Here is a 134,200-nt window from a genome sequence, read left to right as displayed (position 1 = left end):
ACGACCTTCACTGCCCTGGGTGACCTGGGTGACCCCATAAGCGGCACAAGTCATCTTTTTTTTAAGATTTATTTATTTATTTGAAAGGCAGAGTTACACAAAGAGAGGAGAGGCAGAGAGAGAGAGGTCTTCCTTCTGCTGGTTCACTCCCCAGATGGCCACCAATGGCCGGAGCTGTGCCGATCCGAAGCCAGGAACCAGGAGTTTCTTCTGGGTCTCCCACGCAAGTGCAGGGGCCCAAGGACTTGGGCCATCTTCTACTGCTTTCCCAGGCCATAGCACAGAGCTGGATCAGAAGAGGAGCAGCCAGGTCTCGAACCAGCGTCCATATGCCAGCACTGCAGACGGCAGCTTTACCCGGTATGCCCAGGTTGTCTTAATAAAGTGTTCCTGGACAACTCTTAAGTCCCCTTATTTAGTGAGAGGGAAGCAACTGCCCATAAATACAAAACCATGCTAACCCACTCCGGACTAGGGGTTGGGGGGACAAGCCCCACCTCCTGTGGTTTCACTAGCCTATCAAAGCTTCTGCACAATTACGTAACAAGAGCATGGCAGGGGAACACGCACGTGCAGACACACACACACACACACACACACACACGATCCAACCCTTTCCTCTGGAAATTCTGAGACAAGGCCAGGGAGTGTTTCCAGAAGTGGCAGGCGGGCCTTCTACCTGGGTTGTTGGCAAGGCCTAGAACCACTGTGCAGGGGCAAGAATTCGATCAATCCAAGGTGTTTTTCCTTCTGATAAACAGTAATGTGTAACTTCCCATTTTTAGAGACAACAATTACTTCAGACAAAGAGCAGTCACCACAAACAGAATTTAGAGGGAGTGGTTTTCCACCATAAGAGTACTGCGGCCCAGTTAAAAAAAAAAAAAAAAAAAAAGATTATGAAAAAAAAAATCCTTGGCTGAAAGCTTGAATTTATCTCTTAGTTAGAATTCAAGAGACAAGTCATTTATGGAAAAACACGGTGTCAAGTAGAGTGAAAAGAACAAAAAGCCAGCCCCTTCCTGGCAGGCCTCCAACTTTTCCCACCTGGCACTCTTCCCTCCCGCAGACAGTTAAATTCCTAGAATTTATTTTCTAGGAATTTAGACAATCCGCGCCGACTGCACCTGACTTCCCTATCTGCCTGAAGGGCCCACTTGAAATTCAAGTTCTGAGCCAGACTTGCAGTCTTACAAATAGAAAATGCCCTGTCATTGCTCTCCCCCTGCCTGCTCGCGTGCCAGCCCGCCCCACACCGGCCCTCGGGAGGCCCAGCTGGCAGCTATGGGCCCTGTTAGTGACCACACGCCCAGGTGAAACTCCAGGCTGTCAAAAACCCTCCCCTTCCGCTGAGCTGCAGGAGGGGTGGGAAGGCGAGGCCACCCCTAGCGAGGCGGGGACCGGGTGGTGGGTGCTTTGCTGTGGTTCCGCACCCAGGACTGCGTCAAGCTCCCGGGTGAACAAAGCAGGCTGTGCCTCTCTACTCACGCGGTGAGGCTTTGCCAAAAGGAACTCCTGTCCAGAACACCCTGAGCTGGCCCGAAATAACCACCAGGAGGGACCCCCGCCTCCCGGCCCAAAGCCCCCTTCCAAGCTCGAGCGTTCAGAAGTGTTAAACACGTGCAACCCCGATCTCTCCATGAGAGGAGTTTGTCAGGGTACAAGTCTTGTCGTTTGAGCAAAGTCTGAGTAGAGGGAAAAGCTTGGCGTCTGGGGCTTGGGGACTCACCAGGATAAGGGGTGACCTCCGATGGCCAGGCTTTGGGAAGTGTGACCTCGGCCCCCTCCAACCCCGTCCCTGTCCCCCACCCCCACCCCTGTGCCTCTCCCTCCTCCTCCCCAGTCCAGACCCGCTGGGTGCGCAGCAAGGCACGGGGCTCCCAGCCACCCTCAGCGGATAAAACTCTGCCTGGCAATGGGCCGAGGCCGGGGATGCGGCCTGGGCTTTGACCGGTGGGTAGGCAGGGCGCGGCGGCGAGCAGCAAGCCCACAGGGCTCAAGGGCGTCGCTCGCTTCTGGTCGCCGCAGATGTTGCAAGCACGCTGCTTTAGTTAGCTTGTGAAACTGACTGAGGGCGCCAGGGAGACACGCAGAAGGGGAGCGGGGCTAACGTCCCCCCATGGTCCCCCTGGGCGCCACCCTGCTCCCTCCGGTTTCTTCCCTTCCCGCTCCACGCCCTATTCCTGCCGCGCCTCCCCACCCGGGCCTTCTCGAATGCACCCTGGGCTGTGCGGCCCGGGCTCCTCCCCGAGGCGGGGCGCGCGGGTAGGAGGTGCGGGGCGGCTCCGTCCCGCCCAGGAAGCCGAGATCCAGCATCCGCGTTTTTCTGCGGCCAGGCTCAAATCCGCCTCCGCCCAGAGCCAGCGGGGCCGGCAGGTGGGGAGAGTCGAGGGGAACAGTCGCGGCTGCGGACAGCCCTGCTCTACCCGCAAGTCCTCTCGGAGTTTCCAGACCCTCGCCCAGCCGGGGGCTTCGCCCCACAGCGCCCCCGCCGGCCGCACAGCGATCCCGGCCTGCGCTCCTGCAGCGCGGGTGCGGCCTTTCCCCAGCCGGCCCCTGGCCTTGCGGGCGGGACCTAGTGGGCGGGCTGAGTAGAAAACACGCTTGGTTGTAATCTACCCCTTGTTTATCTCCCTGGAAGGACCGGGGCGGTACTGGGCGAGAGGAGCTGGCAGCCCCCCAACCTTCCCTCTGTGGGAGACCTGGAGCCCACCTGCTCCGCGCACAGTGGGCCAACAGGTGTGAGGGACAAGGTGTTTCCTTGCAGGTCTGGACCTGGAAGCTGCCGCCGCCTGCATCCGGAGCCTCTCTCCGGATACAGAGACACGCACCACACCCTCCCTTCGTCTCTTGCTCCGGCCAGCCTGCCCTGGCCCTTGACTTCCACACTCTCACTCCTGCTGTCCCTCTGCTGGGAATGCCCTACCCCACCCTCCGCCCCAGACCTTGCAAACTTGTGCACTGCTACGAGCCTTCCTGGCGCGGGAGCAAGCAGAATGCACGCTTCTCAGTCGGATCAGACCCCAGCGTGAGTGCTGTGTGACCCTACCCATACTGCTTAGCTTCTCTGAGCCTCCCCTTCTTTGCCTACTAAAAGAAAAATAATACCCACCTCATGGGGTTGCTGTGGAAATCAAGAGTTGAGGCACACATCGCATAACCCAAAGTTAATATATAGGAGTACAGGAATCCTTAGCACTTAGAATCTCTACCACGTGCTAAGCACATCATATATGTTCGTTTACATCATCCTCACAACCATTCTGTGAGAGAGGTACCAACTCATCCCTCTGATAGATCAAGAAACAGGCACAGAAGGTTTGGCTCACTTGCCCTGCAGTTGCGGAACTGGCATCTATTACTGCTGTTATTTCCCTAATAGACAGCAGCTTGGCGAAGCAATGGGCTTTGCACACAGAACTGCTTCATAGGGGCGTACGCCGTGTAGCTGGTGAAGCCACTGCCTGCAATGCAAGCATCCCATGTGGGTGCTGGTTTGAATCCCAGCTGCTCCGCTTGCCATCCAGCTCTTTGCTAATGTGCCTGGGAAAAGCAGCAGATGGTCCAAGTGCTTGAGCCCCTGCACCCACAAGGGAGACCCAGAAGAAGCTCCTGGCTTTGGCCTGACTCAACCCTGGCCTTTGCAACCATTTGGGCAGTGAACCAGCAACTAGAAGATCTCTGTCTCCTTCTCTCTCTGTAACTCTGCCTTTCAAATACAGTAAATAAATATTTTTAAACAAACTGCTTAATAACTAGTTTCAGTGATGATAAAACATCCCAAGACCCTAAAAAATTCACAAAACTTCCCATTTCCTAAAAACTTCCCCAAGGAAAAAAATTCCCACCTTCCTCAGGAAAACATCAATAGCAACACAGAAAGGGAAAAAAAAATATTTGTGTGTGTCTGTGTCTGTGTCTGTGTTTCTCTGTGTGTGTGTGTTATTTCTTGATCTGAGGGGTCGGTGCTGTGGTATGGCAGGCAAAGTTGCCGCCTGAAGTGCCGGCATCCCAAATGGGTGCTGGTTCTAGTCCCGGCTGCTCCACTTCTGATCCAGCTCTCTGGCCTGAGTCCTTGGGCTCCTGCACCCGCATGGGAGACCCAGAAGAAGCTCCTAGCTCCTGGCTTTATATCGGCGCAGCCCCAGACATTGCAGCCAACTGGGGAGTGAACCAGCGGATGGAAGACCTCTCTCTCTGCCTCTCCTTCTCTCTCTCTAACTCTGACTTTCAAATAAATAAATATTTATTTATTTCTTGATCTGAAACCTTGCAGGGCCATCTCTTCCGAGCTCTCTGAGTTGAGAAAAATCACTTCTCTTCTCCCAGCCTCACCTTTCTGGTCTGTAGCGTGGAGCCTCACTGCCCCCTTGCCTGGGTGGAGCTGAGAACCCAGGGTGCAATCTCAGGACATAAAGTACTTTGTGGGCTAGAACACCCCGTCCAAAGACAAAGCGGGTTCATCACCCATAACCTTTCCCTTCCCTGGCCCTGCTACTGGGAAGCTTTTCTGGCAGAGCCAGGCCTCAAGTTGTATTGGAAAATAACAGAGGTATTAAGGGGAAGTGAAAGCGCCCTCCCCAGCAGATTGCTCCCTACACATCTGCTGTGGCCCGCACGGCTTTCCTGCTAGGAGCGCTCAGTCTTAGAAAGCACTTGAGGCTGCCCGACGCCAAGGGCAGTTCAGAGGCTGGTAAACAGCACATGGCATTCTCGGCCCGTGGCAGGCATTCCTGCACGGAATTCTTTGTCCTCGTGAGCAAAGACAGAGGGCTGCTCTGTGCTGCAAAGCCCAGAGCCAGAACCCATTTTTCAAACCCCTACCCTGGAGCATGCCAAGGCCAAGTGTGCCACTGGCCCTTTCAAGTGTGCCTGCAAAATAAACTTGCCCAAACTTGGACTTCTTGCTTGAAAACTCAGGCAAATTTGCTCATTCCAATGGGAAGCCATGGCAGCGTTGCGCAGAAGCTTGGCTGTCCCCTGCTCAGCCAAGGAGCCGGAATGAACACACCTCTCCTTTGCTTTCCACTTCCAAGGGGATGCCTTGGAAAGCACCCCCATGGCTGTGTGGTTTTCTTGCCCCTACGTGCATAACCCGAGCCTAACCGTGGGGTCACGTAGTCATCAGACCAACCCTGACCCAAGCATATTTCTCCAGAACAACTGGTCCCGTACACTTCTAAAAGTATCAACATCACGAATGACAACAAAAAGCTGTGAAACTATTCCAGATAGAAGAAATACAGAAACCAAGACAATAGAATGCCAAGTGGGGTCCTAGATGATGGAAGCCCACATGGGAAAAAAATGACATTGCTGTAAAGGAAATGATTGGAGCAATTTGTGAGATGTTAATGTGGACTACATGTGAGATCATGTACCAACGTTACGTTTCCTGAAGTTAAATTTTGTTTTTGGGTTACATGAGAAATGTCCACATGTACTGAAGTATTTAGGGATAGAGTCATGAGGTCTGAAATTTACTCTCAAAGGATTCATCAGAAATAAGGGTAATGATAACATATATATAATGCATGATTTAAGAGAGATATTTAAGCAAACAAGGTAAATGTTAACAATTGGAGAGTCCAAGGGAGAGACGCAGTGGATGAGGCTTTGGGACACCAGCATCCCATTTTGGAGTGCCTGGGTCCAAGTTAGGCTCTTCTTCTGATTCCAACTTCCTGCTAATGCATGGCTGGGGGGTGGTGACAAGTGCGTGGGCTCCTGCCATCCATATGGGAGACCCAGATGGAGTTCCAGGTCCCTGGCTTCACCCTGTCCTGGCCCTAGCTGTTGCAGGCACTTGATGAGTAAACCAGTGGATGGAAGATCTCTGTGTCTCTCAGCCCTTCCAGTAAAAGTAAAAAAAAATAAAAAAAAAAGTTTAAAAAATAAAACGATTGGAGATTCCAATTGAAAGACATAAGAAATGCATTGTGTTGGGGCTGGCGGTGTGGCACAGTGGGTTAAGCCACTGCCTGTGATGCTGGCATCCCATGTAAGCACCAGTTTGAGTCCCCACTATTCCACTTCCAATCCAGCTCCCTGCTAATGCACCTGGGAGAGCAGCAGAAGATGCCCAAAGCCCTTGGGCCCTGCACCACATGGGGGACCCAGAAGAAGCCTCCAGCCATTGCAGCCATCTGGGGAGTGAGCCAGCGGATGAAAGACCTCTCTCTCTCTCTCTCTCTCTCTCTCCTCTCTCTGTGTCTGCCTCTCTGTAACTCTGCCTTTCAAGTGAATAAATAAATCTTTTTAATAAATAAATACATTTATAAGAAACCTTTAGTTGGGGCCGGCACTGTGGCACAGTAGGCGCCGGCATCCCATATGGGTGCCGGTTCTAGTCCCGGCTGCTCCTCTTTCAGTCCAGGAAAACAGTAGAAGATGGCCCAAGTCCTTGGGCCCCTGCACCCATGTGGGAGACCATGAAGAAGCACCGGGCTCCTGGCTTTGGATTGGCACAGCTCCAGCCATTGCGGCCATTTGGGGAGTGAACCAACAGAAGGAAGACCTTTCTCTCGGTCTCTCCCTCTCACTGTCTGTAACTTTACCTCTCAAATAAAATTTTTTTAAAATTAAAAATTAAAAAAAAGAAACCTCTAGTTACAGACTTAGCTGTGTCTCCCAGATACTATTTCTTAGTGTCTTAGCTAACGCAAGCTACCAAAGAATTCACATGGCACCCTGAAGTGGGACATGTACAAAGCTATTGCACGAAGTTCATGGAAAAAATGGAATCTTAAGTATCTTACTGCAGAAAGCTTTTTGGAATCCATGCATAGTTTTTGCATAACATGCATTTTCCAGTGCAATGAAAAAGTCTTGCTTTAGGAGACGTAGCAGTGTTTCAACAGCGCTACCTCTTGCTCACAACATTCAAGACAACTTCCCAGCCACATGAAAAATGATTTGCACTGCATTCATTACTCCTGACCTGAAACGGTTGCTTCTTAGGGGATCACAGCCTGTTAGAATTGGCAAGGACTCCAGACAATGCTTTATCCATGTGACAAGTAAAAAAAATAAATAAATAAAAATAAATACGGCCCAGCCAGTTCAAGTCCTGGCTCTGCCACTTCTGATCCAGCTCCCTGCTAATGCCTCTGGGGAAGCAGTGGAAGATGGTCTCCCATGTGGGAGACCCAGATGGAGTTCCAGACTCCTACCTTTGGCCTAGCCTAGGCCTGGCTGTTGCAGCCACTTGGGGAATGAATCAGAGGAGGAAAGATCTCTCCCTCTCTCTGTCATTCTGCTTGCCAAGTAAATAAATAAATAAATGTCTTTTTTTAAATAAACAAATCTTAAGAACAAGGTTCAGACAGGGGCCTTCGTTTGCACAAGACCACAGCTGATCCCAGACTTCCAGACCATGGGTCTGTCCTGGGAACCCCAGAGTTTTTTCCAGGCCCTTTGGCTGTTTGCAAAGATCAAGAGCAGAAGATTTGTGTTCCCGGCCGGCGCTGCAGCTCACTAAGCTAATCCTCCACCTAGCGGAGCCGGCACACCGGGTTCTAGTCCCGGTCGGGGCGCCGGATTCTGTCCCGGTTGCCCCTCTTCCAGGCCAGCCCTCTGCTGTGGCCAGGGAGTGCAGTGGAGGATGGCCCAAGTGCTTGGGCCCTGCACCCCATGGGAGACCAGGAAAAGCACCTGGCTCCTGGCTCCTGCCATCGGATCAGCGCGGTGCGCCGGCCGCAGCGCGCCAGCCGCGGCGGCCATTGGAGGGTGAACCAACGGCAAAGGAAGACCTTTCTCTCTCTCTCACTGTCCACTCTGCCTGTCAAAAAAAAAAAAATTAAAAAAAAAAGATTTGTGTTCCCCTAAGGAAATCATTTTTTTTATTTTTTGTTTGTTTGTTTTTTGACAGGCAGAGTGGACAGTGAGAGAGAGAGACAGAGAGAAAGGTCTTCCTTTGCCGTTGGTTCACCCTCCAATGGCCGCTGCGGCCGGCGCACCGTGCTGATCTGATGGCAGGAGCCAGGTGCTTCTCCTGGTTTCCCATGGGGTGCAGGGCCCAAGCACTTGGGCCATCCTCCACTGCACTCCCTGGCCACAGCAGAGGGCTGGCCTGGAAGAGGGGCAACCGGGACAGAATCCGGCGCCCCGACTGGGACTAGAACCCAGTGTGCTGGTGCCGCAAGGCGGAGAATTAGCCTAGTGAGCCGCGGCGCCGGCTGGAAATCATTTTTTTTTTTACGTACAAGTGATTCTGAGGGCAGTTCCAAAAGACGGGGAACAATATTACTCTTAGCAGTAGCATTTTCACACCAGCAAGTGTGTAGCTGAAAACAGAACAGCCATTGGGAGGTGTGTGTGTATGTGTGTGCACGCGCACTTTAAGTATCACTTTACTTTATGACCCCACCTTAAACATAAACCATATTATTGTGGCTATTTTATGAAACCTCGATATATAAAAATTCAAGCTTTGCAAACAGCAAAGAGAATTGAAACACCGTCCTGGGTGCGGTCGGCCCCCTCCACCTCTGTGCGCTTCCCCCTCCTGCTCTGCCCTGCTCTGGGCCCAAGGCTGATCGCCTGCAACACCTGGGCTCCCTGGCCCCTCAGCAGGAGGAGGCGAGGTCCGGGCCCTGTCCCTGCTGCCACACCTCTAGCAGATGCTCTGGTCCTGCCCACCCCACACTCCCCAGCCTACCACCCTGCTGATACTGCCTGGTCCTTCCTCTACCTCCTGTTCGCACTGCCCTCTGGGACACTGTTTCTTCCCCAAGCCCCTTCAGGCCCAGGGTTGGGACCACCAGCCTTCCAGTGTCCCCAGGAGTCCACAAACAGTCCCCATTATGAAAGCCTTCTTGGCTAAAGTGTCTACAAGTGGAGCTACCTTTGCTGGAGGGATGCTTGCCTGGCAGATGCAGAAATGAGTTCAAGTTTATGAAAACTCTTCACATTTGCAAGCCCATGGTGCATTTCTGAGTAGCTCGGTTTTCCAGACGCACCCTCAGCCACATCACTGTTCACATACAGTCCCTCTGCCTACAAGGCCAGCCTTGGGCCTGGAGTTCCTGAGGAAGGACACAGAAGAGCCCAGCCCAATCCCTTCCGGTCTCCCGACGCTGCTGTCACCCGGAACGCGGGACCTGGGGCCTCAGAGGCCTCAGCCGTGTGAGCTGGGCCCCTGGAGGACTTACTTGGAACATCCCACCTCCCCGAGAGGGGGCACAGGCAGGTGGCGAACGCAAGAGGGGGATCAGGGTGGGTGGGGGCAGTAAGGACTGGCAGGTAGGAGGACTGGCAGGTGGGATAGGCCCTCCACATGTCACTCCAGCCCATGCTGCCCTTTCTATGACGATGGTCGCCTCAAGAGGGAAGTTTCCTGTTCTGTCACCACTGCCTCCAGCCTGGGCCTGAAGTGAGGAGAGGGTGATGAGGAGTTTTCTGGAGCTTGAATGTCCGATCGCCATGTTCCTTCTCCAGCCATTGAGGTCTCGCCCTGGGAACTCAGGAATTGACACCGAACCTGTCGTCCCTGGGAGGTGGATTATTTCCATGGTACCTCCAGTGTTTCAAGCATTCTGGTTTTCACATCTATTATGTCATTCAGTTCACAGAGGTCAGCAGAAAATGATTTTGAGATCAGTGGCAACAGGAGAGCACCTGGCCGTGTGGTGCTGCTGGGCCAGGCCAGTCGGGGGCCAAGGAGAGCCACCCGGGTCACCCATGTGGATGACAGGGGTCCAAGCGCATGAGCTTGGATAATCTACTGCCTCCCAGGATGCATCAGCAGGAAGCTGAATCAGAAGCGGAGAAGCCAGGATTCAAATTCCCAGTATGGGATACAGGTGTTCCAAGTGTCAGCTTAACCCACTGTGCCACTACATCTGCCTCCATGCACAAAATTATTATAAATATTTTATAGGGGCAGACGTTTGGCCGAGCTGTTAAGATGCTCACTTCTGGGGCAGGCGCTGTGGCACAGCAGGTAAAGCCACCACCTGCATTGCCAGCATCCCATATGGGTGCTGGTTCGAGTCCCGGCTGCTTCACTTCTGATCCAGCTCCCTGATAATGAGCCTGGGACAGCAGTAGAAGATGGCCCAAGTCCGTGGGCCCCTGTGCCCACGTGGGAGACCCGGAAGAAGCTCCTGGATCCTGGCTTCAGATTGGCGCAGCTCCAGCCACCTGGGGAGTAAACCAGCAGATGGAAGACTCTCTCTCTCTCTCTCTCTCTGCCTCCGCCTTTCTATAACTCTGACTTTCGAACAAATAAATAAATATTAACGCTCGCTTCCAGTGCTGGAGTACCTGGGTTGGAGTCCCAGCTCCACTCTTGATTTCTGCTTCCTGCGAATGCACCCTGGGAGGCAGCTGATGATGGCTCAAGTAGGTGAGTCCCTGCCGCCCCCGTGGGAGACCGGAGCTGAGCTCCCAGCTTCCAGCTTCAGCCTGGTCTAACCCTGGCCATCGCAGGCATTCGGGGAATAACCAGTGGATGGAAATTTCCTTTCAAATTAATAATTTTTTTCAAAAATTAAGATATGGTATAAAAGTACCTTCAAGTTATGTGTATATGAAACACAAATGAATTCTACACTTCAACTTGAGTCCTATCCCCAAGATACCTCATTATGTAACTGAGAATATTCAAAAATCAGTAAAAAAAAAAAATCAAAATCTGAAACAGTTCTTTCAGATAAGGGGATATTCCAGCCTGTACATGACCCAAACACCTGAATGGACCCTTTGGTCCTATGAATACTTTCCCAATTTACTGGTGTGAAAACTGAGGTTCAGAGGAGTTACGTTGTCCAACTCACAAAAGCAGCCACAGGTCAGTCATCTAAAGAAATGCATTAACAAGAGATCAAGGACCGCCCTCTTCACCTGCTGCTTCCAAAGCCAAGAGCTACGGTTGGCCTGTAAACCCCCAGTTCTGCTGGCTGAGGTAGGAATGAATGAAGCCGGGGAATACACAGCTGAAACCCAAGCAAGAACAGGCGATGCCACAGTTCTTGGCAGAACTGCACCGCCAGGATGGACTGGAGAGGGCAGCTCGGCTGGAATATTCAAATAATTCTTCCAGGTCTCCCACGTGGGTACAAGGGCTCAAACACTTGGAGCTGGATTGGAAGTGGGCCACCTGGGACTTGAACCGGCACCCATATGGTTTGTTGGAGTTGCAGGCAGTGGCCTAACCTACTGCGCCACCACACTGCCCCTGGTCTGATTGTGGGACACAAAGGCACCACCCTTTCCCCAGACATGACCAATAATGAGAGCCAGTCACTAGAAGGCTCTGCCACCACATATTGTCTGCAGAACTAGAAATCCAAAGGGGGTTTTGACCAGAAGAGATTTTCCACACCATTTAGCCATAAAATGGACTAGATGGAACCATCAAGACACCTAATATGAGATCAGGGCCCTTATTTCAAAGAGCAAGTTGAGGTAGGCCGGCGCCGTGGCTCAATAGGCTAATCCTCCACCTTGCGGCGCCGGCACACCGGGTTCTAGTCCCGGTCGGGGCGCCGGATTCTGTCCCGGTTGCCCCTCTTCCAGGCCAGCTCTCTGCTATGGCCAGGGAGTGCAGTGGAGGATGGCCCAGGTGCTTGGGCCCTGCACCCCATGGGAGACCAGGAAAAGCACCTGGATCCTGGCTCCTGCCATCGGATCAGCGCGGTGCGCCGGCTGCAGCGGCGGCCATTGGAGGGTGAACCAACGGCAAAGGAAGACCTTTCTCTCTCTGTCTCTCTCTCTCACTGTCCACTCTGCCTATCAAAAATAAAAAAATAAATAAATAAAATAAAAATAAAATAAAAAAATAAAATAAAAATAAAAAAGAGCAAGTTGAGGCCCCAAGGGAGCTGGTGACTGGAAGCCACCACCAGTAGGTGACAAGCCGGTGACTCACAGCTAGGCCTCCCTTCACCCTTCAGAACTACTCCTGAACCTCGTACTCTCATCCGAGGGTGCAGAGTTGGCGGATGGGTCTGGGGGTCGGGGGAGAGTTGGGCTGCCAACATGCCAAGCCTCCCTTGACTTCGCAGAATTGGGATTCGGAAGGCCAAGAATTCCTCCCATCACCTCCATGGAGGTGAGCACTGCAAAGTCACTCAATGCCACTGGGTAGATCGAGTCTGCACGAGGAGGGTGGGGTGTGCAGTCTCCCCGGGCTGCATCCCCCCACCACAGCAGGCAAATGCACCAGACATGGAGGTTAATAAACAGCTTTATTTGCCTTGGACAGCATCAATTTTTTTACATTCTCAATTCATTTGCCATTAAAGTGCCAGAAAATCTTGTAATCATGAGCGTATTCGTTAAAAGAAATCAACTAAGCTGGAACATGGCAGTCATGAGTAAAACATTTCTCTTACAAAATACAGTCTGGAAGCCCTCGTGTTGACCTAGTGGGTTGACAATCTGCAAACAGTTTCTAATTCCCTCTCACCATGAGCACCACGCTGGCTGGAACCGCTAGCCCAGAGGGGAGAAAGCCACGCTGCCAGTCTAACGCCCACTCACCCTGGGCTGCCCACTCCCTGAGGCCACCTCCAGGTGCTTGCTGCAATCCTGGGACAAACAGAGACCCAGCCGCCTCTGCCGCCTTCTAGCCCACCCTCCCTCACTAACAAAAGTCCCAAAAAAGTCATGACAATGAAGAAGCCGGTTGCCACTACCCCAACTAACAATGTTCAGTAAAAATGAGGATAATAAACACAAAAGCTGGCTTGGGAAACAGGCGCTCTCAGCGTTCAATGCATAAACAACTGAAGTCTGAAGGCGAATACTGTTGACTTTGCACATGGGCTGGAAGAACGCAGGACTGCACCCATCTGCAGAGCGACAGGAGCCTACAGGGGTGGTTCTGCAGCACTTGCTGCATGCTCTCTGCATTATTGCTGAGGCTGTCGGTGTGTTTCTCCTTGGAGTTTATATACAAACACACCAAGGCGGATGTGGTTTATATATATATATATGTACACACATACAGAGGCCTGCTACTCTTTCTTTGTGGAGACTTGCACCTCCACTTCGGGAAGCTGGATGCCGACCTTAGTCCCACTGTCACTGGAGGCCAAGGACACGCCACTCCCCTGTAGCTTGCCTGCCTCGTCATCGCTTCCAGTCACCTCATAATGACCTTTGCTCTTTGACCCCAATCCCCCAAAGGTACCAAACTTCAGCTTCCCGTGTTTCCCCTTAGCTTTCCCGCCTTCCAGAGACATTTCCCCACCCTCAAATTCCAAAGTCCCCGTCGGAGTGGAAGGGGCAGAGAACTCCCTTTCATCGCTGAAGGAATTCGATCGGTGCCGTGGCTTCTTGCTTTTAAACAGGGAGAACTTGCCCTTGGGTGAAGACGACTCAGCCTCCACCTCTCCCTCCAGAGAGCCCAGGCTGACCTTGGAGCTCTTCAGGTCACCCTTGGACCCAGATATGGATGCTTCTGGAGAGCCGGTAACACCGCCTTTCCCTTTGGGTTTGGAAAAATTGAACTTGGGCATTTTGATCTTGGATTTTTTAAGCTTTACTTCGGATTCTTCCCACTCTCCTTCTCCCGCACTGGCCTGAACACTGGCCTCTTCTCTAGGGAAGTTGATATCCACTCCCACCTCTCTGCCAACCAGCTCGCGGCCAGAGAAGGCAAATTTGGGGATCTTCATCTTGGGGAATGTGACTTTTCCAGATCCACTGTCCAGGTGACCTTGAGGCCCAGACACACTCATCCCAGGACCCTGGAGTCCAATCTGACCTTTCACACCTTCAACCTTTGGTCCTGAGAAGTGAAGGCCCCCAGCAAGCTTGGATGCATCCAAGTTGAGAGAAGAGGAGACCTGGGGTCCCTTCAACTCACCCCCAGGGCCCTTGACACTCACATGGCCTTCGCCCAGGCTGACATCTGGGGCACTGACACCCCCTGAAACATCCACACCCCCTTTGATTTTCGGGCCCTTCAAGCTGACACCAAAATCTGCCTCAGGAGAGGCCATGTTAAGGGAAGGCCCCTTCACGCTGATGTCGGGGGCAGCCCCGTGGAAACCCACTCCTGCACCTTTCAGATCGCCTTTGATTTCAGGACCAGAAATCTGTCCAGTTGGAAGTTTCACATTCACGCCCGGCAGGTCCACATCACAGCTGGGGGATTTAATTCCAGGCATCTGGAAGTCAACGGTGGGGCCTTTCACCTCGCCAGTGGCCCCAAGGCTCCCTTTCACTTTTGGTCCTTCCAAGTTGAAGTCCACATCCGGTGCTGAGATCTGAGGCCCTCTCAGGTTCACATCCATGCCTGGCCCCTGAAGTTCTCCAGCAGCTTGTGGCCCCTTGATGTGAACATCCAAGTCAGACCCCGGAGTGGAGATGCCAAACTGGGGCAGCTTCATTTGGGGAAGTTTAAGGCCACCTTCAGACGCCTCCAAGCTTAGATCGGGAGCACCCAAGGATACTTTAGGGCACTTGATATCACCAGAGACAGCCAGATCTCCCTGCAGGCTTGGTCCCTTCAGTGTCACATCTGGTGCCCCAACATTAAGTGCTGTGGTGACGTCGATCCCCGGCATTTTTAAGCCGTCTCCTCCCATCTCCACCTTTCCACCAACACCTTTGAGGTCAAGCCCTGGGGCATGCACCTTCATGCCGGGAATAGAGGCATCCAGGTCTCCCTTCAAACTTGGTCCTTTCAAGTTCAGGTCAAGGTCAGGCCCAGAGACTTTGGGCATAGAGAGGTTCACTGAAGGCAAGTCTACTCCTGGCCCCTTTAGAGATACATCAGGTCCTTCAAGCTTAACATCCGGTGCACTCAAGCCTCCTTCGAGAGAGGGTAGCTGGGCATGGACCCCAGCTCCACCACCCTCCATTTTTACACCAGGGACGCCGATCTTAGGCATCGAAAACTTGGGGAATTTGATTTTTGCTTCTGGACCTTGCAGATCGACATCTGGTCCTTCCAGTCCCACAGCAGGGACATCACCCTTTATCTTTGGTCCTTTGAGGTTAATGTCCACATCGGGCATGGAGACATGAGGAGCAGAAATGCCAAAAGATGGCGCTTTCACTTTAGCATCTGGGCCCTTGATGTTGATGTCAGGTGCATCCAAGTTTGCCTGCACACTGGGGCCTTTCAAGTCACCCTCTATCTTTGGCCCTGAAACATCCACACCTGGCACCTTGAACTTGGGAGCCTTCACCTTGATGTCAGGTCCTTCCACATCAATCCCTGGCGAAGAAATATCCAGATCTGGCGCCTGGATTTCACCCTCCATTTTGGGGACCTCAGCTTTAAATTTAGATGACTTAATGTCAAACTCTACATCCGGGAAGTACATTTTTCCAAACATAGGTTTCTTGGTCTTAGGAGATTTCACATCGACTTTGAGTGCGGCATCCGGCCCCGTGACACCAACATCTACATCAGGAGCCTTGAGACTGGCATCAATTTCACCCCCAGGAACATTCAAATCAAAACCCTGCTTTTTGGCTTTCATTTTAGGACCACTCATGTGAATTTTAGGCATTTTAAACTTACTCTTCTTGCCCTTGCCACCAACGCTAACCTCAGGAGTCTCAACATTCAGCTCTGCTTCCGGAACAGTCACCTCCAGGGAAGGTGCCTTGACGTCAGCTTTGGGGCTTTTTGCTCCAAATCCAAACTTGGGCTTCTTGAATTTGGGGATTTTAACATCTGGCCCCTCAATGTTAATATCTGGGCTCTCCATATGTACATCCAAGCTTGGAGCTTCTAGATCAACTTTAGGGCCCTTGAGGTCCACTTCACCACCTCCCAACTTGGGGCCAGAAACGCCGATTTTGGGTGCCTTTAGATGCAGATCTACATCAGGAGCAGTCAGTTTAGGAGCAGATATCTCCAGTGATGGCATCTTCAAATCTGGGCCACTGACTTTGCCATCAGGGCCCTCAAGATCCAGACGAACACCTTTCAAGTCTACATCTGGGCTCTTGAAGACACCATCAGTCTTAGGAACAGACAAATCAAAATCGCCTCTGGCTTTGGGTCCTTTCAAATCCAGATCAACATCAGGCATGGAGATCTTAGGAGCTTTGATGTTTATCTCAGGCATCTTGAACTTAGGTCCCTTTAGCTTTCCTTCTGGCCCCTCAATGCTCACATCAGGGCCCTCAATGTCCACCTTGGGTCCAGAGACGTCAATGTCAGCCTTGGGCAGGTTCACATCCACTTCTGGGCCCTCTGCCTTGAACCCAGGCATGCTGAACTTGGGCATTTTCACCTTGGGCATCTTCAGGTGCCAGTCTGGACCATGAACGTCCACATCTGGGGCATCAATGTCCACTTTGGGGCCTTTGAGATCAACTTCAGGAGCTTTAATCTCACCTTCCACTTTGGGCAGAGACACATCCACATCCCCCTTCACCTTGGGGCCTTTCAGATTCAGATCAACATCAGGCATGGAGATCTTGGGGGCTTTGATGTTCATCTCAGGCATCTTGAACTTGGGACCTTTCAGCTTTCCTTCTGGCCCCTCAATGCTCACATCAGGGCCCTCAATGTCCACCTTAGGTGCTGACACATCAATGTCAGCCTTGGGCAGGTTCACATCCACTTCTGGGCCTTCTGCCTTGAACCCAGGCATGCTGAACTTGGGCATTTTCACCTTGGGCATCTTCAGGTGCCAGTCCGGGCCATGAACGTCCACATCTGGAGCACTGATGTCCATTTTGGGACCCTTGATGTCAACTTCGGGAGCTTTAATCTCACCTTCCACTTTGGGCAGAGACACATCTACATCCCCCTTCACTTTGGGACCTTTCAGATTCATATCAACATCAGGCATGGAGATCTTGGGAGCCTTGAGGTGTAGATCAGGCATTTTAAACTTAGGTCCTTTCAGCTTTCCTTCTGGCCCATGAATGTCAACATCAGGAGTGTTGATGTCCAGCTTAGGACCTTTGACATCCACTTTGGGGCCTTTAATATCTCCTTCCAGCTTGGGAGTAGAAACATCAAAATCTCCTTTCACCTTAGGTCCTTTCAAGTTCAAATCAATGTCACCCATGGAGATTTGTGGGGTTTTAAAATGAACATCAGGCATCTTAAATTTGGGACCTTTCAGTTTCCCTTCAGGCCCTTCAATGTCCAACTCCGGCCCTTTCAAATCACCTTCTACCTTAGGCAGTGAAAGGTCCACATCTCCCTTTACCTTTGGCCCTTTCAGATTTAAGTCAAAGTCAGGCATGGAGATCTTGGGGGCTTTGATGTTCATCTCAGGCATCTTGAACTTGGGACCTTTCAGCTTTCCCTCTGGCCCCTCAATGCTCACATCAGGGCCTTCAATGTCCACCTTGGGTGCTGAGACATCAATGTCAGCCTTGGGCAGGTTCACATCCACTTCTGGGCCCTCTGCCTTGAACCCAGGCATGCTGAACTTGGGCATTTTCACCTTGGGCATCTTCAGGTGCCAGTCTGGACCATGAACGTCCACATCTGGGGCATCAATGTCCACTTTGGGGCCTTTGAGATCAACTTCGGGAGCTTTAATCTCACCTTCCACTTTGGGCAGAGACACATCCACATCCCCCTTCACCTTGGGACCTTTCAGATTCAGATCAACATCAGGCATGGAGATCTTGGGAGCCTTGAGATGTAGATCAGGCATTTTAAACTTAGGTCCTTTCAGCTTTCCTTCTGGACCATGAATGTCAATGTCAGGAGTTTCAATGTCCACCTTTGGTCCTGAGACATCAATGTCAGCCTTGGGCAAGTTCACATCCACTTCTGGGCCCTCTGCCTTGAACCCAGGCATGCTGAACTTGGGCATTTTCACCTTGGGCATCTTCAGGTGCCAGTCTGGACCATGAACGTCCACATCTGGGGCATCAATGTCCACTTTGGGGCCTTTGAGATCAACTGCAGGACCTTTAATCTCACCTTCCACTTTGGGCAGAGACACATCCACGTCCCCCTTCACCTTGGGGCCTTTCAGATTCAGATCAACATCAGGCATGGAGATCTTGGGAGCCTTGAGGTGTAGATCAGGCATTTTAAACTTAGGTCCTTTCAGTTTTCCTTCTGGACCGTGAATGTCAATGTCAGGAGTTTCAATGTCCACCTTGGGTCCAGAGACGTCAATGTCAGCCTTGGGCAGGTTCACATCCACTTCTGGGCCCTCTGCCTTGAACCCAGGCATGCTGAACTTGGGCATTTTCACCTTGGGCATCTTCAGGTGCCAGTCTGGACCATGAACGTCCACATCTGGGGCATCAATGTCCACTTTGGGGCCTTTGAGATCAACTTCGGGAGCTTTAATCTCACCTTCCACTTTGGGCAGAGACACATCCACATCCCCCTTCACCTTGGGACCTTTCAGATTCAGATCAACATCAGGCATGGAGATCTTGGGGGCTTTGATGTTCATCTCAGGCATCTTGAACTTGGGACCTTTCAGCTTTCCCTCTGGCCCCTCAATGCTCACATCAGGGCCCTCAATGTCCACCTTAGGTACAGAGACGTCAATGTCAGCCTTGGGCAGGTTCACATCCACTTCTGGGCCTTCTGCCTTGAACCCAGGCATGCTGAACTTGGGCATTTTCACCTTGGGCATCTTCAGGTGCCAGTCTGGACCATGAACGTCCACATCTGGGGCATCAATGTCCACTTTGGGGCCTTTGAGATCAACTTCGGGAGCTTTAATCTCACCTTCCACTTTGGGCAGAGACACATCCACATCCCCCTTCACCTTGGGACCTTTCAGATTCAGATCAACATCAGGCATGGAGATCTTGGGAGCCTTGAGGTGTAGATCAGGCATTTTAAAATTAGGTCCTTTCAGTTTTCCTTCTGGACCGTGAATGTCAATGTCAGGAGTTTCAATGTCCACCTTTGGTCCAGAGACGTCAATGTCAGCCTTGGGCAGGTTCACATCCACTTCTGGGCCCTCTGCCTTGAACCCAGGCATGCTGAACTTGGGCATTTTCACCTTGGGCATCTTCAGGTGCCAGTCTGGACCATGAACATCCACATCTGGGGCATCAATGTCCACTTTGGGGCCTTTGAGATCAACTTCGGGAGCTTTAATCTCACCTTCCACTTTGGGCAGAGACACATCCACATCCCCCTTCACCTTGGGACCTTTCAGATTCAGATCAACATCAGGCATGGAGATCTTGGGGGCTTTGATGTTCATCTCAGGCATCTTGAACTTGGGACCTTTCAGCTTTCCCTCTGGCCCCTCAATGCTCACATCAGGGCCCTCAATGTCCACCTTAGGTACAGAGACGTCAATGTCAGCCTTGGGCAGGTTCACATCCACTTCTGGGCCTTCTGCCTTGAACCCAGGCATGCTGAACTTGGGCATTTTCACCTTGGGCATCTTCAGGTGCCAGTCTGGACCATGAACGTCCACATCTGGGGCATCAATGTCCACTTTGGGGCCTTTGAGATCAACTTCGGGAGCTTTAATCTCACCTTCCACTTTGGGCAGAGACACATCCACATCCCCCTTCACTTTGGGACCTTTCAGATTTAAGTCAAAGTCAGGCATGGAGATCTTGGGGGCTTTGATGTTCATCTCAGGCATCTTGAACTTGGGACCTTTCAGCTTTCCCTCTGGCCCTTCAATGCTCACATCAGGGCCTTCAATGTCCACCTTAGGTGCTGAGACATCAATGTCAGCCTTGGGCAGGTTCACATCCACTTCTGGGCCCTCTGCCTTGAACCCAGGCATGCTGAACTTGGGCATTTTTATCTTGGGCATCTTCAAGTGCCAGTCTGTACCATGAACGTCCACATCTGGAGCATCAATGTCCACTTTGGGGCCCTTGATGTCAACTTCTGGGCCTGTGAAGTCACCCTCCACTTTGGGCAGAGATACATCCACATCCCCCTTCACTTTGGGGCCTTTTAGGTTAAGATCAACATCAGGCATAGAGATCTTGGGAGCCTTTAGGTGCATCTCTGGCATCTTAAATTTGGGCCCTTTCAATTTTCCCTCTGGACCTTCAATGTTAATGTCAGGAGTCTCAATGTCTACTTTGGGGCCCTTAATGTCTACCTCAGGACCCTTTAGATCACCTTCCACTTTTGGCAAGGACACATCCACATCACCCTTCATTTTGGGACCCTTCAAGTTCAGGTCAAAGTCAGGCATGGAAATCTTAGGAGCTTTGATGTTCATCTCAGGCATCTTGAGCTTGGGGCCCTTTAGTTTTGCATCAGGACCTTCAATATTCACATCAGGGCCCTCAATGTCCACCTTGGGTCCAGAGACATCAATGTCAGCCTTGGGCAGGTTCACGTCCACTTCTGGGCCCTCTGCCTTGAACCCAGGCATGCTGAACTTGGGCATTTTCACCTTGGGCATCTTCAGGTGCCAGTCTGGGCCATGAATGTCTACATCTGGGGCATCAATGTCCACTTTTGGGCCTTTGAGATCAAGCCCTGGTCCTTTGAGATCCCCTTCAAGTTTAGGAAGGGAAACATCTACATCACCTTTCACCTTGGGACTCTTTAGGTTTAAATTAATGTCAGGCATTGAGATTTTAGGAGCTTTGATATTCATGTCAGGTACCTTGAATTTAGGACCTTTTAGGCCTCCCTCTGGACCTTCCACATTGATTTCTGGGCCCTCCATGTTCATACTGGGACCTTCTATGTTGATGTCTCCTTTGGGTAGATCCACAGCTACTTCTGGCCCTTCAGCTTTTACACCAGGCACACTGAACTTTGGCATCTTCATCTTGGGCATTTTCACATTCCAGTCTGGACCATGAACATCTACATCAGGTGCATTAAGATGGACTTCTGGTGCTTTAATGTCCACTTTGGGACCTTTAAAATCGCCTTCTAAATTAGGACCTGCAACATCGAAATCTCCTTTGACTTTAGGACCTTTCAAATTTAGCTCCACATCAGGCATAGAAACTTTGGGAGATGAAATACTCAGGAAAGGCATTTTAAACTTGGATCCTTTCACTTTTCCTTGGACCTCAACATCAGGAGCATTAATATCAACTTTTGGACCTGTTACATCAATGTCTGGCTTTTTAACTTTGACATCCATCTCGGGTGTCTGAACTTTGGAGCCTGAAAAATTAAACTTCGGAAGCTTAAACCGTGATTTCTTTGACTTGCCTTCAATATTCATCTTGGGGCCAGAAATGTCCACCTCTGGGGCCTTTACATCCAATTTTGGAGCTTTGATGTCACCTTCCAATTTTGGACCAGCAATATCAACATCTCCCTTCAGTTTTGAGCCTTTCAAATTCAAATCAATTTCTGGCATGGAGATCTTGGGCATGTTTACATGCATTTCAGGCATCTTGAGTTTTGGACCTTTTAACTTGCCCTCTGGGCCGTGAACATCAATATCTGGAGCATCTACATCTATCTTTGGGCCCTTAATGTCAACTGTAGCTCCTTTTAAGTCAGCTTCTATACTTGGAGGCGAAACATCTACATCCCCTTTCATTTTAGGAGTTTTGAGATTAATATCCAAATCAGGCATTGAAATCTTTGGAGTCTTGATGTTCATCTCAGGCATCTTGAACTTAGGTCCCTTTAGCTTTCCTTCTGGGCCCTCAATGCTCACATCAGGGCCCTCAATGTCCACCTTGGGTCCAGAGACGTCAATGTCAGCCTTGGGCAGGTTCACATCCACTTCTGGGCCCTCTGCCTTGAACCCAGGCATGCTGAACTTGGGCATTTTCACCTTGGGCATCTTCAGGTGCCAGTCTGGACCATGAACATCCACATCTGGGGCATCAATGTCCACTTTGGGGCCTTTGAGATCAACTTCAGGAGCTTTAATCTCACCTTCCACTTTGGGCAGAGACACATCCACATCCCCCTTCACTTTGGGACCTTTCAGATTTAAGTCAAAGTCAGGCATGGAGATCTTGGGGGCTTTGATGTTCATCTCAGGCATCTTGAACTTGGGACCTTTCAGCTTTCCCTCTGGCCCTTCAATGCTCACATCAGGGCCTTCAATGTCTACCTTGGGTGCTGAGACATCAATGTCAGCCTTGGGCAGGTTCACATCCACTTCTGGGCCCTCTGCTTTGAACCCAGGCATGCTGAACTTGGGCATTTTCACCTTGGGCATCTTCAGGTGCCAGTCTGGACCATGAACATCCACATCTGGGGCATCAATGTCCACTTTGGGGCCTTTGAGATCAACTTCGGGAGCTTTAATCTCACCTTCCACTTTGGGCAGAGACACATCCACATCCCCCTTCACCTTGGGACCTTTCAGATTCAGATCAACATCAGGCATGGAGATCTTGGGGGCTTTGATGTTCATCTCAGGCATCTTGAACTTGGGACCTTTCAACTTTCCTTCTGGCCCCTCAATGCTCACATCAGGGCCCTCAATGTCCACCTTAGGTACAGAGACGTCAATGTCAGCCTTGGGCAGGTTCACATCCACTTCTGGGCCCTCTGCTTTGAACCCAGGCATGCTGAACTTGGGCATTTTTATCTTGGGCATCTTCAAGTGCCAGTCTGGACCATGAACGTCCACATCTGGGGCACCAATGTCCACTTTGGGGCCTTTGAGATCAACTTCGGGAGCTTTAATCTCACCTTCCACTTTGGGCAGAGACACATCCACATCCCCCTTCACTTTGGGACCTTTCAGATTTAAGTCAATGTCAGGCATGGAGATCTTGGGGGCTTTGATGTTCATCTCAGGCATCTTGAACTTGGGACCTTTCAGCTTTCCCTCTGGCCCCTCAATGCTCACATCAGGGCCTTCAATGTCCACCTTGGGTCCAGAGACGTCAATGTCAGCCTTGGGCAGGTTCACATCCACTTCTGGGCCCTCTGCTTTGAACCCAGGCATGCTGAACTTGGGCATTTTCACCTTGGGCATCTTCAGGTGCCAGTCTGGGCCATGAACATCAGGGGCTTTTACATCAACTTTGGGGCCCTTGATGTCCACATCTGGTACTTTAATTTTACTTTCTACCTCAGGCACAGACACATCCACATCCCCTTTGATTTTTGGTCCTTTCAGACTTAGATCAACATCAGGCATAGAAATATTGGGAGCTTTGAAATGCATATCTGGCATCTTGAACTTGGGACCTTTCAATTTTCCCTCGGGCCCTTCAATATCAATGTCTGGTCCACTGATGTCCACATGTGAACTTTTGAGGTCTGCTTCTAACTTGGGAACATCTACATCTACATCTCCCTTTATCTTGGGACTCTTTAGGTGTAGATCAATGTCCGGCATTGAGATTTTGGGAGCTTTAAAGTGCATGTCTGGCATCTTGAACTTAGGACTTTTCCACTTGCCTTCTGGGCCTTCCACAGAAATTTCTGGCTTGTCAACATCCAATTTTGGGCCCTTGACATCCATCTCTGGACCTTTTAACTCACCCTGCAACTCTGGGGCAGAAACATCAACATCCCCTTTGATTTTAGGCCCCTTTAAGTTGAAATCAACGTCAGGCATGGAGACCTTGGGAGTCTTGAAATGCATTTCAGGCATCTTGAATTTGGGGCCTTTCAGCTTCCCTTCTGGACCCTCCAAACTCACATCTGGGGCTTCAATGTCCACCTTGGGTGCAGACACATCAATGTCAGCCTTGGGCAGGTTCACGTCCACTTCTGGGCCCTCTGCTTTGAACCCAGGCATGCTGAACTTGGGCATTTTCATCTTGGGCATCTTCAGATGCCAGTCTGGCCCCTGAACATCCACATCTGGAACATCAATGCCCACTTTGGGTGCTTTGATGTCAACATCTGGCACTTTCATCTCACCTTCGACCTTGGGCACAGACACGTCCATATCCCCTTTGACTTTGGGGCCTTTCAGGTTTAAGTCCACATCGGGCATGGAGATCTTGGGAGTCTTGAAATGCATCTCAGGCATCTTGAATTTGGGGCCTTTCAGCTTTGCATCAGGACATTCAAGATCAACATCAGGCATTGTCACATCCACACTGGGGCCTTTCAAATCTCCTTCCAGTTTTGGCACAGACACATCCATACTCCCTTTGACTTTGGGGCCTTTCAGGTTTAAGTCCACATCAGGCATGGAGATCTTGGGCGTCTTAAAATGCATGTCTGGCATCTTGAATTTGGGGCCTTTCAACTTTGCATCAGGACATTCAAGATCAACATCAGGCATTGTCACATCCACACTAGGGCCTTTCAAATCTCCTTCCAGTTTTGGCACAGACACATCCATTTCCCCTTTGACTTTGGGGCCTTTCAGGTTTAAGTCCACATCGGGCATGGAGATCTTGGGGGTCTTAAAATGCATTTCAGGCATCTTGAATTTGGGGCCTTTCAACTTTGCATCAGGACATTCAAGATCAACATCAGGCATCGTCACATCCACACTGGGGCCTTTCAAATCTCCTTCCAGTTTTGGCACAGACACATCCATTTCCCCTTTGACTTTGGGGCCTTTCAGGTTTAAGTCCACATCGGGCATGGAGACCTTGGGAGTCTTGAAATGCATTTCAGGCATCTTGAATTTGGGGCCTTTCAGCTTCCCTTCTGGACCCTCCAAACTCACATCTGGGGCTTCAATGTCCACCTTGGGTGCAGACACATCAATGTCAGCCTTGGGCAGGTTCACGTCCACTTCTGGGCCCTCTGCTTTGAACCCAGGCATGCTGAACTTGGGCATTTTCATCTTGGGCATCTTCAGATGCCAGTCTGGCCCCTGAACATCCACATCTGGAACATCAATGCCCACTTTGGGTGCTTTGATGTCAACATCTGGCACTTTCATCTCACCTTCGACCTTGGGCACAGACACGTCCATATCCCCTTTGACTTTGGGGCCTTTCAGGTTTAAGTCCACATCGGGCATGGAGATCTTGGGGGTCTTAAAATGCATGTCTGGCATCTTGAATTTGGGGCCTTTCAACTTTGCATCAGGACATTCAAGATCAACATCAGGCATTGTCACATCCACACTGGGGCCTTTCAAATCTCCTTCCAGTTTTGGCACAGACACATCCATACTCCCTTTGACTTTGGGGCCTTTCAGGTTTAAGTCCACATCAGGCATGGAGATCTTGGGAGTCTTAAAATGCATGTCTGGCATCTTGAATTTGGGGCCTTTCAACTTTGCATCAGGACATTCAAGATCAACATCAGGCATTGTCACATCCACACTGGGGCCTTTCAAATCTCCTTCCAGTTTTGGCACAGACACATCCATACTCCCTTTGACTTTGGGGCCTTTCAGGTTTAAGTCCACATCAGGCATGGAGACCTTGGGGGTCTTGAAATGCATCTCAGGCATCTTAAATTTGGGGCCCTTCAGCTTCCCTTCTGGACCCTCCAAACTCACATCTGGGGCTTCAATGTCCACCTTGGGTGCAGACACATCAATGTCAGCCTTGGGCAGGTTCACGTCCACTTCTGGGCCCTCTGCTTTGAACCCAGGCATGCTGAACTTGGGCATTTTCATCTTGGGCATCTTCAGATGCCAGTCTGGCCCCTGAACATCCACATCTGGAACATCAATGCCCACTTTGGGTGCTTTGATGTCAACATCTGGCACTTTCATTTCACCTTCGACCTTGGGCACAGACACGTCCATTTCCCCTTTGACTTTGGGGCCTTTCAGGTTTAAGTCCACATCGGGCATGGAGACCTTGGGAGTCTTGAAATGCATTTCAGGCATCTTGAATTTGGGGCCTTTCAGCTTCCCTTCTGGACCCTCCAAACTCACATCTGGGGCTTCAATGTCCACCTTGGGTGCAGACACATCAATGTCAGCCTTGGGCAGGTTCACGTCCACTTCTGGGCCCTCTGCTTTGAACCCAGGCATGCTGAACTTGGGCATTTTCATCTTGGGCATCTTCAGATGCCAGTCTGGCCCCTGAACATCCACATCTGGAACATCAATGCCCACTTTGGGTGCTTTGATGTCAACATCTGGCACTTTCATCTCACCTTCGACCTTGGGCACAGACACGTCCATTTCCCCTTTGACTTTGGGGCCTTTCAAGTTTAAGTCCACATCGGGCATGGAGATCTTGGGGGTCTTGAAATGCATCTCAGGCATCTTGAATTTGGGGCCCTTCAGTTTTGCATCAGGACCTTCAAGTTCAATATCCCCAACATCCACATCCATTTTGGGTGCTTTCACATCAATTTGAGGGCCTTTCAATTCCCCTTCCACTTTGGGAAGGGAAACATCTACACCAGTTTTCAGTTTAGGGGCTTTGAGATTAAGCCCCACATCAGGCATAGAGATTTTGTGTGTCTGTATATTCATGCTTGGCATCTTGAACTTGGGGCCTTTTATTTTCCCCTCTGGAGCTTCAATGTCCACATCCACCTTGGGTCCTGAGACATCAATGTTGGCCTTGGGCAGGTTCACATCCACTTCTGGGCCCTCTGCTTTGAACCCAGGCATGCTGAACTTGGGCATTTTCACCTTGGGCATCTTCAGGTGCCAGTCTGGGCCATGAACCTCTGGTGCATTCACGTCTACTTTGGGACCTTTGATGTCAACATCAGGAGCTTTTATCTCTCCTTCTACTTTTGGAACTGCAACATCATAATCTCCTTTCACTTTAGGACCTTTCAAATGCAAACCAACATCTGGCATGGAGATCTTCTGAGGCTTTATATTCATTTCTGGCATCTTAAATTTGGGACCTTTAACTTTCACATCTGGACCTTCAATATTCACATCTGGAACTTCCACATCCACCTTGGGGCCTGAGACACCAATGTCAGCCTTGGGCAGGTTCACGTCCACTTCTGGGCCCTCTGCTTTGAACCCAGGCATGCTGAACTTGGGCATTTTCATCTTGGGCATCTTCAGGTGCCAGTCTGGCCCCTGAACATCCACATCTGGGGCACCAACTTCAACCTTGGGCCCTTTAATACCTACATCTGGCACCTTTATTTCACCTTCTACCTTAGGCAAAGATACATCCACATCTCCCTTTAGTTTGGGGCCCTTAAGATTCAGGTCAGCATCAGGCATGGAGACCTTGGGGGTCTTGAAATGCATCTCAGGCATCTTAAATTTGGGGCCCTTCAGCTTCCCTTCTGGACCCTCCAAACTCACATCTGGGGCTTCAATGTCCACCTTGGGTGCAGACACATCAATGTCAACCTTGGGTGCAGCAATGTCAATGTCAGCCTTGGGCAGGTTCACGTCCACTTCTGGGCCCTCTGCTTTGAACCCAGGCATGCTGAACTTGGGCATTTTCATCTTGGGCATCTTCAGGTGCCAGTCTGGCCCCTGAACGTCCACATCTGGAACATCAATGCCCACTTTGGGTGCTTTGATGTCAACATCTGGCACTTTCATCTCACCTTCGACCTTGGGCACAGACACGTCCATATCCCCTGTGACTTTGGGGCCTTTCAGGTTTAAGTCCACATCAGGCATGGAGACCTTGGGGGCCTTGAAATGCATCTCAGGCATCTTGAATTTGGGGCCCTTCAGCTTCCCTTCTGGACCCTCCAAACTCACATCTGGGGCTTCAATGTCCACCTTGGGTGCAACAATGTCAATGTCAGCCTTGGGCAGGTTCACGTCCACTTCTGGGCCCTCTGCTTTGAGGCTGGGCATGGTGAACTTGGGCATTTTCATCTTAGGCATCTTTAGGCTCCAGTCTGGACCCTGACCTTCCATATGTGGGTCTTTAATGTCCACCTTAGGACCTCTGATGTCCACATCTGGAACTTTCATCTCAGCCTCTACTTTTGGTGCAGACACATCAAGACTTCCTTTCATTTTGGGTCCTTTAAGATCCATGTCAACATCTGGCAGAGACATCTTGGGAGCTTTGAAGTGCATCTCAGGCATCTTAAACTTGGGTCCCTTCAGCTTCCCTTCTGGTCCTTCAAGACTCAGATCAGGAGCACTAAGATCTACCTTTGGTGCAGAAATGTCCACGTCAGCTTTGGGCAGGTTCACATCCAATTCTGGGCCCTCTCCTTTGAGGCTAGGCATGCTAAATTTGGGCATTTTAATTTTTGGCATCTTCAGATTCCAATCAGGACCATGAACTTCAACATCTGGGGCACTGACGTCTACTTTTGGGCCTTTCAGGTCCCCTTCCACCTTTGGCACCGTCACATCGTATTCGCCCTTTACCTTGGGACCTTTCATATGCAAATCCACATCAGGTATGGAGATTTTAGGGGCCTTGATATTCATCTCAGGCATCTTAAACTTGGGGCCCTTAAGCTTTCCTTCAGGTCCTTCAACATTCACATCTGGAACTTCGACATCTACCCTGGGTCCTGAGACATCCATGTCAGCCTTGGGCAGGTTCACGTCCACTTCTGGGCCCTCTGCTTTGAACCCAGGCATGCTGAACTTGGGCGTTTTCATCTTGGGCATCTTCAGGTGCCAGTCTGGGCCTTGGACATCTACATCGGGGGCTTCAATGTCCACTCTGGCACTTTTAAGTTCAACATCAGGAACTTTAATCTCACTTTGAACCTTTGGCGTCGTGACATCATATTCTCCCTTGACGTGAGGGCCTTTCAGATGTAAGTCCACATCTGGCACAGAGATCTTTGGGGCTTTGATATTCATTTCAGGCATCTTAAACTTGGGCCCTTTCAATTTCCCTTCTGGTCCCTCAATGCTCACGTCTGGAGCATGCACATCTACCTTGGGCGCAGAAATGTTGACATCAGCCTTGGGCAGGTTCACGTCCACTTCTGGGCCCTCTGCTTTGAACCCTGGCACACTGAATTTGGGTATCTTCATCTTGGGCATCTTCAGATGCCAGTCCGGGCCATGAACATCCACATCTGGGGCAGCAATGTCCACTTTGGGGCCTTTGAGTTCCCCTTCAAGCTTTGGTACTGTTACATCCCACTCTCCCTTAACCTCTGGGCCTTTAGCATGCAAATCTACATCAGGCATGGAGATCTTTGGTGACTTGACGCTCACTGCAGGCAGCTGAATATCAGGGCCTTTAAGTTGGCCCCCCAGACCCTCCACATTGACATCTGGGGCTTCCACACTGACCCTGGGCCCAGAAACACTGACATCTCCCTTGGGTAGAGCCACATGTACAGCTGGGCCTTCCCCTTTGACCCCTGGAGTGCTGAACTTGGGCATTTTCAGGTTCCATTCTGGCCCATGACCTTCTGCATCTGGGCCACTGACATCTACTCTGGGGCCTCTGATGTCAACACCAGGGCCCTTGACTTTCCCTTCTACTTTGGGGAGTGTGACATCTACACCCCCTTTCATTTTAGGTGCTGCCACATTCAGGTCTACATCTGCCATAGAGATCCCATAGCTTCCTGTTTTCCCAGAGGGACTGCCAAGCTTGGGGCCTGTCCAGGTCCCCTCTAGGTTCGGCATCTCTATGTCCACTTTGGAGCCTTTAACGGCCACCTGAGGGCCTTTCACATCGCCTTGCACTCCAGGAGCATACACCTTCATGTCTCCTTTCACTTTAGGGGACCCAAGGTTCAGATCCACATCCTGCATAGAGATTTTCGGCTTCTGAACAATCAGTTCGGGAGTCTTGACTTTGGCACCTTTCACTTTCCCTTCTAGACCACCAGTAGAAATCTCGGGCAGGCTGACCTCACCGGAGACCCCAGGGAGAGTCATCTCACCTGTGGGCAGTGTCACATCCACACCAGCTCCCTCTCCGATTGAGCCCGATGCAGAGAACTTGGGGACTTTCATCTTAGGCACATTCAGTTTGCCCCCAGGCCCATGAACATCAAGGTCAGGGGCTGGAACTCCCACACTGGGGCCGGAAAGACAGCCTTCAATCTGGGGAGCAGAAGCATCCACCCTTATGCTCCCCTGTGGCTTGGCACCCTTCAGGCTTGCGTCACCCTCAAAGGACGGCCCAGTGATCTGGGGGGCCTCCAGTTTCCCCTCTAGCCCCTCAATATTGGCACTGACTTCTAGCTGTGGGGTCTGGATGTTCCCGCCAATGGTCGAGCCTAGCCTGCCACCCTTGTGCCCCACAGAGAATTCAGGGGCAGAGACACTCAGCCCTGCCTCTGGTGCCTGGCCCTCAGGCCCTGTCAAGACAGCAAATTTTGGCACCTTCATGGTGGGGATTTTAATTTTCCCACCGTCACCGCTCTCGAGGGAAGGGCCCTGCACCTCTACCGCCCCACCCCCAAGAGAAGACGAAACTGGAGCTTGGACCTCTCCTTTGCCACCCAAGTCTAAGCCCTTCGCGCTGACACTGACGCCCGGACTCCCCACCTTTATCCCAGGCACGGTGACCTGGAGCTTCGACTGCTCTGGTCCTGAAGTGCACACAGCCCCTGCTCGGATGTCCACAGCAGAGCCTGCGGTTGGAGAGACCGCCCCTGAGCCCGAGGGCAGTCTGATCACTGTCTTCCCTGGCTGGCTCTCCACGTCCACATTGGAGATTTCAGTCAGTTCATGCCTCGGAATCTTGACCATGAATTCTGGGCTGCTGATGTCGAGGTCCTTGGCTCCTTCGCGGCTGGTCACATCCACAGTGTAGGCTGTGACCCTTCTGGTCACTGTGATGGTACGGCTCTGGGTCTCTCCCAGGTCCCCTTCCACGCCATCCTCCGACTTGAGCCGAGGCTTGATCTTGGTGGTGTAGATGCGCTGGTACTCTTCGTCATCCCCGCTCTGCAGAAAGACAGGCCCGGCACAGGTTGCAGCAGAGTCTGCCTGAGTCACCAGACGCCCGGCCACAGCCCAGCCGACAACACGGCTGCCTGGTTCCCAAAGAAGCTGGGACCATCACAGAGAGAGGTCCAGGGAGCCTCCTGGGGAAAGGCACACGGGACAGAAGACAGGGGCTGACAGCCACATCACAGGAGGAAAACATATTGTTTGGGGGACATTCTGGTTGGAAAGAGCATGGCAGTGTAGACTCCTAGACTGAGCAGCCTGGGAGAAGGATTTACAATCCATCACAGAGAAATCAAACCATCCTGCTGCACAGGCACTCCAGCCAGACCCTCCAGCGCAGCAACTCTCAACTCAATGGTTTGCATGTTTACCCAAGAGGGGCCTCCCAGGGGCCCTTGCACACTGGAAAGCCCAAGTGCTGTGCTAACACTTGCACTTGGAGGACCCATCTGTGTTCCATCAACAGGCCATCTGCACGGGCACAGCAGCATCCCTGCCGGCACCTGCTGCCCAGCCTGTGCCTCACGGAAGGAGCTCAGGCTTCTCAAAGAGGAACACGGCGTCTGCAAGGCAAAGGCGGGCACCTGTGAGATCATGTCAGATTCCTGCAAAGCAGCCGACTCCCCGAGCTTCTTGGCCCAGACTGCAAGAGTCAGCTCTCGTGGTGGTGCAGGGCGGGCACTTTCAAGAGGCCGAGCAGCCTCAACCACATGCCACATGTGAGTCACACGTCAGCAAGAAGCAGCAGGCTGGCCGAGGGCGCCAGAGCATGCAGGGAGGGGAAAGGAGGGGCAAGAATCCAAAGAGAGGCCCAGGAGGCAGACAGGAAGCTGCTGTGGACAAGGACACCCGGAGCACAGACCCGCCGCCAGGTACTCACCAGAACCACCTCGGAGCTGCGGGAGCTGAAAACTTCATGCGTCCAGGTCTGGCCAGGCTCAGGGGAGCGATCCCCCTTGCGGTGCAGCTTCAAGCCAACGGTGTGGTGCCCCATGGTGTTCAGCAGCTGGGTCACCTCACCCGACTGCAGGTTGTCAAAGTAGATGGTGGCCCCCACAATCTGGTCCCCTGAGCAGGAAGGAGCCAGAAGCAGGTAAGACCCTTGGGTTTCAGAGCAAAGCCACACAGCCACCACCTGCTGGGCGCTTAAACAGATGTGCATTTAACCCTCACGACCACCCTACAAGACCAGCATGCTATACCCATTGCACTGATGAGGCAAGTGGGGCTTAGAAAGGTCAACTAGGGGCTGGTGCTGTGGTGTAGTGGGCTAAGCCTCTGCCTGAAGTGCTGGCATCCCATATGGGTGCCGGTTCAAGTCCCAGCTGCTCCTTTTCCAATCTAGCTCTCTGCTATGACCTGGGAAGGCAGTGGAAGATGTGACTATCTTCTTACATGCTTGGGCCTCTGCACCCACGTGGAAGACCTGAAAGAGGCTCCTGGCTCCTGGCTTTGGGTGGGCTCAGCTCTGGCCATTGTGGCCATTTGGGGAGTGAACCAGCAGATGGAAGACCTCTCTGTGTCTCTCCCTCTCTCCTGTCTGTAACTCTGCCTCTCAAATAAATAAAATCTTTAAAATAGAAAAGCCAACTAACTGGCCCAATACTGCAGAGCTAGTGGGTGGAGAAGCCAGAGCTAAGGACTAGATTTCCACTACCCCACAGGCCTGTCTCCCCCAAGGGGCAGAAGCAAGGGACATGGGGTGAGCAAGGGAGGGCAGGACCAGGTTCGGGCTGCTGGGACCAGGCCTGTCACAGCCACTCACACACTTCTGCCTGCTTCCCCGCCCCCTTCCCTTCCTGGCAACACCCCCACCCCACCCCCACTAGCCCCGGTGCCCGCTCTGCACCCAGGGGTGACTCACCCTCCTTGACCACCCCAGTGCGGGCCGCAGGGGAGTTCTGCAGCACTTCCTGCACAAAGACGCCGTCGTCCCTCTGGGCGATGGTCAGCCCGTGGGAGCCGCTGCCCTGCCAATTGGGCAGCAGCAGCTCCCGGGTTGTCTCCTCCTCCTTCTCCATCTGGGACGGGGTGAGGAAACAGAGTTCAGGTGGGAGATAAGACAGCCAGGCTCCACTTCCGCTTCCTGCTAAGGCACACCCTGGGAGGCAGCAGTAATGGCTCCTCAAGTACCTGGGTCCCTGCCACTGAATACAGGAGACCACAATGGAGCTCCTAGCTCCTGGGTTCAGCCAGGCCCAGTCTAGAGGCTGTTCCAGGCATCTGGGGAGTGAACCAGCAGATGGAAGCTCTGGCTCTGGCTCTTTTTGGTTCTGCCTTTCAAATAAATGAAAATATATAAATAAAAATTTAAAAGAAAAAAAAAAAAAGCAAGCCAGGGATCACTGGCGCTTGGAACGTCCAGGGGGCGGGGCACTCTCTCCGGTGCCACAGCCCCTGCAGCACCAGCTCACCTCCCCACTGCGGAAGCCCCTCCAAGGCATGCCGAGCAGATGAGGTGACAACCACACATCCCTTCTGGCCTGGGGCCTGGTGTCTCCCCAACCCACCCCAGCCCCAACCCCCACCCCCCGCCACTGACCTTTGCAGGACTCTGCTCAGGAGCGAATGCCTTGCCAGGAGCCCGCCCCTCCTTCTCTTCCCCTCAGTCACTCCTGTCGGGAGTCTCGGTCACACAGCCTAGGGGAAAGTTCACAGCGCTGCTCACATTTGACAGTGGGCAAGCTCCACACCCCCATCAACCGGCTGCAACCTGAAACCCTGGCCGGCTCTGCACCCTCCTTGCAGTGGGACCCTGGCCAGAAAGCACTTAGCTGGCACACAGGCACCCCACAGCATACACGCCCTGCTTAGCTTCTCCACGGCAGCTCTGGGAGAAGGACATGACCGTCCCCATTTCACAGACAGACTGAGCCTCTGATAGGCCAACCTGCCCAGGGCCCACAGTAAGAGAGCAACCATACCGGGCTCAGACCTGCGTCAGTGACTCTGTGCCCTGGCCCACGTCAGGTCTGTAGCTGATCACAAGCCCTCCTCCCTGTGACAATAGGGGTCCTCAGGACCAGGAGGAGCCCTGCCTCCAGCTGTAACCGGAACAAAAGAAGCCCCCTCCCCACCACCCCCCACCCCCCCAACCACACCACCCACCAGCCCAAGTCTGAGAGGCCAGAGTACAGCTGAGCCCGCCCGCCTCGGGCATGCAGTGAGTCAAGGCGCATCTGGCTGCCCACACCGGGCCCTGAGCCAGGTCCCCATAGGTGAGGATGCCCTCTGGTCACAGGATGAGCCATCAGCTGCAGAGGCACCCTGGGAAGATGGCAGGCAGGGCTCCGGATATGGCTCGGCCCGCAGCCACCCACACAAAATGGCAGCGGCAGCCACCCAAAGCAAGTCTGTGGAATTGTGTGGGGGATGCTATAAATCACGGGGGGTGGGGGAGCCGCACCCAAACCCCACCCTGCAGCTGTTTACGTCCAGGACTCAGGCAACTGGTCAATAAAACGGGTGTCCCGCTGGCCTCCTGCACGTCCAGCACTGAGGCTGGCATTGATTCCAGCCATGCCGGGGCCTCTCAAACTGACCCAACTGTTTGCACATGCATGAGAGGGAGAGTTAAAACCTAGATCCCACCCCGGATATGAACTATGAGTAAGGTGCTCCAGGGGTGACCAACGTAGCCTCTGAATGTTCCAGAAGGCTTGGGAGACTTCTGGGGGGAATGAAATATGAACGGGGCCTGGCAGGTGTTAGCTTTTGCCCCCCCTCCTCAGGACAGGTCTATGACTCCTGGAAATTCAAGGCACTTAGCTGCTCCCGTCTGAGGCAGATGACAACACAGGCGAGAGATAAACACACAGACCCCAGCCCTCAACACCTGTTCTCCATTTGACCAACTCATCATTTCGCTATGTACCGAGCACCGCAGGTGTTCAAAGGGGTGACCGGGCTGTTAGCACAGGTGTGAGAAAGCACCAGCCTCCCTTCCGAGCAGGCAGAGGAGGCCGATGCGGGAAGTCACAGAGACCCCTCCCAAGGTGACACAGCAAAGCGAGGACTTGAGCGGCACCTTCTCCCAGAGTCCAGTTCTAAGAAGTCAGCCCCTGCAGCTAAGGAGCGAGGCGGAGGCACGGACGGAAAACCGTCTCCAGCCCAGGTTCTCACAAGGAACTGAAGCCAGCCCTGCAGATGGCCTTGGCACCCTTCTTCCTCCTTGAGCAGGGCCTCTATTCTGAGCCCAGCATCCTGGTGCTGAGCCAGCAGCAGCAGTCAGCGGAGGGCAGCGAGCAGCCAGCTCACCCTCGCCCACACGTCGGCCCCACCCTCCCTCCTTCCCCGGTGAGTCACAGCCGCTGCCGCAGCAGCTCTAGACATGCAGAGGATCACGCCTAGAACCAGAGGCCCACACAGTGCCTCCAGGGTCAGACCCCCAGGGGCAAGAGGGGCTAGGGCTCCCTTCGGCCTCCCTATCAAGAGCTGTAGACCCAAGCCAGGCTGCAGACCAGTCCTGGGCGGCCTCTCGATGGCATCCCGGCCAGGTGAGGCTGCCAAGCCCTTTGCCTGCTCTGGCTCTGATCCCGTCATCCTGGCACAGCCAAACACCACTCCCTTCTCATCTGATCTGGGCCCTTCCACTCCGAGCACAGGTGTGGGGATACAGAAGGCAGTGGCAAAGGAAGCCATAGGGGCAGGGCTTCTGGGTCCCAGCCCTCAGCTCTCCTTTGCCCCTGGAGCCTGGTCCAAGCCCGGTGGTCTTTCCTTCCTTAGGTTCAGCCAAGCTTCCCAGAGGCAGAAGACTCTGTCCTGCTACCACCCAACGGAGGGTCTCTGGCGCCGGCAATAATTCTGCTCAGCCCAGCCAAGTATCACAAGCCTTCAGGGCTAGATGCTGGCCGATGGACGCACTACATGTGGCTCTTTCATCTATATTACATCGAAATGTCGGTTCACTGATTGCACTAGCCACATTTCAGCCGCGTGTGCCTGCTGGCTACCATACTAGACAGCACAGAGAGAGAGAGAGATTCCCCCACCGCAGACCGTGCTCTGGGACAGCACTGCACGCCCAGGAAAGTGAGAATGGGAGTGTTGGGGCTCTCCTAGCTGCTACTACCACAGCCCACTGGATACGGGCTCACATCACCACAGGAAGGAGCAGAGCCGCAGTGGAGAAGCCAAAGGCTACAGGACAAGAGGGAGACGGTAAGGCTACTCCAGCTCCAAAGCTGCTTCGGCACGGAGTGTGGTTCAAGCCAGAAGAACTGGCCATCCTGCAGTTGGAAACCACAGAGGATGTGCAGGGCAACAGGGCTCTGCCCAGGCCTACCCCTGTGGACTGAGGGCAATGCCAAGCAGATCCCGGAGACGCCTTGTCCCAGGAAGATGGGTCTCTGCCAGGCCTCTGCCAGGGGTGACCTCCTCCAAAGGGACATCCTTCCTCCACTGCTCTCAGGAAACAGGGCCCTCCTCTGACCCCAGAGCCAACACGATGGCAACCAGGGAGGGGGCCCAGGCTGGCTGCTGCAACAGCTAAAGACTGCCCTGCAGCCAGCGTCAGTGTCAAGATGACAGAAACTGATACAAGGCCGGTGCTGCGGCTCACTAGGCTAATCCTCCGCCTTGCGGCGCCAGCACACCAGGTTCTAGTCCCGGTCAGGGCACTGGATTCTTTCCCGGTTGCCCCTCTTCCAGGCCAGCTCTCTGCTATGGCCCAGGAGTGCAGTGGAGGATGGCCCAAGTGCTTGGGCCCTGCACCCTATAGGAGACCAGGAGAAGCACCTGGCTCCTGGCTTCGGATCAGCGCGGTGCACCGGCAGCAATGCGCCGGCCGCAGCGGCCATTGGAGGGTGAACCAACAGCAAAGGAAGACCTTTCTCTCTGTCTCTCTCTCTCACTGTCCACTCTGCCTGTCAAAAAAAATTAAAAAAAAAAAAAAAGAAAAGAAACTGATACACACTCGCCATGGGCCTCAATGCTTGAACACACCAAGCCTGAACACCAGCTACACAGCAGAGGGGCACACAAGCGTGCATCACCCAGCACAGGCTGGACACAGGAGGCAGCACTCCAAGGGAGGGAGAATCACCCGTCCACAGCGGCACACACACGTGCCAACTGGCCCACCACACACACAGCGCCACAGAGAGGCAGTCCCCACCCCAAGAACGAAATGACTCATCCCAAAGTTAAAACCTCCAGCAGGGGGGAAAGCCCAAAACTCGAATAAGCAGGAGGAGTCAGATATACAAAGAACAGAGACACACCCAGCAGAGCAAGCTTGGCCTCTCATAAACACTGAGCAGGCGGCAACGAGCAAGGGGAGCTCCATATTCAATGGAAGCTCCCACCACGTAGAAAGAGACAGAATTCGCTGCTTTGTGTGCACCAGAGACCATGCTGCCAGCAGCCCATGCCTGGGGTCTCATGCAACACCCCAGCAACCCTGCGTGACAAGAATTCATATCCTGTGGCTGGCACTGTGGCGCAGCAGGTTAAAATCCCAGCCTGCAGTGCCAGCATCCCATATGGGCGCAGGTTCGAGTCTAGGCTGTTCCAATTCTGATGAAGCTCTCTGCTATGGCCTGGGAATGAGTTCTTGGGTCCCTGAGTTCTTGGGTCCCTGCACCCGAGTGGGAGACCTGGAAGAAGCTCCTGGCTCCTGGCTTTGGATCAGCTCAGCTCTGGCTGTTGCGGTCATCTGGGGAGTGAACCAGTGGATAGAAGATCTCTCTCTCTCTCTGTCTCTGTCTCTGTCTCTCTCTCTCTCTCTCTGGCTCTACCTCTCTCTGTAACTCTGTCTTTTAAATAAATAAAATAAATCTTTAAAAAAATTCAATCCTGGCCCGCGCCGTGGCTCAATAGGCTAATCCTCCACCTAGCGGCGCCGGCACACCAGGTTCTAGTCCCGGTCGAGGCACCAGATTCTGTCCCGGTTGCCCCTCTTCCAGGCCAGCTCTCTGCTGTGGCCAGGGAGTGCAGTGGGCCCTGCACCCGCATGGGAGACCAGGAGAAGCACCTGGCTCCTGCCTTTGGATCAGCGCGGTGCACCGGCCGCAGCGCGCCAGCCGTGGTGGCCATCGGAGGGTGAACCAACGGCAAAAGGAAGACCTTTCTCTCTGTCTCTCTCTCTCACTATCCACTCTGCCTGTCCAAAAAAAAAATAATAATAATAATAATAATTCAATCCTGACTTTAAAGTCATGAAGAAAAGACCCTTGCCTGAGTATGAAACCGAGTTACTATGCAAGTCCAGAGTTCTATCTCCAGGACCAACAGTCTTCACCCAGGTAGAGGAACGGAGCCACCAGTGAAGACGGACACAGGCTGAGACCCACGAGAAACCACAGAGAAAGATGCACAGAAGTGAGATTTGCACTGGGGACGGAAACCCCCCCTCCCCGGGGCGGGGCGGGGGGGGATGGGGCAGACTCTGAGCCTCCCTTCCCCCAGGCAAGCGGAGAGCAGACCCAGCAAGCACAGTCCCAGGCATCCCGGCCCCTGCATCTGAGAGGCCTTTTGGTTCTGGGGTTCACTGAGGCCATGTCCTCGGGGACTTCGAGCTGCACAGAACCCAGCTCTCCCCTAGATTTTGCTTGCACCCCGACAGGTGGGACACAGTCGTCCCCTTCTGGGGCTCCATGCGCACCAGACTCACTCTAGAGGCAGGCACTCATCCGGCAGGGCAGGGCGAGCACTGTCACTCCCTGGGGGCTGGCAGGTGACCCTCACCCCAGAGAAACAAGGAGAAATACAGGGGTGCCACCTCTTTCCGGACCTAAGCCGCCAACAGACCCCAAGGATGCAGTTGCCAGACTTCCGTTTGGAAAAGGGCAGCTGACGGAATCTAAGAGGCATGGAGATCTTTTACAAACCCATCCCGTGCATTCCAAGGAGGCACTTCCTACCTCTGTGGTGAGAGCAAGGGGGACAGAGAGTAGAATTACCAGGGAGAACACGCTGCAGGACAGAAAGACACACAGGACAGGGACACACACTCACACACACGCTGCGGGCACACAGAGACCCTCGGGGGTCAGCCCAGAGCAGGCCCACGGTCCCAGCCTTTACCAGTGCACAGCACATGCCTGTCGTAAGGCCCCTCGACCTGGGACCTGATTCCCAGAGGCTGTGCCTCCATCCCTGTGTGTGCACCTGCCCAAGCCGTGGGCTCCCTGCTCCCTGCCCTTGAGGGAGGCAGGTGCTGGTCCAGCCCACAGCTCCTACTAGGAGGAACTTCTTCCTCTGCAGCCTGGCTCTTCCCACAGCCCCTCACCCCAGAGCTGGGGTTTGCGACCTCCAGGGCAGCCCCCTCCAAGGGCAGCCCCTGCGGGTTGGTCACTTTCTCTTTCTCCACAACTCCACTCTGGCTACACACAGCTTCCTCCTTCTCACCCAGAGGGCTCCAAGCCCCAAAACACCCAAGTTCTCACTTCCAGGAGGGAGGGGGATTCCCTCCTCTACTCCTGGGCAAGAGGGACTGTCCCCGCTCCTCCCGACAGGAACCTGGGGACAGCACGACATTCTCCCGGTGGGAAGTCCCCACCCGTGGCCACACAGCACTCGGGACCACTGACATCAGGATGCCACCTCTGAGGGTGGCAGCCTCCTCAGCTGAAAGGGGGCAGTAACCACGGGGTCCTACCCTGAGGCGTTGATAACAGCTTGGGAGCTGCCTGGAGGCCCCACCCATGGCCGCCTCCGAGAGGGCGCCGGGCGCGCTCCCCCCAGCGGGCAGGCCACGCCAGTGCAGGGGCGCAGGGCCAGGCCGCCGGGGCTCAGCCGCCAAAGTGCCGCCCCCCAGCACAGCCGGGACACGTAGCCGGGATCAGCTCCAGGCACTTCCCCTTCCCCCAGAACCTCCGCTCCGGCCCCCGGGGACCGGGCAGGATGCCCCTCCCAGACAGGCCGTGTGCAGTGCCTCGCTCAGCCAGGCCTGTGTTCCCAGGGCTGTCCTTGCTCTGTCTCCGGCCTCTGCACACAAACTCCAGGGCCCAGACCTGTCCAGGATCGAGAAACCTACTTTGGAGCTTCCTTACTGGCTCCTGACACTTGCATGACATTTCCACCCCCAGAACTCTTGCAACAACAGGCAGAGGTGACAGAGCCAGGCCCACCGCGATGCAGGGACCCCCATGCACAGCCAGCATGGGAACACTCTCACCTGTGATGACACACACCTCACTCAGAGACACAGTGGCTGTGACACCGTCAGTCACGGGGGCCCAAGGCCAACATAGACCAGCGATCCCAGCACTGACAGGTCAGCACAGCCACAGCCCCAGTGGGAACCGAGGCCAGTAATCTCATCAAAATGTATACACACATTCCTGCAAAGCCTTGCTGCAGCCACCCACTGCTCCCCACCCCCCTACACACACACACACACACACACACACACACTTGGGCACAGCGCAGCCATGCAGGGGAAGCTGTCCATGCTCTGGGAAGTCTTGGGAGTCCAGCTGGAAGGTATGAGCCCAGAGAAAACACCAACTCCCAGGGAGCCTGGATGAAGCTGGGGGCAAGGGGAGTGGGGGACAGAGAAACCCAGAAAGAGCCACTGCCACGGCCCAAGGGAAGTGGCACATTCTGAAGCCACCCCAGCAGCCACCCCCCTTCCTCAAACCTAAGTATGCACCAGCACGTGGTCAGCCCAGCCTGGGGACAGAACCTCAGGGGTGTCAGGGAGTAGCAGAAGAGAGAGCGCAGGCAAAGCTCCCAACAGGAGTCGGAGGCGCTCTCCCAGTCTTCCTCCCCGTCTGACCCCAGGCGGTTCCCAAGTTCTACAGAAGGTGGTGACCACGCCCCAGCGCCCCACACACCCTTCCGCCCCCACGGCTTTGCCCCAACCCCTCAAACCAGCTCACAGGCACAGGCGCCTGCTCGGCCGGCCAGGTCGGCCAGCCAATTCCACGTTGAGCTAAAGGAATCCAGCCTGGTGATGGCAGGGAAACTGGGAGACCCCGACCCCACCCACTCCCAGTCCATGCCCTGCCCTGACCAGTGCTGGCCTCCTCCCTCCTCTCTCCCGTCCCACCCTGGGCCTGTATCCTCGGCTCTGTGGGGTCAGCTCTTCAAGCTGTCCAGACCTAGAGCCCTGATTCAGAGCGGGGAGGATCTCCGGGTGTCCTAGTTCTGTGAGCGAGGTCCCCACGCAGAACCTCAGCCTCCCAGAGGGGCTCAGCCACCGTCAACCCCCTGTCCCTGAGACCCCCAGGCCTCCACCAGCAAGCTCAGGGCTCCCCTCCACCCTCCTCACCTCACAGCTCATGACTCTGAGCCCCTAAAACCGGTGCTCCCCTCTACTCCCGCTCTGCACATTCTACCTACTCTGGGCAGCCCCAGCCCTGCAGTCCCTAAGAAGAGAAGGAAGCTTCCCCATTCAGCTTCTGAAAGCGTTAGTGCCACACCCTACCCCGCGGATTTCCTTCACTGAGGCGGGGACCAAGGGGCGATCTACTCCTCTCAATCACACTGCAGTAGATGCCGAGCCCCTCGCGCCCCGCCCAGGACACCGTGAATCTCTCCCTCCTTCCCCCACCCCCCCATACTCCCCTATTGCCACGACCTCCCCCTGGATCATGGATCCCACAAAGTCAACCCCAGCTCCTATCACGTGCTCGGCCAAGGGCTGGCAGCGAAGAGGGTCCCTGCAACCAGAGGGTGGATTTTAACGGAGAAGAGAGTTTCCAAGCCAATTATTGGGAGCCCCCTACGGGGGGTAGCTCTCCGGGTCTTTCTCTAAGGACCCCGCGTCCGTAGGAGGCTCCCACGCTGCCTTTCCGCAAATCCGCTCCCCAACACCTCGCCCTACCCTCCCCGCGGCCAGCGCCACGCCCTGTAAGCGCAGGAGCACACACCGTGCAGAGACGAGCCAGAGCCGTCCACCACCTGGCCGTCGGGGCTCAGAGCTGCGAAGTCCCCCGGACCCCTGTCCGCCCCCTCTCACGAGGGGCGCGGCCAGCCCTGCTCCGGGCCCCTCAAAGCTCTCCTGGTAGGCGCCACAAGGGGCTGCGCCCCCACACACGGCGCTGGCACTGCAGGGGGCGCCCAGCCCCGCGCACTGCACACCCCTCCCTGCCTGAGAGCCTTACATAACACCGTTCTGTGCACACACCCTAAGCACGCTGCCTTTCCAGCCCGCCGCGGGACCGCGCTCCCCCGCGCTCACTCCTGGCGCGCACCGACTGGGCGCACGGTTCCAAGGAGGGGAGCTAAGACCTCCTCCGACGCCGAGTCCGGCTTCTGCCCCCCACCGCCCACACACGGCCCCTTTCCCCCTCCCCTTTGCCCCTCACCACTCCCCCCGAGTTCTGGTTTGAATTAGTCACCGGCTCCAACCACCACATTCCTCAGGCTGCTGGCGCCGGGCCAGGCGCTGGGGCGGGGGCCATCCCGCCCGGACGGGTTTGGGAGTTGGGTGGAGGAGAAAGTGCCGCCTCTGGAGGGGAAGGGGCGGTCCCGAGGGCTGCACAGCCCCCCTCCCCGCCCACCCCAGTGCAGGAATCTCCCTAATTATGGCCCCCACCCCCACTCCCACCCAACCCGCAGGGAGGCGCGCTACGAACTTCCAGGCTCGGCGGCCCTGGAGGAAGAAGGGAGTTCTCTGGAGCGGGGAACGCGGAGGGGCAAGACTAGGGCGGGGCAGCTGGAAGGGGCTGAGGGGGCTGCCAGGAGCGAGAAAGGGAGAGGCCGGCGGGTGCAGAAGCGGGTGGGGCCGGGAGGACTCGGGACGCGAGGCCCGGGCGGAGGTGCGGGAGCACGGAAGGACAGCGGCAGGGGCGCGGGCGTGGACGCCGGGGAGGGGCCGGGGGCTGCGGCGGCGAGCTCGGTAACTTCTCCAGTAAACAAGGCACAGGAACGGAGCGGCGCACGGAGCCACCGCCCCATGGAGTGAGGGTGTGGGACGGGGACCCCCCCACACACACACACCCAGGCCAGGAGCTGGGCGCCCGGCGATGCAGCGGGGGGCCAACAGTCTGCTCTCGAGCGAAATTCGCAGCGGAGCAAAGCGCACTTGAGAGCAATTTTCCCAACTTTGCTCAACTTGCGCCCCAACTCCGGAGGCGAGAGCTCTGCTCCCCAGGCGCGAGGGAGGCCTTGGGCGGCCCAGCTTGCCCCAAACTGTCTGGAGCCTCACAGCGCCGTCCCCACGCACACACACCCACGCGCCTCGCCCAAGCCCGCCCCGCAACCCACCTCCCTGACACGTTCTCGTGCCCTGACCCCCGATCGCGCCACGGTGTGTCCCGAGCCCCTACCTGTGCGCTCAGCCCCAGGGCACAGCCATAGCCGGCGCCGGGCGCGAGGTCGCGGTGCTGCGGCTGCTGGCGGTGGCGGTGGCGAGCCCCGGTCGGGGCGGGTCCGGCAGGGCGGGCGGTGCAGTCCCCGCGGCAGAGCTGCTCCGAGTGGCCGGGCCCCCGCGCGCGGAGGCGGCTCTTGTAACTCCGGCTCCAGCGGGCGGGTCTGCCCGGAGCTGTGGGGAGAGGGCGGGGCCGGGCGGGGCCCGAACGGGTCTGGGACGAGCGAGTGGGGCCAACAGAGCAGGGACCCGGGAGTGGGCTGCTGCGGGTTCGCGAAGGGGCTCGGGACAAGGGGCGTCGGCTCCTCCCTCATCGCGCCCCTCGCCCTCTGCCGGGACCCACCCTCCAATGTGTGCAGGGTGTGATTTCATCGGTGAGAAACTCCTGGAAGCTCCCCGAGGCTCATCCTCACAGCTGGAACTGGGAATCGGCCCATTTCACTGGAGGGGCCGTGGGACCTTGGAGGTGCAGACGTTTTAGGACTCTCAACTCAGGGAACTGCGCTTCCTCTCCTGGCTCCTGAGCTCCGTGCCCCGCGCCCATTTCTCGCGTTCTCTCTTTCGGGGTAGGGGGCAAGAATCAGCTTAGAGCCGCGGGCCCCACTTCCAGGGCTTAGGGTCACCGGGGCATTGCAGCGACGCGCGGGAGTCAGGCCGGCAGTCCCTGGAGGCGGCCCCGGCTGCCCACCTTCCACTCCAGACACCCCCTCCCAAGGCCAGGAGTCACAGCCGCAGCTTTCCCTCGGCCCCCCCTCCCGTCTGCTGGAGCCCCTCTCTGAGCTCCTCCTCCACCTCCTCACTTGCAGGACTCTTTTCCAGTTTACAACCAATTCCCACAGCAACTTCTAACTACATGGAGATCTTATTAAACGCTTAATGATGGGGTGCAAGCTACACACCCCCTTCCTCCCCCCCCCCCCAGTGACTCCTCTTATCCTGCCCTCCTAGGTGGCCACCCACTGCCTGCTCCAAGCCAGTTTCCCTTCCTTCTCTTAGGCTGGAGGGCTGAGAAGGCCTGGCGCAGGCCGGAGCGCCTTTCTCTCTGCAGAATCAGGAGTGGGCTGGGGCTGAGACCAGCTTGGCCCTGTCCTCTGAAATGGCAAACATGTTTACAGGCTAAAAATACCCGGCAGTCAACCAGCTCTTCTGCCAGCCCTGGGGGCTGTGTCCAGGTCCAGTTACCCACACAGGGTACAGGCCCTGGGGGGAGGGAAGAGACAGCAAGAGGCACTACAGACATGCAGGCACTCATGTAATGGACACAGAAAGGTGGAGACACTGCATAGACATTCAGACAGGCACAGACATGCAGAGACACACAGGCGAGGCAGATCCGGCCACCAGCATTCTCCCTGTCTCTACCTCTCTGTGTGTCTCTCTCGCTCAGACACACACACACACACACACACACACACACATACAGGTAAAAGACAGAGTTACAGAGAGAAGGAGAAACAGAGAGATCTTCCATCCACTGGTTCACTCCCACAATAACTGGACTGGGCCACATGGAAGCTAGGAGCTTCTTCCAGGTCTCCCACATGAGTGCAGGGGCCCAAGCACTTGGACCATCCTCCACTGCCTTTCCAGGAGCATTAGCAGGGAGTTGGATCGGAAATAGAGCAGCCAGGACTCTCTTATATGGACTGGTGCCCGTATGAGACACCCGTGCTGCAGGCCGTGGCTTTAACCCACTGCACCACAGCGCCAGCCCCTGGCTTTTTACATTTTATTTTATTTTAAATAACATTGCTTCAGCTTGTTGGCTTTTTAAATATAGATTAAGATAAAGTGGCCTGTAATCCTACAAAGCAGATAATCTCTGTTGACATTTAAATAAAATCAATACCTCCACATGGTGAAGAATTTAAACAATACAAAAAGAATAAAAGTGACATCCACATCCTTCCATACCCCAGTCCCTCTCCCTTCCCGAAGTAACCACTTTTAACAGTTTGCCAAAATGTTTTTAACTTTCTTTTTACCCCATGAAAGAGCAAGTGTTCTCAGTGTATATGAAAATAGGAGTTGATCGACATCTAAGTTTTTGATTGACATCTAAGTTATCAGAAAGATAGCTCTGGTAGGACATATGCCATGAAAACACAGGTTGGAGGGAGGAAAAGGAAACAGAGAAGCTGAGAGCATGGACATTGTGCCTTCACCCCAGCCCCAGCAGGCCCTCAGGAGCTAAAGAGCAGAGGTGAGCGTCCTGGGCTCAGAGCCAACCTATCTGCTCCATTGTTTGTTCTGGCCACCCTCTTGGTCAACAGGGAAGAAGGCAGGAGGGTGAGGCTGGTCTGGAGAGCAGCTACAGAGCAGGGATCACTGTGCAGGTACTTCATTGGGGGGGGAATAGTGTGTCAGGATCACTTAGAGTGTGTGGTTCTGCAGGCTGGCTCCTCTCCATTCCAGGCTAGGAGGTTAGAGAAGGAGTAACAGCCACCCTGCCCCCTAAAACTCCGGGACCGTAGGTGGGCCTGGTGTAGCAATTAAGAGTCAGCTTGGGACGCCTGCAGCCCGTATCGGAATCCCTGGATTCACTCCCCCTTCCAGCTTCCTGCAGCTGTGCACCTGTGATGGCTGCAGTACTTGAGTTCCTGCCACCCATGGGGGCGACCCAGACCAAGTTCCGGACTCCTGGCTTCAGCCTGGCCCAGCCTCTGCTCTCATCAGCATTTGGGGAGTGAACCAGCAGATAGTCTCTCTCTCCCTCTCTCTCTCTCTCCAACAATCTAACTTAATAAATATAATTTTTACAATTTTTTTAAATCCATGTTTATGCTGGCTACCATCAGAGGTGGAGCTTCCTAGGTCGGCGTCCTCAGCGCGCGGAAGTGGAATACTTTCAGAGGTTGTCAAGGTGTAAGTGCAAGCATACACACTTTTGGAAGCTTCTGCCACCCTCCTTCTTGTGCCTAGCACTGAAGCCCTCCTCACCCACCCCCCAAAGCTCCCTTCATAGTGATTGTGTCTAACCTAGCAGCAGGGACTTTTATGTCAGCTCATTAACGCACACACCCTGGGAGGGAGGCTGGCACTAAGGCTTAGCGATCAACCTAAAGTTATAAAACTTGGAGAAGCAGGAGTCAGAGCTCCCACCAGCACTTGAGCTCCATGAAGGCAGGGGCATTTGCCCTCCGCAAGCCTGCAGCAGTGGCTGGCACACTGCAGTCTGTCTTCACGGCTGAGTGAGCTCAGACGCAGCCTGTCACTCTTGATGTCACATTTCCCCCAGGGCTCTCAACCCCCAGGGGGCAATTCCCCTACCTGTAGATCTCCCAGGCAACTGCACAAACATTTTGTGTGTGTCCAGCACTGGGTGGGGGACCTGTGATGGTGCTAGGGCTCATAGAGAACCCGGCAAGACACCCCCTTTACTTTGTCCTCTGAGTTCTTTGGCTCCTGTGCTTGGAGAAAACTGGAAGCTATTTTTTCTACTAGGTCTTCTACACTGCCACCTCCCCCAAACACACACACACACACACACACACACACCCTATATCTCAGCATTGCAAGCAAAACCTATCATCTCAAAGATTCCAGGCACCTTTGTCAAAATAAGGTGACTATCAGGGAGAAGGCAGGTCTTCCTGCCGCCTTCAGAGCTGTGCCACACCACAGCCCTCCAGACTCCCTGGCAAAGCTAAGTGAGTTCTAGGACTGTCATCCCCGGGATCCCCCAGCTTCCCCAGAAGCGACACTCCCTCCCCTCCCGGGGGAGGGGGTTCCCTGATATGATTGTGTGTGCAGTGAACCTTGGGCTGCTCTGTTGCCTGGCAACACGTCTATGTTTTGTTCCTATTATGCGTGTTTCCAAGGTAACCACCGAAGGGAGCTCTGTGGGCAGGGCCCTGGCCAGGGGATTCCCCTTCCCGTCCTTTCTAGGCAGTCCTCTTTTCTGAAACCAGCATGTTGCAGGCAAGGAAAGAGGCTGGCGGCTCAGAGGGTAATCGTTCTTTAAACTCTGATCCCAGAAAGGAAGCAACATGTGCGTCAGTGGTGTGTGCGTGCGTGTGCGTGTGTGTGTGTTTATGTGTGTGTTTGCTCTCTCTTTAGAAGCACACTCCTTGCCCAGGAGGGACCGTTCGTATGCTGGAATCAGAGACCTCACCCCCCAACCCCATACACCCACCAGCCCTGGGCTTAGCATCCCTGCCAAACAGGTCCTTCTCCACTCCCTTCAGCACTTCCTAATCTGTCATCTTTCTCAGTCAAATAGCAAACCTGTTGGGTGATTCTGGAATGCAAACATTACTTCCTAAGCAATTCTCAAACCCCAACCCCCTAACTCTAAGAAGTCAAGTAAGATCAGCCTTCCCCAGTCCAGCTCAAATCCTGGCCCACATTTAAACCTGAAACTTCAAATCAGGAGTTCCTGAATTACTCAGATCAGACAGCTGTGACATCAGGAAACTCTCCCATGACGCTAAATCCTAATGAAATCTTCGGGCCCAAGCAGAACCCAAGTTAAAGCTGGTTACAGAAGAAGAGACCCAAGGCTCTGTCTCCGGAGCAGAGAGTCCAGGAGGAAAAAGGCAAGGGAAGACTGCCCAGGCCAGAGAAAGGAATGGAAATGGGTAAGGAGAGGAGAGCGGGCGGCCCCAGGGCCATGCTGGATTCCAAGTAGCAGTGAGGGCAGTGTTGGGACACTGTGGGAGCAGTAACACAGGAGGAGAGGTGAACCTGACATTAAGGAAAAGAAACGGCAAAACAGGACTGCACGCACGCGGCTGGGAGGGGAGGGAGGGAGAGAGAAAAAACAGAAGAGCTCAGAACTAAACTGGGGACTGGGCGGGCAGAGCTGTAAACAGCGGCCGAGGGAGGGAGCTGGAATGAAGGGAGCAGCCAGCTCCCCTCCCCGCGGGGAGCAGGAGGGAGGGGCCCAGAATGCGGGGAACACCAGCCTCCTCGCCCCTTTCTTGGAATCTGCTTTTTCCTCCCATCGGTCCCTGCAGCTCCAGTTCCCCCAGGGGAAGGGAAGACGGGCCTCCCTCCCCTCTGCAGCTCTCACACTTCCCCAGGTTCAGCCCAAGCTCGGGCTAAGCAGGGAAGGAAGGGCCTAGGCTGCCCAGAGCCTGAGTCACCACATAGTTGAGGTTCCTGTCACTCGAAGTCCTGTGCCCTCTGCCCGCCCCAGGATTTGGACTGCTTGCAGCTGACCCTGCCCGGGGCTCCTCCACGTCTCCGCTTCTGACCACAGAGCTCCTCTGGGCTGCTGGAAGCCTCCCAGTGCCACCCTCTCCCCGCCCTCCAAAACCTTGTGTGCTGAGGCCACCACACTGACTCCTAAGCTTTTCAGAGAAAGCTGCTGGTTTCCATGACTGTGACTCAAGGAGTGGCTGCAAGAACAGTGGAAAGTCTTGGATGCACCCTTGATAAGTCACTTCCCCTCTCTGGGTTCCAGTTTGCTCACACGTGGAACAAGAGAACTTGAGAGTCTCGGGCAGTCATTGCATGAGGTACATTCTGTGAAGTCTGAGTCAAAGTCACTATTGAAGAGAGCGCTATAAAAGGGGTGTGTCCCTAACCCCTGTCCTAACAGTGGGAGTGGGTGGGGTGGGGCAGGGCAGGGCAGAGGCACTGTCACCATGGGGCAGCCAACACCCTGGCAACTCAGTGACTCAGGTCTCACATGGAGGAGGACTGGCCGGAAAGCACCCTGTGGCTTCCCTGTGAGTCAAGGGCAATGTGGATCGTGAAAAATGACTGGCAGAGGGCCCGCTATAACCAACTCCCCTTCACCTCGCAAGCGGCCAATCTCTACTTCCTGTGATGGGGGCCCTGAGCGCACTGCGACTCCCTGGCCTGCTCAGCTGCTTCCACTCCTCCTACCTGACCCTGGCAACGCTTCTTCCCTCATGCTCGCTCACTCACTCTCTCGCTCAGCACCATAGCTCTCCTCACGCTTCAGCAGCTCCCCATACCCTGCCATGTCCCCTCATTTACCCCTTGGCTCTGCCCATCCTCGCATCCACCCCCATCCCGGCAGAGCCAGCCAGATGATTGCAAAAGGGCTGAGCCAGCGCAGAGGCCCTCACATGACAGCTGCTCCTGCTGCAGAGGGGTGGGGGCAGCTGGAAGTAGAGGCACATTCCAGGGGAGATCCTATCAGAAATAACCCTGAACTGGCTGACCATCCAGCCCCTGATCTGCACACTGCCCATTGTGTAAAAAAAGGTAGAGTCAACAGACTCCCTTGGAATTCTGAGGAAATCAGGAAAACAAAGTGGGGAGGAGGCAAGGGGTGGGAAGGGGGCTGCAGGACTGAAAAAGTCCAAGGTCACACTACACCAGTATCACCTGGCCAAGGTATTCGCCCTCTGCTGAGACTCAAGGGATTCAAGTGCTGGTCTCCAGCAAGCCCATGATGCCCCACTCCACCCAGCCCTTGCTTGGGTGCCGGGGCACTGGGACATCCCAGCAATTCCACTGGAGTAAGACGACGGCCTGCTCCGGGAGCCACGCCAGACTGATCAGAGCAAACAGACAAGGGCAGGTGGCACAGTTTCTCTAACCTTTCAGGAGCGCCAATATTTTAGCTCCACAGCTTTATGGGGGAAGAAGAGAACAGGGTGGGGACCCCAGAACTGCAAGTACACAGAGGACTACAGCAACGTGGGGGAGTTACAGGCCTGTTGCCACACTAGCTGAGGGAGCCCAGAAAACTACAGTCACCCAGAAAACTCCATCTGACGTGTGCACAGGGAAAGTTCTGGGTTCTGCAAACACAGTGCCAGTTGCTATGAAAACTGCAGTATTAATTTCAGAAATGATGGGGTGGAGCCTCCAAAGCACTTCACTCCTCTCCCTCCAACATTCTAGACCCTCCCCCCACCTTTAAAAGGGGAAGTGGCACATTTGGGGCATGTGGGCAGCTGGTGGGATGGGGCTGACCCGGGGAGAACAGCAGCTGTCCAGCTCCAGCTCAAAGCAGGACATGAAGACAATTCCAGGTCTTTCTTGGAAGAACTTTAAAGGCTTTCAACTTCTTAATAGGTGACTTAAGCAGAAGTGCCAACAAAGCTAAAATAAATAGCTGCCTATAACCAGCATCTACTGCAGCAAGTCTCAGCCCTTCCCATTCACACTCTAGGCTCTGAATTTTATTGAAGTCAATAAGCTCCGGGCCCCAGACCCTTCCTACTTCTTTCAGCCCTCCTCTGTGAACGCTCTGAGGGTTTGCCTGCAAGTGTAGAAGACTCCTCTCAATCGACCCATTTTCCGAGATCACACCCTTCTCAGCCAACAACCCCCTCTCTTCCCCGCCTTGAACCCCAGCCTCCCTGTGGCATGAGGACACCAGCTCTGGGTAGTGCTCCGGTGGCACAAGCGTCCCTGGCACACAAGGAAAACTGCCCAGCAACTGGAGGCGTCCAGTGATGCAGGCTCCAATTGGCTGTGGCAGGGAAAAGCCAGGCTGCAGCGCGGGGCCCCAGCAGGATGAGGGCTGCGTACTGAGCTGGCAGTAAAGTGACTCAGGCCTCCCCGGGGCAGGGCGGGGACAGAACAAACTCCAGATGTGCTTCCCTTCTTTCCTGCCCCCCATCTGCCACAGCTGTTAACCTCTTCCCTGCCCACCATGGCAAGGCAGAGGCCCTCCTACCCCCCCCCCCTCTAGTGGCCAATAACCCAGGCTTCATGAAGCCATAACCCCATCCACTCCAGTTTATGGGTACTGGCCCTCCCCCAAGTACAGGTCTGGCCTCATCCAACAACCTGGCCACCCTTGCTCTGCACCAAAACCACCAGGGCCAGAGGCACAGAAGGCAGGATGTGCAGATGAGTCATTCTTCCTGCAGGCTTAGAGACTAGGAGGTGGGGGTCCCTGGCCCCTCCCCAGGCAGACCCACCCAGTCCCACGTGGGTCTCCAGGCCTGCTACTGCCTAAGCAATGGCCCACCCAGTAAACCCCACCTTAACAGTTGGCCTTCTTAGGCCTTCCCTTCAAACCTAAACCCACTTTGCCAATTTGGCCCCTCCTGCCTAAATCTTCAGCTACTGGAAGATTAAGGGCATTTCATGAAGGTAGCAAAGATTGCACAAAGAAGGGAGTGTGGTGGGAACGAATTTGGGAGGAGTCTGACAGGTTTGGTGAGGCCCCAGCAACTAGCTAAGGGGCACACCCCAAGCCAGCATCTAGCACTTCCAGATGCTAGCGTTATGAGGAGTCCAGAATGTCAGAAGCAAGACAAGTATCAAGTTTGGATCCAACACAAGCTGAGGTGCCAGGGAGCAGAGCCTGAGCAAGAACCAACCTATCCCCACCTGTCTGGATTGCAAGCCCCAGCTCTCCTCTGCCCACTCACTCACAGAACCCCAGCTACAGGTCAAATGCCAGCCAGATTACAGCCTATTCCTTCCCAAGCTCCCAGCCCTTATCCGGACCTGGTAAAGTCAACATCTTCCCAAACCCAGAGAGCAGTCATGATTGCCTCTGCTTCACATGGATCCAACTAAGATTTCCAATGTCACTTGAACTGTTAGGATAGGGAGATTTTCGTTGCTCTTCAGAAAAAGACCATGAGAGCAAGAATCTGAATAGGGCATCAAATCAGCTCAGAGTTAGAAATGGGAACCACTGGTCCGAGCAGGGCGTTAGACAATCACAAGCACCTCGTGTTCTAGGCGGTAGCAGGGCTGGCTCACCGTTACCTTCTAGGTTCAAAACCTTGCCTCTACCAGTCAGGTGTGACCACAGGCAGGCAGGCAGCACAATCGCTGAACCCCTACTTCCTTGTTAGAAAGCAGAGATATGGGAGCTGATAGACACCATTAGGGCCAACAGGCCAAGGTCTGCTGATTGGTTTGCGCCTGGTCTCCCTACAGTGCTTGAGGCATTTAAACTATGACTCTTGGATATGGCCACCACCCTCCAAGAGCAGTCCACTTTCCAAACTCCCACATTGTGCATCTACGGCCATAACCAACTATAGATCAAAAATAGCCCCTACACTGAACACGTCGTCTTATAGAATATACACACTCAATCTTAGCCAAAAGGCCAAGAAGTGATTAGAATACATTATAAAACGTAGCATGTGCACTGGATTAGGTCACATTAGTAATTCAGAGATGACTTTAAGTATATAGGTTGTATGGAAATACACCCTTCATGTAAGGGACGCTATCGTTAGTGAATTCTGGGATCCCATCCTGGAATCAATCCCCTGCAGAGCTAGGGCTGACTGTAATGGCAAGGTCCCCTTAGTTACATACAACCCTTGGCATTATTAGCAGGGATTCCCTCTCTCCACTGAGGAGGACCTGGAATCCGATCCCTAAGAATCAGGTAGTTACAGAGTCCCATGTTAAGGCACAGAGGATTAAGCCCCCTGGGACACCAGCATCCCATGAGCACCGATTCATGTTCTGGTTGCTCTACTTCTGATCCAGCTCCATGTTAATGCTCCTAGGAAAGCAGAAGAGGATGGCCCAAGTACTTGGGCACATGCCATGCACGTGGGAGACCCAGATGAAGTTCCTGACGGCTGGCTTCAGCCAGCCCCGGCCATTGCGGCCATTTGGGGGAGTGAACCAGCAGATGAAGATCTTGCTCTGTAACTCTGCCTTTCAAATAATAAATTTAACAACAACCCAAAGCCCCACATCGCTACCCACTCCACGTGCTTCCCATCTTTCCCAGCTACAAGACAGTCACCACTGTAGAAGGCAGAGCAACAAACCCAGAGGAGGACAGTCCTCCACTTCCGCTCTTCTGAAGACTTCTCTGTGGCAAATGGAGGTACTTCAGACATAGAAAACGCCCTGCTTGGACACATCTAGTCCCCTGTGCAGAAGCCACCACTCACAAAGGAGGCAGGACAGGAAGGGTTCAATGTTCAGTTTCCTTTAATGACCCCCATCTCCCTGAAGGGCAGGTGCAGGCAGCTAGGCGATGGCAAGAGGCATTCACTTGAAGACCTTGCCCTGATTGAAGGCTTTGCCCACATGCTGGAAGGCCCCCTCCCAGGCAAAGTACTCTCGAACCAGCGTCTGGGTTTCCTCGCTGCTTGGATCCAGTTTCCTCCACGTATACGACTCGTAGTCCACCTGCCAATCTGGACTCAGCTGGGGACAGAAAGCCAAAGAAGCATGTGGTCAGACTATGGGACACTGTCCCACACCTGTGGTACTTTCATCTTAGACACAAGTCATCAGGCCAGGACGGCGAGTGTGAGTAGCTCCTTCCCATACACATTCCTAAACTCTCCTGAGCGCCACATGGCCCAGGAATAAAGTATTCTGCTTCCCAAATCCTTGCCCCACCTTCAAGAGGCTCCTCCCCTCCACGCTCCTCACCGGAAAGGCAAGCTCTTGGCCTCGGAAGACCCAGATTCCAGAAATGGAGCTGCTATTGTTGGTTCCAAAGAGGATGACACTGGCAAAGGCATTCTTCCTCAGCTTATCCAACCGCTGGAACATTCCTGAAGTGACAGAGGAGAACACTCCGCCTTTAGAATCGCATCGCTCACACCCTGTCCTCCTTCCCCTTCCCACTGCACTTCTTCTCACCAGTGATGAGGTTGCAACTCATGAAAGTCTGCGTGAGCTCCTCAGGGAAACGGTACTCAGCATACCACAGAGACCAGCCATCCTTGTCAAAGTGCTCCCAAAAATATGGCAGCGCCACAGAGAGAGTGTCCTCATTGGAGTACTTGCGCTTAAACTCATCCAACACAAAGGTACTGAAAGGAAACACGAGGCAGTCACTAAGGTCCTACGGAGACAAGAGCATTGCCTGCTAGAAGCTAAGGGTGTTCTCACTTCACTGTTACTGGTTCAAAGGAAGCGGTTGCTGGCCCAGCAGGTATGTATAACCTTATGAGGGAAGAGAGCCAAGCAGAGGGGTGTGAACGGGAGCCTAGGACACTTCCCTGCCTAAGCATGCTAAGCACGTGGAGGGTGGAACCGAGTGGGGGACCCAGTGAGACCTGCTCCAGTAAGGACATGGCTAACTGCTGCCCCCAGGTGGAGACAAAGCGTAAGGGCTCCCTTTCCTCCCTGTCCAGCCCCTCCCTGGGCAGTTTTCCATGAGCCACATTCAGTCACTGACGCACCCAAGTCTTCCCCAGACCTCTTCAGGTTACACAAGCTGCAACAGGAATGCAAGCAGAGGGCCTCCACCTAAAATCTATACCCACGCCCTTCAGTCCCGCTCTGCCCCCAAACAAGTTCGCATGCTGAGAACCTTCAGGTTCAGCTTATCTTGGAGGAAGTCTGGCACACTGAGCCAAGAGTGCCAGCATCACTAGAAGTTCTACTTTTTCTTTCCAATTTCAAATATATATGCTGACTTTAATGCCAGTAAACAGGATAATTCAATTTTTACATTTTCCTCTGACCAGATACAAGCATGACATATGCAGTTTTGTGCCTTCCTTTTTGCTAATACTGTGACATGCTATTATGAATTCTTTACTGGAAATGCTAACTAGATTGATTTGCTCACCACATATCATAAGTGGATTATCACACTGTACTCCATGAATACGTACAATTATAATAATACAAAAACCTTAAAAATACATTTCTGTAACATAATTTTCAAACAACTCTTTGCCAACATTTTAATGGCTAAACAGTCCTCTACTACACGAAATGTGCCATGAACCTACTGAACCCTGAACGGTAGATATTTAATAGGTTCAATTATCAGCATGGACATCACCAACAGCCCTTTACCCCTATTCTCCCCTCTTTACAGACTTGTCCCAGGCTACACTGCAGCAAAGCAGAAACTGTCCTCTAACCCTAGGATCCCAGGTCCCAGAGACCTGATCTGAGGAGCTTTGAGAAACCTCAACCACCCCAAAAGTTAGATGGGATTTTCTCATACCCCTGAACTGTTTCAACTTTATTATTCATGGATCAAATTTTTTTTTTTTTTTTTCAGGTAACCACAGGCTCCTCAAATGAGTTTAGCTGAATCATATTGAAAAAAAAAATAGAACTAAACTCTGGATAGAAGTCTCTGGGGCTGACATTGTGGCATAGCAGGTAAAGCTGACCCATGCAATGCTGGCATCCCATGTGAGTACCAGTTCGAGTTCCAGCGGTTCCACTTCTAACAGAGCTCCCTGCTAATGGCCTAGGCAAAGCAGCAGAGGATGGCCCAAATGTTTGGGCCCCTGCTAACCAAGTGGGAGACCTGGATGAAGTTCTTGTCTTCAGCCTAACCCAGCCCCTGCCGTTGCAGCCATTTGGGGAGTGAATCAGTGGCTGAAGATGGATCCCTCCTCTCAAAAACTCTAATTTTCAAATAAATAAATAAATAAGTCTTTAGGGAGTGCATTGTGGCATAGTGGGTAAAGCCACTCCTATGATGCTGGCATCCCATGAGTACTGACTGCTCCACTTCTAATCCAGCTCCCTGCTAATGTGCCTGGGCTCAAAAATAAATAAATCTTAAAAAAAAAAAAAAAAAAAAAAAGACAGTCTTCATCTTCAAGGGTACCACCTTTGTGACACCAAAACTCCCGGGGGAGAGCATCACTACACTGCAACAGGTAAGAGTGAACACGCAAAAGCATAAGTCTATTGAAGATTTCAAGTTTACCGCTTGATCTATTTTCTTACCAAAGGAGAAACCTATTACATATGAAACTCTCTAATAATTAGCAATGTTTGTGTAACAGCATATGCAATCTTAGTAATTAGTTTTTTGGTCTTGCACAGAAAGTACCTTGAAGTAACACCTCTCAGCCCCCTCTAACTTGCTGCTGCCCATTAGCGTGATGCTTGTCATCTACAATCTGACACACAGCTACTGTGACAACAACATGGTGCCCCTCCATGCTCCACCTCAGACCGGAAGGACTGGAAAATGCAGGGGGCAGTGGTGCCACACGTGAACCCTAAACAGACCATGCAGACTGGAGGCTTTGGGAACAGCAGACTGATTGGGCTGAAAAGCTTAGAAGTGACCAGGGAAGATGTTTCTCCCATTGGCCCTAATTCCCAGTAAAATGGCTTAGGGCAGACAACTGGGCAAGCACACGATGCCCTCCACCTTCACACCAAAAATATCCCTTTCTCCACATTCTTTTTCCTAAGACTCCCTACATTTACTGAATAGAGGATGCAGATGAAGAAGTTCCTTGGAGACACAACCCCTCCAATTTTAGCCATGATCACCACCCCTTCTCTTAATGAGCAACTTTCATTACCACCTGATTCATCAAAACCGGGTGGGCAGGGAGAAACCAAAGGATCCTGCTCTGACGCCCACACCTCAGCAAGTCCCTCTGCACCTCCTCCTCCCTGCGCCTCTCACTGCCCGGGATTCTGGGGTCTCAGATGCTCTTAACAAGCAGCTCACGATTGGTTGACCTCCACACTGAACTGTCCCCGCTTCTCTCCACTAAAAGGGGAGTTGCAATCTTCCCAAGTATCAGATGTATTCAGGACTTGCTTTTGACTTCCGGAATGTGCTCAATAGTTCAGCATAAGGTCAGAGAGTTGCTCTATTTACAAATAAAAATTCTGGCAGCAGCAGCGATGAATGGAGACTACAGAGGCGAGAACAGGCTTCTCGCCAATGTCCTTACCTTTTGGGCAGGTGGGCAAAGGGGTCCTTTGCCTTGGGCTCAGCAGCCAGTGCCTGCTCGCATTCGTCCATCTCTTCCTCAGGAGCTGGGGCAGCTGCCTTTTTCTCCTCTTTCCGCTCAGCCTGGGGCTTCTGCTTCTCCTCCCGTGAGCCTTTCTCTTTCCGTGGAGTGTCCTTTTTAGGCTGGCTCTCTGCAAACTTTTTAGCTGGTACACAGGAAAAAAGAAAAGTGATCACCTTATCTCTTCCCATAGTCCTCCAAAAACAGGCAGCACAGGGAACTAAGGGACAGCTGATGGAAGGGACAAGGAAACTGCCTGCCACCAGTTTACTCAATGTCCCTGAGCAAAGACACAACCCTCAGCCACAAAGACATGCTATATCACAATTCAACGTGCTAATGCAACTGAGTGGGTACATGGACAAACTTGACAAAATATCAGCTACTGTGCATGATACCCTACATGCTACAGGTGCCCATAACCCAAAGGCTAGACAAGAAATCAAGCAGTGGACTCTGGCCGCGTGTTGCTCCACCTCCTCAGACTTACCATCAAACTGGGCCATCTTCTCACACAGTTTCACCTCCCCCAAGACAGCCCGAAACTGGGGCTGATTAATGCAGGTGAGGAACCAGCGGTTGGTATTCGGAAAAGCCTGACGGAAAGAAGGTTCCAAGACCTGCCAGGAGGTAAGGGTAGAAACAAAGTCAGAGAACAGAAAGCCTTGGACAATCTCCAACCAGAGCTCAGGAGACCAGGGCCTCTCTCTCCCCAAGACCCCAGGCCACACCTTCCTCTACAGCCCCAGACAGCAGCTCCCTACAGCCTTTCTCTCTTTCACCTTTTTTCACAGCGCAGTCCAACTTAATGGATACTTGGGCCCATCCTCTATGTATCAAGAATCCATTTGGTAGAAATAACATTTAGTATCTTGCTGATTTACAAACTTACTTAATGTCCACTGTTTTAAATCCTTTAAATTTCAAATGTCAAAAAAAAACAAAAGTTGGGGGTGGACATCTGATGTAGCCATTGGAACCTCATTTGGGACGAGCACATCCCCTATCACAGGAATGCCTGGCTTCCAAGCCCAGCTCTGCTCCCAATTCCAGTCTTCCTCCTAATTTATGCCCTGGGAGGCAGTAGGACAGTCCAAGGACTTGGGTCCCTGCTATGCACAATGGAAATGCCAATTAAGTTCCCAGCTCCAGACTTTCACTTGGCCAAGCCCAAGATATTGTGGACATTCAGGGAGTGAACCACAGGATGAAGATCTATCTGTCTCTCTCTTCCTATCAAATAATTAAGAAAATAAAGAAGTAACTTTTAAAAATTAAGATAGAACCAAACAAAAAGTTCTAAATGGGCTATAGGAGCCAGCGCTGTGGCATAGGTTAAGCCTCCACTTGTAGAGCCAGCATCCCATATGGATGCTGGTTTGAGCCCCAGCTGCTCCTCTTCTGATCCAGCTCTCTGCTAAAGGCCTGGGAAACCAGTGGAAGATGCCCCAAGTGTTTGAGCCCCTGAACACATGTGGGAGACCCAGAGGAAGCTCCTGGCTTCGGATTGGCCCAGCTCTGACCGTTTCAGCCATCTGGGAAGTGCACCAGCGGATGGAAGACCTCTTTCTGTCTCTCCCTCTGTAACTTGGCCTCTCAAATAAATAAATAATTTTTTTTTAAATAGGCTATTGGGGCTGGCACTGTAGTGTAGCGGGTAAAGTCACCACTTGCAGTGCCAGCATCCCACATGTACATAATGCCAGTTCAAGTCCCGGCTGCTCCACTGACAATCTGGCTCTCTGCTATGGCCTGGGAGAGCAGTGGAAGATGGCCCAAGTCCTTGGGCCCCTGCACCCGTGTGGGAGACCCAGAGGAAGCTACTAGCTTCTGGCTTTGGATCGGCACAGCTCCAGCTGTTGCAACCAACTGGGGAGTGAACCAGTGGATGGAAGACCTCTCTTTCTCTGTGTAACTCTTGATTTATAAATGAATGAATAAATGAATAAATAAATAAATCTTGGCCGGCGCTGTGGCACAGCGGGTTAAAACCCTGGCCTGCAGCACCAGCATCCCATATGGGCGCTGGTTCTTGTCCCGGCTGCTCCTCTTCCAATACAGCTCTCTGCTATGGCCTGGGGAAGGCAGTGGGGGATGGCCCAAATCGTTAGGCCCCTGCACCCATGTGGGAGACCTGGAAGAAGCTCCTGGCTTCAGATCCACACAGCTCCAGCCATTGCGAGAGGGAACCAGCGGATGAAAGACCTGTCTCTACCTCTCTCTTGTTTTTCAAATAAATAAATCTTTAAAAAAAAAAATTGGCTATGTATGAATACTTACCTTGTCAAACACAATGATAAAAAACTATAAGTATCTATTATCTATACTGAGTACACAATATAATTCACATAACATACTATTGTCAAATTTCAGAAAAGTGAAAATTCGACAGCAAAAAAAAGTATAACTGATTTAGAATTAACAGTCCTGGGCCGGCACCGCGGCTCACTAGGCTAATCCTCCGCCTTGCAGCGCCGGCACACCGGGTTTTAGTCCCGGTCGGGGCGCCGGATTCTGTCCCGGTTGCCCCTCTTCCAGCCCAGCTCTCTGCTGTGGCCCAGGAGTGCAGTGGAGGATGGCCCAAGTGCTTGGGCCCTGCACCCCATGGGAGACCAGGAGAAGTACCTGGCTCCTGCCATCGGATCAGTGTGGTGCGCCGGCCGCAGCGCGCCAGCCGAGGCGGCCATTGGAGGGTGAACCAACGGCAAAAAGGAAGACCTTTCTCTCTGCCTCTCTCTCTCACTGTCCACTCTGCTTGTCCAAAAAAAAAAAAAAAGAATTAACAGTCCTTTAAATTAAACTTCATTCATGAAGACCTCACAGATGTATTTTTCACTATGCCAAAATCAGAAGGGAAAACTGTGGTTGCATCACAAAATATAGCTTTCAGAAATGCTGGTTCTGCCATATGTGGACTCAGACTCTGCTGTACCACTTACATGAGCTGTGAAACCGCAGGCAGGTTACATTTCATTGCACCCATACAACAGGTGTAGACTCACTGAGATAATTCCTGTGAGGCCCTTAGCACAGGGTGTTTTTTCCTTTGCTATTATCACATTACTACTCTGGAACAGCATGGGCCCAAGAGCTGCAACATCATTCTCCTTTGATACAGTAACTTACAAAGTGATTATTACTACCCTGATTTAACACATCCCAGAACGGAAAATACATGGGACTAAAGGAACACATGACACCCACATCCCTCTACCTCTATTAGTAAATAATGGACTTGAATCTAAATCTACCTCCAAAAGACCTTGATACTAACGCTATTCCCTTACTGCTATCTTCACAACCAAGCAAAACCAGGCTTCAAGAAATATAGAAGTCACTGAACATTAAGCAGCTACACAAAAACTAAGGGCAAAAGAACATGACCCAATTTCTCAGGAAACAGAAAAGCAGAGTCAGGGTACTCAGTCCTGGAGTGGGCATTTGGTGCAGCAGTTAATTAAAGATGCTGCTTGGGATGCCTGAATCCCGTTATCAGTGTAGCTGGGATCAAGTCCCAGATCTCTTCCTGGCTTGGGCCATCCTCCACTGCACTCCCGGGCCACAGCAGAGAGCTGGCCTGGAAGGGGGGCAACTGGGACAGAATCCGGCACCCCGACTGGGACTAGTACCCGGTGTGCCGGCGCCACAAGGCGGAGGATTAGCCTATTGAGCCACGGCGCCGGCGACTTTTTTTTTTAAAGGTCTATTTATTTATTTGAAAGTCAGAGTTAACAGAGAGAGGTCTTCCATCCACTGGTTCACTCCCCAGTTGGTTGCAACAGTCAGAGCTATGCTGATCCGAAGCCAGGAGCCAGGAGCTTCTTCAGGGTCTTCCACATGGGTGCAGGGGCCCAAGGACTTGGGTCATCTTCTACTGCTTTCCCAGGCCACAGCAGAGAGCTAGATAGGAAGAGGAGCAGCCAGGACTAGAACTGGCGCCCATATGGGATGCCAGCACTTCAGGCCAAGGTGTAACCTGCTGTGCCCCACCAGATCTCTTCCTGATTCCAGCTTCCTGTTAACGCACACCTGGGAAGCAGATGATGGACTAAGTAACTAAGCCCCTGACATCCACTTAAAGATCCAGACTGAGTTCCAGGCTGTTGGTTTCAGCCTGGCCCAGCTCAGTCTGTTGCAGGTATTTGGGGAGTAAGCCACTAGATGCAATATCTCTGTCAAATGAAGATAAACAAAAACACTCTTTAAAAAAAAAGTCTTAAAACAAGAGGCTAGCATTGTGGCACAGTGGGTTAAGCTGCTAGTTCCTATTCTAGTTCCAGCTTCCCAACACACCTGGGAAGGCAGCAAAAAGACTGCCCAACTACTTGGGTTCCCACCACCATATGCGAGGCCCAGATGGGGTTTCTGGTTCCTTGCTTCAGTCCGGCCCAGCCCTGGATGTTGCACCCTTTTGAGAAGTGAACCAGAGGATGAAAGAGTTCTCTCTGTCACTCTGCCTTTCAAGCAAATAAAAACAAAACAAAAACAAACACAAACAAACTTGATACTACTTGGGATATTCTGGGAGTCCAACAAGGATTCCTCAGACTAACTGCTATCTCAGACTCCCCTGTAGGCAAGCCCTTGGCAAAATACAGAATTCAGGGTAACCTGGAAGGTCCATTACTTTGAGTGCCCACCTACTCCAAACCAGTACTTTACATACTTCACCTGTTTATAGAGCCACAAAAGGGTGCAGACAACTGTGATGTCAGCCAGTGTCACTCGCTCGCCCACCAGGAAAGTCCTCGTCTTCAAGTGAGCATCCAGCAGCCCCAGAATCCGCTTCACCTCTTCCTTTGCATTCTCAGTGGCCTATTGATTTGAAATCATCAAACTTCTCAGTGGGAAGCAATTCCCTTCCCTCAACCCTCCACAGAACTAAAAAAAGCTGCTTCACTGAATTGAGTCTGGCTCACCCAGACCAGCCCTCTTTCAATGGAGTCAGATTCTAAGATGATTCCAAATCACAAAGCTCTCCATGGTTAAATTTCTTTATGGCAGTCTGGCTTCATTTCCACAGTAATGATGGTACTCATTTATCTTTGGATAAGTAGATGGAATCTTGGACGTCATCTGGTTTAACTCTTCTACAACTTGGTAAACTTCCTACAACAGAAATCTCTCCTCTGATCTCTTATGACAGATAACACTTCCACTGACAAAAAAAAAAAAAAAAAAAAAAGCCAGATACCAGCACCCACTGTCCCACATGTATACTCCAAAGCCTACGTTTCCTCATTGCCCACACATCTGTGGTACTTTGCTTTCTCAGCCTATTGTATTTCTTACTCCCCAGCATGCAGAAGCTGATGCCAACCCTGCTCCTGCTTCTCCCCAAGTTCCGAGGCTCACCTGCTTGTTGTGATGCATGATGCCCAAGGTGGGGAACACCCAAGTGCTGGCTGGGGGCACTATGTCACTATCGGCAAAGCTCACCCACTGCACCACCTGGGCGGCCGCCTCTGGAGTACTTCCCCGCAGCTCCTCATTGCTCACTGCAGAGGCAGAACACAAAGAGCAGAACTTTGGGATCATGCCAACATAAGTCTAGGTTCCCAAGAATTCTTCCTTGTCCACTCCAGCTCACCCGCATCCTCTCCTACACCCTCACCTCCACACCCTCCCATTCCCATAAGTGCCTGTAAATTACCATAGTAGGCAATGGCGTTGCTCTCAAACACACAGAATCCATCATCACCTTCAAATGCTGGAACCTGGGGGCAAAACAGTGAAAACATAAAGTACATCTCATTAGCGAATCCCAGGAACTGAACTGCTTTGGACAAAACTGTCTACATAAGGCTGACAATTCTTGTAATCCAAACTCTTAATACCGTCTAACAAACAGACTTTGATAACTTGGTATCCCCTGTAATCTGAATTTGCCATGTCTAAACTAAGAAACCCAAAATATTTGGTTATTATAAGGTATTTGTATAGAAGTCTTCAAATACGAAGGGGCTAGAAACGAAGTTATACATGTTTGCTGTATCACTCACTGTATCTGGCCTACGCATATACACCTGATCCCTCCACTCTTAGTGAAGTAATTTCCCTATCTCTGTAAGCCCCTTGGATTAAAAACCTTGCTCACAATATATAATCTATATACTCACACTGAAATAGTTGGCCAAAACTCATTCTCTTTCTCAGAAATATAAAGCATGCCTGTCAGTTTTATAAAGTCACTGAGGAGCTATTATTTTTCACAACTACAATTATCTAAGAAAGTGTTCTTAACCACTGAAATGTGAAAGAAAATAACATGAGAAGCTGTCTTTTAAAGATAAGGCCCATCCCCAGAGTGACGGAATCAGGGCTCCTAAGGGTCCCAGGTCCAAAAGCCCCTCACCACTTCCTTACTCACCTTGCCAGCAGGGAATTTGCGGAGAAATTCAGGGGTTCGGTTGGTCTGGCCGAAGTGGAAGTGGGGGGGTGCGGAGAGCACGCGGACCTGAGCCCCGCTGTACTGAGCAGCGATGAGGGCCTTAAAGGCCCTCCAGTTTTCAGGGTATGTGTACAGGGTCTATGTAAGAAAAGGGGAAAAGATTAATGTGAGGAGGGGTCCCAGCCTGCGCGCCATATGCCAGCATGGCTTTCCTCAGCCATCACAATCGGTTCCGCTCACTTTTACTCCCTCAGGGAAACCAGGTTCCCTAGTGCTTGCCACATGTAATCAGAGTCCTCCGAAGCACCAAGCACAGAACTACGCATCAGCGGCTAAATAAAGCTCGGGGACAAACTGACCTTCCCTAAGGACATCTCGGGAAGCACTCATTCTCCTTCCCCTCATATTTATCTCCAAGAAGCCCAGCACTTCCTCCGTGAGACTCCGTCTGCCTACAAACCTACACCCCTGCCTTCCCGGGGGCTGCGTTTCATTCATTGACGGTTCCCCAGTGCCTGCCTACTCCACCGCTGAGCTCATCACTGCCTCAGAGCCGCCAACCTCCTCTGCAAGGCACACACATCCGGACGTTTCAAGTTCCCCTCAGGATAGCCATCGAGACAACCAATAGCATGCCCTCTTCCTAAATCGACTCCTTGCCCTAAAAAGCCTTTCTTGCCGAGTCGCGCACGCCTTCCCTCCCGTCCCGTCCCGTCCCGCAGCGAGTTCCCAGCTTCTGCCATCTCGGAGAGCCCGGCCAGAGGGATCCATCCACCCGGTCTGGCCTCACCGTCCAGAGATGCCTCGCTCCCCCAAGCCTCCCTGAGCGGCAACCCCTAACCATGCCAGCCGAGCCTCTCCACAAAGACCCTCCTCTTCGCTCTGCCCCCGCTGCTGCCCCACAAAACGGCCGCGAAAGTTCCGCCAACCTGCCCGGATCCCGCGTCTCAACGAAGCAATGAAGCTGAACCCCCTGTCAGGCTCCAGACGGCCCAGATCCAGCATCTCATTGCTCCTCTACCCCAGACTCTTCCACCTCTGGCCTCTGAGAGCCCCAGCCTCAGTTCCCTTCCGGGCCCTAGGACCTCCGTTCTCCTACAGTACGGTCTGTAAACTCCGGATCGGTCCCCCACTCAGCTCCAGAACGCCTCCGGCGCCGACTGGCCCTACTAAGACAGAGGATGGCGGCGGATAAGGTGACCCGGCTCACTAGACCCGGCAAACTTACCCCGGCCGCCATGGTGATTCCGCAGAGAAAGGGGGTTGGGCTCTCAGCGCTGCCGCAAAGTAAGCCGCCAGGGAGAAAAGGGAGGGGGTAAGGGGAGAGCCGTGGAGAAACAGCAGCCGGAAAGCGAGGACGGCATAGAAGGCACACGCACGACAGTTCGGTATCCAGCCGCGTTGGAGGGGGTGGGGCCTGAGGGGCCGCGCAGCCGGCGCGCTGGGCTTGTGACTGGCCGGCCCTTCTGCTGCAGCCGACCAATCAGAGCCCCGAGGTGGAGGTAGAAGGCGGGGGGGGGGAGGCGGGGGCGGGGAAACTGTGAGAACCGGCTAGCAGGGCCGCCCCTTCGCGGCTACGTGGCACAGCGGCCCACCCAGTGCGGCGCCGGCTCCCGCAGGCGCACCCCTCCCGCCTTCCTGCGGCAAGCGGCCTGACGGTAGGTTCTGCCAGCCCCTCGCATCGCCCGCGAAGCTCACGGGGCCGAGAAGCCAGAGCTGCGCGGAGGCGGGAGCTGGCGAGGTTCCTTTTGTTCCCGCTCTGGACTTGAGAGAGGAATGTACACGTAACAGGGGCTCGGGTCTGAAACCGTCTGCCAGAGTGAGGTTCGCTCACATGACACTAGTTTGCAACTCCGCATGCTGGTACTGCGACAAGGACACCAGACCTCTGACCCGCAGCAGTTCAGGGGCGCAGGAGAACCCAGCCATGGGCCCTGCCACCCGCTTCGGAGCCTGCATTCTGCTGGGTTGCTTTTTACCCATGTTCCGGTGTGAAAATCTATTACTCAGTTGAAGAACGAGAATGGAAGAGGTCTGAACCCACATCTCCGGCTTTGACACCACGTGTAAACCCGGGGCAGCAGCCTCACTGGAGGCAGACTTGCTGCAAAGCCCGCAAGCACGGTCATTCGGGAACTCTGCCAGGTGCCTGCAGGCCGTGCTAAGTGGGAAGACCGGGGTGATCGGGGTCAGACAAGGCAGATCTGAGAGGGCTGTATTAAGGTGTGGGAGAGCCCAAGAAGGAGGCGGAAAGTACCGGGAGAAAATCAGAGAAAACTGGAGAGTATTTGTATTAAACTAGCAGCTTTATTGCCCTCTATGGCCCATGTTCACTTGAGGAGATTTCGCAGTGCTTGAGGGAGGAAAACTTGTAAGAAGTGATAGAGGTCAGGGAACAGGCCCTGGGAATCCCGGAGAGGGGTCACAGTGAGAGTCTGGTCAGCTTGGGAGGCAGACACGATGAAGGTCAGGAGGGGGTCAGTTTCTAGCCTGGGTTCACTTCCCAGTCCTCTCAGCTCCTGGGTTACCCGAGCCTCAGTTGCCAGCCACCCAGCTTCTGTGCCAGCACCACCTCCACCTGCTTCCTTGGTTTGCTGCTGCAGGCGCCTCCGGGCACGCCGCCGCCCCTGCCACACTCGGTGCCACAAGGCACAGGGCCAGCTCACTGAGGAGAGGAGTGATGCCCCCTTCCCCGTGTCGCCCTGAGACCCTTCTTGGGCTGCCTCAGGGCCCTTGGCCCTCTGCTCTGCTAGTACTGTGAGAGCTCGCTGCCCTTCTCCCCCAGCCAGGTGCTTTCCAGGCATCAGGGGCAGCTCCCCTGGCTGCCCAGGGCTCTGCATGACCCAGTCCTGCACCGTCTCTCCAGCCTCTATAACCATCTCCTCCACTCCAGCTTCACTGTGGTCCCCTGCATGCCCTTGCTGCTCCTCTTGCCCCTCCTCACAGCTCCTCTGTGCATCTAGTTTCACCCTTTTGCTCGTCCCTCCCTGGGGAGACTCCTCAGTCCCACCTCCCTCTGACCGTGGTCTCTTGGTTCCCTGTTCTATGTGGCATCCCAGTGCTTCCCTTAACACCTGGACCAGGGCAGCAGTGAGCTGGGGGAAGGGAGCAGGAGGTAAGGGGATGGGCGTCGCAGACAGCAGGGAGCTTGGGGAGCTGGGCTGCAGAAGGGGGAGCAGACCCCAGTCCCGACCCCGGGAGGAACGGTGCTGGTACTGGAGACTTCGGCAGTAACTGGCTGCCGCTCGGCAGCAGTTCTGCAGCCGCCCGGCCACGCGGCTGGTCACGTTGGCTGCAACGTTGTGACTCAGGTCAAAGGGGTCCTGGAGATTCATGGGGCCCAGGCGCAGACCCTCCCAGAGGTTAGAGGGCAGGCCCCCTGCCACAGGCAGTGCCTGACCCTCCCTCAGGGACAGCAGTGAGCCACGAAGATCCCAGGAAGAGACGCACGAGAAGAACTGGGCTAGCAGGGAACCTGAAGGAGGCAGATTGGGGATAAGAGGTCACTTCGGAGCTGGGATTGAGACTCGCACAGGTCCTGACGGGAGCCGTTTCCTGAGAAGAGTCCCAAGCAGCCAGACTTCTCTGATCCCTGTGAACAAGGGGCCACGCCTCCCTCCCCAGACCCCAGTGCTGCTTCTTGCCCTTGCTAACAGTGTAACCTTGGACAAGTCACTTAATCGCTGTAAGGCATGGTTTCTTCCTCTGTAAAATGGCAATGACAATATTAGCCAACCCCAGGGCTGTTGTGAAAACCATGCCAGCCACACGGTAAGTGTGACCTAAGTCACCTATGATTGAGAGGAGCATCATTACTAGTCCTCATGCAGGCTCCCCAGACTCACCAACGGGTTCCACATTGGCGCTGGGCTCCAGTCTTGAGGCATCCCTGGGGAAGCTACAGTCCCAGCCATCAACTTCTACCTGTTCCTCCTCACCTGTCAAAGTGAAAGAGGTAAGGGACAATCTGGAAGCAGCAAGATTAGGGGCGGGCTTAGAAATGGGGATGCACCAGAGATAGTGTATCTGGCTACGATGAAGAAGAGAGATGAAGCTGATGAAGCAGGAAGGGTAGAGGCTGGGCCTTAATACCTGCTTTCTGAGTGAGCTGAGACACAGTGGGCAACACAGGAGGGTCCCTGGTCTGAAGGAAATAGATCACGAGCAAGGTCAAGGCGTAGTTATTGAGAAGGGGGCCACTTCCTGGGTAAATAATCAAGAATTCCAGTTAGACAAAAGGTGTCTCTGGGCCTCTCCTTGGCAGTTTCCTCAGCCCTGGTTCCCATACCTTCCTCCCTTTTCCTTCTGAATCCCTGCCTTCATCTGGACACCAATTCACACTCACCCGACAGCCCTCTGCCCTGAGCCCAGCAGCGGATGGTGTACACCAGGGGCCGCACTCGCTCATCCAGCTCAGAGCAGAGACTCAGGAATCGAGAGTTGTGCAGGGCCAGCCTGGGATAAAGGGGAGACTGCACGTTAGGGCTTAGGAACTCTCGAAACCCATTACTCCCAGTACTCATTCCAGACCTGTGTCACTGAGGCCTGCTGGAATAAGACCAAACACAGGTTTCCCAAGGCATTGCTGAAATGCTGGTCTTGTGAGAATGTGCAAAGTAGGTCAAATAAGCTTGGAAAGCACTACGTGCTCTTTGCCTACCCTGACATTCATGGAGCGTGCGACTGCTCAGACCCTTTAACAAGCAAAAGGAAGGAAAAGAAAGAAAAATGGAAGAATAGAAAGGGAAGAGAGAGGGGAAGGAGAAACCTATCTGCATTTAACTTAGCATTGCCCGAATTTATTCAGCCATGAACTCTTTTCTGCATCCCTTAAAAAATAGCATTCCAAAGAATGCACTTTGCAAACATTGAACAGAAGCCAGATAGGAGAAGATAAGTGGCAGAAAGGATGGGAACAAACAAGAAAACACTCAAGACTGCACAGGGAGAGGAGCTTCCCACTACTCATACACCCCAGAATTCTCCACTGGCCTTCCCCAACCACAACCTCCCCAAGACAAAGGTACCGATTACTGAGGGAGACGTCACCATGGAGTCCTGAAGGCCGATGGCAAAACTTGACCACAGGGCGCCGGGCAGAGGGCACAGTCTGGACTCGGTACACCCCAGGGACACACCCCCGGAGAATGGATCCCACCAGCTCCAGCATTGCTGCCCCCTCTGTTTTCTCTCCCTTTAGGGATTCTGCTAGTTCCAGGGCCTTCCCCAGGTCCCCCTCGCCCCTGTCCTCCTGTGGTGGTGAGGCTGGAGACAGGGACTGGGGAGAGGCGAGGGTCTCGGAGGCCAAAGCAGAGTCCGGAGTCTGGGGCGCCAGGGAAGAGGAAGGCATTTCAAAGTCCAGAGCTTCAGAATCCTGGGGAGAATTCGGAGGTGGAGAGTCTGGAGGAGAGGCCGGGGTGCAGGCCAGGGCTTGAGGATCCAGTGGGGAAGCAAGGGCTGAGTCCAGGGATGGAGATTCTGGAGTCTTTGGGACTGGCTGTGGACAAGAGAGCTGAATGAATGCCCCTCCTGCTGTCTACTGACATCCCCATCCCCAAGATACTAAATATTACTACTTATTAGGCAGAGTACAGCGAGGGAGGGAGAGACAGAGAGTCAGAGCTCTTCCCTCCACTGGTACACTCCTCAAATGGCTGCAATAGCCAGGACTGTGCCAGGCTGAAGCCAGGAACCAAGAACTCTACCCAAGAGGCTGGCGTTGTGGTGTAGTAGGTAAAGCCACTGCCTGTGATGTCGGCACCCCACACAGGCACCAGTTGGGAGTTTCAGCTGCTCCACTTCGAATCCAGCTCCCTGCTAATGGATCTGGGAAAGCAGTGACAGGTAGCCAAAGTAGTTGAGCCCCTTGCACCCATGTGAGAGACCCAGATGAAGTTCTGGCTTCAGCCTGGCCCAGCCCCAACTATTGTGGCCCAAATGAGGAGCAGACAGAGCACTCTCTCTGTAACTTTGCCTTTCAAATAAATAAATAAATCTTTAAAAAAAAAAAGAAGAAGAAGTAATCCTCCGCCTTGTGGCGCCGGCAGACCGGGTTCTAGTCCCGGTCAGGGCCCCGGATTCTGTCCCGGTTGCCCCTCTTCCAGGCCAGCCCTCTGCTGTGGCCCGGGAGTGCAGTGGAGGATGGCCCAGGTGCTTGGGCCCTGCACCCAATGGGAGACCAGGAAAAGCACCTGGCTCCTGGCTCCTGCCATCGGATCAGCGCGGTGCGCCGGCCGCAGCGCACTGGCCGCGGCGGCCATTGGAGGGTGAACCAACGGCAAAGGAAGACCTTTCTCTCTGTCTCTCTCTCTCACTGTCCACTCTGCCTGTCAAAAAAAAAAAAAAGAAGAAGAAGAAGAAGAAGTTGGACTTGGAAGTGGAGCTAGGACTTGAACACAGGTACTGCAATATGAGATGCAGGCATCCTAAGTGTTTCCTTAACTGCTATGGCAAATACCCACGCAACAGCAACCCTTTCTTAAGATAACCTTTAATCTCATAAATGGTTTATATTCTGCAAAAATGTCATTGTCACAAAAGACAAAGAAAGGCAGAGGAACTACTACAGATTATGAAGACTAAAAAGACACAGCAGTCCACTGCTGGGACAGCTGACACAGTTGCGTATGCACTGTAGTCTTGGAAAGTTGTACACTTGAGCCAGTGTATTATCTCCCCCACTTGATAACTACACTGTCGTAACACACTAGAACGCTTTGATTCTTAGGTTATACGTTATAATGCAACCTCTCAAATGATTCATAAAGGACAATGTGTGTGTGCATGCACGTATACAGAGAATGACAAAACAAATGTCTTTTTAAAAAAAATAACACCTTTTGTTGGGGCAGAAGGTCTATGGAACTTCACTTTCTGCTCAGTTTTCTGTGAATCTAAAATTGCTCTAAAAAATAAAGACTATTTTAAAAAATAATAAACCTTTCCTATTCCAAAGACAATCTGTACATTACATGCTAGAAAATACAGGTTCTCTATGGCCATACCACCCTGAATGTGCCTGATTTCATCTGATCTTAGAAGAAAATACAGTTAAGTAGGGATAGTCACTGTGGCACCATGAGTTAAACTAGCTGCTTAGGAGGCCTGCATCCCATATCTGAGTACAGCTTGGAGTTCTAACTACTCTGCTTTCGATCCAGCTTCTCGCTAATGCACCTGAGAAAGCAGTGGAAAATGACCCAAGTACTTGGGTCCTTACCACCCATGTGGGAGACCCAGATGAAGTTCCTGGCTCCTGGCTTCAGCCTGGCCCATTTGTTGAGTGAACCAATAAGTGGGAGATCTTTCTCTGCCTTTCCCTCTTTCTGTCACTCTGCCTTTCAAATACATAAAATAAATCTTTAAAAAATAAAACAGAGTTCAGTGCTGTGGCACAGTGGGTTAAGCTGCTGTCTGCAGTACCTGCATCCCATATGGGTGCCAGTTTATGTCCCGGCTGCTCTGCCTCCCATCTAGCTCCTGCTAATGCACCCAGAGAAGGCAGAGGAAGATGGCCCAAGTCCTCGAGTCCCTGCACCCATGTGGGAGACGTGATGGATCCTGGCTTCAACCTGGCCCCACCCTGACCATTGCAACCATTTGAGGAGTGAACCAGTGGATGGAAGATCTCTCTCTCTCTCTTTCAGACATATAAATGAATCTTTGAAGGAAAAAATAATTATTATAAAAATAAATTTAAAATAATTCCCGGGGCCAGCACTATGGTACACCAAGCTAGGTCTCTGCCTGCAGCACCAGCATCCCATACAGACACTGGTTCATGTCCTGGCTGCTCCACTTCCGATCCAGCTCTCTGCTTGTGGCCTGGGAAAGCAGTGAAAGACAGCCCAAGTGCTTGAGCCCCTTTACCTATGTGAGAGACCCAGAAGAAGCTCCTGACTCCTAGCTCCTAGCTCCTGACCAGCCCAACTCCGGCCATTGAGGGCATTTTTGGGGAGTGAACCAGTGTATGGAAAGCCTTTCTCTCTGTCTCTCCATCTGTCTGTAGCTCTACCTCTCAAATAATAAAACCTTAAAAAAAAAAAAAACTCCTAAATCACCTTATTGTGTATCCTTTTACTATATATTTTTTTCCAAAATAAGATAGTGTATATACCACTTTGAAATTGCTGTTTAAAATAAATAAAAATGAATAAACAAACATGTTTTAAAAGAAACAGGAGCAAGCATTGTAGCATAGAGGGTAAAGCTACTGTCTCCCACACTGACATCTCACATGGGTACCTATTTATCTTCTGGCTGCTCTACTTCTGATCCACCTCCCTGCAAATGGCCTGGGAAGAGCAGCGGAGGATGGCCCAAGTGGTTGGGCCCCTGCCACCCATGTAGGAGACTTGGATAAAGCTCCTGACTCCTGGCTTCAGCCTGTCTCAGCACTGGCTGTTGTCATCTGAGGAGTGAACCAGTGGTTAGAAGATCTTTGGCTATGTAACTCTTTATTTATTTGAAAGGTAGAGTTATAGACAGAGAGAAAGGTCTTCCATCCACTGGTTTACTCCCCAAACGGCCACAATGGCCAGAGCCGGCCGAATCCAAAGCCAGGAGCTAGGAGCTTCTTCTGGGTTTCCCACGTGGGTGCAGGGGCCCAAGCACTTGGGCCATCTTCCACTGCTTTCCCAAGCCATCAGCAAAGAGCTGGATCAGAAGAGCCACTAGGACACAAACCGGTGCCCATACAGGATGCCTGCACCACAAGCAGAGGCTTAGCCTACTACACTACAGCACCAGACCCAAAATAAATAAATCTTTAAAAAAAAAAAAAAAAAGAAAGAAACGTGGTACATCATAGTACAACCTATGAAATGACGGAGACAATAAAATAGAGAAAATGAGATTTTCAGAGGCAGATTTCTTCTTATAACTGTCATCTATTCTGTGTCAATTCATTTTCATCCTAACTAATGCCTAACCATATTCACATTCCTCCAATTGCAATAACCTTTTCAGAGAGGTCCTATTATACCCATTTTGCAGATGAGAAACTAAGGCCCACTGTCACATGACCATTCTCACTGCCTCTTCCCAGCTGCCCCCTCGTCACTCACCTGAGGTTCTTCCATGTCACCCAGATCCAAGAACAGGTCAAGATCACAGCCATGGACATCAAAGCTGTTTATGGAAGAGCCAAAAGGATGGACCACACAGCCTGGGTGCCGAGCAGAGAATAAAGGTCAAGAAACATTAGGGAGGAGCAGGGGTGGAAGACCATAAAGGAGTGCCCAGGAGGAAGAGCAGTCAGGTAAACACCTCCAGCTGTGACACCGGGATGCAGACACTGAGGAGGGAAGGACAGGAGGCTTCGGACACAGTCGCGGAGGTGACTTACCCGGGAAGAACTCCGTGAAAACCTCCTGCATCAGGGCCACCACCAGGCTCCGAAGCTGTCGCTCGGCCTCAGACAGCTCCCTCAGCCCCACGAGCTTTACCATCTGTGCCCCCACATCTGGGGCTTCAGCCAGTGCCTTGGCCAGGTGCTGACTGTCAGGGGCTGCTCCCTTGGGGGATTTGGAGGCTGGGCTCTGGAACTCCTTCTGCTCCCGTGGCCGGACGCGCAGGCGGTGTCCTCCCAGGCTGTGCTGGGACTGTGACAATACAGCCTCCCGAGCACTCACGTCCCCCATCTCCACGATGGCAAACACTCCCTAGCAGAGAAAGCATGACGGTTTGGACCAAAAATTCAAACCTGTGGTGCAGCAGTGGAATACCTCATACATGGGAATACTATCTTGATGATGCTTTCATTAATAGGGAACATATTTAGAAAAGCAATTCTCTCAGGGCCGAGCTGTGGTACAATGGGTAAAGCCGCTGCTACAGTGCTACCATCCCCTCTGGGCACTAGCTCAAGTCCCGGCTGCTCCACTTCCAATCCAGCTCTCTGCTATGGCCTGGGAAAACAGTAGAAGATGGTCCAAGTCCTTGGGCCCCTGCATGGGAGACCCAAAAGAAGCTGGCTTTGGATTGGCCCAGCTCCAGCCATTAGGGTTTTTGGGGAGTGAAACAGCGGCTAGAAGACCCCTCTCTCTCTCTCCTCTCCTCTCTCTTTCTACCTCTCTGTAACTCTGCCTTTCAAATAAATAAATTTTAAAAAAAGAAAAACAATTCTCTCCCTCACTCTTAACCAACACATTTCTGTCACCCTAATCTGCCTCTGAAAATCCCATTTTGCCTATTTTATCATCCCCTACTCTTCCCAGTTTTATCATTTCACAGGAGATACTAATATCTACTCCCTAACTTTTGTTTTCTAATGCTCCTTTTTTTTTTTTTTTTTTTTTTTTTTTTTTATTTTTGACAGGCAGAGTGGACAGTGAGAGAGAGAGACAGAGAGAAAGGTCTTCCTTTGCCGTTGGTTCACCCTCCAATGGCCGCCGCGGCCGGCGCGCTGCGGCCGGCGCACCGCGCTGATCCGATGGCAGGAGCCAGGAGCCAGGTGCTTTTCCTGGTCTCCCATGGGGTGCAGGGCCCAAGCACCTGGGCCATCCTCCACTGCACTCCCTAGCCACAGCAGAGGGCTGGCCTGGAAGAGGGGCAACCGGGACAGAATCCGGCGCCCCGACCGGGACTAGAACCCGGTGTGCCGGCGCCGCTAGGCGGAGGATTAGCCTAGTGAGCCGCGGCGCCGGCCTTAACTTTTGTTTTCTAAAAAAAAAAGTTTATTTTTTATTATTTTTTGAAAGGCAGAGGGAGATCTTCCATCTACTGCTTTACCCCAAAATGGCTGCAACAGCCAAGGCTTGGGCCGGGCCGAAGCCAGGAGTCTGGAGCTCCATCCAGGTCACCCACATGGGTGGCAGAGGCCCAAGCAGTCAGGCCACCTTCCACTGCTTTCCCAGAAGCATTAGCAGGGAGAAGCAGTGGACTGGAAGCAGAGCAGGCAGAATGTGAACCAGTACTCTGACATGGGATACAGGTGTCCCAATCAGCAGATTAACCCTCTGCATCACAATGCCTGCTCACTGAACTGTATATTTTATGCTGTGTAAGATTCTCAAATTTTTAAGAAAGGAAAGCTACCAACCCTACACTTACATCTACCCTTATGTCAGAGCAAAGAACGAAAGTGAAGCCAAGGACAAACCACTCTTTGGACCTGCCTAGGCAAGTCTTAGCAGAATCACCAGCCTGCACTTCAGCATCAAGTTTGCAACCAAAGCTCCAGCTAGAAACTAGGTGTCAGGGCTGATGTGGTGGCCCAGCGGGTTATGGCCCCAACTTGCAAAAGGCTTCCCATACTGGAGTGCTTGTTTCAAGCCATGGCTGCTCTAATTCTGATCCAGCTTCCTGCTAACCTGTCAAGAAAGGCTGCAGAAGATGGCCCGACTACTTGTGGGAAACCTAGATGGAGTTCCTGGCTCCTGCCTTTGGCTTGACATAGACCTGGCTGTTGCGGCCATTCGGGGGAATCAACCAGCAGATGGAAGATCTCTTTTTCAAATAAATAAATAAATCTTTTTAAAAAAAAATAAGAAAGAAATTAGCTGTCCCTTTGCCTATCCTTGTCCTTGTGCACCTTTCTCTCAAGAACCTGACAGCATCAGGGAAGCCAGAATTAGCAGACCCAGAAGCAACTGCCCTCAACATTCTTCTCCTCTCAACACCACCTGCCTCAGCTAGAGCTACCATTCGTTGAATGCTCATTATAAAGCCAGAAGTTCACATAAACTATCTCAAAGGCTCCTCAGCCTCCTATAAGGTATATATTGTTGGTGTCGGTGCTGTGGCATAGCAGGTTAATGCCCTGGCCTAGGGCACCGGCATTCCATGTGGGTGCCGGTTCGAGACCTGGCTGCTCGACTTCCGATCTGGCTCTCTGCTGTGGCCAAAGTCCTTGGGCCCCTGCACCCCCATGGGAGACCTGGAAGAAGCTCCTGGCTCCTGGCTTCGGATCAGCACGGGTCCGGCCATTGCGGCCAACTGGGGAGTGAACCATCAGGTGGAGGACCTCTCTCTCTCTCTGCCTCTCCTCTCTCTGTGTAGCTCTGACTTTCAAATAAATAAATAAATCTTAAAAATATATATATATTGTTATTTTCATTTTACAAGTTAGGAAATTAACTCCAAGACACTAAGTACTTGTCACTGCTTCCTAAGTAGGATCTTTTTTGTTTTAAAAAGATTTATTTATTTGAAAGACAGAGTTACAGAGAGAGGTAGAGACAGAGAGAAAGGTCTTCCATCTGCTGGTTCACACCACAGATGGCCGCAATGGCTGGAACTGAGCTGATCCAAAGCCAGGAGCCAGGAGCTTCTTTGGGTCTCCCACGCAGGTGCAGGGGCCCAACGACTTGGGCCATCTGCTATTCCAGGCCATAGCAGAGAGCTGGATGGGAAGAAGAGCAGCCGGGACTAGAATCGGCACCCACATGGGATGCCAGCGCTTCAGGACAGGGCTTTAACCCACTGCGCCACAGCGCTGGCCCCCCTAAGTAAGACCTTAAACTTCCAAATGCCCAACTTCTCACTGATGATTTTTTTTTTCAAGAATGGTGAAAATTAAATGAGATAGTGTGTGTAAAATACTTAGTACATAATTGGTGCATAGTAATTATGGAAAAATTTTAATCATCATTGTTATAATAATTAGAACCCTCAGAAATTTGAGGTTTAACTTCAGGACAAGATCATTAATTGCAAATTAAATAAGTTATCAACAAACACAAGGTCACTGAACTTCCCAAAGAAGTAACCTGGGGCAGACACTGCCAAGTACCCATCAAATACACGTTCTCATTTCCTCCTTACTAACAAAACCCTGATTTTGCTGAGAGGCAAACTGCCCGCTAAAAATGCTTAATTTCCCAAGCTTGCCTATAACACGGGGAAAAGCCCTCTGGAGAAAGTTTTTCCTCAGAAATTAAAAAAAAAAAAAAAGTGGGAGTTACACTCAGCTGGCACTGGCCTTCTACATCATACTCTTCAACCTGCCTCCTTCGGCCTAAAGATGGGTAAGCAGCAGTTGCACAACTATGAGGTAAGAACCGTGGGCCAATAATAATGACAGAGCAGCAGGAAAACTGCACAACCCAGGACTTCCAAGGTCTGGATTATTGGTTACATGAGAAAAGCTAGATTATTTTTAAGCCATTTGTAGTAGAGTTACTCAATACAGTCCTAACAAAAACCAGCCCACCCACCCCGAACCTAAAAGAAGGGCCTAGGCTGCTTAAGGATATTTGGGATCACCCAAGCCACACCTACATACCCACAGTGCAGCCTCAGAATCACAATGTGACCAACAACACAACAGTGAGTTTTTTTCAGATAACTAAAGGTACAGTAATGAAAAGGTCCACCTGGCATATAGAGTTAGGCCTGTGCTTGGGACTCCCACATCCCACATCAGAGTGACTGCTTCAAGCTCCAGCTGCTCCACTTCAGATCCAGCTTCCTGCTAATGCACCCTGGGAGGCAGCAGATGATGGCTCAAGTGTTTGAGCCCCGCCACCCATGCGGGAGACCCGAATAGAACTCCTGGCTCCTGACTTTAGCGAAGTCCAGCTCTGGTAGATATTTGGAGAGTAAACCAGCAGATGGAAAATCTCTCTTTTATCTCTTTTTTGCCTTTCAAGTAGATAAAAAATAACCATTTTTTTAAATCAGGGAATCAAGACAAAAAGAACCACAAAAAATGAACACTGTCTGAGACAGAGCTCTGACCTCATAACCTCAGTACCTATTAATGTAAGTTAATAAGCTGCCAACCAGTTTATGAGCTGGCTTCTTGTGCATTTGATCCTCCATTGGTAATGCTGTGTTTAAGCACCAACGTTCACTATAATTACCCACTGAACTATCTACTTTCTCACCTAGACTGGACGTTCATGTGAGCAGGCCCACATCTATCCCATTCACTACTCAGAATGCAGCCCTGAGACAGTGCCTACTAAAAGTTAGCAATGAATAACTAATTGCTGAACAAAACATTAGCTGAAGAAGTAGATGACAGACAAGTCCCCCAGTGACCAACCCTGATGAAATAAAACCCAGGGGCAGGGAGCAGGATGTGAAGGTAGGAGAAGCTCATCAAGTCAAAGTAGCCCAATGGTGTCCACCAAGACAAGGTCACATCAGGAAGCAGTCCAAACAGGCTGCTGGTTTCTCTCTCTTGTCCCTCTCGGTATGTGGCACACCTGATTCATTCTTAAACCCTAGAGTCACTCTCTCTACCTTGTCCTTGTCCATGACGATACTGGCCACAGGTCCAAATGCCTGGAAGTACTCAGAGAGCTGAGCAGAATCCACATCCCTGGGAAATCCACTGACAAACACACTTCGAAGTCCCTGGGCCTTTCTGGCAGCTCGTAGTTCTACCAGGTGCCGGTGCTTCCGGCCTCCCAAATGGGCTTCTAAGCTGGGTCCTGCAAGACAAGTGAGAGACACACACATACGATTCACTATCAGCACCTGCCCTCCTGCCTTTGCTCTCTGCCTGTGTAAATCCTACCATCTTTCCAAGCCACAGTGTGGCCTGTGAATAACAAAGCCCCAGCTGCTTTCACAGTTCTCTCTTGTCCATTTGTCTGTATCATGCATCCTTTAAATGGTTTCCAAGGGAACCAGATACATTATCACTAGTTCTTAAACCATATATATGCCAAGGTAAAGCAACACCAGCAAAAGGGAAAAAATAAATAAATAAAAATTGACAGGTAACTCCTTCAGGCCCTATTTAGAAGAACTAATGGCTGAAGGATCCTCCTGGATTGTCTCTGGGCATGTTACAGTGATTGCAAGTGCAGGATCTGAAATCACACGGCTCAAGTTCAAATCCAAGCTGTCAAGCTGAGGCGTTAATGCCTTGCTCATCAGTTTCCCAAGATGTAAAATGGAGACAATAATAGTACCTACTACACGGGTGTTATTCATATGCAGTGCTTGGCAGAGTCTGGTACATGGTAAATGTGGGGGAATAAGCTGCTATGTTTATTATGAATCAGCTGCTTGCTGTCACCGAAGCAGGTGGGGCCAGAGAAGACCTGGGTTTCTACCTTGCCTTACTGGACAAACAGTGGTAGTACCATTCACAAAGAAAATGAAGACCTTGTTTAGGTTAGCTCTGACTCATACTTCAGGTACAATTTGAGGTCTCCCGGCGCCCCTTGCGCCATCATACAAGGACGCTGTCTACCTTGCCAACCCCACCTCCTGCCTCTTCCCCACCGGTACCTCTTCTCCAGTTATTCGTGCCATGCTGGTTCGCCCATCCCGCCGTTGGGTGGGTCCCCTCTAGGGCTTCCCAGACTCAATCACCGCCCTGTCTGTGACCCCGCAGCTCTCCAAACATACCTGCGGAGCACTGAGTTCGTCCGTCTCTGGGTAGTGAACCACCTCTCCCCACTCACCCACCCCTTAGAGCCCAGCAGAGTACCAGGCACAGGGCAGACGTTCGGGGAAACTTTCGGCGCGATTTCCTATACTGGGAAAGAAGGGTGTAGCGTGGTGGAGCCGTCCCCGGCTCTCCAATTCTCTCGGACGTGCAGAGTGAAAAAGGGGGTGAGCGACCCTACCGCTGACTGCAGAGGAACTATGGTCTACACTACCCTAACTTTGGCTAGGACCCACAGGCAGAAGCCCACCACCACCACCACCACCACCCTCACTAGCCACCGCTTACGGTTGGCTGTAGTAATGTGGCAGAGGCAGCAGCGGAAACCCCCGCGCGGCAGCGATTCGACATCCGAATCCACCGCCGCCATCGCGACCCTCCGGCGCCGACGGAACACCGCCGGATCCGCCTCCGCCTCCGCCTCCGCCTCCGCCACCGCCGGATCCGCTTCGCCGGTTCCCAGCGCGCTCGCAAGCCACTTCCGCCAACCGGATGGGAAGTGACGGTCAATCGCGAGGAGCACACTCCCCCAGAAACCGAGCTCCTTCCACTCCTGGTTCCGTTTCCAGTCCGGGGTGGGGAAAAAGCCGCCCGGCGACGACGCTCATCGGCAGGCGGTAAGCCGATTGGCGAGCTCCGAGCTACTCAGGCGTTGATTGGCCCAAAGGATCGTGAATATTCAAAACAGCAGCCACAAAGGTAGGCGGCGGCTTGCGTCAGGCTGGCTCCCCGACCGGCGGCCAGTCACCTCTTGGCCAGTGGTCGCGGGCCGGCTGCGCCGCGCGCTTCTCCACCGGGCAGTAGCAGAGACTCCCGCAGCTGTCCCCTCAGTCCCGTCTTTACCTCCGCTGACTCCAGGGCTGTCCCAGGACTGCCAGCCCCTTCAGGGCCTTTCTTCTCTCCCTCCACCCCGGCTCCTCCCGCAAAACGAAGGTCCCACGACTGCTTTCTAGCCCCGGTTGAGGGGCTCCGCCCGCACTGGACACTTTCCGGACTCCGCGAACCAACGGCCAGATCGCTGCGGTCCCAGCGAGCCGGGCTTGCTCCTTGCGCCGTTAGTGGGCTGTGTGCAGGGTGCTCAGGAGGCGTCAGAGCCCACTTCGGAAGTGGGACAGAACCGACTAGGGGGGCAGCTGAGTAAGGACGCTGGAGGACAAAAGACCCCTGAACAGAACAGGGGTCGGTCCACTCAGCACCAGGAGGTGTAAGCTCCAGACAGCCAGGGAAGGAGGGAGCTGCGGACGCCCTAAGGACAGGGACCACGAGGTGGAGAGGACTACCAGATGGGCTAAGCAGGGGCCGGTGCTGTGGCCTAGCGGCAGCGCCAACATCCCCTATGGGCAGCTCCCTGCTAATGTGCCTGGGAAAGCAGCAGAGGATGGTCCAAGTCCTTGGACTCCTGCACCCACGTGGGAGACCCGGGGGAATCTCCAGGCTCCTGGCTTCAGCCTGGAACAGGCCCTGTCATTGCAGTCTATTAGGGAGTGAACCAGCAGAAGGAAGATCACTCGCTCTCCCTCTCTGAAACTCTGCCTTTCAAGTAAATAAAATAAATCTTAAAAAAATAAAAAGAAAAAAAAAAAGAGCTAAGCAGCTTGTGCTGTGCTTAACAGCCTGCAGCTCTGCATCTTGTAAAAAGTAGTGACCCTGAGCAAGTCCCAACTACTGAGGCTGTTCTGCATCTCTAAGGGAAGTGTCCAAGGAGCACATAGTAGGCGCAACTTCTTGTTCTCTCTCCTAAGGTGTTGCTGCTGTTGGGCCCCAGGTGTCTGTCTTCCAAACCATAAAAGGACAGGAAACACCACGACAGTGGACCCTGACACCCAAGAAGCTGGGGAGGCTGGACTTGAGGATCTGGAAACAGCAGCTGTGCAAATAGACCACACAGAAAGGACAGGATCCTGCTAACCACCCCCACAGCTTACCCTGGCTGGGGGCAACTCCTAAGGATGAGGGGAGTAAGAATTCAGAAGTAGAGGGAGAAGCACCCTTGTGCCCCCTCCTATGGAGGCCACCAGCCACCCAGAAAGCCAGCTCTTCCCAACTGTTTTGAGTGGATCTGGGCCAAGATGGTGCTTGGGTTCCAGCCCACTGGGAGCTGGGGTGCAGTGTGGTCCCCACAAGAAGGGTAGCCAGAAGAGGCTACCTCAGTCCAGGCTGGGTATCTCATATAGCTGTTCCCAGGGCAAACACCATCTGTATCTCGTTAATTGTCCTTTATTTTCCTTCTCAAAGATACCCACCAACACACACACACACCCACCCATGGCAGAGAACAGCTGAGCCAGGAAGAGCTGAAGAAAACAGCTTTTTATTTGTTACTATAAGAACCAATTACAGAATCCAAGGTTAAAAAAATGGACAAAAGATCTTTATTTCTGAGAATTGGCATACAAAAGGCGGAGGGGGGAGGGGGGAAGGAAAGAGCAAGCATGGGCTGAGGTTGATGCCAGCTTTGGGGCTTCAAACTCCAATTAGGAAAGTCCGGACACCGGACAGGAAGAGAAACCCCCAATTAGGAAAAAAAAAAAAAAAAGATAGACATGGCAGTGCACGCCCCCCTCCCGCAACCAGGTATCACCACCTGATACATGTTTACTCTTCCCCTCCCCCATCCCTTTCACAAAGGGAGGCAAAATTTTTAAAAAATTAAAAAACCCTCCCCCCAAACCTGTCCAAGACAACTGTGGGTCCTATCCCCCAAAACAGGCTAGGATCCCACATGGGCCAAGTCCCTGCGTGGGCCCTCCATCACCAAGCGTGGAGAAGCACCGGAAGGGGACAAGTCATGAGGTGCTAACACCAGAGGGCGCTCAACCCCTCGGGGACACACACTCACTTGCTCCTTCCATCCCCTCCTCCCTCCCTCCCTCCCTCCTCACTCCTTTTGATTCTAAAGGAGGGAGGTTTGGGTGCCCTGGGCACCCCCTCTACCTCTCAGCCCACCTCCCTTTCCCACAGACGCTCAGTCCTCCAGAACAATGGGCTCATTGGTGCTGGCAGGATGTGAGGGTGCAGGTAGAGAAACAGGAGGCCGAACTGCAATCAGCGTTGGCTTCACCTTCAGGGGCAAGTTGGGCCTGCGGGCAGCTCGCCGCATTTCCAAGTGAGTCAGAGCCTTCCTCAAAGCTCTGGCCAGAGAAAGAGAACAGAAAGGGTGTAAGACTGCCAGGTGAAAAGCCCACCTTCCACACTGCAGTGCTGCCTCCCGGCCCATCCCTCTCTGGCATCCCCACCCTGCTCCCACCATCTTCGTGGAGCCGGTGTGGCTCAGATGGCTCTGGTTCCCACTTCCACCATCCTGGACTGTCCCCTCGCAGCTCCTCCCACAGTGAATACCTACCTGGTATCTTTCGTGGCCACAAACACCACAGGATTGGGGGCATCTGCGGGGTTTAGTTTCTGACGCTTGGCTGCTGGCTGTGAGCTTGAGCGAATCCCTGAAGCCAGAGGCCTTCCATTGGCAGAGAAGGGTACCCCTGCCCCCGCCATCTGAAAAAGGGTGGGGTGGCACAGTGAGGCAGGGAACCCTCTCAGAGACAAAAGCCCACCCACCTCAGCGTGGCCCACCGGTCTGCCAACTCACAGTCTCATAGGCCCGTTTCACCATGATGCCCCCCAGTCCCCGGTTCTGGGTCAGCTGGTTTCTGTTGATCGGTGTCTTGGTGCCCCGAGGTGTTTTTGGTTTCAAAGGCGCCTGGGCCACTGCCAGAGGCAAAAAAAAGAGAAGGCATATAGAACTTTTGCACTTTCTCCTCTTTCTCACCTCCATTGCTTTTCTCTGAGACAGCAGTTTCTCAGGCAGCCCCAAAAGCAGGGGTGGGGGAACAGTGTTTCAGAAAAAAATCACAAGCATGATCTGATCAAACCAGGTAATACTGGACAGCTTATGAGAAACAACCCACAAAAGTAGTCAGACTAAATCTCCTGGGACTCAGCGAGAACGGAAAAAGCACAGGGAGAGATTTTTAGTAGTAAAAGAACCGGGAGCCTGACACCTGCCCAACTGGTTCCCGATCCATGACCACCCTCGATCTCCAGTCTGGTTCCCCATCCCATACCCAGATCTTTGACGATAGTCGCCAGGGGCAGCCGCACCAGAGGGTGAATCTTCAGGGGGGTCTTGGCGGCCTTCGGAAGTCGGATAGAGCCTGGAGAGCAAAGACGACAGCTCCTGAGGGGCTTCCCTGTCCAGGCTTCTTCTCAGGCCGGCAGTCATATCTACTAAACATGCTCCTGTGGCCTACTTCCCCCACTGTCAGTAACATCCAGAGACACCCTGAACGCACCCCAGCCCCACCACTCCTGCCCTTACACTCTGCCTTGATGGCATTGGCATTGATAGGGGCATAGGGTCGGCGAGCAGCCCTCCTTGGCTGTAACAGGTCCCTGCACATGCGTCTGGCAAGACGGGTCAGCTTCGTGGTCTGCAGCAGGAAAGTTTGCCTGTTCTTAGCCAGCAGCTTGGCCCGGTTGGCGCTGGTTGTATAGGGGGAGAGACTTTGGGCTTCAGGTCTGGACAAATGACCCCTTGAGTGTGGCTCCTGGAGAAAATAGGAAAAAGGGAGAAGACAGGTCAGCCCTGAGACTCCTTTCTTCCTTCCATTTCCTGCACAGGAAATTTTTTCTTGCCTGATCTCAGTAATTCATTCACACTCAACCCACCTGGCTCCCCAACACTGTCAATCACCCCCTGCCAATCAAACCATCATCATATGAACAGCTGCATAATATGGTCTAAAGCTCCCATCAGCATGTATATTGCTGGCCCTTGCCTGTACCCCATCAATCCTTACTGTGGTGCCCCGCGCAGCCCCCTCAAGCTGGGTTGGGGTCTTCAGTCCCCCATACTTCTTCCAGTAGATCCAACAGGAAGCACAGAGCCGGCACTGCATGTTGGGTGGGCCCCAGGCATACCACTGGGCAGACTGTGTGGCTGTAAGGACCCAGAGAGGAGGTCAGGGACAAAACACGCTACCCAAGTCCCTGAGGTTCTTGGGCCACAGCAGGCCTCCCAGCCACCCCCCACACCCTGTCCCCCCTGGAACTCACTGTGGCAGCTCTCACAAGTCAAGCCCTTCTGGAATCCAGCCCCATTCATACCAGGTTTTGAACCCACAGAAATAATCTGGTTAGGGTTTGGCTTAGTGCTAAAGAGGAAAACAGGAGAAAGAGAAATAGTTAAGGAAAAGAATCCATTGCTGCCCTGCCTCCGTAATTTGACCCTGGCTTCTGCCCACCCCAATTACCAAGGAAACACAGCTGGGGAAAGAGAGGGAAACTGCTACCCTGCTCACCACACTTACTAGGTGGGGATGTAGACCTGTTTCAATTTGCTGTCCGCTTCAGCAGCTTTCAATCTTTTCTGTGGAAAGGGAAAAAAGACAAAAAAGAGAAGAATCAGTGCATCTCAACAGGGAGGACACAACAGGTGGCTTCCAGCCCAGCCTCCCAACCCCAGACGATACCTGCTGAATATACCGGTCTGTGGTTTTCCACATATAATAAAATTGGACTATGCTGGCGAGTGACTTCCAGGGTAGCTAAGGAGAGTGAGAGAAGAAAGATGAGCTGACATGTGGCTCCAGGGCCTGGTACCCTCATTCATTCCTTTACCTCTCCCACCTCTCTGCCTATACCCATCTACTTACAAAATCCTGGCGAATATCATTGAAATCCTTCCCATACTTCTCAAGGGCCTCCTCAAATAACATGGCTTCAGAGGCAGACCACTCCTCCATCTCATCCCGACACAGCACTGGGCCCCCCTGGGGTACCAGGGTAGACATGGCCTTAGCTAGGTCATAGCCATTCCTTTGCAATGTGTCCATGGCGTGAAACTACAGGGAAGGGGGGAAACAAGGCTCAGGACCTGAAGCCTGGGTACCAGTTCGCGCTGCTCTGTAAGCACTCCCACTCCCTCTGAGACACCCTCCTCCCCTGTCCCCAGGCTCTGCGCATCCCCACAAAACCCCCGCCTGCCCGACTACCCACCAACTGCTGCTCACCAGGGTGATGTCTCGGGAGGCAGCAGCTGCACTCATGTGCAAGCTTGGCTGCCGAATGGAGCTGCTGCAATCCAGCGCTCGTGCAAAGGTCCCCACAGCTCTAAGGAAGAGAGGAGAAGTTAAGACAAAAGAAAAAGAAAGGTCGAATGGGCTGAGGAAATAAGCCAGAAGAAGGAAATCACCCATGCCGAAGATAAAAAAGAGAAATAAAGAACAAGAATTTCTAAGAATGGGTAGGACTCAAAGCCACATACACACTTCCCCCAGCCCATCTGCCCCATCCACCCACCCCTCACCGGGCCACCACGAGAAACTGATCAATCTGCCGGTCTGTGAGAGGGTTGTCCGGGTCCCAGACCTTCATCTCCATCTTCTGTTGGTTCCGATTATCAGATTCCCCTAGGGAAGACAGCAATGGCAGTATGATCAGGACAACAAAAGGGAAAATAACTGGTGTCTTAAAATTCATAATGGCACTTCCTTTCCTCTTCTCCTGCTTGGATTCTATCAGCCACCCCAACTCTCGGATTTCTTGTCCCAACCGTGCCCATCCTTGCCTTTTAAGTTCCTAAGATCCCTTTCTGTCAGGACCCCTGCAGAGAGCCTTGCAGACTGTACTGTATACTCGGCACACCTTTTTGTTTTAAGATTCTATTTATTTACTTAGAAGGCAGAGTGACAGAGAGAGCAAGAGATATTATCTTCCATCTGCTGGTTCACTCGAGTCCCAAATGGTTGCAACAGACAGGTAGGAGCCAGGCAGGAGCCAGGCAGGAGCCAGGAGCCAGGAACTCCATCCTGGTCTCCCACATGAATGGCAGGGGCCCAGGTGCTTGGGTCATCTTCCTCTGCCTTCCCAGGTACATTAGCAGGAAGCTGGACTGGAAGAAGAGCAGCCAGGACTCAAACCTGTACTCTGATAACAGGATGCCAGGTTTGCAAGTGCCAGCCCCTCCAAGGCACCCCATCTGCAGACACTATGGCAACCAAGAGCCCACTGGAGTTAAATAACCAGTAGTCATGCAGTCTCTCTTGTTACTTACCCTCTGCCAGACGATCTGGGATCTCAGCTTGGTATTTGCAACCAACTCTGATTTCCCCCTGATCAGCTAGGAGTGTCTTCTGCACAGGGTCAAACACCAGCGAGTAAAAAAAGCAGTCCTGGAGATGTGGAGACAGAAGGTAAGCAGGGCACCAATCCAGACAGGCGGGGCAATGGAGTACCCTCAGTTCCCAGGACAGGCAGTCTGCCAACCCCATACCTCATCACTGTCCTATTTCCCTCTTGTCTTGTGGGGGCATTACCCTTTCCCTCCCTCTTCTCCCAACGCCTCTTTCTCACCTCCTTTTCCAGGTACTGGCTCAAGATATCTGTTTCGTTCAGGAGGGTTACACTGCACTTCCCCCTAGAGGACAGGGCCAAAAACCTTAGGTGAGTCCCTCCTTCCTGTCCACGGCGTTTCCAGCACACCACCCTCCTCTCCCTCTCCTAAGAGGTGCACACAGGCCACACTGGGCCCCATCATCCTGTACCGTATGTGGGTAGCTGGCAACGACTCAAACTGCCGTGAGAGGAAAAGCTCCCGGTGCTTCAGCTGATGTCGCTGCTGCTCTGATACCCCAGGCTGCTTAGATTCCTCCTCAAACTCCCCTGCAAGGTTAAGGAGGAAGAAACCAAGTCAAACACAAATCCAGAAAGTCACTACCTAGGGAACTCTTACCCAGGGAAAATATTCCCTGGCTCAGCTGTTTTTCTCACATTCTCCCTGCATCTACCTTCTGTTCTCTTATCCCACCAGCATTTCTCTATGCCCTGTTCACAGATGCTCCCAACTCTCATCACTAATGCCTTAAGGAAGGGCTGCTGAGTACGAAGAATGCTGCAGGAAAGCATCCCAAACCCAGCTGCCAATGCTCAGACGTCACTCAGAAAGCAGACACTGCCCACACCAGGCCCATCACACTGTCTGTCTCTTGCTAAACCAGCCTAAGGTCCAGGAACCCAATAAGAGGAAAAAAAAAAAAAAAAAAGTCACAGGTTGTGTTTACCAGTTCCTCTTTTCAGATTTCAGGAGACTCTGCTCTCAAACATCACATGCAACCCTAACTATCCCTCACTTTCTACTTGGCTAATAATAGTTTGTGGGGCTTTCAAGGACAACACCTCTCAAGCCAGTGCCAACACCTCCCTCAAGGAGCTGCAGCCTGCCTTGAAACCTTGGTGAAAAGGGTTAACCTGGCCGGGCGCCAGTCAAAGTGGGAGGGTGCAGGAGAGCCTCAGGCTCAGGCTCATTGGTGCATTGTTCCCGACCTCGGGGAGGGGGGGATGGGGAGGGGTGCAATATGCTCCACCCCTTGCCTGTGTGCTCCGGAAACCCTGTGCTAAGGCAAAGGGGACCACACCCCCCACACCCTTTCTGATTGGACAAGGCCAAGGTCAGCCCCTGCCAGAGGAGGCTGGAAACCCCAAAGGCCCAGGGAACTTGGTAAGCCCAGCTCTCCTCATTAACCCCTTCAAGCCCAGTGCAGCCTTTAAAAAGGAAAATAACTTAGACAAGAGGAAAAGGAAAGAAAACCAAAGCAGGAAAGGAAAAAGAAGCCAAGGAAAAAATGAAGGCAATACATTTTCCAAAAGAAAATGAGAGCTTAAAAGGAAGGAAGATAAGGCAAAAGGAAAAAGGAAAGAAGTAAAATGGAGTGGAGGGGACATGGAAGAGGTGAGAAACAAGAAAAAGTGCAAGAACACTTTCCTGCCATATCCTAACTTCCATTCTCTCCCTTCAATGTGTTCGCACCACCTCGTGATTATAAAGTAAGCCTGCTTCCCTGTTGCACTGGCTTCTCAGTACAATCTCTTCCTTCTCACCTTGACCCTCAGACACCCCTCATTGTCTCAGTGTACTCAAAACTCTACCCCCTCAAAGTGTCCTGCTTCTCTTCCTTATCTCCTATGTAAACACTATCATTTCTGTCTCTCTCTCTCTCACACACACACACACACACACATACACCATAGTCTGGCTTTCCTTATCATGGTCTCTCCACCCTGCTTCCAACCCCAACGTGTAAAAACAGGCCTCCCTCCACAAACCAGGCACTTCCCACCCCCAAAACTCACACCCCTGCTTTGGGCATGCTACCAGGGGAAACACCTGCAGGGACATGCCCAGATGGCAGGAGGAGGGGATGAAGACACTCACTGGCATTACTATCAGCCAGGCTGTTGAGGCTACTAGAAATGTCCCTTCGCCGGAAAAGACAGACAACCTTTGCCTCCACATTTCCATTTGCAGTCTAAGAGAGGGGAAAAAAACGCAGCAGTGAAAATTGGTTATCTGAAAGTGGAAATGCACAGAGCCTAACAACATGGAATAAATTTCTAAGGGACCTAAGTAAAAGAGCTCAAGAAATTATAAGGATTTAATTCAAGGACAGACTTCCAAACCCCTTTCCTTTGCACCCAAGAGACAGATGAGGAAGACTCCCACTAAGCTCTCAATAGCCTGTCCTGTAGGCACCCAATGAATGAATGAATATGAATGAGCACTCAGGTTAGTGGCCTCTCTTCCACCCGAACTTAGAGACCTCAAAGGAGCCCACTTGGGGGATGGGGAGGGGGGTCTATTCCACTCACCTTGTTGAGCTCCTCAATCCGTCTAACCAGGTAAGGATTGCTGGAGGAGTTCTCAAAATAGACGTAATCTGTAGGAGGGGGTGGGGAAGAACGGGAAGATGGGACAGCCAGTCAGGGTAGGAGGAGAGAAAACCGCCCGCGTCGACCAAAAGCGGGTAAGGGTCCAGGCAGAGGAGGCTCGAGTGTGGACAGGGGCAGACTAAGATGCCTCCACCTTGCCGCATCGGATTCTAAATCACACCCTTCGCTCAAAAGTGAGCCTTCAGGAAAAGACAGGCAGCAGTTTCCCCCAACTCAGCGATGGAGTTGCACTCCAGCCCCGGCGAAGTGAACAATTGTTCGCTCCAGCACCCGGCCCCCGCCTTGGCGGAGCGAGGCGCACAATAACGCCCAGGGAGAAGAAACCTCAGGCTGCTCCCCGCAGGTAGCACAGCCGTCGCCGCGGGCCCCCCGCCCCCGGGGCCCCGTCCCTATCCTGTCAGCTCCTTCGGAACCAGTTTCTCAAGCCCACTCCCCGCCCCAGGGGCCCGCGGTGCCGCACTCCGAGTGCCGTCGGGGCTGCCCGCAGCCTCTCCCGACCCCCGGAGCCCGGCCGCGTCGCGGTCCCCGCACCCTCGCTCCCCGGGCTCCCGGTTCCGGTTCCGGTCCGAGCTCCGGTCCACGCCGCCCCAGACGCGGCTCCCTGCGCCGCCGAGTGCCCGGCCCCTCCTGCCCCGGGCCCCGCGCCCCTGCGCCCGGTACTCACCCCCCACCCGGTACATGTTGGCCGCCATGGCCGTTCCCGCCGCCGCCTCCGGCCGCACAAAGGGGTCCGGGAAGCTCGCGGGGACAGGGCTCGGCTCGAGGCGAAGCCCCGAGAGCCGGGCCGGCGCTTTGCGAGAGTCTTCCTGGGGTCCGCGCAGCCGGCGCCTCCGCTGCCTCAGCCGTCGCGGTTCATCCCGGCCCGCGCTGTCGCCGCCGCTGCTGCCGCCTCAAGCCCGGGACGCCGAGGCCGGCGCCGGTCCGCTCGGCTTCTTCCGGAACGAACTCGGCTCCTGCCGGACCGGAGCCAGGCTCCGGCTAGCCGCCCCCCCACCCCCACCCCCGACCTCGACCGGTCCCACCAGACGTTGAGCTCCGCGGGCCCAGGGGAGGCTAGCCCTGCCCGCCTCGGGATTCGCCTTCTTCCGGAACACCTTCGGCTGATCGGAGAACAAGGCCCGGCGCTCGGCTCAGGTCGGAGAGCAAGACCCCACAGATCGGCTACTTCCGGAATGAGCTCGAGTGGCTTCGGCCAACCGCGGCCCGTCCCTCGGTTATTTCCGTTGCAGCTCGGGACCGCCCCCTCCCCGAGGGCGGGGGAGGAGGCGGGCTTAACCCTTCCCTCGCAGGAGTCTGCGGCTCCGCCTGACGTCCCGCAAGGCGCGCGCGCCCTCGCGCTTCGCCGGGCGGTCTGCAAACAGCTTTGCCTACCATTTGCATGAACGGCCTACCGGCGCTTTCCACACTCCTCTTCGCCTCCATCCCACCCCTCGGGGTCCCTAGGGCACCCAGCTGCGCCCCACAAAAGCACAGGGAGGCGACTCTGGTTTTGGTTTATTGCCCCTCAGCAGGCAGCAGGAGTCAGGACCCAGGCTGGGGCGGCCCGGCTCGGCCAGCGGGTCCCTACAGTGTGTGCAGGGGCGATCGCCCCCCGGGGAGATGCGCACTTGGGAATGTCTCGAAGTCGAGGAAAAGGGGCCGGCCAGTCGGTCCTGTCCGGCAGCGATCAGACGTCCAGAGAGGAGGCGGGGGACAGGGACGGGGTCCGGGAGGGCGTGGCGGCCGCCGGCCCCGCGCCCCCAGCGCCCAGCACGCGCCACTGGAAGATGCTGGCGTCCTTGCCGCCTAGTGAGACGAGGTACGAGTCGTCGTGCGTGAACCGGACGCTGGTCACGTGGCTGCCGTGGCCCCCGTACACGCGGCTCGGCGCCTGGCGGGGAGGGGAGGGTGAGCGGCAGCGCCGTCCGGGCCCGCCCTCGCCCGCGCCCCCGGCGCCCCGGGCAGCCTCACCTTGGCGCGCGCGCACGGGTACTGGAAGAGGTGCACTTTGCAGAAGTCATCGGCCACAGCCACCACGCGCTCGTCGTGGGAGCGGCACAGCGAGTTGATGTCGGTCCCATCGGAGCCGTCCGGCCACACGCCTAGCACAGCGACGGCCTCAGCCCGGCCCCCTGCCCGCCACCGCCCAGCGTAGCCCCATCTCTGGCACTCGCTGCCACCAACAACCGGCCGCCTTCCAGGCAGTCCGTCCTGGCCCCGAGGGCGAAGGGGTAGGGGGCCCGTGGGCTGGGTCCGCAGGTTCTCCGAACACCCGCCCGGCGTGCCGAGCCCACAGCGGGCTCCACCTCGTCCCGCTCGGGCCCCCCACCCCTGCTCACCGTACACGTGGAAGCCCAGCACGCAAGTGTAGGTGGCCCATTCCCTGTCTCGGCTCTCATAGCGATTCCTCAGCAGCTTGCAGCCTCCAGCCACGTCCCCTGGGGAGACAGCCGGCCCAGCTCAGCCCACCCTGCCCGCAGCTGGAAACATGCCCGAGAAGGCCAGGATGGTCAGACTGGTTTGAGGTGAGGCTCTGGCATGCGAACTGGTCCCTGTGCTCACTTCCGCCCCGCCCAGGGCAGAAACCCACCCCGGGTGCTCCCCGAGTTCTCCGAAAAGTTCCCGGAGAGCTTAGCAGCACCTCCTGTCTAGATAACTTCTCCACATCTGCCTTGAGAATCGGTTCCGGAACAATCTTTTCCGGGTGCATTTTTCAACTCCTTGTGGGAACAAGTCATGGGGTGAAACTGTGGTGGTTTTCTTACAAATCAGAAAATTTTCCATGTGTGTAATTCTGACGCCACTTCAACCACCTCCACTCCGTATCTAACAGCCCCTCTGCCTGGAGCTCCCCAAGTATTCCCCATTCATCTCAACCAGAAGCCCCTCTCGCTCCCTCGGGCCCCACCCCTTTCACTCACAGTAAAGAATCTCATAGTCTCCGGAATTGGACATGATGAAGTTCCCATCCTTGGACCAGTCAAGGTGGGTGATAAAGCTGGAGTGACCCTGGGAGCAACGGTCAAGAGTTTGCAAATGCAGCCACAACTTCCCATGCCCCTTCGTGCATCAGGCTCCTGTGGGTTTACCTGCCCTGCAACCTCACTCCACCCTCCACCCCAGGGTCCTCACCACACAGCGGCCAAAGCGGCTAGACTTGGCACCATCACTGGAAACGCTATAGATGTAGATCATGTTGTCATGGGAACCCACGGCCAGGTACAACCCATCTGCGAAGAGAGTTGCTCAGAGAGAGGGAAGGGCCAGGGATGGATCTGAGTCCAGGGTGGGGGCGGCTCCCACCTGGGCTGTACCGGACCACCGAGAGTTGCTCGTTGCCATCAGTGACGTCAGAAACGATCTCTCTGGTCTCTGTGTCCAAAACCAACCACCTGAAAGGAAAGGGGGGAGGCCAGAATGTGAGAGGCACCCCTCCCCCCCGCCGAAGCCACCCTGGGCAGAAAGGCTATGATGCAGAAGGGAGGTTATCACATGCTTATGCTGGGAGTGGGAAGGGGCTGGGGCGGATGACAGCTGAGGGGCTCTGATGCTGTCTAGAAAAGAAATCAGAAATTACAGAGCGGGGACCCACTGCACCAGCCTGGTGAGATCAAGGCCGCCACTTCCCTGTGGTGTTTCTCTCCCCTAGGCCCCTCCCTTTCCTGCTGCTTCTGCCACCTCGTCCACTCTCAGGCTTGGAGAAGAGAATGGTTGTGGGAAGGGGTGAAGACAGTTACCACTGAGAGCAAGGCAGGAGGGAGGCCTGGGCTGCAGCGAGAAGCAAAAGGAGATGAGAGGCACAACCCGGCTCCTGAGCGGCGATGGTCACTCTGAGCCACTTACCAGCGGCCCTCCCCAGAATCTCTGAACTCTCCCTCCCAGGCGTCCCGGCCGCCTCTCACCTGCCCGTGTTCAGTCCTACGGCCACAACTGCCCCACTCGGGTGGAAGTCAGCACAGAGTCCAGTCTCCTAGGAGGGGGAGAAGGCAAATTCAGGAAGATGCCCGTCCAGTCTGGGAACCCTGGGAACCAGGACCGATGCCTTGTGGTCTTGACCCTGGCCAGGTCAAAGCCTCCTCTTCCTAAGGAGAGTTTGGGACAAGAGAGGAACAAAAGACCTGGGATGGAGGCAGGGTGTCACCGGACTCTAAACAGGGGGTGGCACTCAAAATATTTAACCATCAGAACTGAGGCTCCCAGCTGTGCTGGAGATTAACCATTTAGCTTGCTGTTCCAAGAGGCCTCAGGGGTGGGGGGAGGGGCAGCAGTGTCCAGGCAGCGGCTTTTACCGATCAGTACAGAAGAGTGTATTTCAGCAGACAGTTCAGAGATGCCAGTGCAAACCGGCTGTCTTGGAGGAGCAGAAGAAAGAGGATGTCAGGGAAGGAATGGAGGCGTGGCCTAGGGTATGTGGCACAAAAGGCTTTACCTTGAGGTCGATGCTCCAGGCCAGCGCATGGCCCTCCCCGTCCCACAGGCAGAGCTGCCGGTCATGGCCACAGGTGAGGAAGCGGTTCTGGGAGGGATGTGTGCAGAGCCCCCAGAGCTCATCCGTGTGGCCCTGCAGCACAGCAGGGGCTGTCACCACTGCCCTGCCCCAGTAACCTCTCCCCTCCCCCTCACCAAGCCCTCTACCCCAACCTGTATGACAGGGGAGAAGCCCTGGGTCAGATCTCCCCTCAGCAATGCATTCTTCGTGGTTCCCACAAGCAGCTCAGAGCCCAGACCTTCAGCAATGGCCCGCACGGCCCCAAAGTGTTCTGGGATCTGCAGAGTGGCGGAAGAATGTCAAGAACCCACTGACTATTCCTCCTGCCTCTCCCTCCCCTGACCCCAGAGCAGCCCTCACCTCGGCCTCCTGGAGGGCCACCAACCCAGGCCCCCACTGCACCAGCCGGCGGTCCCGTCCACCACCACTTAGCACCGTCCCATCTCGCAGCAGACACAGGGCAAAGATGGAGCCTTCGTGAGCATGGGCCTGGGCCACGATCCCGTAGGTCTCTGTTGGCAAAGCCCCGGGGGGAACAGGGATAGCCTGAGCCACCACGGTACAGCGGTAACTTCCGGCTGGCGAGTGCCTACTGAACGCTAGCTACCTCTGATTCTCATGACTGCCAGAGCAGCTGTCATTCTCATTAATTTCCAGAGAGGAAAAGCGAGGCTCCGAGAACTGGGGGGACTTCCTAAAGGCCAGACAGCTAGTGACACAGCTAGAGTTTCTGCCAGATACCTGGCAGCCCCAAAGCCCCAGCCATTCCTTCTGTTAGCTGCCCCTCACCCTTTTAGACCTGCTCCCTGCCAACCCTATACACACCCCTGGAACAAGCAACTCTCAGGGTAAGAAAGGTGAGAAGCCGTCTCCCCTGGCCCAGACCCTTCTAAGGTACTGGACTTCCCAGATGCCATCCCCAACCACATACCTTTGGCCCCTCCCCTGCCTGGGGTCTTGGAGTCTGAGAGGCTCCGTCCCCAGGTGAGAATGTTCCCTTCTGAGTCTCCAGTGAGAATGTCTCCATCCGGGAGGAACACAAAGCAAGAGATAAACTTGGGTTTCTTGTATTTCTAGCCGGGAGAGGACACAGGGAGCAGAGGTCACAGGAAGCACAAAGCCACAAGCAGTTGGGGGCAGAGGGGCACTAGGGTCTGCAGTACTCAGAAAGGGCACTTCCATCTCCTCCCCGCCCCGCCCCCCACCTTCCACTCAGTACGCCTCACCCCAAAGACACCCTGTTTCCGGGCGAGGGTCCCATTTGCAGGAACCCCTGCTGCACCACTCCAGTTCCAGAAGTGGACATGAGATTTCCCACTGGTTACAATGCAGCTGCTGTCACGAGGGCTGAAGCCAACCGCCAGGACTGACTCATTTGTGCTCTGAAGGGAAGAGACCAGATTTAGCCACCCCAAGCCCTGAGCACCCTTGTTCTCCTTGACTGTCTTAAACATGCCTCCTGGCAGCTGGCCAGCGGCAGTCCAGCAACCCTGCCTGGACCCTGGTCCACTTTCTATTCCCCACCACTTAGTCCCTAACGCATCCCTTACAAGGTCAGAACAGCCATGGGCCCTGGTTCACAGAGGAAGAAACCAAGGCTCATGGGCCAGATTTGCCATTGGCAGGTGACCCAGCCAGAAAGGAAGTCAGCGGGTCCCTCTGAGCTCCCTGCCTCACCAACCCACCCCCCGAGCCTCAGAGCCTGTCCAGACCACTTGGACCCTGCACCTTGATCTCAGCCAGTTTCATTCCGCGGCTGCAGTCCCACACCGACAGCATGTGCTCGTTGGAATCATCCACAACACAAAGAAAAGCACCCTGATCCTAAGGATGGGAGAAACACATTGAAAGGGCTGGGTGAGCCCTCGGAGGCCTGGGACCTGTGGCCACTGGGCAGCTCGCCATCACAGGCTGAGAGGGCAGGAGAAGTTGGCACGTGTCCCTCTCTCAGGAAAGCCAGCTGGGTAGGGTTCTGGAGGACCAGACCTTCCAGGACCTCCAAGTGATATGCAACTGTGGGGTGCCCCGGGGCAAAAAGAGGGGTCTGTAAGCCTTGGGGCCAGCTCACCGCAGCGGAGAAGGCCAGGGCCCCCACACCCCTCTCGAAGGCCCCCAGTCCAATCTCCTGCAGCTTCAGCAGCGTCTCTGAGTCCCAGACGTGAACCACAGGCTGCAGGGGCTGGGGGAGGAGACAGGGTCAGGGGTGCGAAAAAGACTGGGTGAGCATTCCGTGCTGCCTGCTTGGTGTTGGACGTCGGCCTTACCTTCCCATCCTTATCCACTCCAGCTGTCTGTCCCGAGGCTACCCGAACGCCATCAGGGTGAACGGCAAGGCTGAGTGAGAGAGGAGACACTCTAGGGAAAGGGGGTCTCTCGAGGCCCACCCAAGACATGCTGCACGACCACTCTTCTCCGCTGCTCCTTGGCACCCTCCCAGACCCTCTTGCTGCCAAGCCCACCAGTCTCCCGCCCCAGGCCCCTCACCAGCGAACGCAGTCCGTGTGTCCCCGGTAATGTCTCTGGCCACCACCTCCAGGACCCCCTGGGCCTCCCCCAGGCCGGTACAGCACCACCACACAGGCGATAAAGTAGACCACCTCCCCGGAGCGCAGCACAAACAGGTTAGAGCGGGAGTCCCGACCCCTATACCCATACCTGGGGCAGGGACCATGGTCAAGGAAAGGGTAGGATGATGGGCAAGGAGAGGAAGAAGGGAGAGGATCAGAGCTTCTGGCTGTGTAACATCAGCAATAGGAGGGGAGGGGAGGATTCAGTGGGCTCCTTGAGAGACGCAAGAGAAGACGTCAAAGAGGGGAGGGAGGGGGTCCCAAGGTGGGAAAGGTGGTTCCCATGGGACTAGAGGGGGCAGGATACACCCAGTCAAGGCTAAGGGTCTCTGGGGGTGGGCCGCTGGGCAGCTCCTCAAGGCTGCGGATGCCAGACGGGATGTACATGGTAATGGGCCGGCCACGAAGGAACATCTTCACTGAGATGCCTTCTACAGAAAAAAAGGGGGGCGTCAACCAGCACCCTGCAGCCCTCCCTTCCAGGACAGCCAGAGCAAAACTCCACCCACCACACCTCACGGGTGCCCCAAAACAGCTCTTGGGACTGCACCCCAAACCCTAACTACCGCCAGCTTAGTTCTTCCCTCTGTACATACCCAAATTGTAATTGCTCCTCCGGGATCCAGGACCCCCAGGGCTGGACAAGGGGTCTTTCCCACCACGGCTGTTGGGACGAGAGAAGAGCATGGGGCCTGGGGCAGGGACTAAGACCCCCATGGAGGAGGGGCGGGACACAAGAAAGGAGGGGCCTCCGGAGACCACAGGCCCCTCTGCGGGCTTTCGTGTGCATCTTGCGTGTCAGGGTCCTGGCATAGGAGGGGACTCTAGTCCCATTTAGGAGATGAGAAGACTGAGGCTGAAGGACTAAGCACCCAGCACAAGGACTCGAAGCTTGTTAAGAGGCAGTGCAGGTGCCAGGCCCTCTCCTCCAGCCCACCAGGCCTCTGGCTATTGGTCTTTTTCCCATTTGTAAAATAGGACCAAAGTGAATCCAGAATGCATACCAGCCCTGCCTTTCTGGGAGGTAAGCAAGAGAGCCCTCCGTTTCAAGGGTAAAGTGACAGATAACTCCAGAGATCACGGGTGATAACCATCAATCACAAGGAGCAGAGATCACTTGGTGACAATATCTCTTTAGAGACTGAGGAAGGATGGGCTTAGGATGAACATTCAGGTGTCCTGAAGCCTGCACACACTACCTCTGGCCACCAACATGTCTCCTGGTCCTCGAAAAGTAAGCAGATCAGTGCTCGGCAGATTTAGGGGGAAGGAGGGCTGAAGCTCTGTGTACAGCCATAGGTGAACATCACGGGAGCTTCTTGGAGTCTTGTAATATGGTGGAAAGGGCGAGGGAACTGGTACCAGGAACAGTTGGGTTCAAATCCTGACTTTAGCTGTGTGACCACAGGCAAATGACTTACCCTCTCTGGGCCTGCTTCCTCAGCTGTGCAATGGACAGCATGACTGACCTACCCACCAGGGATGCTGGGGGCATTGAATGAGGTGGAAGAGGCCCAAGGTTTAGCACAGTGCCTGGGACAGAGCAGGCACTCCAGGAGTGCTGGCTCCTTTCTTCCCCCTGCTCCGCCCAGGGAAGGGAGGTTGAGGGATGTGGAGAGACAACAGCCTGAGCCTGCCGGGAAGAACTGAGGGTAGCCCCGCCCACCTCTCCGTGCTCCCTGACCGCAGTAACAGGTTAGCCGAGGAAGCCGCCTTCCTGGACAGTTTCTGCCGAGGCCGCTCGGAGGGGGAGGAAGACGAGGAAGAGTTTCTCCGGGGCCTGGCAAAAGCATAGTGAGCCGGTCAGGGGCTTTCCCTCTGGACTTTGCTCCCCGAATCTGCCCCCCCTTTCCCAGACACCATTACAGGACACCTACGTGTCAGCGCGTGGTGGGGGCTGCACAGGCCTGAGGATCCCAGGGGGGCCAGGGGAGCCAGCACCACTGCTGCTGCTGCCCCCTCCCTCAGACTGGGTCCAACTGGGCTCCTCGCTGCCTCCCTGAGGGACTGGGGGCCCGTTGCTCAGGCCAGGGGGTCCAGGGGACGGCTCCATCTCCACCTCCATGTCCGTCTGGGTGCCCCGGCTCACCAAGGATGGGCTGCATGTGGGCGGCAGCCCTGGGGGCGCCGCAGGGCTGCTGGGGAGACAGTGAATCACCACCCAGAAGGCGCAAGGCCCCAGGAAGGAGGACAGGTGTGTGCAGATGTGCATACCTGGCCCTTGCAGGAGCTGGTGCACCAGAGCCCTGCAGGGAGCTGGGGGCGCCCTGCAGCCGCAGCAGGCGAAGGGCTTCTGCCAGGGCTGCCTTTACCAACTCCATCTCCTCCTCCTGCACCCGAAGCCTCCGGCTCAAGGACTGCAGGCCCTCCTGAGCAGGGCCCTCACCTGGGCAAGGGGCGAGAGGCACTGAGAATGTTCCACCACCTGGAGAAAGGGTGGAGGGGTGCCGTCCTCCTAGGACTGTACATTTATCCAATAGCACTGCCCTCCTGAAGCAGCCTGGGGCTTGGAGCCTGGTCCAGAGGGGGAGGAGACGGCCGGTAGAGGATCAAGGGCCTCCTCCTGGCAGGGCGGGCAGGAGCCTGGCAAAGCTCCCTTCCTGCTGCCGTCTCAGCCTCCGCAAAGACAGGGAGTACCATGGAGTACCAGGGGAAAATATGGAGTACTGCCGAGGAACGTGGGAGCCGCGGGGAGAGAGAGAGAGAGAGGCGCGGTCCTGCAGGGGGACCGCAGCCCCCCCTCCCCTCCGTCTTTGCACCAGCAAGCGCAGGTCTCCAGCGAAAGCAGAGTAACTGAGCCGGGGTCGCGGGGAGAGGGGAGGGGGCACCACAGCAGAGTCAGATGGAGGACCTCGAGTACAGGGAGTACAGGAAGAGACCCAGAGTGGCAGGAGAGGGTGTCGTGGTGAGCAGGGTGGGAGTGAAGGTCCCAGGGTTAACGGTGGGGCTCCGAAGTAAAAAGACCCAAAACACCAGGAAAAGAGGCCCAGCGTTAACACAGTGGGCAGGGGAAGACCCAGGGCCCCGGTAACACGGGGGGCACAAGGACGTTGGGCAAGTTTGAAATGACAGGAGGAGGACCCAAGCAACCAGGCAGAGCGCCCTGGGCAACCGTGTAGGATGCTCAGAGCCCCTGGGACGCAGGAGCACGCGGGGACGCCACCAGACAGCCGTCGGGCGCCCGACGGGCCAGGCGCTCCGGGAAGGGGCACGCCGCCCGCCCCGCCCCGTACTCACCGGGCCCCGCGGCCCCGTCCATCCGGCCCCCGGGTTGCTCCGAGCGGCGGCGGCGGAGGCGTCTAAGCCGCGGGGGCCATGGCCGGGGAGAGGGGAAGGGGAAGCACCCCGGGACGCGCGCGCTGGGGTGCCGTGCCACCCCCCGGGGGCGCTGTCGGGTGCGGGGAAAGGGCCTGGAGGGGGCGCTGTGGGGCCGGGGCCGCGGTCTCCAGGGCCCGTCCCGGCCTCGGACTCTCCCGGGGCCGCTCTGGGCTCCCGGGGGTGGGGTGGCGGGGCCGTCCCGGGCCCCAGCGCCGCAGCACAAACAGGCGCCGGACGCGGAGCCGCCAGGAAGCGCGGGAGGGGGGGCGGGTCCGGGGGGGGGGCCGGGCCGCCTGGTAACCCCTCCCTGTCCGGACCTCGCCGCGCGGCCCGGGGGCGGGGCCAGAGGCTGACCCCCTCGCCCCTTCCTGGCCTCGGTTCTCCAAGCCCTTCCCGGTCCCCGCCCCCAGATTCCCAGGGGATCGCGGAGGCTGCGCGTGCCCTGAGGTCTCCGCCCCCCAGCCCCTGGCGCCTTAGGGTTGAGCCGACCAAACACCCCACTTCCGCGAGGGGGCAGGGGCGGGGTCACGAAACGGGCCCTCTGCCCGGGGGCGGGGCTTTTCCTAAGGGGGCAAGGCCAAGGCATCCCGAATTGGACCTGGCGGCAGCTTATTAAGGCTAGGGGAGAGAGGATGCCCAGGGTATTGGGGTCAGGGTGGCATTAGCCCAGCTCAAGCCGAGCTAGGCTGACTCAGCGACCTGCTCCGGCCGTCCCCCATCCCCGACAGCCCTGCACTCTCTGGGGCAGACATGGGAGATGGCGCCGGTGCTGCCCCTGGTGCTGCCCCTCCAGCCCCGTATCCGTCTGGCGCAGGGGCTCTGGCTCTTCTCCTGGCTGCTGGCGCTGGCCGGTGGCCTCACTCTCCTCTGTAGCGGGTACCTCCTGATCCAGCTGTGGCACCTTGGCACCTTCCTGGCTCCCTCCTGCCCATTCTCTGCCCTGCCCCAGACTGCTCTGGCGGCGGGCGCGGTGGCTCTGGGCACAGGACTGGGGGGTGCAGGAGCCAGCCGGGCAAGTCTGGATGCAGCTCGATACCCACCCTGGCGGGGGGTCCTGGGCCCGCTGCTGGTGGCTGGCACTGCTGTGGGCGGGGGGCTCCTAGTCTTCGCCCTGGGACTAGCCCTGGGTTTGCCTGGGAGTCTGGATGAGGGGCTGGAGGAGGGCCTGGGGACCGCCTTGGCTCACTACAAGGATACAGAGGTGCCTGGGCACTGTCATGCCAAACGGCTGGTGGATGAGCTGCAGCTGAGGCACCAGTGCTGCGGGCGCCATGGGTACAAGGATTGGTTTGGGGTCCAGTGGGTCAGCAGCCGTTACCTGGACCCCAGTGACCAGGACGTGGTTGAGTGAGTGATTCGTTTCTTTTTTCTCCTCTTTCTCCTCCCCAGAGAGGGCTCCCTCCCCCTGCCCTGAAGCCCCACCTCACCCAGGCAGGCAATAAATAGAGCATAGTGGTTGAGAGGATGGGTCATAGCCCTGACATTTTTCAGCTGTGGAACCCAGGGCATGTTGCCAAACCACTCTGGGCCCATTTCCTAGTCTGTAAAATGAGATAATAGCATCTATCTTATAGTTACCTATCATATAAACTTGTGAAGATAAACTGAGCTATGCATGCCTGGTGCCTAGTAAAGAGTAAATGTTTTTACTACTGGTTTTCTCTCCCCAACCCCTCCGGCCCTCTGCTCCCTCGGCCCCCTCTGTCTCCAGCTGTCCTAACGGCCCTGCCCTGCCTTTGCAGCCGGATCCAGAGCAACGTGGAAGGCCTCTACCTGATTGACGGCGTCCCTTTCTCCTGCTGCAACCCCCACTCACCTCGGCCTTGCCTGCAAAGCCGGCTCTCAGACCCCTATGCCCACCCCCTCTTCGATCCTCGACAACCCAACCTAAACCTCTGGGCCCAAGGGTGCCACGGGGTGCTGTTGGGGCACCTGCAGAGTTTGGCAAGCACACTAGGCAGTATGCTGGCTGTCACCTTCCTGCTCCAGGTGAGTCAGCAAAGTGTCTGGGGCCTCCTATCTGGGACCCAGTGTGGCCTCCAACCTTGATTCTTTCTCCTCGCTTTGCCCACAGGTTTTGGTGCTCCTGGGCCTGCGGTACCTGCAGACAGCGCTGGAGGGGCTGGGAGGGGTCATCGATGGGGAAGGAGAGACGCAGGGCTATCTCTTTCCCGGTGGGCTGAAAGACATGTTGAAAACAGCCTGGCTTCAGGGAGGGGTTGCCCCCAGGCCAGCACCCCAGGAGGCCCCACCAGAAGAGGAGGGTCCACCTGAGGCCTAGTGACCTGGAGCTTGGGGTGTGGGATTGGGGGGGAAGGGATGCAGGAAGGACTGACAAGTCTGGAAACCTCAGACCCCCCACCAAGGCTCCAGGTGTATGTGGGGGGGTGGGGTGGGGGGTGTCTTTGGGATTAAAAGGGTTAAGGAGTCATTGACCTGGACTGAGATGAAAAGGGAAACCGGGTGTCCTAGGGCCCACTGGACCTTATGGCCAGCACCACAGGGAACAGAAAACAGGCTGATGGGAAAGCGACAAGTGTCACGGGAAGACAGGAGGCTACTTCTGGTGCACAGACTCAATAAAGTTCTAGATGGAAGCTGCTGCTCTTTCTCATCAAGGGAGGGTCCCCCCCACCGCCACCCCCCCCCCCAAGAGAACTGATTTCTGCCTCACGGAGAAGCCAGGACTCCAGAGCTTGGACCCCAGCTGGGCCCGTGCAGGAAAAGGTGCCCACATCTGGGAGGATCAGAAAGCGAGAACCGGATGCGCAAAGGAGAGGACAACAGGCGGCCCCTCCAAGTTGAGATTCTTTATTCTGGAGGTAGGAGGAGGGTCTGCATGCTCAGGTGGGGAGGGTCCAGCCCAGCTCCTCTGGCCCCCAGTGCACGCCCAACCCCAATAAGTTACCCAGTCCCTCTGCTGCCCTCCCCCCCGAGTCCGGCTGTCCCTCTGCTCACCCCAGACAAGGCTGACCTGGCTCAACACAAGGGCTGCTTGTCCCCAGCCTGTGGGCAGTGCCACATGGCAGGCTGGGGGAGGGGAGAAGCAGCTGGGCCACACCCTGGGGCCAGAGGCTCTGAGAGGCCAGGACTCAGAAAGCCACATTCCGGGCTGGCCTGGAGCCTAGTCCCACAGGTCTGTTCCTGAAATGAGGTGGTAGCTGGGGTGGGGCCGCCATCACACCTCGATGGCGGGGTCTGAGGCGCGGCCCTGCCGCTGCAGCTGCTCCTCCTGCTTCATCTTGGGCTTCTCTGTGCGTGTGTGCCACACCAGCACCTGTGCCAGGAAGGTTCAGTTAGGGCTGGGCCCACAGAGCCGGGCCTCGGGGGCCCACAAGGTGGAGTGGATTCCCTGACCCCCTCTATGGATGGCAAAATGCGAAGGGCAGGGGGCGGGCAGGCTCTAGTGCCTCTAAAGTGGAGCCCTGTCCCCGCCCCTCTGTCAGCCACAGAGCGTCCAGGACCCTGAGAGACACAGGGGAACACCCTCCCTCCTTGGCTCCCCACTGCCCCTTTGGGAGAGTAAGCAAGGTGACTCGGAGATCGGGGTGGGGGGGCCTCCTAGTCCAAACCCCCCATCCCCAGGGGCCATCCCAGATGTGCCCACTTCCATCCCCTTACCCGAGTGCAGTTGGCAGCCCGGGGCTCCAGGTCCTTGGGATCCACGAGGTGGCTCAGGAGACTGCTCTCCAGGTGGCCCCGGGGAGCAGTAGCATCAAACTGGGCATTGGGCTTCGCCAACAGCAAGGGCAGGGCGACAGCAAATCCCGCCATATCCATGGGGAAGGGCCTGTTGGGCTCCCACGCTGTGTGGAAGCCCACAACCCGGCCATCCTGTACCCGAGGGCCCTCGAATCGCAGGCCGCCCACCAGCCCCACAGGCCACACTGAGACACCACGGGTCCAGCGCATCTAATGGAGGTCAGGAGAGAAAACAGAGGGGGGTGGCCCATAGGGAAGGAGGCAGCAGGAAGAGCCACTTGGGCTCACTCTGCCCCATGCTCCCCACTCCTCACCCAGCAGCCTGCAGCAGCACTGGGAACCATGGTAACGGATGATGCTGGTCCCCAGCTGGCTTTTTCCCCATCCCCATCCCAGCACTCACCTCCTCAAAGAGCTCGCGGCTGTAGGTGTTGTCATCGTCAGCAAAGTACACAACTCCGTGGGTCCCTGGTGGTGGTGGGTCCTTCTCTCCCCCTACAGCACCCCCTTTGCCCCGGAGCCAGTCCAGGGCCTTATTCCGCTGTTCTACACCACGGGGCCGAACCCAGCCTGGCTCGCCCTCCCGAAGCCGCTGGGCCTTGGGGGTGAGGACCGCCAGGTGTGTGAAGAGGAGGCCGGAGGCAGCCAACAGTCCTGAGACCAGTGGGGTGGGGCCCTCGGCGTCCTCCACCAGCAGCCAGTGCAGCCGGGGCACGAGGCTCAGGGTCTGGGACAGCCGCACCAGCTCTGCCTTCTGCACCAGCCTGCAGGGGGAGAGAGGCAGCGCGTGCTCACTGCAGCCCGGACTCACAGCTGCTCCCGGGCATCTCCCGCGGCCTCTCCCCAGCAGCGCCCAAACCCCCTTTCTTGCCAGTCACCTTCGCGCTGATGCTCACCTGCCCTGTTTCTCCAGACCATGTCTGTCACCCACCTCCTGGGTTTGAATCCCTGCTGTGTAACTGATTAGGTCAGCAACCTTGGGAAAATGGCTCATTCTCCCTGGCCTCAGTTTCCTCATGTGTGAAATGGGACTAACAGTACCTTTAAGGATGACATTTTAAAGATCAATTAAGACGGTGACTTTCTAAAGCACAAGTAAACCAGGTTCTTTTGCCTTGTGAGCTGGGTTTCCAGAAAGGAATTTATTTTAGTCAAGCCCCTTGGCTTATTCCACACCAGGCGAAGATTTGAGTTTAGGCACTGGGAAATGGGAGGCGTGGCAGCTTCTGCGTATCTATGTCTCCAGCTCTGCCTGCCAGCCCCAGGTTGGTGGTGTGCACCTAGGAAGGGAGCGCTGTGCAGAGCTGTCTGTGTCTGGACGGCTCTGCCACCTGGGTCCAGAGAGGTGTGTGTGTTAACAGGCCTGTTAGGTGACAGGTACAATACCACATTCCCCTGTAGCTTCTGTCAGCAATAAGGCTTCAGTTTGATTTAAAATGTAGTCAAAACAAATGTAAAGCACTTAACGCCAGCCTGACATGGAAACAACAGCTGGTTGTAACCACTTCTAGACCCTGGTATGACTGCCCGCTTCCTTATTCAGGAATTTTTAAAACTTTTTCACCACAGGATTTCTATGGAGAGAGTTAACTCACTGGCAAGCCCAAAATTTCTTTAAAGCATTATTATTCTCTCCTAAAATTTAGCAGGACCTTTGTATTCTGCTTCAAAGTCTAGCCATATCTCTGTCCTAGAAGAATGAGCATTTTCCCGTAAGTCTTGGGGTGAAGACGTGGGTCACTTAGTCTGTCGTTTGGCATGCTCTACTTTGAGCAACATCCCCCAACCCTGTGCCTCCCCGAACTCGCAGCCCTTCTGGGTGCTCCAGACCCCATACCTGGCGTAGGTGGGGGTAACAACATAGATAGTAGGCAGGGCCTCGGGTTCGGGGGGCTGGGCGGGGACAGGGGGTGGGCGCCGGAGATCTGCTTGCAGCTGGGAGATCCTCAGATCCTTCTGCCGAAGCTGCTCCGCGGCGGCCCGCAGGGGAGGGAGGCAGTCACATGGCTGGCCTGGTCCCAGGAAGCACCAGTCAGGAAAGGGGGTGGGAGCAGAGAATCAGAACATTCAGCATCCCAGGGGACCAGACCCTCACTGAGATCCCCTTACTGCCCCTCTGCTGCCGTGGAAGGCACCGCTTCAACTGGCAGCCTCTCTCCACCTTTCATAAATTCTAAGTTTCATCTGGACACTGAGCAGACAATCTACCTCTGTTCTTTCTGCCTGCTGGTCCTAATTTTGTCTTCTGGATGCCCTTAAACAGGGCAGCCTTTCAAATACCTGAGGCTCATGCGGTGGCACTGTCACTAAGCCCCTGCGTAAGAGGCAGGGTTCAACCTGTCTCCTTGTCTGTGACCAAAGACTCATTAAATTCATCGATGCCATCATTGGATAAATATTTATTGAATGCTCCTCGGGGGAGGCACTGCCTTTGGGGCAAAACAGACGCGGTCTCACCCCTTACGGCGCTTTCAGGTTGGTAAGGGAGGCAGACAGTAAGCAAAGCAGCAAATTAACAAAATCGCTACGGCCATGAAGGGAATACATAGGGTAGAGAATAAAAGGGAATCGGGAAGAGATGACTGTAGCTAGGGTGGTCAGGGGAGGTGACATTCGAGCTAGGATAAGAGGCAACCAGGGAAGACCCGGGACACAAGCACGGACAGAGGGACCTGGTGAAGCTTGCGCGAGCAATCAGCCTGGGGTTTTGGGAGGAGCTGTCAGGAAGGCAGGCCGGCCGGAGCAGAGCAGGGGAGAGGGGAGCAAGTGGGGCTCGAGAGGCGAACGGCGACAGGATCATGCAGGCCTTGCAGGCTCGGCCGAGGTGCGGCGGGGAGCCGCGGTGCGTCCCAGGGAGGGCCAGTGCGCCCGCGGCCGCAGAGGGCCGTCCGTGGGGCCGAGCGGGATGGGTGGACGCACCCCCGCCCCGCCCCGCTCACCGAGCTGCACCAGCGCGTAGAGGAGGCCGGCGATCGACACCAGGAAGTAGGCGAGAAACACGTTCTTCAGCTTCAGCTTCATGGCCGCGCCGCCGCGGGCGCAGGAGCACGGGGGTCCCCGCCCCCGCCGCCAGCCCGCAGGCCCCGCCCCTGCAGCGACCCCGCCCTCCCAGCGCTTCTCCACTGGGCCCGGGAGCGGGGGGCTTGGCCTCGCCGCCCGGGCTCAGCACTTCCGGTCATCTGTGCTGTGCCCCCCGCCACCCGAGTCAATTTCCGGTCTCTCCGCCTAGTTCCGGGAACCGCGGACTGACGTCATATCCGGTGTCAGGGCCGGGGTGGAGGCACGTGGGAGCCACCTCTAGACCCGCCCGCTGGGCGCGGAGTTTAAAGCCGGTCCTCGCACCCAGCCTCCCCTGGTGTTCATTCATCCGCTCGCCAGCCGGGGCACCCACTAGCTTGTTACACAGTGAATGGAATTCGGGGCCTGCCATGTGCCCGGCGGGTACAAGAGCGTCCCAAGAATCCTCGCCGGAATCCTGACATAGTCGGCATCGCCAAGGTTGTAGGTAAGAGGGCGCAGGGGCAGAGACCCTGAACCACTTCGTTTTCTGGAGCTTGGTTTTCAGAGGCTGCTCCGGGATCGCTCGTCCTCACTGCTGGTGCGGGCAGGACCGCCACACACAAGGAAAGCCGCCTCGTGCATGCCACGTATGATGTCTGCTTCCACAGGAAGGCTGCTCCGTTCTCCCTTTGCGTCCTGGCACGCTGCACCTCTGGGAGACACCTGTAGGGAACTCTACCTCCCCACTGTCACAAGCAAACTTTCTTTTGAGCAGCTCCTTGAGGCTGATTATTTGGTGACACCCAAGCAAACAGGCCCCTGTGTCCACTAACAAGATGGGCAAAAATGATGTCATTCCCACGGGGTGGTTTTCTATGCCCCTTCCACATACCTGATTCCGGGATCTGCACAGTCTCCCATGGCCCACATTTCTGCAGCAGGTGCCTGGGGGAAGAGGTGTGCCAAGGCAGGCCACCTACAGGCAACTGGAACTATTCCCTGAGCTGGGGAATCCCATGAACTCGGCTCCACATCCTCACAAACACAAGCCATCCTTAGCTGCCATTTTTCCTACTTACAAATAGCCAATTCAGGAAGGGACGGGAGTATAGTTATATTCTCAGAATTGTTCTATAAAATACATGAAATCTATTCTGCATTAATAAATTTTTTAAGAATTTTTAAATAGCCAACTCAGGGCCAGTGTTATGGCTGCTACTTGCGACGCTGGCATCCTGTATCAGAGCACAGGTTCACATCCGTTACTGTTTTAGTCCAGCTCCCCAAATAATGCACCTGGGAAAGCAGCAAAGGATGGCCCAAGTACTCACATGGAACACTCCGTTGGAACTCTGGGCTCCTGGCTTTGGTCTGGCCCAGTCCTGGCTGTTGTGGCCATTTGGGGAATAAACCAGCTGATGGAAGATCTCCATCTCTCCCTCTAGGTCACTGCCTTTTAAATATTTTTTTTTTTTTTTGGACAGGCAGAGTGGACAGTGAGAGACAGAGAGAAAGGTCTTCCTTTGCCGTTGGTTCACCCTCCAATGGCCGCCGCGGCCAGCGTACCGCGCTGATCCGATGGCAGGAGCCAGGTGCTTCTCCTGGTCTCCCATGGGGTGCAGGGCCCAAGGACTTGGGCCATCCTCCACCGCACTCCCTGGCCACAGCAGAGAGCTGGCCTGGAAGAGGGGCAACCGGGACAGAATCCGGTGCCCCAACCGGGACTAGAACCCGGTGTGCCGGTGCTGCAAGGTGGAGGATTAGCCTAGTGAGCCACGGCGCCGGCCAATGCCTTTTAAATATTTTTTTTAAAAATTCTTATAAAAATTATCTTTTAAGATTGATGGTCCACAAAACAGAGAAAACTATTTCCTGTCACTAAACACTGGAAAATTTTCCAAAGTGCTGGTAGCTAGAGAAACAGCCTTTAGTGTGAGAATATGACTTTCCAGCTATTTCTACGCTAGGGAATTTCATCACCTCTGATCATCACTGATTAACTAGGCCTACTAAAACCAGATGGCCTTGTGGGCTGTTATGGCTATTAGCAACCCAAAAGCTGAGGAAGGCTTGTATTTGCTTTCTTTTGCTTCCCCATTTTGAAAGACAGAGAGGAGACCTTCCATTTGCTGACTCATTCCCTAAATGTCCACAATGCCCAGGGCTGAGCCAGGCCAAAGCCAGGAGCCAGGAACTCCATCTGGGTCTCCCCAGTGGGTGACATGAACTCAACTGGTCGAATTACTCATCTACTGCTTCCCGGGACATCCACTGGCACAGGAAAGTGGTCCAAAGCGGAGTAGCTGGGATTCCAGGTATTCCAAAGGATGTGGACATCACAAGTGGCTTTCTTTTTTTTTTTTTAAAGATTTATTTTAAAAGTTTAAAAGGAGAATTTTCCATCCCCAGATGGCTGCAACAACCAGAGCTGGGCTGATCAGAAGCCAGGAACCAGGGGCTTCTTCCAGGTCTCCCATGTGGGTACTGGGGGCCATCTTCTGCTGCTTTCCCAGGCACATTAGCAGAGAGCTGGATCAGAAGCGGAGTAGCCAGGACTCAAACAAACGCCCATATGAGATGTCTACATCATAGGTGCCAGCTCCCGAGTGGCATCTTAAGCCACTTGTGCCAAATGCTTGCCCCTGTGCTAGCTAACTGATGCGCAAATGAGACTTAAGCTGAAGCCTGGTGAAAATGTCAGGCTCTTTGGCTTCTAGGATATATGGCTCAGGTACACCTAGAATCCAGACACTTGACAGTTACTTATGGTTTCTTTATTGTTTTTCCTTTTATCAAAACCTGTCACAGCTGGGGGCCAAGAAGTAAAAAGAATTCCCACAAATATTCCCATTCATTCTCCATTAGTCTTTCCCCACCCCACCCCACCCAGGGCTTCTGGCCAGCCCTGGGCACACATGATCATCTCCCCCCACCCTCAGCCTTTTCCCAGCAATAAATACAGGTGTTCGTGATTCAATGAAACCACAACTGATTTCTCCATCTTGAATGCCCCTCAAGGGGACAAGAAGGGGGCAAAAGAAGTTTAATGCCCATCCCCTCTTAAGGAGGCGTAGAAACTTTTTTCCCCCAAGGGACAGGGGAGGTAGAACTGCCCCCATCAGAACTGCAGCAGCTCTAGAAGGAATTGGGGAAAGGAAATGTGGGGATGAGAGAGAAGAGGGTGTTCTCCAGCAACCTCACTCCTTTGATCCATTCATCCCTTACAGGTAAAAAGGTGGTCCCAGTGTATCAGTGGGGCATAAAAAATGGATGGCTGACAGGGTAGTGTCAGGAGGAAGAAATAAAAGGAGGGACGGGAAAGCAGTGTGGTGGGGAAGAAGAGCAAAGACAGAAGGAGCCTTAAAGCTCAGAGTCTTCATCTTCCAGGAAACGGCATCAACACAAGAGGTATGAATGAATTAGGGCCTGTAGGAGATTGAGGGCCCCCAAGAAGGCAAGGCAAGGGCCCTGTGGTCCTCATGTCTTCCTAAGTCGATGTGCTCCAGTTAGAGCAACAGGAGGTTGGGGTGGCGGGCAGGACAAAGGGAAAGGCTTGGTATCAACCAAGTGGGACGGCTCAAGAGATCACAAGAGGAATTTGGAGACCAGGGACAACCCTCTCATCCTGCCCAGATGTTGGCAGAATCTGGGTCTTGGGATAAGGAAGGTCAAGGCTAGGGTGTGTATGTATGTGTGTGTGTGTGTGTGTGTGTGTGTCAAACTCCAAAGCAGAAGAAAGGATAACTCTTCCCACTGCTTCACCTCTTCCCAACCCAGAACACCCCTAGGGTTATCGCAGCTGAATGCTCCAGTCAGAGGCCACATTGACACCAGGCTTGCGCAGAATCAACACAGAGGTCTCAGGGTCATGCTGGAACTCTAGGCGGCTTTCAGGAGATCCTGGCGGAGGAAGAGGAGCATCACAGTTACAGTATTAGGCAAAGGACAGCAACTGCTTTCCCAGAGACAAAGACATCCCCAACTATACCCGCTTCCCCTCTTTGCCCATCCAGGCAGATGGACTGGGCACTCACCTTTTGTCTGGAGTACCACGGCTGCTGGCTTTCCAGCCCCCATGATCACCACACGCTCAATCCAAATTGGGGTCTCAAAGTGGCCTTTGGCATCTGCTGAGCTGAAGGTGCCAAAAACAGATGCTCATCAAGGGATAATTTGTCAGAGCAGAAGGAAGAGCGAGACCCAAAGCCAGGTCAGAAGCCAGGTGAACTGTGTATCCCAAGGCCCAGCACCCCACAGAGGGTACCCCGTTACCTGGAAACAAGGGTGTTGCCAGAGAATGAGAATCGACGCAGCAGGAATTCCTGGCGAGTCTGATAGTTGAACGTGTGCCCATCATCCAAAAAGAGTTCTCCTTGGGCTGTACCCTGAGCAGAAATAGAGCAGGTGAGTGCCTCAGCCCAAGAGGGGGCAAAGGGCACATCTCCAGAGCACTGAGTCATAGGGAGGTGGGCCGACAGCTGAAGACGCATCCTGCCTGCACACTTACCTGGGGGCTGAGTGCAACAAAGAGAGTGAGGGGGTCATCCTTCATGCAGTCTGAAGAACGGCGCACTCGCATCCATCGAGGCACGATTGTCCCTCCACGCTGGAACACAGGAATCTGGGGAAGGAGCAGAGCTGCAATGAAGGCCCTCCTCTGCAACCCCATGGCATCTGTTGCTCTTGCCCATCTGTGCCCACTCAGGTACTGGATCCCAAAGCACACCCTTTTCCCCTTCTGGAAACCCACAGGCAGATGGAGCTGGCAGCTGGGCCAGAAATACTCACACTGCTTAGAGTTACAGGCAGGTACAGGGTCTGGGGACCATGATGCTTCTGGTAGCTCTGAACGTCGTACCACACCTAAAGGTGACAGAGGAGTATGATAATCGGTTGCTCAACGCGGATGCCCCATTCTGTCTGCTCCTTTGGCTCCCACTATCTTTACCACAACCTTCCTTAACTTACCTCCCCCTGGCCAGGCAGATAGACCTGCACACCATGGGCCCCAGAGTCGGATACAGGGTGAACCAGCAGTGCGTCCCCTGAAGCACAACAGAATCAACTCTGAAAGGAGGGATCAGTTCCCAGGCCTGAGACCACCCAAGTGCCCGTCCTCTTGCACCACCAGCTGCACTCATTCACCCCAGGCATCTACAGAGTGCCCACAAACGCTTCTCAGCCCTACCTCAACCACCACCAAAACATTCTCCCCATCTCTCACCAAGTAGGAACTGATCGTCTATACTGAAGGTAGTCACGTCTTGAGGATAGTGCACCCACATGGGCCTAGGAAGGAGGCGAGAAAGGAAGGTATTTGTTTTATAAGAAGTCAAATATACATCTGCAAGAATTAATAATAGCACTGCCAGAGCCAGCGTTGTGGTGCAATGAGTTAAGCCACTGTGCATCCCATATGGGTGCCGGTTCAAGTCTCAGCTGCTGCAATTCCAGTCCAGCTCTCTGCTAATGCACCTGGGAATGCAGTGGAGGATGACCCTGGTGCTTGGGCCCCTGGACCACATGGGAAACACAGATGGAATTCCAGGATCACAGTTTCAGCCTGATCTAGCTCTGACCATTCCAGTCATTTCTGGAGTGAACCAAAGGATGGAAGATCTCTCTCCTGCTCTGTCTCTCTCTTTTTTTTTTTAAGATTTATTTGAAAGACAGAGTTACAGAGAGAGGTAGAGAGAGAGAAAAAGGTCTTCCATCTGCTGGTTCACTCCCCCAGATGGCCACAACAGCTGGAACTGCGCCGATCTGAAGCCAGGAGCTTCTTCTGCGTCTCCCATGTGGGTGCAGGGGTCCAAGGACCTGGGTCATCTTCTACTGCTATCCCAAGCCACAGCAGAGAGCTGGATCGGAAGAGGAGCAGCCAGGACTAGAACTGGTACCCATGTGGGATGCCAGCACTTCAGGCCATGGCTTTAACCCACTGCGCCACAGTGCCAGTCCCTCCCTCTCTTTCAAATAAATATTTTTAAAAGGGTGGTGGGGGAGGCTGGCATTGTGTTATAATGGGTAAGGCCTCTGCCTATCACACCAGTTTCCCATATAGGCAACAGATTGTGTCCTGGATGTTCCCCCTTCTGTTCTAGCTCCCTGCTAACAAGCCTGGGAAAGCAGTGAAAAGTGGCACAAATGCTTGGGTTCCTGCTACCCATGTAGGAGACCGGAAGAAACTCCTGGCTTCAGTGTGGCCCAGACCTGGACGATGTGGCCATCTGGTGGGTGAATTAGTGGACAGAAGACCTACCTCTCCCTCTCGGTCTGTAACTGCTTTTCAAATAAATAAAATAAAATAAATTTTTTAAAAAAAGAGAATAGAACTGGGACTGGAGCAGGGGAGCACTACACCTAGCAGTTAAGACACTTGGGGCTAGCACTATGTTATTGCGGGTTAAGCTGCTGCCTGCGGTGCTGGCATCCCATATGGGCTCTGGTTCAAGTCCTGAATGCTCCACTTCCAATCTAGTTCCTGGCTGATGCACCTGGGAAAGCAGTGGAAGATGGTCCAAGTTCTTGGGTCTCTGCACCCACATGGAGACCCAGATGAAGCTCATGGCTTCAGTCTGGCCCAGCCCTGGCCATTGCAGCCATTTGGGGAACAAACCAGCAGACTCCCTCTCTGTAACTCTTTCAAATAAAATTTTGTTTTGTTAAAAAACAAAAAATAGGACACCACTTAGGATGTCCATATCACAGTGCCTGCCTTCAAGTCCTGGCCCTGCTCCCCAAATCTGGCTTCCTGCTGACATGAACCTTCAAAGACAGCCGGCAATGTGCTCAAGTAGCTGGGTCCCTGTCTCCTGTGGGAGACCCAAATTGAGTTCCCAGTTCTTGGTTTCAGCCTGGCCCAGTCCTGGCTGTTGTGGGCATTTGGAAAAGAACCAACAGATGTAAGATCTCTTTCATAATAACTTTTTGTTGAAGAATAGGGTAAGACTCAGAAGCTTGCAGCAGTTGGGGTTCAGGCTTCAGCTACGAAAGACCACCCTGGTCAGCTCGTTTCACTCCCTAACACTGCTCTCGCCTCCGCTCCCCTGCCCACTCATCCAACTGCTCTGCACAGCAGTCTTTCAGCAGCCTCCTCATACACTTCAGTGCCCCGGCCTGCCAGGCCCGCTGGGATCAGATTACTGGCTCTTTTTTTTGCACCTGTGGTCCCTTCAGCCTGCAATATTCTTCCTCTAGCTCCCAAAAGTCAGTCACTCATCTTTCAGACCTCATCTAACTTGGCCTTCTTCTCAAGTCTTTTTGTGATTCCCCTAATCCCATTACTCAGTTTTATTTTTGTCAAACAACTCATCACTGTTGGCAATTTTCTTTAAATATTCACTGTTGTTAATCCTGTTACTTTGCCCTTCACTCTTTTTTTTTTTTTTTAAACAGGCAGAGTGGACAGTGAGAGAGAGAGACAGAGAGAAAGGTCTTCCTTTGCCGTTGGTTCACCCTCCAATGGCCGCCGCGGCCGGCGCACCGCACTGATCCGAAGCCAGGAGCCAGGTGCTTCTCCTGGTCTCCCATGGGGTGCAGGGCCCAAGGACTTGGGCCATCCTCCACTGCCCTCTCTGGCCACAGCAGAGAGCTGGCCTGGAAGAGGGGCAACCGGGACAGAATCCGGCGCCCCGACTGGGACTAGAACCCGGTGTGCCGGCGCCGCAAGGCGGAGGATTAGCCTAGTGAGCTGCGGCGCCGGCCGCCCTTCACTCTTGATCTTTAAATGAGACTCCCTTCTTCACAAGGACCTGGCAAATGAAGTAAGAGGCCCAGAGATGTGGTTCACTCTCTACTGTCCCCTAGCCACCTCAACCCACTCTACACAGACTCAGTGAATGACTTACCTCATGACAGGAACCCCTTCACGATGGGCCTGATAGAAGAGGGTGTACCAGAAAGGCAGCAGGGAATATCGCTGGCCTAGGGCATCCCGGATTATGTCTTGGTGCTGAGAGGATAACAGCCAAGGCTCTCGCCGCCCAGTGTCCAGGTGGGCATGTGCCCGGAAGAATGGCTGGTATGCACCCATCTGGTACCAGCGCACAAGCAGCTCTGGCTCTGAATTTCTGAAGAAGCCGCCCACATCCGCTGGGGAGGGGTCGAAGAAAGAGTTCAGAAAGGTGGGTGAGCAGAGGTGCTTGCTGAGGAGCTTCCCAAGGCCCACCCTAGACTCTGGGCTCTGCCCAGGCCTAGGCTGTGGGCCCTCTACTTTGCCCCCTCCCAAATTCCTCCTCCTCTTACCCCCACAGAAGGTAAGTCCCACCAGACCCAGGCTGAGACACATAGGGATAGTGATCTTCAAATGGTCCCACTCTGCAGTGTTGTCCCCTGTCCACACTGCACCTGCAGAACACAAGAGGGAGGGAGGTTGCACACCGAGAAGGGACTCAGCCTTTTCTACAGCCCATTCCTCTGACCTGCCACATCTACTCTGGGCCCCCCAGGACTCTGCTGAAGATGGCAGAGTTCATAAGAGCCCCTGAACAAGGACTGGACCTCCCACTCTCTGGCTCCCCTTAAAATGCACAAGTGGGAAGGGTGCTGCTCTCAGAGGATGGGGCATGGATAGGTTTCTCAGAAAGCCAAGCCTAGACTCAGGGCTCCTGCCATCCGCCCTTCACAGCCCTCTGCGTTAGTTCTCATTCTCCAAATCTTACCAAAGCGCTGGGAGCCAGCGAAGAAAGCCCTACTCAGGACAAAGGGGCGTTCTACGCCCCCGGAACGCAGTATTAGCCCATCAGCAGTCGCCATGTGCTAGGAAGGGAGAGGGGAGAGAAGAGGGACAGTGAGGAGCAAAAGACATCCATCACCTGTTGCAAGTGCCCAGGAACTCAGTCTCTGAGCCCTATATTCCCCCTTTTCACCAACTCTTCTCCCAGCCCCTTACCACATAGAAGCCATAGATATTATGGACATCCCGGTGCTCCCAGCCACCATAATGCTGGGCATCTTTGAGCATGGTGACCTCAGGACCATTGAACACAGATGGTTCATTCATGTCATTCCAGATGTAGAGGTTGGGAGCTGAGCCCTGGGGATACAGGCAGAAAATACAAATGGAAAGGCAAGAGAGTAAGACAAACTGTCAGAGCAGAGAGCTCCCAGGATCATCAGAAGTCCCTGATAAGTTACAGGCAACCAATCAAAACAGCAGGTGCCAAGCAGAGAAGACGTATGTGGGGAGGCAGGGTAGGAAAGATGGAACAGGTCATGGGGAGAGGCCTTTCCTACCTCATAATTGTCAAAGTTGAACATGTGAGCCCACCAGGTCCTCATCATGGGATTAGTGAAGTCAGGGTAACCAGCTGAGCCTGCGAGAGCGTAAGGGTGGCTGTGAACCCACGGGACCAAAGCGCTACCATTCTACCTCTGTGGCCTCTCAGTTGTTTCTCCCTCATTTCTGGGCTTGCCTACCTGGCCAGCACCAACCCTCGTAGTCAGAGCCGTCCCGAGTTTTAATGTACAGCCCCTGGTTCCGTAGCTCTTCATGAACTCGGTAGTTAGAGTCCACCTTGATGTGGGGGTCCACAATGGCCACCAGCTGGGGTAAAGGAACATGAGTGGTTAGAGCTCTCCAGAGCTATTCTGCCTTAGCCTTCCCTGTGGAGATCAACCACGGCCACAGCCCTTTTACCTTCCGCCTCTTGGAGGCCAAGTGCTCTAGCATGGCGCGCGGCTGTGGGAAGCGGCTGGGGTCCCAGGTGAAGTACCGCTTGCCGTCAGCATGTTCGATGTCCAGCCAGATGACGTCGCAGGGCATGTTGTGATCATCAAAGCCCTGATCCACTTCCAGCACATCAGCCTCGTCCCGGTAGTTCCAGCGGCTCTGGTGGTAGCCCAGGGAGAAGAGCGGGGGCAATGCCTGGGTGCCTGCAGGTTCATTGAGGGATGGGGGTCACAATGGGGATCAGGTCCAACCTGGGGCCAATGGGGGCAACCCAGAAATTAAGAGAGGTTGAAGGGCAAAGGGCTGGCAAACAGGCTGGGGCACAGAACCAGCCCTCTCAAGACAAGGGCAGAAATATAAGGCCATCGACAGTGAGGACACCAGGTACCTGTGAGGCTAGCGTACTGCCGAAAGACATCAAAGACGGAAGGCCCAAGCAGCAGGAAGACATCGATAATGCCGCTTTCTGACATCCAGCGGACATCTGTCTGTGGGGTCTCCCCAGAGCCTTGCAAGTAGTCCAGCATCTTCCCAAACAAGGTCTGTACAGGGGATCAGAGATCAGACACCTGCGTTCTCATTTCCCAACCCCAAGACAGAAGCATCGCTTCTCTCCTTAGAGCACTCACACAGCTGACTCCAAAAAACTTACTTTGGTCTGAGATGGAACGTCATCTCAGTGAAGCATTCCCAGACCATACTATTTAAGCACCGCCACCACCCTCTCCATGGGACTGTGTCAGCTCCTCCTTAGCACCTACTCCCCTGAGCTCAGCTGCCTTCCCTTCTCCCTGTTTAATGTGTCTCCCCCTTCCCTGATCAAGCTCAGCACACCTGCAGCATCTAGAAGAGTGCCCAGCACATAATGTACTGAGACGCAAAGCCCTCAGTCTGGAAAGGGCAATGCCTTCCCCATGTGTGTGAGGAGTGACTGGAAAACTCAAATGCCGTCCACCAAGACCCAGGACCCCCTCTCTCACTCAGTCCCCAAAGAGGCTATCCCACCTTTATCCCACATTAGCTTCAAAGCCAATGTCCTTAGTATACCCATCTGCCTCAAGGCCTGACAACTCCCTCCCTCCCTTCTCCCAGGACCCGTGCTCATACCTTCCCTGCAGTGTTAGACGATATATCGACCCAGGTCTCTGCCGCATTAAGCCAGAAGATGCCCAAGTCACGATGAGGATTATGAGCCAAGAGCACAGGCACAGACCCATAGAGGGCCATGGGGTTGTACAGCTCGTACTGGAACACATCCAAATTGTAGAGGCGATACGGCTCCCCATCTCTACAAACACATAAACTTGGGGTAATAACTGGCCCCAGCCTGTGCAACATGCAACCCTCACCCCAACGACACAGGTATGCCATAAGAACTGGCTCCTCTGTCCTTCCTTTTTTTTTTTTTTTTTTTAAAAGCAGAGTGACACAGAGGAGAGTAACAAACAGAGAGATCTCCCATCTGCTGGTTCATGCAGAAGCCAGGAGCCTGAAACTCCATTTGGGTCTCCCGCATAGGTGGCAAAAGCTTGGGTCATCATCTGCTGCCTCCCAAGCACCTCAGCAGGGAACCAGATCGGAAGCAGAGTAGCTAGGCTTTGAACTCGAATCAGCACTCCAATAAAGGATGTGGGCATCCCCAGCAGCAGTTTAACCCACTGTGTCACAAAGCTTGGCCCCCTGCCCTTTCTCAAAGAGTTTTCTGATCAACAAAGGCCAGTCAGGCATGGGCAGTGATCACCCCAGTCTGAGCACTGAATCTGCACACACACCTCCCCAAGCCCCCAACTTCTTCCTGCTCTCCTTCCCCCCGACCCTGCTGTCACCATGGAACTCACTCAGTGACCTTGAGCCTCAGGCTGTCTGCATGCTCAGGGATTCCATATACATGTTCCATGCCTGGCAGAGAGAAGTCCAGACCCACAGACGTGGGACCTACAAGAAAGCAAAGGATGAGCTCAGGGCCTCGGCTCAGCAAAGGACTCCCTGTGCCCCTGCCCTCGGCTCTCCCAGCCCCTCACCATGTGGCTTGCTGTCAGAGTGAGTTTTGAATGTCTCCTCCCAGGCTCCTGGCTCATCTTTCTCTGCCTTCCCCTGGGTCTCCTCTGGCTGTAAGGAGGAAAGTGAACCACTACCCAATCATAACCAGTTCTCTCTCTTGCCCCTCTCATTTTCTAAATTCCATCCCTGAGGGCAACACTAAGCTCAAGTTTCTCGTGGGTCTTTCCCTCCAGCCTCCCAGCCAGCCTCATCCTCCAACCACCCACCCACTCCTACTTGCCTTGTCACCATCCTCAGGCATCTCCTCGGGCTGGGCCTCATCGCCCTCAGCTGGGTCTTTTGATCCTTGCCTGGAAGGTAGGAGAGCTGTCTGCTCCAATCCAGAGGGGGCAGGGACGAGGGGCTAGTGGAAGGAGGGGTGGGGGAATAGAGAGCCAAGGGTCCAAAGGAACGAAAGCAATGGAGGAAGGGACTGAATGTTAAAGGTTGGAGAGGGACCCCCAGTGAGCAGGTAAGTTCACAAAAGAGGGGGGTACAGGGTGGAGGGATGAGAAAGGGAAATGAGGAGTAAATGCCACCAGGAAGTACCTTCTGCACAAAGGCCCTAATCACCGGCTTCTGCCAGCATCTCAGAAGGGACAGGCAGAGTGGCTCAGGGCCTGGGTTCTGAATGCTAGTCCTGGCTTTTGGTGCCTCCATTGAGAATCTGGCCTCAAGTGCCCTCACTGGGCCTCAGCCTCCTGGCCCAACACAGGGATTTGCAAAAGCAAGTAGGTCATACTACAGCAAGTCCCTATGGCTATACACAAGGACTTCAAGGGGTCTGCCAAAGGATGCTTTTCAAGGGCAGCTGGCAAGCAACTCTGCCCAGAAACTCAAGTGCACCCTGGCTGAAAGCCAGGAATCCCAGTCACAGGCAGCACCACTCCACCCACTGGCATAGCAGTAAGCTTCCTACATTCCTTAAGGACTGCAAACATTTCATTTTCCTTCTCCCAGGGGGCTCCCAGTCAGGCCAACAGGGGACTTAGATACCACATAGCTGAGAACAGGGGTAAGCAAAGGAGAGGGCATGAAAGGGTCATGGGCATGTTCCCCCGAGGGCCAGAGTAAAGGGTGGGTAAGGGCACAGGAACAGATACAGTACCAATAGCCAAATGGATTTACCTAGAGAAAAGGTTCTTGATCTTATCCCACATGCTACCGAGCGTGAGACTAACTCTATCCGAGAAACTGGGGCAGGAGGAGATGGGTGGGGAAGGGGAAAAGGAGGCACAAAACCAACACAAAAACAGAAACATAAAAGTGAGTTTCAGTAGACAAACTTCCAGAGATGGGGGGGAAAGAAACCAAAAAATAAAAAATAAAAAGAAAGAAAATAAATTTGGGAAATGTGATGATATGAGAAGGGGAGGAGGGAGAGGCAGACCCAGGCAGGACTCCCAGAGGAGATGCCCAGGGTACAGCTCAGGGACAAAAAGCGACTGTCTCCTGGCCTGTACAGGAGATGGAGGAAACTGCAACCCAGGTCTGATTCCTGCCCTCCCTGCTAGACAGCTCCTCCCAGCCCCCAGGCCCCACCCTGTCCCCCCCCCCCACCGGGAACTAAAGCACCAAACCCCATAACATCCCTAGGCCCTTCCAGGTTAGGTTCCCTGTAGTCCTGAATGTAGTACTCACGGGACCCTGCGGGCCCTCTGGTGCTCAAAACCCATGAGTCCTCGGGCATTGACACTGAGCAGCAGGCTGCGGTCTTCTAGCAGGTCAAGGCGGAAAGGCTTTGCCGTCAAGATGATTTTGTAGGGTCCCTCAGCCACTGTTAGCTCCACACTATTGTCATCACGGCCAGAGATAGAAAGCCTGAGAAGGGATCAAAGGGGATACAGTCACAATAGTTCAGAAGGAGGGACTGCTAGGAGTCACAGTGTGGTCACAGTGGAGGAACAAATGAAGGCCCAAGCACACTCAGAACTTTGAAATTAAGAAAGATGGCATGGCAGATATTGAAGAAACAAAGACTAGTGGGATAGGAAAAAAAAGATTTCCCAGAAAGGAAAAAAAATGGTGTCATGTTCTTACCTCATACCAGATACACATATCAATTCCAGAAAGATCACGACTTAGTAATAAAAATTCTAGAATATAAACGAATATTTTTCTGACCTTGAAATAGAGAAGGATTATTTATAATCCTAAACAATATAAGAAATACTAACACTAGAAGATAAAAGACTGACACATCTAACAGCATTAAGATTAGGGATTTCTATTTATCATAAGGCATATTTAGGATAACAAAGAACAAGAAAAGTCAGAAACTATGTCAGGTGTGACAAATAAATATAAATACAATATGGCATCCTGGAAGGGACTCTGTAACACAAGAAGTTCATTAGGTAAAAACTAAGGAAACACAAAATGTAGACTTTGGTTACGTGTAATGACTCACTACTAATTCATCAGGTACAAGGAACCACAGTGTTGTTAACTGCAAGGGAAAGTGGTGCCGTGGATACAGGAACTCTAAGAATATACTTGCGAGCTGGCGCCGCGGCTCACTGGCTAATCCTCCGCCTTGCGGCGCCGGCACACCGGGTTCTAATCCCAGTCGGGGCACTAGATTCTGTCCCGGTTGCCCCTCTTCCAGGCCAGCTCTCTACTGTGGCCAGGGAGTGCAGTGGAGGATGGCCCAGGTCCTTGGGCCCTGCACCGCATGGGAGACCAGGATAAGTACCTGGCTCCTGCCTTCGGATCAGCGTGGTGCGCCGGCCACGGCGGCCATTGGAGGGTGAACCAATGGCAAAGGAAGACCTTTCTCTCTGTCTCTCTCTCTCACTGTCCATTCTGCCTGTCAAAAAAAAAAAAAAAAAAAAAAGAATATACTTGCAATCTAAAACAATTCTGAGATATAGTGCTTTTATTTGCTTATTTGTAGTTAACAGTTTATTTTAAAGGCAGAGTGGCAGAGAAGGAGGGAGGGAGATGGGGAGAGGGAGGCAGAGATCATCCAACCACTGTACATTCCAGTGCTGAAGCCAGGAGCCAGAACTCCATCCTGGTCTCCCATGTGAATGGCAGGAACCGAAGTACTTGGACCACTGTCTGCTGTCTTTTAGGCACATTAGCAGGAAGCTGGATCAGCAGCAGATACAGGACTTGATCTCAAGTACCCCAAAATGGGATGCACGCATCCCACTTAGCAGTTTAACCCACTGTACCATAAGCCTACTCCCAAAAGATTTTTATTTTCAAAGATACCTTTAGGAAATCAAAAATAAACTACACCCTAGAAAAAGATAGCAGCAATACAAATAAGTGGCAAAGAATCAGTATTGGGACTATTTAATGAGTTCTATAAATTAATGAGGACAGACAACATAAAAGAACAATGGGCAAAAGTTGTGAATGACCAACTCACAGAACAGTATAGCAGAAAGAGATGCTCAACTCATTAACTGGGAAACACCAACAACCAAACGAAGACCACCATGTGCTGTTTTATACCCATTCTACTGACAAAAATTAAGTCCAACGGTGCCATGAGTTTTGGAGAGCATGCAGATCGATAAGCTCTCCTGTAAACTGCTGGTGGAAGTGCAAATTAGCAAACCCCTTTGGTTTTATCTTAAAAGTTGATCATCCTCATGCTCCACAACCCTACAGTACCTCTCCTAGTCATAACCCAAAGAGAAAGTCTTGCACAAGGACAACAGGAGACATGGACAAGAATGTCCATGTCAACACTTTGGGCAGCAAAACACTGGAAACAACCTTAATACCTATAAATATGGAAATATACAGGTAAGCTGGAGTGTGCTCAAGCAACATAATACTACACAGCAGTAAAAATGAATGAACAGGAGAGACATGCAACAGAACAGTTATGAAAAGAGGAACTCCAGATCACATTCTCTAAGATCACTAAGATACATTCCCTATAACTCTCAAAAACAAAGCCACATAATTTATTACATAAGCATATATCTACAGCATTTACACACATACACACACAATATAACTCTAAGAACAAAAAACATGAAGTAATGATAAACTTCAGAATAGCAATCACTTCTTGGAGAGTCAGAGACAGTGGGAAGTACATGGTTGAACTAGGAGGAAGATTGATAGGGTTTATCAAGTAGAGGTTTTATGATGCTATTTCCTAAATTATGTATTATGAGACAAGCCAAGGGACTGGTGTTATGGCGCAGCTTTAGGCTGCTGCCCATGACACCAGCATCAATATGAGCATCAGTTCAAGCCCCAGGCGCTCCACTTCTAATCCAGCTCTCTGCTAATACACCTGAGGAAGTAGAAGACGGCCCAAGTGCTTGGGTCTCTGCCACTCATGTGGGAGAAACAGATGGTGTTCCAGCCTCCTGGCTTCTGCCAGGCCCAGCCTCAAAATCAGGGCCATTTGGGGGAGTGAACCAATGGATAGAAGATCTTTCTTTTTGTCTCTGTTTCTCCTTTTCTATAGTTGCATTTCAAATAAAGAAATACATAAATCTGTAGCGCACACGCATGCTACAATGGAACAAGGATAACAATGTGTCTTAACTCAAGAATGTGAGGGCTCCTAAAAGAAAGGATGAAAGAGAGAAAAACAGATAAGCAACAAATGAACCAGGGAGATACTGTATTCCTGAAAGGCAAGATTTGTGCCTTATTTCTTGTTTTAACACCAGCACCAAGCTGAGGCCTGGCACAGAAGAGAAAGCGATACCTGCTTGCTGAATGAATAAAAAACGGGTGAATAAGAAGGTAAGTGAAACAGAGGAAGACATGAGGAAAGGTTGGGAGAGGGGTAAAGTGCTCACTCAACTAATACCCTCATGTGGGAAAGAAAGTCAGCCACCAAAGGGGCCAGCACTGTGGCACAGTGGGTTAAAGTCCTGGCCTGAAGCACCAGCATCCTATATGGGCGCCGGTTCAAGACCCGGCTGCTCCTCTTCCTATCCAGCTCTCTGCTATGGCCTGGGATAGCAGAGGAAGATGGTCCAGGTCCTTGGGCCCCCTCACCCGCATGGGAGACCCAGAGGAGGCTCCTGGCTCCTAGCTCCGGATCGGCGCAGCTCCGGCCATTGCGGCCATCTGGGGAGTAAACAAGCGGATGAAGAACCTCCTCCTCCCCCTCCACCCCCTCTCCTTCTATCTCTGTGTAACTCTGACTTTCAAATAAATAAATAAATCTAAAAAAAGAAAGTCAGCAACCAAAAAAAAAAAAAAAAAAAAGGTTCAGTAGAAGGGAGAAAAGAGACATGGAGATGGGTATTTTCTCAGTAAAAATGTACTAAGCTGGAGCAGGCACTTAGCCTAGCAGTTAAGATGCCAGTATCCCCCAACAGCGTACTTGGGTTGAAGTCTAAGTTCCAGCTGCTGACTCCAGCATCCTGCTAATGCAGACTTTGGGAGGCAGCAGCGATAACTCAAGTAGTTGAGTTCCTACCACCCATGTGGGAGACTTGGACTGAGCTCCTGGAACCTGGTTTCAGTCTAGCACAGCCCCAGTTACTTTCAGGGGATGCAGGTATTCAGTGAATGAAACAGCAGATGGGAACTCTCTCTCTTAAAAAAATTAAATAAATAAATAAAAGTTGAAAAGAAAAAATTTACCGAGCTGTGGGAGGATCAGCCACCAAAACATCTGGCACACGGTATCGGGGCCGCAGGGGCTCCAGCTCATCAATCCTGATGCGAGTCATGTTCTTCTGAAGCCCCTGGAGTTCCAGCACCAGTAATACCTACGGGGACAGAGGTTTGGATCTGGAAAAAGAAGAGCTACACCAAGAAATGCCTTCTGAACCCATCTCCTCCCGAGAGGTCTCCTCCTCTGAGCCCTTTGCTTAAAGAAACTGAAAGCAAATTTATTCACAAAGTCCCAAGATGAAGCTAGGACAGGATGTCTGCTACAGGTTCCCTCTTCCAAAAGTATCCCTTAGCCATGTGTCCACACCCACCACACTTGTCCTTGTCTCCCCTTACCTTGGTGACCTCGTGGATCAGATGAACCGTGAGGGCATCAGGACCAAGCTGAAGAGTGTCCAGCAAAGCTCGGTATGGAGAGAGGCCTGGCCGTATGCTTCGCTGCCTCCTGCCAAGTGGAATGGAAAGGAAGTAAGGTGTGAGGGCACCCCCGTGTCCCGAGGTCCTAATACTTGCGGGGTCCCCAGGCTACTCCCACGTTACCCTATTTCCATCCCATTCTCCCACAAATATCATACTTGCAGAAGGAACTTTCTTCACAAGTCTTGAAGTTGCTTCTATCCACAGCAAGGGCAATCCCCAGGCAGACCCCTAAAGAAGCCAGTACCAAACCTGCCCAAGACCTGCAGAGAAGAAGGACAGAGGGACAATCAACACAGCGGTCAGGGAGGACTCCACCACCAAGAGGGAAGACTTCTTCCTATCACGATCCTAGAAGGCAGCTCAGGAAAGGGAAGAAAGGCTGCGGTCACTGAACAGAAAAGGCAGAATGCATGTGGCGACGGGCCAGGCCTGAGCAGTCAGCTCACTCCCACCTTCCCTTCACAAAGCAGAGGAGGTGGACAAAGGATCTCTGGCCTTCAGGGGCCCTCGTATTGACTCTGGTTACATCAGCGTCTCAGAGGAAAGCAGCAGTAATAGCTAGTCCCAGAGGAAATGGTCGTGGTACCACACATGTGGAACAGAGAAACAAAGCAAGCTGTGCCTTTCCCTGGGTATGGCATTGGGTGGAACAGAGTTAAAAAGTCAAGATGTACCTCTAGCCTGATGGTCCTAGTTACCAGGGTCTTTTTTTTTTTTTTTTTTTTAAGATTTATGTATTTATTTGAAATGCAGAGTTACAGAGAGGCAGAGGCAGAGGCGCAGAGAGAGAGAGAGAGAGAGAGAGGTCTTCCATCTGCTGGTCTACTCCCCAACTGGCCACAATGGCTGGAGCTGTGCTGATCCGAAGCCAGGAGGTAGGAGCTTCCTCCGCGTCTCCCACATGGGTACAAGGGCCCAAGGACCTGCGCCATCTTCCATTGCTTTCGCAGGCCATTGCAGAGAGCTGGATTGGAAGTACAGCAGCTGGGTCTCCAACCAGCGCCCATATGGAATGCCAGCACTGCAGGTGGTGGCTTTACCTGCTATGCAACAGCACCGGCCCCCTACCAGGGTCTCAACTTCCCTAGCACCTTAGGGATCCTGCTCCTCTGATCTCCACTCGTCCATCCTCAAGACAATTAACCAAGGGTGGAGCTAGGGCATAGCAAGTTAAACAGCAGCTTAAGATGCCCTCATCCCATCAAGGAGTGCCAGGTGAAGTCTTAACTCCTTTGTTCTGGATCCAGTTTCCTGCTAAGGAGCTAGGAAGGCAACAGACAATGACCCAAATATTTGTGTTGCTACTACCCAAGTGATAGACCTAGACAGAATTCCTGGCTCCTGGACTGGGCCTGGCCTGCACCACTGAATGTAGTAGGTATTTGGGGAGTGAACCAGTAGATGGAAGATTTATTCATTTCTCTCTCTCTCCTGAATTTGGTGTGGCCCAGTTCCAAATGTTGCAGGCATTTGAAGACTAAACCAGCAGATGGAAGACATCTCTGTCTCTCACTTTCCTTCTCTGCCATTCAAATAAATAAACCTCAAGAAATAAAAGGACAAATTACCACCATTACTACCTAAGGCTGAAAAGAATATGACAGCAAAAGTGCACTGAGCCCCGAGTGCTCTGCATTCCTACCAACCACCAGCAGGATGAACGGAGCCGGCCCCACCAGGGACCATCACCATCCCAAGAAGTCATCACAAACTGTCCCTTCTCCAACATGCCAGCCGATGAAACAATAGGAACTAATAGGCTTATTTTAAAAAGTTACTTTAGGGATATATTCATTCATAAATACTAAACAGAGGTTCTTCTATTTTATTGTCTGTTAAGAATCACCTCTGGTGCTTGTTAAATGAAGATTCCCAAGCCTTGGGCATCTGCATTTTAAACATGCTTTTGTGGGGACTCTGATGTGAGGGATCCGGAGCACACTCTGAGAAAGTGTTCCAAAGTGAAGGTGGGGCAGGCAGGGGAGACAGGCTACTTCTAAGCAACAAAACTTTGCAACCTGTAACAGGGCAGCTTAAGCCAGGGCCTACCATACACTGTATCTAGCATTAGTCTCAGAATCCTCTTGAGAGCTCAAGGTAAGGAAAATTTCTGGGAGAACACAGGCAGCCTTTGAGCTCCAGAAGAATGTGCAAAGCAAGCGCTGCACACCAGGCCAGAAAGAGGAGTGAAGAAAACACGAGGCACTGTGTTCTCAGCAGGAACTAAGTACCAGCAGAACAAGCAGGAAAAAGTGCTACCAGGAACACACAACAGTAAGGCGTGGGGGCCAGCACCCGAGAAGTGGCCGCAGACCCACCCACATCCACCTGCCCAGAGCAGGTACAGTGAGTTAAACGTACATACTCTCTGGAGCCCTATTTGCAGAATGCAAAACAGGTTTGAGGAGACACCAACAGGGACAGGATTTCTAAAGGACCTTTCAGCTCTGACCTGCTGGAACACCCCAGGAACTCAGGGATGCACTGAACACCCACAAGAGGTGTTCATGAAGCCAAAGCAGGAACGAGCCGCAGGGCAAGCTGCACCTGTTTACTGTTTCACATCACAGACTTCCAGAAGGCTGAGTTTTATGGTCCACGCCTCTTCTCATTGCCGCTGACAGTACATGCCTCTCCCGGCCCAGTACATCCGTTAGATCCTGGTAAATGCTTTGCGGCGCGAGGATGTGCTTCGAACCTTTTTTTGTTTCAGTAATGTAAACTCGAAAGCGCAGACCAAACCATTCAAACGTGTGGGGTCTGAGCAACACCATCCAGGCAGACTGCGAACTTACTGGATCCTGCCCCAGCCGTGTCCAGCAACCGTGGACAGGTCACTAGCCAGGGCAGGTGCCCACGTGAAGACAACGGCAGGGGAGGGTCCGACGCCGGATGGGGGAGGAGGGGACGGCAAGAAGGGCAGCACGGGCAGCACGGCCAGCCGCGGTGCTTCCACCCCAGCCAAAGGGCCACAGGGCAGTTGCCTGCCCCAGGCTGGGCCACGTCTCATCCCCCCCGACCGCCCCGCGCACTGCAGGAAGGAGACCGCGGCATAGACCGCCGCGAGTCCCCAAGGGAGAGCGGCGGCCGAGAACGGCCAAGGCCAAGAGCACACATGTGTGGCCTTCTTTAAGCCTCTGGGCCAGAGCTTGGAGCCCCAGAGGCTAGGGCCCCAACGTCGCGCGGATCTACCGCGGGGAGGCTGGAGACGCCTGAAGCCGCTTCCAAGGGACAAAGGATCCTCGCGAAGCCAGGGGTGAACAGGGGGACATTCAAGAAGGGGGGTATAGGGCTCTGGGGGTCTAGGGACGTCCCGGGAGCGCCCCGGGATTCCGGGCTCCTCACCGCCTCCTACGCGCCGCCACTGCCGCTACCGCCGCCATCTTGTGCCGGGTTTGCTCCTTGACCCCGGGCCTCCCCTCCCCCTGCGCGCTTGAGCCACGTATGTGAGCGCCCGCCCCTTCCGGCCCTCTAATTGGTCGAGCCAGAGCGCGGCCTGACGACTGTCCTATTGGCTGAGCGCGCACTCTAAACTCCCCTAAGGGGGCTGGGCCAGGGGCGGGCTTAGAGGCAGGGGGCGGGAATGTCCAGTTTGGGGTGCTGTCCGACTTAGCGGGTTCTCAGGATCAGACGGAAGCATTGGACTGTTTTTCTCAACTCGGCAAATTTTTATTTAGAAAAACTGGTGGGGGAGGAAAAAAGTGACAGCTCCCTTTAGGCCAAGGACTTAGAAGAGAAACTTCCACCCTTCAGTAGCACCTTAGTCCCTTTTCTCACTGCTCAACCTCCCTCGTTTCTGGAGCTGGGAAAGGCTACGTCCCCTGCCGAAGGAGGGTGGATGAAGGTGCCTGGAAACGGCCAGAGAAAAGGCCCAGGCGATCGATGTTGCGGTGGAGGACACTGTGCAACACAGCTAGATGGGGGCCACCCTCACCCCCACCCTCCCTGGAGAAGTCCCGGATGAAGCGGCCACGCTCCGACTGGAAGATGAACTTCTGGGGCAAGGGCCCATGCTCCCGGAGAAAGCCCCAGACACTGAGCAGCAGCAGACGCACTTCGAAAGGTGCCAGTTGGCTAAATACCTCGTGCATATTACCCAGTGCTGGTGGCAGGAGGCTTCCCTCTGCCATGACAGCCACCAGGGTGCAGGATGCCTCCAAGTGCCAGGGAGAGTGGGCTGTATCAGGGTGTCGAGAGGCTTCCCAATGGCCCAGGAGGGCGGCCAGCAACCCCCGCAGCAGCACAGAGCAGTAGCACAGGGCTGGGGGCGCAGCCGCTACCAGCTTTAACAGCTCGAAGAGCAGGGGCTGTTCCCTGAAGCGCCGGCCAATGCGGAGATCCCGCTCCACGGTGGCCCGAGCATGCTCCTCGGGGGGCCAGGCCAGCTCAGCACCAGCTGCATCAGGACACACACTCTCCACCAAGGTCACTGCCACTGCTTTGGCTGCCTCTGGGCTCAGGGTGGGAGCCCCCCAGAATCCTCCACATTCATTGCCCCCAGAGGCACTGCAGCAGTGGACCAGGAGGCTGAGGAGGCTCTGGGTGTTATAGATCACTTCCTGCTGATTTCGTGACTGGACAGACTTGGGCGGCTTTAATCCACGGCCGATGACTCCAGCATGGAACACAGACCAGATGCCTCCAGGACCTGGCACAGCCGCAGTGTGCCGGCGATTTGTGTCCAACAGGGAGGCAGAAGCCAAAGGAGCCGAGACAACTGAGAGAGTCTCATTGTCCCCATCCACTTCCCCTCCGAACAGTTCTGTGTTGCCCCGATGTAAAGCTCCCTCCACTAGGAGCTGCAGGACAGCCTTGAGCCCAGCTGCGGAGGTCTGAGAGAGGCGGGTGAGAAGCTGGGAGGCTGAGGCCACGCCTGGGGGGCCGTGCAGCCTCAGAGAAGCAAAGAAGCGGTGCACCCCAGCCCTCACCAGTCCCAGGAGCTGGGAGGGGGACAGGGCTTCCAGAGGAAACGGACAAATGGCCAGGAGGGAGGCAGCAGCTTCGGCTACTTCCTCCTCAGGATGCAGCAAGAGAGGAGCCAGGTCAGACAGATGAGCCGAGGCCGACTCCCCAAACCGAGCCCCTAGGGCTGCAGGTCCCTCCCCGCCCTGCTGTTCCCACCCCACCAGCAGTGCTAAGTTACGCAGGAACCGGGCTGTGAAGGGAGGCTGCAAAGTCCCTGCGTGCACCCGAGCCAGGCAGCTTCGGAAGGCCAGGGGCAAGAGGCCAGAAAGACTGACCACCAGCCCTGCATACAACTGAGTAGCCAAACTCAACTCTTCGGGGCTTCGGGCTCGGCTCAGTAGATGACCCAGGGCCTCAGGTCCACAGCTTGGCCGCGTATAGACAGACAGCAGGCCCAAGAGCTGGTGCTGCCAGAGGAAGCGCTTCCGTTCCAGTCGTAATGTCTCTCCACACAGCTCTCCAACGTGGTTTCTTAATGCATCTAGAAAGGGCACCGGGCGGGGAGGTGGGGGTGGGCCCAGCACCCCTTCCCCAGGAGACCCTCCCCGGTGATGAACCAGTTTTTGCAGGTGCAGTAGCAGCAGTTGGATCAGCCGGTCACAGGCCTCACGCACGGTGTCTGGCACAGCCAGGCCCTGGGTGGTAATGACCGAGGCAGGCATAGCTGTGTCCACCAGGAACTGCAGCAGGCGGTAGGCACCTGCCCCAGAGGCCTGGCTCACCAGGTGCACAGCCAGGTTCAGCATGTTGTCCAGCTCCTCTCGGGGGAAACCCTGCAGGTGTTGCTGTAGCTGGCTCAGCACAGCTGGAGGCTTGAGGCAGTCCACGAGCTCTCCAGAGACTGTGCCCAACAAAGCTGGTGACATAACCGCCAGCTGCAGCAGGAAGGGAACTGTGGCCTGGAGAGAGGGGTCCCCACTCCGGCCCCCAGTGCCCCCTGCCAGGCTATCATGGAACATCCGCAGGAGCTCTCGTCGAATGCTGTCTCCATGGCGGGAGGCCAGGTGCCCTAGGATGCCTACAACTGAGGCAATCTTGGGTACCCGTTTCTCCCCAGGGATGGCAGGAGATCCAGGGAAGGGGTCTGTAGAGGGGGTCTGAGAAGAGCTTCCACCACTACCACCAGCTCCGCCTCCAGCCCCACCATGGACACAGAAGTCCTTAAGGCCACAGGAGAGGACGCGGGAGATGATAGTGCCAGGAAAAGAGGAGCCAATATGTGCTACAACCCAGTCAAAGTGTGGGGAATGCTGGACAGAGGTGTCCAGCAAGGCATCCACACACGCATCCGGGCAGCTACCAATGAGAGCTGAGAGGCACTGCACGTAGATGTCCATCAGTGTGCGGGTAGCCCTGCAGCCCATCCACAGCTGCAGCAGTTCGTTCAGAGAGCCTGTGGCGTGGGGCACACGCTGGTGCTGGCCCGAGTATGTACTGCTCAGCTGCCCCATGAGATCGATGGACCATGCGCTGATAACAGGCGCCCAGGCCTTCGGGTTGGCCCGGATAAACTCAGACAGCACCTGCTGTACTTCCTGCACCACATCCTCTAGACCAGGTCCCCCAGCAGGGACATGAGAGGGTGGAGGTGGCCGGAGATGAGGTGGACCAGCCACAGGGCTTTCATCCAGGGTGGCCAGATGGGCCCGGACACTCTCATCAAAGACACCTCTCAAGTGGTCAAGCACAGCAGCCCGAGCAGGTGGCAAGGAGCGGAGCAGGAGAAGGCCACAGCGAGCATGTTCCCGGGCTGTGAGCTGGTGGCCCAGAATGGGGTCTACGCCAGTCAGAAAAGCCTTGATTTCCTGGGACAGCTCCTGAGCACTGTAAGAAAACAAAAGAAATGGACTTAGATATTATATTAGGCAAGTTACATTTCCTCTGTGAGCTTTGGTTTCTTTCTGTGTAAAATAAGGATAATATTATACCTTTCTCAGTAAAAAAGGTTTCTAAAGCTCTTAAGTACCACATCTAGGGGTGGACATTTGGGGCAGCAACTAAGATAAGGCTCAAGATGCCCACATCCCATATCGGAGTGCCTGGGTTCAAGTCAGCTCTGCCTCTGAGCCAGCTTCCTACTGATGCTCATCCTGGGAGGCAGCAGGTGATGACCTAAGTACTTGTTCCCTGCCACCCAAATGAGATTCCTGGGCTGAGTTCCAGGACCTGGGTTTGGGCCTGGCCCAATCCCTGTGTTTCAAGCATTTGGGGAGTGAACCAGCGGACAGAAGATCTTTCTGTCTGCCTTTCAAATAAACATGAATGAATAAATAAATATTTAAATTAGTTCAAAAATCTACATGAGTCAAAACCAATGCCATTTGATCATCATTTAAGTACCACACCTGGTTCACACTAATCACTCAACAAATGCCATTTTTCTTTCAATAATAACAACGACAATAGCAATAATAGTTAACTCTTAGAATGTGTCAGGTATTCTTTTAAGTATGCTCTATGTATTTATTTCAATCCTGACAACAGTTCAATCAAGAATTACCATAATCGCATTTCACAGATAAGGAAACCAAGGTTAAGCAAGCAGACTACATATTCAAGAATTGGGAACCACCTCCGGGCTCGCTCTACACTGAATCTCCTTCTGTGGAGGCACCTGATATATGGGAAGCACTCGTGTTCCTGTAACACCTCCCCAGCCTTACACACACGCTCCCCTCCTTCCCCAACAACACAAGCACCCTGCAATCTTCCTGCAAAGAGAAATGTAAGTTCCTTACTAAGGGCTCTTCCTCCCTCCCAGCTCATGTCTGCCCACACTCCGCAAGCATCCTAATCACCCACACATCAACCACCACCAGCGACCCCAGCCTCAACGAGCCTGGGAACGAGGGCGTCCCAAGCACAGACAGGGTCCTGCTTTTCAACCCTTCCACTCCCGAAACATACAGGTTCTGAGGTACGGAAGCCAGTGTTCGGGGAGGAGGCAAGGGGCTAAGGCTCCGGCTGTGCCATGTCTCTCCGGTCCCTCAAACACACACACACACACACACACACACACACACACAGACAACACAATCCAAGGCGAGTGCAGTGACTCCGTTAGAGGGCCAGGGAAAGGCTAGAGGAAGCATCAGCGGGTTTCTGGGCCGGGAGTCTCTACGAAGTCGGGGCCCGGGGTTCCCTCGGGACTAAAAGGGGCAGGGCTGCTGGGTTCCCAGAGTTCTGCTCCGACTCCCGCCAGGGCAAGGCCGGGCTCCAGGGCAGCTGGGCGTCGGGGTCTAGGGGTAGGCGGAATCGAGGTCTTGCTGGCGCGGGCCCTGCAGCCCGGCGTTTTGGTGAGGCAGTCCCTGAGTTCTGCGAGGACCCGACCAGGAATCCCGGAGAACCCTGACGCGAGTTCTCGAGGTAGGAGCCGGGTTTCAGCCCAGAAGGCTGAGGATCGGCGCGGGGCCGCGAGGTGGGGGAAGATGCCAGGGGCTCTGACTACCTGAGAGGCGCGGGACCGTGGGTGGCCGGGGCAGGCCCGGGAGGCCCTGGGGCCCCGGGAGGGTCGCACAACGCGGACATCCCGGAGCCCTAGCCTGAGCCCGAGGCGGGAGCGACGGAGCGCAGGCGGCGCATGCGCGGTGACGGGAACCCAGAAAGGAACCAGCGACGAGGCCTCTCAGGAAAACCAATCCGGCGATGTCCGCAACCCTCATACATTGGTTCCGCACCGCGTCGATGACAGCGGGAAGGGCACACGCCCTCAACACACCCTTTTTTTTTTTTTTTTTTTTTTCCTAAAGAGTCACTGACAACAGACGGAATAAAGCTCATCAGCTCATTCACGGTGGGATTTCATTGTTGTTCCTAACGCCCAAAATGCAGATGTTCAACTCATGAGCTCTTAATAAAGGAAACATTAAGAAACATTTTAATCAATAAACAGTGGCAATGTAATAAACAATTAAAAAGTAGGCAAGGGGAAGCAGAGAAGACATGAAAAGGAAATTCAGAAGATAAACAGAAAAAAAAAAAAGGAATGATAAGGAGCCCAAAGCAAACTGTGCTAGGCCAGAGTTGTCCCCCAGTGGGAGGTAGAAACATCCTTGTATCAACCCCCATACCTGGGAGTTAACAGTTACAGTTAGCAAAACTGCTCGCAGAGCCCTCCCCAGGTCAACTGCCAGCTACTCCACTTACTAGCTGTGTCCTTTAGTTAAAACCCTATGCCTAGTTCCTCTTCAGGAAACGAGGAGGTAGTAGTACAACTACCTCCTAGGTTTATGAAAATTGAAACACAACAATATGGTCACTACGTAGCACTCAGTGTCTGCAATGGTAAGCTTCAGCATCTATCTGTCGATCGATCTATGTCCTTTTTTAAGTGTTTATTTTCATCTACTTGAAAGGCAGATGACAGAGAGAGAAACTGAGAGATATCTTCCATCTATTAGTTCACTCCCCAAATGCCCACAACAGTCAGGGCTGGGCCAGGCCAAAGTCAGGAGCCTGGAGCTTCATCTGGGTCTCCCACGTGGGTGGCAGGAGCACAAGGACTTGGGCCACCTTTCTGCTCCTTTCCCAGGAACATAACAGGAAGCTGGATCAGAAGAGGAGCTGCTGGGACTTAACTGGTGCCCGTATGGGATGCTGGTGTCACACGGGCGGTGGCTTAATCTGCTCCACCACAGTGCTGGCCTCAGGACCTCACGGTTTAAGGGTGTTCATTTTGGAGGTGGGTTGATTCAGACTTATGTCTGCCATTTATTAGCAAAATAACCCTGAGCAAATGACTCAGCTGTTTGCACCCATTTCCTCCACAGTAAAGAGAACATGATACATCTATCTCACAAACTCCTGGTGAAGATAACTTAAGATATTTATTTCAATGGCTTAGCATATCAGATACAGAAACTCCTCTTTGAATGACAAAGGTGAGGAGATGCCATCCGGACTCTGCTTACATACAAGCTCTGTCACTGATGGACAAATGACTTTACCAGATTTTGGCTCCCATATCAGTAAAATGGGATAGTTACAGTATCTGCCTCAGAGTCTGGTTGTGGGGTTAATGCACTAATAATAAATGCAAAAGACTTAGAACAGTATTTGCAGCACAGCAAATCGCTTAAATAAAAGTTGTCTGTTACTGATGTCTAATGGGAAGATGGGATGGAAAATGCAAAGGAAACTGGAAGACAATGTCTATTTGTCTTTTTCTTCATTAATTTTTTTTTCAATTCAGGTTTTTTTTTTTTTAAGATTTATTTATTTACTTGAAAGGCAGAGTCACAGAGATGCAGAGGCAGAGAGAGAGAGAAGTCTTACATCCACTGGTTCTCTCCCCAAATGGCTGCAATGGCTGGAGCTGGGTCAGTCCAAAGCCAGGAGCCTGGAGCCCACATCTTGGGCCATCTCCCACTGCTTTCCAAGACCATAGCAGAGAGCGGGATTGGAAGTGGAACAGCTGGGACTTGAACTGGTGCCCATATGGGATGCTGGCACTGCACCACAGTGTTGTCCCCCTTTTATTCATTTTTAAAAATGTTTAAGACAATGTCTATTTAAATGTAGTGGTAGTTTGGAAATAAGTTTGGAAAATGGGATGAGTAGAGGTTGGGTGATAAGTAGTAATTTCTCTACTTTTAGGTATGGTTGAGATTCTTCCATAATGAAAATACAAATTGAAACGCAACTTTAATAGTCCTCATTATACTTAGGGAAAAATTAAAATAAAATTCAAATTCCCTACTGGCACTAAATGTTTTGGCCCTTGCCTTCCTCTTCAACTTCATTTCTTTTCAGCTTCCCCCTTTTTCACTCCACTCTGAGCTACACTCAACTTCTGACAATTCCTTGAACATAGCCTCTTGGCACAGAGTAGAACAAAATTATGAAGGGTATACCAAGATGTTGAGCATCTTTCCTTCACCCGTCCTCTCCTTTCTGCATCCGCATACAGTTTAAACACTTTTCCTGTCTGTTTTCTTTTTTTAAATATTTATTTATTTGAAAGTCAGAATCACACAGAGAGAGAGGAGAGGCAGAGAGAGAGCTTCCATCGATGATTCACTCCTCAATTGGCCACAGTGGCCGGAGCTGTGCTGATCGAAGCCAGGAGCCAGGAGCTTCCTCTGGGTCTCCCACGTGGGTGCAGGGGCCCAAGGACTTGGGCTATCTTCTACTGCTTTCCCAGGTCACAGCAGAGAGCTGGATTGGAAGTGGAGCAGCCGGGACTCGAAATGATACCCATATGGGATGCTGGCGCTTCAGGCCAGGGCGTTTACCTGCTGCACCAAAGCGCCGGCCCCTCCTGTCTGTGTTTGTTTGTTTGTTTGTTTGTTTTGACAGGCAGAGTGGATAGTGAGAGAGAGAGACAGAGAGAAAGGTCTTCCTTTTGCCGTTGGTTCACCCTCCAATAGCCACCGGCTGGCGCGCTGCAGCTGGCGCACCGCACTGATCCGAAGCCAGGAGCCAGGTGTCTCTCCTGGTCTCCCATGGGGTGCAGGGCCCAAGCACTTGGGCCATCCTCCACTGCCTTCCTGGGCCACAGCAGAGAGCTGGCCTGGAAGAGGGGCAACCGGGAAAGAATCCGGCGCCCCGACAGGGACTAGAACCCGGTGTGCCGGTGC

General features: G+C 53.7%; 9 protein-coding genes across 22 annotated transcripts; 1 reads left to right on the top strand and 8 right to left on the bottom strand.

Annotated features, from left to right (window-relative positions):
• Positions 1-12,172: 12,172 nt before the first annotated feature.
• Positions 12,173-42,953, bottom strand: AHNAK (AHNAK nucleoprotein). The gene is made up of 5 exons (XM_070069429.2): positions 42,749-42,953; positions 33,073-33,170; positions 32,395-32,551; positions 31,411-31,598; positions 12,173-30,524 (listed from the first exon to the last, which is right to left on the bottom strand). Exons 3-5 carry the CDS (start codon positions 32,549-32,551, stop codon positions 12,963-12,965), a joined length of 17,907 nt encoding a protein of 5,968 aa, XP_069925530.2. The 5' UTR covers positions 33,073-33,170; positions 42,749-42,953; the 3' UTR covers positions 12,173-12,962.
• A 9,670-nt stretch (positions 42,954-52,623) lies between these two features.
• On the bottom strand, positions 52,624-64,051 carry EEF1G (eukaryotic translation elongation factor 1 gamma). 4 transcript variants are annotated; one of them, XM_089328280.1, is made up of 10 exons: positions 63,720-64,051; positions 62,770-62,928; positions 62,053-62,116; positions 61,755-61,897; positions 61,071-61,214; positions 56,890-57,019; positions 56,340-56,544; positions 53,305-53,477; positions 53,092-53,216; positions 52,624-52,860 (listed from the first exon to the last, which is right to left on the bottom strand). In XM_089328280.1, exons 4-10 carry the CDS (start codon positions 61,770-61,772, stop codon positions 52,702-52,704), a joined length of 954 nt encoding a protein of 317 aa, XP_089184406.1. In that variant the 5' UTR covers positions 61,773-61,897; positions 62,053-62,116; positions 62,770-62,928; positions 63,720-64,051; the 3' UTR covers positions 52,624-52,701. The 4 variants fall into 4 exon arrangements, with proteins under 4 accessions (XP_089184406.1, XP_089184433.1, XP_089184484.1 ...); XM_089328307.1 differs by having other exon boundaries at positions 63,876-64,051; XM_089328358.1 differs by having other exon boundaries at positions 63,890-64,051.
• Positions 64,052-65,077: 1,026 nt separating this feature from the next.
• On the bottom strand, positions 65,078-78,712 carry TUT1 (terminal uridylyl transferase 1, U6 snRNA-specific). The gene is made up of 9 exons (XM_008274375.5): positions 78,428-78,712; positions 76,981-77,171; positions 72,137-72,452; positions 71,856-71,956; positions 67,818-68,287; positions 67,136-67,245; positions 66,883-66,993; positions 66,636-66,728; positions 65,078-66,265 (listed from the first exon to the last, which is right to left on the bottom strand). The coding sequence occupies exons 1-9, from the start codon at positions 78,507-78,509 to the stop codon at positions 65,121-65,123; spliced, it is 2,619 nt and encodes an 872-aa protein (XP_008272597.3). The 5' UTR covers positions 78,510-78,712; the 3' UTR covers positions 65,078-65,120.
• A 1,722-nt stretch (positions 78,713-80,434) lies between these two features.
• MTA2 (metastasis associated 1 family member 2) lies at positions 80,435-89,056 on the bottom strand. The gene is made up of 18 exons (XM_002721010.6): positions 88,527-89,056; positions 87,782-87,849; positions 87,348-87,441; positions 85,681-85,798; positions 85,490-85,553; positions 85,191-85,308; positions 84,444-84,546; positions 84,148-84,247; positions 83,791-83,979; positions 83,608-83,682; positions 83,446-83,504; positions 83,192-83,289; positions 82,936-83,075; positions 82,455-82,683; positions 82,201-82,290; positions 81,726-81,844; positions 81,483-81,631; positions 80,435-81,270 (listed from the first exon to the last, which is right to left on the bottom strand). The coding sequence occupies exons 1-18, from the start codon at positions 88,552-88,554 to the stop codon at positions 81,105-81,107; spliced, it is 2,007 nt and encodes a 668-aa protein (XP_002721056.1). The 5' UTR covers positions 88,555-89,056; the 3' UTR covers positions 80,435-81,104.
• Positions 89,057-89,339: 283 nt separating this feature from the next.
• On the bottom strand, positions 89,340-98,829 carry EML3 (EMAP like 3). Of its 2 annotated transcripts, none has more exons than XM_017350542.4 (22): positions 98,135-98,829; positions 97,112-97,283; positions 96,775-97,035; positions 96,564-96,677; positions 95,494-95,561; positions 95,205-95,328; positions 94,815-94,985; positions 94,595-94,664; positions 94,399-94,509; positions 94,059-94,154; positions 93,557-93,712; positions 93,262-93,403; positions 92,691-92,842; positions 92,483-92,608; positions 92,271-92,402; positions 91,744-91,811; positions 91,145-91,233; positions 90,974-91,071; positions 90,763-90,850; positions 90,181-90,279; positions 89,813-89,943; positions 89,340-89,732 (listed from the first exon to the last, which is right to left on the bottom strand). In XM_017350542.4, exons 1-22 carry the CDS (start codon positions 98,799-98,801, stop codon positions 89,529-89,531), a joined length of 3,339 nt encoding a protein of 1,112 aa, XP_017206031.2. In that variant the 5' UTR covers positions 98,802-98,829; the 3' UTR covers positions 89,340-89,528. The 2 variants fall into 2 exon arrangements, with proteins under 2 accessions (XP_017206031.2, XP_051689027.2); XM_051833067.3 differs by having other exon boundaries at positions 96,775-97,032.
• Positions 98,830-98,927: 98 nt separating this feature from the next.
• Positions 98,928-100,812, top strand: ROM1 (retinal outer segment membrane protein 1). Its single transcript, XM_002721008.6, has 3 exons — positions 98,928-99,562; positions 99,958-100,204; positions 100,290-100,812. Exons 1-3 carry the CDS (start codon positions 98,973-98,975, stop codon positions 100,494-100,496), a joined length of 1,044 nt encoding a protein of 347 aa, XP_002721054.1. The 5' UTR covers positions 98,928-98,972; the 3' UTR covers positions 100,497-100,812.
• Positions 100,813-101,010: 198 nt separating this feature from the next.
• Positions 101,011-105,119, bottom strand: B3GAT3 (beta-1,3-glucuronyltransferase 3). Its single transcript, XM_008274374.5, has 5 exons — positions 104,857-105,119; positions 103,755-103,929; positions 102,321-102,681; positions 101,837-102,127; positions 101,011-101,492 (listed from the first exon to the last, which is right to left on the bottom strand). Exons 1-5 carry the CDS (start codon positions 104,936-104,938, stop codon positions 101,394-101,396), a joined length of 1,008 nt encoding a protein of 335 aa, XP_008272596.2. The 5' UTR covers positions 104,939-105,119; the 3' UTR covers positions 101,011-101,393.
• A 2,550-nt stretch (positions 105,120-107,669) lies between these two features.
• Positions 107,670-126,166, bottom strand: GANAB (glucosidase II alpha subunit). 10 transcript variants are annotated; one of them, XR_016229319.1, is made up of 25 exons: positions 126,003-126,160; positions 122,813-122,917; positions 122,574-122,682; positions 122,205-122,332; positions 118,269-118,448; positions 117,756-117,821; positions 116,865-116,938; positions 116,609-116,692; positions 116,426-116,522; positions 115,695-115,875; positions 114,976-115,129; positions 114,555-114,790; positions 114,335-114,461; positions 114,152-114,231; positions 113,808-113,951; positions 113,578-113,674; positions 113,162-113,263; positions 112,765-113,008; positions 110,142-110,206; positions 109,886-109,984; positions 109,706-109,780; positions 109,425-109,538; positions 109,190-109,302; positions 108,952-109,052; positions 107,670-108,817 (listed from the first exon to the last, which is right to left on the bottom strand). XR_016229319.1 is itself a non-coding variant. In XM_089326377.1 (25 exons), exons 5-25 carry the CDS (start codon positions 118,315-118,317, stop codon positions 108,708-108,710), a joined length of 2,394 nt encoding a protein of 797 aa, XP_089182503.1. In that variant the 5' UTR covers positions 118,318-118,448; positions 122,205-122,332; positions 122,574-122,682; positions 122,813-122,917; positions 126,003-126,166; the 3' UTR covers positions 107,670-108,707. The 10 variants fall into 10 exon arrangements, 9 of the variants coding, with proteins under 9 accessions (XP_089182503.1, XP_051689030.1, XP_069925591.1 ...); XM_089326377.1 differs by having other exon boundaries at positions 109,886-109,962; positions 116,609-116,696; positions 126,003-126,166; XM_051833070.3 differs by having other exon boundaries at positions 109,886-109,962.
• A 136-nt stretch (positions 126,167-126,302) lies between these two features.
• INTS5 (integrator complex subunit 5) lies at positions 126,303-131,295 on the bottom strand. The gene is made up of 2 exons (XM_002721005.6): positions 131,071-131,295; positions 126,303-129,446 (listed from the first exon to the last, which is right to left on the bottom strand). Exons 1-2 carry the CDS (start codon positions 131,148-131,150, stop codon positions 126,470-126,472), a joined length of 3,057 nt encoding a protein of 1,018 aa, XP_002721051.1. The 5' UTR covers positions 131,151-131,295; the 3' UTR covers positions 126,303-126,469.
• Between the last annotated feature and the right edge of the window lie 2,905 nt (positions 131,296-134,200).

Source organism: Oryctolagus cuniculus, chromosome 1 (assembly GCF_051225735.1).
Source record: "Oryctolagus cuniculus isolate XC-2025 breed Fujian yellow rabbit chromosome 1, ASM5122573v1, whole genome shotgun sequence".
Lineage (NCBI taxonomy): Eukaryota > Metazoa > Chordata > Mammalia > Lagomorpha > Leporidae > Oryctolagus > Oryctolagus cuniculus.
The sequence above is the reverse complement of the archived record's forward strand: the minus strand, read 5'-3'. Positions and strand labels throughout refer to the sequence as shown.

Coding starts and splice junctions, on each gene's coding strand:
- AHNAK (XM_070069429.2), bottom strand. CDS start 32,551: ATGGAGAAGGAGGAGGAGACAACCCGGGAGCTGCTGCTGCCCAATTGG. Junction 31,599..32,394: donor CACTGGGGTGGTCAAGGAGG/GTGAGTCACCCC, acceptor CTTCCTGCTCAG/GGGACCAGATTGTGGGGGCC. Junction 30,525..31,410: donor GCAGCTCCGAGGTGGTTCTG/GTGAGTACCTGG, acceptor GTCTTTCTGCAG/AGCGGGGATGACGAAGAGTA.
- EEF1G (XM_089328358.1), bottom strand. CDS start 64,030: ATGGCGGCCGGGGTAAGTTTGCCGGGTCTAGTGAGCCGGGTCACCTTA. Junction 57,020..61,070: donor TTTTGTGGCTCTATAAACAG/GTGAAGTATGTA, acceptor ACCTCCTGGCAG/GTCTTGGAACCTTCTTTCCG. Junction 52,861..53,091: donor GCCAAGAGCTTGCCTTTCCG/GTGAGGAGCGTG, acceptor TTCTGTCCCCAG/CTGAGTCCAGATTGGCAGGT.
- TUT1 (XM_008274375.5), bottom strand. CDS start 78,509: ATGGCGGCGGTGGATTCGGATGTCGAATCGCTGCCGCGCGGGGGTTTC. Junction 68,288..71,855: donor GTGACATGGAAGAACCTCAG/GTGAGTGACGAG, acceptor TCTTGTCCACAG/CCAGTCCCAAAGACTCCAGA. Junction 66,729..66,882: donor TCAGCTCACTCAGAAAGCAG/GTATTAAGGCCC, acceptor TCACTTTGACAG/GTGAGGAGGAACAGGTAGAA.
- MTA2 (XM_002721010.6), bottom strand. CDS start 88,554: ATGGCGGCCAACATGTACCGGGTGGGGG. Junction 82,684..82,935: donor GGGCTGCGCGGGGCACCACA/GTAAGGATTGAT, acceptor TATTTTCTCCAG/GAGCCACACTCAAGGGGTCA. Junction 81,632..81,725: donor TGAAACGGGCCTATGAGACT/GTGAGTTGGCAG, acceptor ACCCTTTTTCAG/ATGGCGGGGGCAGGGGTACC.
- EML3 (XM_017350542.4), bottom strand. CDS start 98,801: ATGCCTTGGCCTTGCCCCCTTAGGAAAAGCCCCGCCCCCGGGCAGAGG. Junction 93,713..94,058: donor TGAAACTGGCTGAGATCAAG/GTGCAGGGTCCA, acceptor TCTTCCCTTCAG/AGCACAAATGAGTCAGTCCT. Junction 89,944..90,180: donor GCTGGGCTTCCACGTGTACG/GTGAGCAGGGGT, acceptor TCGCTGTGCTAG/GCGTGTGGCCGGACGGCTCC.
- ROM1 (XM_002721008.6), top strand. CDS start 98,973: ATGGCGCCGGTGCTGCCCCTGGTGCTGCCCCTCCAGCCCCGTATCCGT. Junction 99,563..99,957: donor AGTGACCAGGACGTGGTTGA/GTGAGTGATTCG, acceptor CTGCCTTTGCAG/CCGGATCCAGAGCAACGTGG. Junction 100,205..100,289: donor CTGTCACCTTCCTGCTCCAG/GTGAGTCAGCAA, acceptor CTTTGCCCACAG/GTTTTGGTGCTCCTGGGCCT.
- B3GAT3 (XM_008274374.5), bottom strand. CDS start 104,938: ATGAAGCTGAAGCTGAAGAACGTGTTTCTCGCCTACTTCCTGGTGTCG. Junction 103,930..104,856: donor CTACGCGCTGGTGCAGCTCG/GTGAGCGGGGCG, acceptor TCCTGGGACCAG/GCCAGCCATGTGACTGCCTC. Junction 101,493..101,836: donor GGGCTGCCAACTGCACTCGG/GTAAGGGGATGG, acceptor TTCCTGGCACAG/GTGCTGGTGTGGCACACACG.
- GANAB (XM_051833070.3), bottom strand. CDS start 126,040: ATGGCGGCGGTAGCGGCAGTGGCGGCGCGTAGGAGGCG. Junction 122,683..122,812: donor GAAGAAAGTTCCTTCTGCAA/GTATGATATTTG, acceptor TCCACTTGGCAG/GAGGCAGCGAAGCATACGGC. Junction 122,333..122,573: donor TGATCCACGAGGTCACCAAG/GTAAGGGGAGAC, acceptor CTGTCCCCGTAG/GTATTACTGGTGCTGGAACT.
- INTS5 (XM_002721005.6), bottom strand. CDS start 131,150: ATGTCCGCGTTGTGCGACCCTCCCGGGGCCCCAGGGCCTCCCGGGCCT. Junction 129,447..131,070: donor CACGGTCCCGCGCCTCTCAG/GTAGTCAGAGCC, acceptor GTTTTCTTACAG/TGCTCAGGAGCTGTCCCAGG.